Source organism: Chaetodon auriga, chromosome 8 (genome assembly GCF_051107435.1).
Source record: "Chaetodon auriga isolate fChaAug3 chromosome 8, fChaAug3.hap1, whole genome shotgun sequence".
NCBI classification, from domain to species: Eukaryota; Metazoa; Chordata; class Actinopteri; order Chaetodontiformes; family Chaetodontidae; genus Chaetodon; species Chaetodon auriga.
The window spans coordinates 19,615,292-19,737,187 of record NC_135081.1 but is presented as its reverse complement, the minus strand read 5'-3'; the positions used below and the strand labels follow the sequence as shown (position 1 = coordinate 19,737,187).

At 42.7% G+C, this 121,896-nt stretch overlaps 6 protein-coding genes across 7 annotated transcripts in view; 2 read left to right on the top strand and 4 right to left on the bottom strand.

Annotated features, from left to right (window-relative positions):
• Positions 1-22,312: 22,312 nt before the first annotated feature.
• crppa (CDP-L-ribitol pyrophosphorylase A) lies at positions 22,313-69,324 on the bottom strand. Its single transcript, XM_076737790.1, has 10 exons — positions 68,931-69,324; positions 65,707-65,995; positions 62,818-62,967; positions 56,312-56,416; positions 55,353-55,398; positions 54,133-54,230; positions 48,383-48,460; positions 48,103-48,195; positions 41,659-41,790; positions 22,313-22,993 (listed from the first exon to the last, which is right to left on the bottom strand). Exons 1-10 carry the CDS (start codon positions 69,179-69,181, stop codon positions 22,889-22,891), a joined length of 1,347 nt encoding a protein of 448 aa, XP_076593905.1. The 5' UTR covers positions 69,182-69,324; the 3' UTR covers positions 22,313-22,888.
• A 993-nt stretch (positions 69,325-70,317) lies between these two features.
• sostdc1a (sclerostin domain containing 1a) lies at positions 70,318-73,247 on the bottom strand. The gene is made up of 2 exons (XM_076737529.1): positions 72,979-73,247; positions 70,318-71,402 (listed from the first exon to the last, which is right to left on the bottom strand). Exons 1-2 carry the CDS (start codon positions 73,181-73,183, stop codon positions 70,939-70,941), a joined length of 669 nt encoding a protein of 222 aa, XP_076593644.1. The 5' UTR covers positions 73,184-73,247; the 3' UTR covers positions 70,318-70,938.
• A 9,274-nt stretch (positions 73,248-82,521) lies between these two features.
• Positions 82,522-90,653, bottom strand: ankmy2a (ankyrin repeat and MYND domain containing 2a). Its single transcript, XM_076736169.1, has 10 exons — positions 90,443-90,653; positions 89,870-89,934; positions 88,749-88,887; positions 88,530-88,628; positions 87,140-87,300; positions 85,364-85,578; positions 84,664-84,799; positions 84,419-84,547; positions 84,013-84,142; positions 82,522-83,527 (listed from the first exon to the last, which is right to left on the bottom strand). The coding sequence occupies exons 1-10, from the start codon at positions 90,507-90,509 to the stop codon at positions 83,391-83,393; spliced, it is 1,278 nt and encodes a 425-aa protein (XP_076592284.1). The 5' UTR covers positions 90,510-90,653; the 3' UTR covers positions 82,522-83,390.
• A 927-nt stretch (positions 90,654-91,580) lies between these two features.
• On the top strand, positions 91,581-93,958 carry pkdc (protein kinase-like domain containing). The gene is made up of 3 exons (XM_076737409.1): positions 91,581-91,797; positions 92,124-92,506; positions 92,728-93,958. The coding sequence occupies exons 2-3, from the start codon at positions 92,136-92,138 to the stop codon at positions 93,317-93,319; spliced, it is 963 nt and encodes a 320-aa protein (XP_076593524.1). The 5' UTR covers positions 91,581-91,797; positions 92,124-92,135; the 3' UTR covers positions 93,320-93,958.
• Positions 93,959-94,214: 256 nt separating this feature from the next.
• On the top strand, positions 94,215-101,950 carry herpud2 (HERPUD family member 2). 2 transcript variants are annotated; one of them, XM_076737886.1, is made up of 9 exons: positions 94,215-94,348; positions 95,647-96,042; positions 97,665-97,742; positions 98,373-98,477; positions 98,765-98,925; positions 99,629-99,754; positions 99,939-100,274; positions 100,406-100,517; positions 101,062-101,950. In XM_076737886.1, the coding sequence occupies exons 2-9, from the start codon at positions 95,896-95,898 to the stop codon at positions 101,254-101,256; spliced, it is 1,260 nt and encodes a 419-aa protein (XP_076594001.1). In that variant the 5' UTR covers positions 94,215-94,348; positions 95,647-95,895; the 3' UTR covers positions 101,257-101,950. The 2 variants fall into 2 exon arrangements, with proteins under 2 accessions (XP_076594001.1, XP_076594000.1); XM_076737885.1 differs by having other exon boundaries at positions 98,370-98,477.
• Positions 101,951-112,597: 10,647 nt separating this feature from the next.
• The window catches only part of tbx20 (T-box transcription factor 20), a 10,963-nt gene continuing 1,664 nt past the window's right edge, over positions 112,598-121,896 (bottom strand). Inside the window, exons 3-8 of the mRNA XM_076737947.1 lie at positions 120,664-120,828; positions 119,036-119,144; positions 116,655-116,813; positions 115,209-115,285; positions 113,262-113,374; positions 112,598-113,103 (exon numbers count right to left, since the gene is read on the bottom strand). Coding sequence (XP_076594062.1) covers positions 112,775-113,103; positions 113,262-113,374; positions 115,209-115,285; positions 116,655-116,813; positions 119,036-119,144; positions 120,664-120,828 — 952 coding nt within the window. The 3' untranslated portion in view covers positions 112,598-112,774. The remainder of the gene's footprint in view (positions 113,104-113,261; positions 113,375-115,208; positions 115,286-116,654; positions 116,814-119,035; positions 119,145-120,663; positions 120,829-121,896) is intronic.

The following is a 121,896-nucleotide window of genomic DNA, read 5'->3' as shown; positions in this document are numbered from 1 at the left end:
AGTGATTTCATTTGTTTCCTAGCAAAATATCTGATCCGATGTAATGACTCATGCAATGACTGCAGCGTTATTAAACTTTTTATGGTTATGTTTAGGCAGCTCTTACTTAAGGTTCGAGAAAGACTGTGGTCTGGGTTTAATACAGAAAAAGTCCACCGTGACTTCAAACCAAAAACACGATCTTTTCATGACCTTAACCAAAACGCTTCAGTTGCCTGAATCACACAGTCAGGATGCGAACCCTGGACCCTGGTGTCAAAGAGTCCACCATTGACCCGACCACCTCCCTGCTCTTCAACGCAGCTTCGTTCACTGAAAATAACAAAAAAATCCAGCCAGCATTTACATTTCCCATCACAGCATAATTGAGAAAACAGCTCAATAATATATAAGCATAATTTGTAGGAGACAGGCTTGTGATTTGCTATGTCTGTACTTTGCTTCAAGCTTCATCAAGCAGATCTGAGGGGTAAATTATAATAATCTTACAAAGTCTAGTTTGAGGAGATGTGGTGTGATAACATGGAAACTGTTGTTTATGCCTGTTTGTTATTCTGCAGGAGTTTACAGTCGACTGCTGTATTGTTTGTTCATATATAGTTCATAAGGCCAAAGTCAGCCATAGGTTTTCAGTTACACACCCACAGCTCAGGTGTTTTCACTTATTTTTCCTGGTTAAAACCTCTTTTAAAGACTGTGTTACTGAGCTTGATGGACTCCTTCCTCACCCTCCAGTTGGCTTCGCTGCACCTGTTCAGGCAGGAGAAGTTTCACCTTCATCATTCTGACTCGTACGTGGACCTCATGAGATTTCCAGCACAGCTTCACCCACTTTCAGCCCGACCGGATGTCTGATCAGGCAAGATAACTGAAAACACCTGTGTGGGTGTGCAGAGCGTTTAATTTTTTATCAAACATCAGCTGTCACCAATGCAGACACATAAGAAAGTGAATTCAAGATTTTATGTTTAATGAGGTGAAGCTGCTGCTGATTAATAAATGTTGTTTATTTATCATGATGGAGGAAATTTGGGAACAACAAACATTTTATAGAGGTTAGTTAGCACCGTAGCATTGCTGAATAACATTCTGTCATTTAACAGGTGTTTGGACAAGTATTTTCTTTTTGTTATGATTTCTGGATCTTTTTGTTCTGCTGATCAAGCTGATAGTTGATTAGTCTGATCGTGTTGAGGTCTTTTAGGAACTTTTTGATGAAATGCATCACCTTGCTGATGCAGCAACAGACTCGGAGGCCGTTTCACCACGACAAACTGAACCTTGGAGGGAAAAACTCTCATGGAAACTGACAAATGTGATTATTGGCTCAATGCAACAGTGACTTAGGTCAATAATGGAAGGCTGCATCTGCATTTTATCCAAAATTGCTCCAACAAAATTCTATCAGGAGATCAGTCTTTAGCATCAGCCTTATAATCTTTATATAATTGAATCCCACTGTTAGCATAACTTCACTAAAGCCTCAGCTTGTGTAATTTTGGATTCAGCTGTAACGTCACCTGGTCTTCCTCGGCCTGCTCTGGTCTCAGGTGTCTCTTGCTTAACCGGCTGTATATTCTCGTCGTGTTTTCTGAGGTTGCAGCTGACACAGTGAACCTGCTCAGTGTTGTCTCTGCTGCTGAGGCCCTCCACACTGTGACCCGAGGACCTAAAGGTGCAGCCACCACCCTCTCTGAGGTCACAGGAGGTGCAGGGTGCAGCAGGAGAACAGTGACCTCCACTGGCAGGCGATGAAAGGGTTCTGTGTGCATGCTTAGTACTGCATGTGTAAGTGATACAACTAATGTTCATGATTTTTTAACAGTCAAACATGGATGCAAACAAAATCCACAGCTGACTGGACTACATGTACACAAGTACTGTACTCTACTGTACTTAATATGTCTGTGTCACCATGAAAAACATGTATCTCCAGTTTTGAATGTTTGTGATGAACTGAAGGATGATGTGTTCCTTTACTGGTTTCTTCGGATACATGAACTATTTAAATCCCTTCTTGTATCAGCTGGAAATGTATCGTCACAAAGCTGAAATCGGGGCTGTTTGTCTGAGCGATACGTGGTTCTCATAGGACAGCGACACTTCAAACACTTGATGATCTTATATAGTTTCCTACTGAAGGCATGTTTGAAATTCAGAACTGTTTGCTTGACATTTATCTGTCTGCAAATAAATAGTGCGTCTCCCCAGCAGCTCTGGAGTCAAGGGTTATTGCTGCTCGGTGTCAGTCATATTTAGCTCTTGCCCAATAGGAATCCGGTGACCCCTGCATATTTGGCACTCAGCGGGGTCATCGGCTACGCCTCTGGGGAGCCGTTCTGCTCTGCGTCTCCTCTCACGCTGGGAAGTGGAGTTCCCAAGCATTTCCCCCGACTGTGGTCCAGAACAATCCCATGTCATCGCCCAATCAGGAGACTGGCTTCAACCGCCGGCTCAGTGTGGACATGACGCATGGCCGGGACAATAGGAGGATACAGAGGCATGCTGTAGGGGTGCAGATACCCCCCTTTGTCATGACGACAGGGTTAGATGGGTTGTTAGACTGTGTAGTGTTGATTTCCTGAATTTTACGTCGTGACACCTCAGGCCAGCTGTCCTGCCTTGTTAAAAACGTCGACCCGTGCAGCAGAAAAGAATACGGAGCCGAACCCTGATAATATGTAAAACGTGTTGCCTGTGGATCAGATCCACCCAGAGTCACGCTAGAAGCTGACCAGAGCCGAGCGTTCCTGTAGCCTGTGTGTCGTGACATCTGCTGAAATCATAGCCCTGTTTTCAGCGGGACCCTGTTCCCCCGTCCTGTTTGCAGTTGCCGTGGCGACGGGGCAGTGTGCAGGAGGCAGAGCGGGGTTTGGTCCAAGCTCGCTGGGACTGAAGAGGAGGCGGCGGTTTGGACGGCATCGACTGCATTCAGTTCCAGGGCTTTCCAGAACCTCCCAGGGGCTTCATTAAAACAAAAGGAGGAGGAGGAGGAGGAGGTGGGACTTCCTGTTGGAATGTTACAGGCCAGCCGTGACCCCATAGGAACTGCATGTGGACAGAAGGTCTGCAGTCACACTGTGGTAATATGGTGTGTGTCTATTAGAGAAGCTCTCCACCATGCAGCACTAACAGCCTGCGTCGTCTGTTCTGAGCAATTTATTGCAACGAGTCTACTCAAGTAACCCATGACGGCCTCTAGTGTTGACCAGGAGGAACTGCAACAGCATGGACTCAAAGTTTGTCTCGGTGTGGCAGCGAGCCCCACTTCTTACAAATGCAGCACAAATTTTAACCAAATGTCCAGAAAATTGTCTAAAGAAAATAAGAATTTATGCACGTTTCCATTCACTGCTGTTATGTTAATAATTAGGATTTGATTCATTGAGATAAACAGACAGTAAATCTCTTCATGGTCTGATACTGAACACCCATCAGCTGTGGCGAGAGGTTTAGAGAATTCTCTGCCTTCCAGATTTTTGCTGGACTTGAATGCAATTTGAGAGTTAAAAACAAATAATGGATTTACTGTAGATATGCATTTGTCACTAGGAGGCAGCACGACAAACCAGAAAACAATACCGTCATGTTATCACCTAATAACGTTAGCAGACACATCCAGCATACACTGAGCAGCAGTTTCCTTCTTTTAGAGTTTCTGTCATTTTGATGAACGCAATCAACATTTCTTTTAGCTCTGTATCAAAAGAACTCTGGCTCTTTGGCTGCTAAGAACTCCACTGTGTTCACTAGCTAGTTGCTAACTGTGTCTGGTGCTGAACAGGTAGCGTACAGTAGGTTTATTAGAGCTTTCAGCTGAAAATAGCTGATAGGATGTGAATAGGTGAAAGGAACTGCGAGTTCATTACTGTACGTTAGATTATCAGTGTGGCATGTTTACGCTAGCTGGTTCATTCATGCCGCTGGTGGACAGACACTCTTTAACTCAGCGTCCATGTTTTGATGTCACATTGACATCACAGGACCCATTTTTCTTCAGTCTTTAGTGGTAATATTGGTTGTTTACGGCCGTCACTATTGAGGACGACAACTGTACAATAAGAAGCTTGTGGGGGGATTGAAAAGCAGCTTGATACTGTTTGATTCCAAAACAGAGAAGAGGCCAGAAGGCAAGAGCCAGAAAAATCAACACGGAAAACTAATCCACGAGTCGGTGCTGATGATAAACTATCATATCAACTCCCCGCGGACGGTCTGTAGTTACTTTGTGACAGGAAACGTTACCTCAGCAAAAAGCTGAGCTGCATCCAGGAGTGACCACATAAAATGACTCTTTATTAAGATGCGAAGGGTGAAGCCGAGAGCAACACCTGGACTGTGATGAGCTGCGCCGATGCAGCAGGAAACAATCGGGATGTTGTCAGTCTGACACAACAGACTCACTCAGGAACCAGTGTGGGCCGAATGCCACTTGGATCAGAGATAGTTGTCCATAAAACTGATTTATATTTCCATTTGTTGGTGTTTGAGATGATGCTCTTATCCTGTGAAAAAAAACAAAAAAAATGCAGGAAGTGTTGGAGTTCAGCCGATGTGACCTGAATAATCCCAGGAAACAGAGAAATGAGGGGAAAGTAAATCAGAGAGATAAAGAAAGTGAATCTTTCCATTGACACACGGACACAGCTGAAGGAATCCTAATAGTTAATTCATGATATTGAAATTGTCAAATTAACCCACATATATTTCATCCTCTGAAAGATTTTATGTACGATTCTGAAAATCTACAAAAGCTGTGAGAGTCACTCATTATGCACAAGTAAAGACACTGAATTAAACTAGAAATCAGCCTGTTTTAAGACGATATTGCACCATTTGGACAGGCAGCGGTGGAAACTCGAGCTATCTCGGCCTCGTTATTAATGTTGTGTGAACTGAACAAATAAACTCTGATTATTTAAACTCTCCGATTTAAATTACATTTTGTGTTTTTGCTGCATATTTCACAGCTATTTGCCAAGCACACAAACAGCAGCCAGAGCTATTTGTTTTTAATGTTCATCAATTGAAGAACTTTCTGGGCAATTTGTCGGATCGCTGCGCAAACACTAAATACTTCACATCAAACATATGGGAAACAGTTCTGCACTGTGACACATGGCCTCAGACGCAGTGCAGGATGTAACTGTGTCGTAAACGTAATGTTTTACAATCCAGTATATCATCATTGTGAGGGTTATATCTTAATTATGAATGTCTCAGATGACTGTGAGGCTCTATTGCACACGTTAGGCTTAAGTTTTCTTCTTTATGCTAATGTTTGCCATTAACTTTTTTTACTTTTTGTCGCTTTTGAACATGAATTTTCCTCCCAGATTTTCTTAAATTCTACAAGACAAAATCAGCTCAAACACAACTTTTCAAACCACTAAATGAGAAATGTCGGCACGTTCATAACATAAAGTGCGGTGCACAGAAAGCCGAAGGTGAACCTCGCCTCCAGTTGACCTTTTTTCACAGCAGGCATTTAGACTTGTAATAACAACAACGAAGGCTCCGTTTTATTGTGTCCCCCTCAGCCCTGTCAGTGTGACAGTGAGCCAGCAGCACCAGGACCCTGAAACTGAAGGACAAAGTGTTCTGTGAGGCCTGAAAACAGCATCGCATTGCATGAATGTGAGGCCGTAACAAAGATTTAATATGTTAAGATCCTGAACTAGCATCAAATGTACAGTAAACAAGTTTCCCATCCCAGAAATCCCACAATCCATTTCCATTTGTTATGTGCCACTTGTTGATTTTCCATTTTGAAATCATCATTCAAATGCCTCGTTCACACGAGGGGGGTTATTAGTTCAGATTTTTTATGGTTGAAGGCTGAAAAAAACACCTTGAGATCATTTGTCATGTGTGTTTATAATATCCAGCGTTATTGTTTAAATAATGCTGTCATTGAGAATTTCTTTTTTAATTCATTGAATTATTATTGATCATTATGGGATAATCCTGATTTATTACTTGGGTCTTACTTTCGTAGCTTTAGTAATTTCTTTTGATGATTATAGGTGAACGGTGATGATGATGTCTGAAGAGAAGAAGAGCAAACATGAGCGCTCAGATAATCAGATGTCTGTCAGACTTATGTGAAAGTAGAAACAAAGTTTGTCCCCAAACTCATGCATCACTGTCACCGCTTTATGACCTTCCACGCTTCCCGTAGTTTTCTGTTTACACTGCCTGTTGACAATACTCTGAAAATAAGACCCAATTTGCAGTAAACCAGAGTTTTCCTTTAAGGCTCTCCACTTGGAAAGAGTGTAAAAGCAGAATCTTTAATTCCAACATCAGAAGTGTTAAAAAGTGCAGACGTTAATCTAAATACTGTAACGATGTTCTGTGATCACACGGCTCCATTTTCCTTCTTAATGAAGTGTGTTACACAAGCAGGCCTTGTTTATCTTCCACCTGATTGATCCTTTATAAGGCGCTGATTACAACTGACTAATTGCACGATGCTGAGGGGGAGGCGGCACACACACACACACACACACACACACACACACACACACACTTGTAGGAACACACACAGCGTTAAAAGACACACACCATTAAGAAGAACAAGAGGACACACGAGGACACATGCCTGCACACATGTACAGCAATAAGTGAAAATTTAGAAATGAACACACACACGTATGCTTACAAAATGCATGAACACACACACACACACACACATACACACACACACACACACTCACACACACACACACACACACACACACACACACACACACTCCTAGGCGTGGGTATAAATACACAGATTGTCTGCCTCATTCTCACACCCACACAAACACTAACACACACATTCCTGGATTCCAGCTCGTGTCGGGTGTGTTTACATGCCGCCATCACTTCGTGGTCTGGCGTGAGGCATCGAAAGTGATCAGAAATCGGACCAACAAAAAGCCGGCCAAGCCGGAGAGTAAATAAGTAATAAATCTATCCCACATCAGCGGAACGTTTCACTGTAAACACGCTCTTAAAAACCAGTGTGTTGTGGTGTCCCGTGTGGATGGGAAGATGGCTGACATTCCTGCCGCTCTCCACAAGAAAGAGCGGCGATAGAAAAAGAGCCGCGAGTTTACAGGGTTTTGGCTGGTTTCTGCGGAGCATCTGGTGGCTTTAATCACAACAAAGCACAATTAGTCAACGTCAGAGAGATGAAGAGAGGCGAAATGGAGGGATTTGTGCAGGGCTTAAAATGTGTGAGAAAGACGGAGAGGAAGGGAATTTGTACCATGCTGAAAATGTGGCTCCCGGCCTGTTCAATTAAATTATAATGAGGGAACTTTGCTTCGTAAATAGCAAGTAGCAAATAGCATGTTCATGAATATCCAGGAAGCTTCCTCACAGAGTCAACGGTTCGGAATAAAATCACCAGACACATCGTGCTGAATCCGAGGAGTCGCTTCGAGCGCTTACAAGTTTGTGAAATGTTTTTAAAATGCTTTTTCCTCCATGGTGTTGAAATCAGTCAGAGCTTCAGGAAGCATGTTTTAGGGGAAACACATTTTTGGCAAAACAATGGACCTTCCCTGGTTTATTTTCCCTTCCTTGTTTTTCAATGTGGTTCGAGTACAACAGATTCATGTGAAATTGGGATTTGGAATAAATACAACTGGATGTAGTTGATAAACAGAACGAAAACTGTTGTTTTTGACCCCCCCCCCCCCCCCCCAAAAAAAAAAAAAAAAAAGGAAATGTACATTTATATCAAAGCTGCATTCATTGATTTTGTCACTTGGAGGCAGCAGCAACAAGCAGAAACGATTAAATTTAACGGCACGGAGCAGCATTTTATTTATTACTTTATTTTGTAAGGGACGATGGATGTAAACCATAAATGTTGCCATAGTCACTCCTCTTTTAGCTCTGTTACGGTCTCTACCAGCTACGAGCTAGCGTCTGACTGTGGTGGTGGTGAAATGAAAACAGCGGTGGTCAAAAAATAAAAACAACGAGCTAAAAGAGGCTGCAAAGCTCAGTCCTTCTCGGGGGAATGCTAGACTTCTACGTCACACTTTTGCTTCATTTGATCCGTTGTTAATAAACAAAATTTATACAAATGTATTCATTTATTCTTATTCATTAGTTCATCTTTAATATACACTAACAAAGAAATCTTACATTTCTGATTTGCCTGACACTGCTGGACTGTGACAAAATTATAGTTATGAATTAATTCCTGTTGTCTCATCACATCGCCCACATTAGGACACAATATCAATTTTGCTTCCTTCCATAAACTCACCAAAACAATATGTCATTCACTCGTGTTTTTTTTTTCTAAATATGACATTTTCCAACACGTCCTCATGCATAAATAATTGAATAGGTCGATTTCCAATGAGACCCAAAGTGACATATATGAATATTGGAGGGTACCTTCATCATGATGTCCTTAACTTTGTGAAATGGTCTCAATTTGGTTAGATTTCAGCAAAAAACTGCTGGGTTAGGTTTACAAAGAAAAGGATCATGATTTGGCTTAAAAACATTACTGTCACTTCCGTTACGTAACTTAAGGACATGAACAGCAGTGTCCTCAGTGAAAGTCCTGTTTGTTTGACTCATCCATCCATCCCACCTTCATCCATGCAGACTTTCTTACTCTTTATACTGCGTCACCTGACTTCCTTCTTTGCGCCTGTCATAATTACTGTGGCCACTAGAGGTCGCAGCCTGCCAATAATACTAAATATTGTTCGTAATAACCTGCTTGCACAGTTGATATGCAGTTGTTTCTGTAGTGAGGACAGGTTTCATTTTCTTATGATAACTTCTTTGTAAAACTCTGCAAAATAATAAAATTAGACCTTGAAGAACTTTCTTTTAATCGTAAAACTCTTTTTTATTTTGTGGTTTGCACACTTTGCGTTCATTGCTTAATACATTTTCTTGTTTGTCTCTTCCGTTTCCTCTCTTTCTTTACTTCCTTCTGTTCATCACTCTGTAAAAACTTCACTTCCTACTTCAGGATAACAAATAGATGTTGCCTTCATGTGTCCCCCTGCCAGATTCCAGAGGTCACGCATAAGCATAGCGATCATTTTACTGGTCAACATCAGGTCCATTTAATAGAGATGGAAAGAAGCTGGGATTTCTGGGGGAGTTTGAAACTGATCCTTTGCTCCCTTGTAAAAGTTGCACACTTAACTGGACGCATGCGAGGAGGTGAAATTGATCGTAGCAGAGTGGGTGTGAAATATATGCGCAGCTCTCAGCCACCTGGAGGTGTGTGTGTGTGTGTGTGTGTGTGTGACATCTAAGACACCATGCAGGACCCACGCACCACTGAGAGCTAGAGGTAAAGCAAGGAGCAATAACCCCAATAACTTCTACGGCTCAAATTAGCAATGCTTTTTAAAAGAGGCCTCCCACTCAGCCATCACCACGCTCACCACCGAAGACCCTAATTATCAGCTCGAGAGCCGCCAGTTCACTCCAAAGCCTGAACCTCGTGCATTGTCGACAGACAGACGGCCACGCCTCCCTCTTAAGAATGGGAACGCTATCATAAAAGGCCTTGATGACATAAAACAAAGCGATTGGCTTTGACATGGGAGGAGATTTTAGCTCATTTGGGGTTTTTCAGAAAAGGGAACCAGCTCTGAATTGATCCCGCGCTTTATGACCTGCTTCCCCCTCTGCGCTAGGTCGCTGGATTTATTTCTGCATCTGCACAGCAGGACATAAATCATCCTCGGACTCTCTTTCTTCTGCTCCCTCTCTCTTTTTCTGCCCCCCCGCCTCCCCCTCTGAAGCGAGGGATGTGGCTGTCTGCAGGACAGAGTCCGGCTCTCTCCCCTCCGGAAGAATTAGGCCCGCAGACATTACCACATTGTATTTTGCGGTGCATAGTTTTTCAAAAGGGGGAACGAGTCCTGGCTCCACCACAGTCCCACTCCTGCGGGCCCCTTGGGCCTCTTTCCCTCACTCTCTAATTAGATTAACCGGGTCCCCAATCTGGCAACCCAGGGCTCCAATCTGGCAATCCGGCTACCTTTGCGGCAGCGCAATATCTGGTCTTAAGAGGAGGAAATGACCTAAATGTTGGTCAGTATGGTATTCTGTTACGCTCAATGGTGTGCTGACAAAACGACTTCAGTAATGAAGACGTTAGAGGAAGAAGGGAAAAGAAAAAGAGGATTTACAGCCGAGCTCTATGAAAAGTGCTGGGCCAACCGAAGGCTTGTGGTCGGGGCAGCCATTTTGGGAGGAGAGCTGGCAGCTGAGGGAACCATCACAGGTCGGGTCAGTTCCAAAACAGCCAATTAGGCGCTCAGGGGCTGTTGCATATCAATAAATACCACCCGAGCATGGCGCTACTTGGAGGCCTAGAGTTAATTTGCAATAAAAGGTAAAAGTGGATCTTTCAGTCAGGATGAATGCTGAACTCACCCTCTGTCTACTCTTGTGCAAGTGTTTCAGCATCTTCAAGTGTCTGAGCAGAAGGCTGTAAAATATCACAGCGGCATCGGAAAGGAAGTCGTCAAGCCAAGTGATGAAGCCAAATTCAGAGCCAGAGGTTTGAACAATTTAGGAGCCTGAGAGTCTTACAGGACACTGTATTTCTGTCAGTACGAATGCTTAACTGACTGCCAGAGAGATGATTAAGAAATAGAAAGAAAACACAAAGTGAGTCTGTGCATGAAGAAGAAAAAAGAAAAGCAGTTAAAACCGAACAAGGACGGTCAAACGGTACAGAGCTTCCCGCAGCGAAACACATGTGCAGACAAGACTAATCCAGCCGTGCACTAAATTCCACCGCCAGCCATCTAGATGGGACGTGACAGTATAAAACAGAGGAGGACGTCTGGAGATTTCACTGACAGGAAGTGAGTGCTGTGAATGATTCGGCCTCATAAATCATTTTTCGGGGGAGAGATGCAAGGAGCTTCCAAAACCCAAGTCTTTTTCATGCACAACTGATGAGTTGATCCCTCAAAGGGTGCCGGTGTGTGTGTGTGTGTGTGTGTGTGTTGCAGCTCCCACGCTATTACACAAATCAAGATGTTATGGCATGTCGCGATGACTAACTTGCTGTTGTTGTGTTTGAGGTTTTCGTTGCGGAGAAAATAGTTACAATCCCTCACCGTGGTCCGGAGGGAGCTCGGGCCCGGCAAAGGGGGGCAGCGCTGAGTCCGAGAGGCTTGTTCATGGGAAAGATCAACTGGGGATTTGTCTCTACGGTGTACTTAGTCTGTGAATGTGTGTGTGTGTGTGTGGGTGCGAAGCAGAGATTTGCACTGAGCTTCTGTTTTTTGTCCACATAAAGTGAAAAACTTGAAAAATTCTCTCTGAAGACATTAGCCTCATGTTGAGGTTTTTTTTTGTTTGTTTAAACGCTGATTTGATTCACAGTCAAGTATTTTCACGTGGGTGCTGGTGAGTCCCCAAAACGCTAAAAGACAATAAATGTAACCTGTAATATTTCCTAAAAGAAGGCACTTCCTGCCTCATAATCCTGTACGTCAGCCAACCGCTGTTTCACACAGGTGGTTGCCAAACGTTTCCTCTGCCCACCGCCTGCCGACCTCTAACGCTGCCTGGACGAGGCGGTTTGAATCATCACAGAGACACTTGTAGCCCAGCTGGATGTAGTGTCTGTCAATTAACCTTGCAGGATTTAGTGACATCTAGTGGTGAGGTTGCAGATTGCTCCCATCTGAACCCTCGCCTCACCCTCCCCTGTGGTGGCTGCTAAAAATGGAAAAAAAATCTGTCAGTGTTTGGACAGGAGACTTCCGGGAAACACAGGAAACACCAGACGACAGGAAGTGAGGAAGGCAGTCGACGAACTAGCTAGCCAACATATGCTAGAAACATGAATAAAACTTTACATCATATGTGAACATTATTTCTGCCTGAGTCACATTAGATAGATTTTCATTGTAAATGGTGGTTATTTAACATTAAGGACAACAACTCCCATGATCCCTTGCTACTCGCTACTAACCAATGCTGTCTTTTGCAATAGTTTTGATAGAGAGACGCCTAACAAGAGGAACTACATACTGTGTGTTCAAGGGGTAGCTACGCCCTTTCAGTAAAATCTAAGAGACGCAACAGAGGAGTAAAACTTCGTGGCTACGTCTTCTGTGCAAACGGGACTATGAACACGTGAACATGGATAGCAACATGCTAACTAGCCATTAGCAGCTAGCGTCAGATTGTCTGTGGAGAATCTGGTGGAGTCTGGCGGAGCTTTGACCGTCAGGCACAGTTATGTCCCTTTGAGAGAGGCTAGTGGTGGAATTTAACTAAGTAGATACTGTGCATACTGTAAGTACAAATTTGAGGTACTTGTACTTTTCATGTATTACCACCACAGGCAGACATTGTACTTTTTACTCCACTGCATTTGTCTGACAAGATGTAGTTACTTTTTCATACCCCTTCTGTCCATTGAAAACCACGTATCTCCAAGTTTGGAGATCTTGAATTTGAAAGTTTTTGATTAACTGAAGGTCTTAAGACGAACGTCCTGTAGGTGGCGCACTGATTTCTTTCATACCTACTGTTTGTGCTAAAAAGTCGACTGTGCGGCGCTGACGGAGCACAGCGAATCAGACACTTATTAATCTGGAGATGTTGTAACTTCACAACGTGTTTGTGTGGGTGTGAGCTGTGATGGATGGACGTCCTGTCTCGCCTGCTGGAGGTGGGCTTGACCGAACGGCGCCGGAGGAGTTGAGGAGTGAAGAAAGCAGCCAGGATGGATGCGGAGAGGAGACGCCGAGCTCTGCTGATATTTCATCGTCTGAATCACAAACAGAGCTGCAACATGGCTGTCAGCATGATGGAGGTCCTCTCGAGGAGGGGGGCGAGCTCGCTGGACCATCGGCCAAATCCACAGCTGCTTCCAACTAACTGCAGGACTCTCTCTCAGTGTCAGCTCGATTCAATTAACTTTATTGGCATCAAAGTAAAGGGAAATATTTCACAATTCAAGAGGAGACATCAGTGTTTTTGTGCTAAATCTCGTTCTCGTCTTCTGTCAGCTTCTGTCAGTGAGATGTTCAGTAGCTGAACGGTGACGGATCTTCTTTCTTTCTTTTCTTTTTCTTTCTTTCTTAAGTGTGTGCTTCCTTCCTTCACACTTTTCCATTTCTTGCTTGTTTGTTCCATCCAACCATCTTTCTTTCTTTCTGCCCTTTGATTTCTTCCTTCCTTGCTTCACTCTGTCCTTCCTTCTTTCTCGTGTCTCATTTTCTGCTTCCTTCCTTCCTTCTTCATTTGCTTCTTTCCATTTTTGTTTCCTTCCTTCCTTCCCCCTTCTTTCCTTCCAGTTTTTGCTTCCTTCCCTCTGTATTGTGAGTGTTTATTCCCTTCTACTCTTCCACTGTTCCTCTCTTTCTTATTTCCTCCCTCTGTTTTTATGATAATTTATTCCCACCTTTCTCTTTCCATTTTTGCTTCCTTCCTTCCTTCCTTCCTTCCTTCTTCTCATCCATTTTTTCTGTTCTTGCTTCCTTCCTTCCCTATTTTCATTCATCATGTTCATGTTTTCCATCCTTGCTTCTTTAATTCCTTATTTTCTTTTTCTTTCCATATTTTGCCTCATCCCTCTTTTCTTCTTTCCTTACTTTGTTTTCTTGCTTCCTTCCACCTTCAGTCCTTCCCTTTCTGATCTAATTTCTCTCTTCTTATCTTCTTTCCATATGTCCATTGATTTAATCCCTTCTTCCTTTTCGCACGTCTCTCCTCTTGTGTCTCCACAGTTTCTATCTATTTCCTGCAAATAAAAGTTTTTCACAATATTTCTTCACTTTGCCATAAAGTGAACACTTCGTACTGTCCGATGTGTTTTGGGGCATCCTCATTTGTAAAGACCGTTACAGCAACAACACAAGAAAAGACACAGAGACACGCTCGGATCCAGAGCAGATGAGTCATCCCTTCCTGATGATGGAGCACCCATTAACCCACAGCGCTCAGCCGCCTCCAAACACAAATAATCAGCTCTGATGTGCCATTGCGTCCTCCCACCGCCATAATTGTAGAAAATTGTTGGACCTAATTTGGACCAATTCACCCTATTACTAAACTCTCTCTTACATCTGATCCACCCCTTTGGCACCACTAATGTAGACAAGGTTTGGATCTCAGTCCGCTGAGTGGAGGAGGCCACAAACATCACAAGACCAGAAAGCTTCTTCGCCTCGGATGTTAACCACTGTAAATACAGACGTTATTTAGAGGTGAAAAGAGCTCTGAGTTCATTATTCAGGTGGATTTTAAGTACAGCCAAAACAATATGTCAATCGACTGATTTTATATATCGGTCAATCACATCAAAGATGTTTGGGGTAATTTCTAATTATTTATTAAATCCAGTGCACTGATGTCATTTTGGTGTTAGAATATCCTCCCTCCATTAGCCTTCGTAGCTCTGCCCCAAGATTAGTGTAAAAGTATTTGTGTATATATGTGTGTGTGTGTGTGTGTGTGTGTGTGTGTGTGTGTGTGTGTGTGTCAGATATTCCCCCAGGAGTTGGTGGAGACCAAACACGGAGCTAAAAGAGAGTTAATACATGAACCTAGATTCATGTGACACAAATGCCACTCTGGACTGTTTGCTAACATGTTAGCTACGACAACGTCACGCAGAGGAAAATGTGTCAGGATTGTATTTTTATCTTCTTGTTATGGAGTTCTGCTGCCCTCTAGTGGTCAGAAATCAATTGATGCAGCTTTAAGTGCAGTTTTGAGGTATCATTACATTTCTACTTTGCACTTTTCCCTACATACTTTTTTACTTTGTATTTACTGTATTTGTCTGGTGCTGTAGTTACAGTGTGAGATGGAATATTTCTACTTTTCTTCCTTCTGTCATTCTTCACCTGACCTGGGAAAATAAAGTTCTCCCAAAGTGGACAAAAGTTTTCATCCAAATGTAAAAAAAAACTCTTTTGAAGCCTTTTGCTGTGGATTTTTGAGGTGCATTTCACTGTGAATATTTAACTTAAGTGACTCAATGAATGCAAGACTTTACCATGATGTTATTCTTTCATTCCCTTCAGGGTTAAAGGGTTTGAGTCCTTCCTGCTCCGCTCATTGTAGGATATCACACATTATGGTAAAAACCTAGTCTGGATCACTTTCTTTCTTTGCTCCATTGGATCTTGCTGCTGCTCTTTCTGTGGTGGAGACATTTATTTTACAGTACTGAATGAAACCCTGCCCTCATCTGCGGCAGATCTCCACAACATTGCCACTCAACACCAGGTTGCTCGCCACACGGTTGTGGTGCACCACAGCACCACCGCGGGGCCCTGGGGCCTCCACATGTGCCGAGGCTGCAGCGGGTGGATGAAGCTTCACCCTGACCGAGTGAATCTTCGGCTCCAGCAGGTTGTTTGAGACGTCGCTGTCAGAAGAGATCCCACGTCCTGCTGAGCCTCGATTATAAGGCGAGCCTCAGCCTCAGCTGTGGAGCAGCGGCGGCTCAGGAGGGAAGAAATGTGGAATTCATTTGGCCCTCAGGAGCGGTCAGATCGCTGGGGTGGAGGAAATATGTGGGAGTGGGTTTGGGGGCTGGAGAAGACAGAACAATAAGAAATATAATAGAGGGTTGTATTTGAACTCCAGCACCTGAGACTGAGTGAAAGTTGTTCCCAGCAGCGTTGATCCTGCCACCATTTTCCTGGATTTATCAGCTCTTTGCTTTCCACGCAGTATTTTTCTGTTGCCTTCAAGTGCTATGGGAAATTCCTATAATTACACAATGAAAGCACATTGAAGATAAACTCCTGGGTTTTCTTATTTTGGCTTAAAGTGGCATCAGACTTCCTTCTAGCTTATTTGCAGCTGTTTCATAACTCAGGAAGCCACATCAGCAATTAAAATTAACCATAAATGACTATAAGTAGTGTTATAAATCGTTGTTGTCCATGTAAATAATTTGTTTTATTTATTTCATTTATTTATTAATTTTATTTTTGCTTTCAGTAAATTAAAAAAATCAAGACTGACATGATCAAATTTCCTCATTTTTGTTTTCCCTCATTTGGGGTATGTTCTCTTATGGCAACATTGTGCAAAGAAATTTTTAATTTCACATGAAAATACAACATGAAATTAATAAAAAAAAAATATTAAATGTATTCAGTTATTTTTGTTTGATGGAAAACGTTAAATTTCATTCTACAAAAACATGCCGGGGCCTTTTGAGTAAATCTGCTGTTTGTTTTCCTCCTTTTACATGTTAGGTTTTTATCCTCTTCCACTGATGAAGGCGCCGTTAATTCCTCCTCATCTGAAATAGAAACATCAGTAAAAAGCTGAAGAGTGTTTTTCTACTTTCACGCTGTTGCAGCATTCATTTCAGTCAAACGTGCAGGAAACGTGTAACTTGAATATAAAACACTACATACCTGTCTCCTCTCCTGCTGTGTCAGTAAATCTGACTCTACCTCATGCTCTTCATCACTGAACCATAACTCATCCTCACTGTCGTCAGAGGAACCTGTGCGTTAGTGTTCAGTTGGTTTGTTTTCCAGCTTATGTATTCTTTTATGTAAAGCACTCTGAGCTGTTTCTCTCTTTTTTTAGGTTTATGGTTTTAGGTTTTTAGATTTATTCCTAAAAATCAGGAAGGCCAGCATACTTTTGCCATATGTCAGCATAATGTGCACTTAATCATGTGCACATAAAAACACAAGACGGCTTTTGTTAACCGACACTAATGTTTATTGTTTGATTTCTTTGAACTAAGAAGGTGATTATTGTGCACATTCGACGGCAGCAGAGAAGCAAATCGTGCACACAGTAAGAAGAGTGAGAGCTCATGTGTTCACAAATGAGACGGATGCATGTTTTTGGTTTTGATCCTGTTGACGCTCAATGTTTAAAACCGGGAAAATTCACTAATATGTCAACAGGAAACAGTAATGTGAGCGCTCATAACTCCTCTGGATAAAGTACCACAGTCACCTCACCTGACCAGGACAGGTGTTACAAATAACACTGATTTGTGACTCCCGGTGGTGGAAGAAGTATTCAGATCCTTTACTTAAGTAAAAGTCGTAAAACCACACTGAAAATACTCCTTAAAGTTCACAGAGCAGGTGCACAGATTTTAATTTCGCAACTGACTATGATGTGGAAACTCCTCTGTGTTTTCCACACCGGGATGTCACAGGGAGCACATGAAGGCAGCATCAGGCCTTATCTGATCAGTATAATCACTCACAGACCACCGAGGTTCTTCACTTCCCAGAAGTTTAGGTGCTTTTCTCAGTGGCATCACAGCGTTGGATGCTGAATGAGAGCAGAATGTGTCATTAAATTTCCCCTCTGTTGGATTTTCCAGGCTGACTTGGTCTCTAAACTTCCTCCAGACCACCAAAATCACATCTTAACCCCCCAAAATTCAGTGTAAACTCATTTCTCCGCACGCTGACATCACTCCCGACGTGTTTACACTGCAGCTTCTCTGTGCTGTGATCTCGCTGCCGTCCTTTCACCATCCGTGTGTTGCTGTCGTCTGGTGGATCTTTAGTGGAAGCTGAATCTGACTTTTATAGCAGCTTCTGTTGTAAACATACATTTGTTTAGATTCGGTGGTCTGACTGTCGAGTTTGTGATCTCCAGCAGATGGCACTGTTGTCCACAGATGTTCCTCTGGGTTCAGGTGCCACTTGTCGGGCGCTTTAATCTGAAGTGACTTCCACTGCTGCAAACATTTAAATCACATTTGTGTTTATATTGTCAGCATTGGTGGGAATCCATGGAAATCCAACCCTGACAGCATTTGTGTTTTTTTAACTACAGCCACACAAACAGACTGAATCTCACTGACGTCCAGCGACTCGAGAGAGTGAGTTTCACCCTCCAGGAGCTGCACGCCATGGCTTCGCAGTGACTTCATGAGGTCAAATTCCTGAACACCTTCCCTCCTGTACTCATGGCTGCCTTGTTGTACTTGGCTTCCCACCTCATGGAGCTTCCTGACCCGTCCAAAGTCCTCATATTCTTAGTCTGCTCTTTTGACCCCTCGCTGTGTTTGTTTGGTAGTCTCCAGGAAGAGTACTTTCTTGCGGTTTTCTCTCCGGGTGCTCCTATGTTAGGCGTTGCTGGCCTGGATGCGCCGCTTTTATTGTGATCCAGATTCGGGAATCCTTCAGCCAGGATGAACTCTGACATGTGAAGCTAAATTTAGGGCTGTCACGTTCATGCACACGCACACATTTACAGAAACATGCAGAAAACCTGCAGAATGTGTTTGTAAAGAGAAGAACACATGCAGAGCCTCGGGGTACAAGTACTGCACTTCAGTACAAATTCAAGGTACTCTATACAACTTTACAGTTCCACAACATCTCAGAGCAAATATTGTGCTTTTTACTCCACTACATTTATCTGACAGCTTTAGTTCCTGTCCAGTGGAAACCACGTATCTCCAAATGTGGTGATTTTGAATGTGATTTTTTTCTGACAAACTGAAGGATGATCCTTTGTGGGTTGAGAAGATTCTGCTTCTGAAGCTAAATAAACTATTTTAAACCCCTCTGGAATAAGTTGGAAAATGAATGTTCACAAAGCTGAAAACAGTAATTTTGCTTGACTTTTACTTGAGTATGGTTTTGATTGCAGGACTTTTCCTTGTTCAGAGTATTTTCACAGTGTGGTATTAGTCCTTTGGTTATGTACGGGATCTGAATACTTCCACCACTGAATACCAAGGCCATGATCCGAGCTGTGGTGGGCTGGTCGGGGTGACGACGTGCCTGGCAGACCTACAGGCAGCCATCTGGCATCTGATTTCAGTCTCCCCTCCCTGCAGCACCAGTGGTGGCCCTATCTAAACAAAGACCTGGTTTGAGGTATCATCCAAGGCCCGTGGCTCTGGTTAGCATTAAACTTGCTCGGCTCAGACAGAAACACATTACAGCAGCTTCAACAAAACTACTCCAAAATATTACACGTGTGTTTCCGAGAAGGTCTGAAATAGCTGCTGACTGGCGAGTCAGAGGGTTTCGTGCCTTTATTAGAGACTTGACAGTAGACAGGTGACAGGAGACGGACGGGGAACGACATTCGACCCAGACCTCCACTCAGACTCAGACCGTGGACATTATGGTTCAAGCTCAGAGCCTTAAGCTCTCTGACCACTGGGGTAACCCAGGTCAGGATTTCTGAAAAGCTGTTTGTCTACACTTGAAACCAAGACTGACATCTCCTCAGAGCGTCATCAGAAGGCTGAATGTGGACAAACGTCATCATAAAAGAACAAAAAAATCACCTGAAAACTGAAACTTTTAAATCAAGAATGAAAAACTGTTGATTTTTCCTTTCATAATACTAGAATTTCATCCTTCTTCTGGTTTTTATTTGTTATTTGCAGCATTTTGTATGGAAATAAGCAATAAAATTTAAGTGTCCTATGTCTCTTATTATAAAGTGAGAAACTGTGGTTTTACACAAACTTACAAAATATAAAAAATAAAATGAAATAAACAAAGTTCCTGCACTGTTCCTACAGTAGACCCACTCCCCTAAAGAGGCTTTTCAAGGACAGTTAATGGTTTGGTTTTTACATGACTGATCATCAAATTAAGTCCAGTCCTTTCACAAGGACCGTAATCACCACATTTCACACCACCAAAGTTTAAAAAATGCTGCTGCAGCACCATAAAAAGTTTCTTTTACGTGTAGGTCTGGAACATTTAAAAAATATGCCAAAGTACGAGGACACGCACAGACAAGTCCAACATGGCCCCCTGGTGGAGACAGAATGCCTAACACTCAGCTCATACCAGACTTAGTAACCATGATGTCCACCAAGTGTCACTACACTCAAAGAAATACATGATGTAGATTCTTCAGCACAGCCTGACCACTGATCGATAACCCACGTATGTTAACAGTATTGATCCAGTACCTCACCTGAATCACCTGAGCCCCCCTGAACCCCCACCTCAGGTGCTGTCTTTCTAAGTAGAGCTACATACTGTCACCAAAACTACACCATGAAAGTTTCCTGTACAACCAAAACAGAATTACACAGAATAAAATCTGCTGGTATTCCACATTTTTCTTCTTGCCAACATGTTCAGACTTATTGTATGAACTAACAAGTATTTGTGTGTATCACAGTGTGGTGTATCGTCTTCCTCCTCTTCCTCTTCCTTCCTCCTCAGAGCTCCATTAACACCATTAAAAACACGTCAATGAGCCACACTGTTACACTGGGTACCTTCATCACCATGAACACACACACTGTAGTTTATTTTGACTCAGTCACACACACACAAACGCACACACACACAAACACTCACTACAGCAGCAAATGTGGATTAATCCGCTGCTGAAAATAGTCCCCAACAAATGCACCATTTCCTCCTGTTGGGTTAACTTTGCTGAAAAGCACATGTGGAGCTACACTAAGGCTTCCTCTGAATTCAAAGATCTTAACATCAAACACATTTTGGTTTAGTTTTTTCTATGGGATTTGTTGCCAGTAAGAAAACACAGAATGACGCCAGCCTTTAACATAGCACACCCAGAGGTACAGCAAAGAGAGAAAGCACACATGGGGAACAAATTAAAAGGAACATCCTGCATGAATGACTAAAAAAACCCAACAAACGCAACATGAGCGCTCGTCATTTGTCACCGTGGGTTCGAATCTCCAGAGAAATCCCTGAAATCTAAGCGAGCGCTGAGAGGAGTTCATGACGGGAACCTGAAGACGGAGCTCCTCTCGCCTCAGGCGGCTTTCTATCAACAGTTGGAATTCCACTGAGCTGCAGAGGACGGAGAAATGCAGGAAACTGGAGATGCCCTGGAAGTGTGAGAGGCGTGCACAAAGCCACGAGGCCTTTGGAGCCATCGGAGGAATGTTCCTCCCTTTTAAACTACACTTTTAAAGACTCTTTGATGTGTGACGCTGGTTTCCCTCCTTCCTGTGACAAACGTGTGATCCTGAGGTTGCCGCAGTCACACTTCTGCAGAGAGTTTAATGTCTGAGGCCTTTTCTAATTCTTGCACTGACATTCTTCAGAGACAGAACATCAGTTAATGTGATTAAGTGCAGTTTTGTGCCTCTGCATGACACTACAGAGGAAAAAGTGCTGCACTGACAGCTGTGTTATTCTGCAAATTAAGATTTTACCTTCAACATGTGATAAATGCACTCTTGTTAATGCATTTTTAGCCTGATCTAAATCACATTTCCAAAAAGATTTCTGAGCAGATGATTCAGGGAACATGAGAGGCTGGAGCACAACGAAGGTGTGGTGACAAACAACCTGACTGAAAGCTGCTCTCTGCTTATGTGTAATGAGACTGATTGGACAAACGAGAGCCAGCAGTGCAGGCAGGTGAGCGGTCAGGTGATCTCCACATGAAGGCAAGGCCTGACTGGAAAGGTCCTTGTTTCCTGAAGACATCGTGAGACAAATCTGATGGTAAAACACGTCTGGAAAATGCTCTTAACAGGCTGATGTCAAGTCTGGAGCACAAACAATGAAAAATGTGAAGAAATGTTCATTAACAGTGAAACAGCATCACGCTTGTAGATATCAGAAGCTGCAACAGGGAAACACTTGTCCTTTCACCTGTGTGGCAGCCCTCTGGGCTCTTGCAGCTACGTGGGGGTCACTCATTTGGGCTGACTGGGAGCACCTGGGCCCCCAGTTACTGCAGAAGCTCCCAGCTCAGCCCTCCTGGATGGAGTCTGTGTCCTTTGATTAGTTTTCTCTTCAACGCACCATATTTTTAGATTAGATTAGTTTGAACTTGATCCCTTTGGGAGGACCCCTCAGGGAAACTGGAGTATTTCCCACATCCACTGACTTTCCTCCACATCTCATCTCTTCTTTGTTATTTGTAAATAAATCAGTTAATTTAAGTGCATTTTTGGTGCATCTCCCTTTATTTTCCACAACCTTTCCAGCCACTTGATAAATATCTTAAAAAGTAAACAATTAAAACATGTTATAAGTCAATTTTCTGCCAATGACGCAAACAAATGTTTCTGGACAAAAGCTAAAAGGGGTTCAGGATATTTCATTACATCGTCATGTTGGTGGTTTCAGAGTTGGTTCGCTGCAGGAAACAGGAGCCTCCTCTGCGTGGTGGACCGTTGGACTGATGGACGATCAATCAGGAACTTTACAGCTCGTCAGTCATCAGTTCAGCTTTCCTGAAAAGAGCTTGATGAGGAATCTTCACACCTGGAATCTGTTGCTGCTGTCGGGGTCTAATCTGCGTCTTCAGGGTTGATGGTGAAATCTGAATATGTGATTAAGATTTCGGAATAAAACTCAAAAAAACACAAGGAAATATGAAAAAAAAACTTTATTACATCATATTTATTGTTTTTAACAAGCATTGTTTTCAGTCACTTTTCCAGAGTTTAACTGGATCAATGAACACATACTGCTGTCTTTCAGTTCTCATCTGGTTCATGTTCACACTGATTTGCTGCAGCTATCAGCGATACCTGATTCAGACTGACATCACTCCAAATACGACATCTCCCAGCGGTCTGTGTACAAATGCCAAGTTTTTATTGTCTATTAACTTTTCACTGCCATGACTGAACCTAGCAGAAAGTCACTGAGTTTGAAAGATGTGGACTTAGTGCAAGTTGCATTATGGGAAGTGCAGGGCTCTGGGTTTCTGGAGTTTGACCCACACGTTGGACTTAAAGTCAGGATTTCTCGGTGTCTGCTGCTTCAATTTTGACAACTCCTTTTTTTCTGTTGGACTCTCATGATGGTAGCAGAAGAGTTACATGTGGGAATATCCCTTTAATCCTTCTGTAATCAATAAAGAGATGAACAAACATAACTATCCCATCCCTGCAGCGCTCATGAGTCACACTGAGGGGATTTTCTGTTGGTGCTGCTTCCCCTCAGGCCTGCAGAAGCTGTCCAATCAGGGCGGGGCTCTTCTCCCGGATCAGGGCTGACGCGATCTCAGCGACCTTCAACACTGACCTCTCCCAGCGCTCGGTGTCCTGAGAGAGAGACGAAGAGGAGGAGGAGGACAGACAGGTCACTTGTTAAAGAACGTCAACTAATGCCACCTCGCTCATTACGTGAGTCACCCAAATGTTTGAGCACCAGCATTTGAGCTCGTGGGACTGCCAGCAGCATCCACTTAGCATTAGCAGCCGGTTCACACTGAGGGAAACAAACTTAAACCGGACGCATGTTGTTCCACTCGTAATAAAAAGTAAGAAACAGACCTGTCAGAGAGGAGCTACAGCATCGATGGAAGTCGGGAAGGCTCCAAATTTAGCATCAGCTGCTGTTTTCTCCAAAAATGACGACACTCCTAAAAATATCCCCACACGGATGCTCCTCCCGAGAGACAAATCCTGTTCCAGTCGGCTTTAAGGTCAAATAAGCACAGCAGACACTGAACAGCACTTTGAATCCACCGCATTTAATTTGATTGTAAGAATCACCAAATCTGCTGGAGGATTTTCGTGACTCCCGTCTTATTTTACGGTTTGTTCAATCAACAGACGGAAGCAATTTTCCGGAGGAGGGGGAAGAGAAATGCCACAGAATTAAGCCACTTTCTTCTTTTCTTTTCACAAATCTGTGTTAATGTGGAGTCCTCTGAAGCCTGTGAACCAATAAGAGCCACTTTGAGATTTATGATGCATGATATTGGACAGATCTACGCTGAACCACACGTTAGACAAAAGGAGGCCAAAGGGTCCCTCGTTCACTCGCTCTGTTTCTGAAGGGCGAGCTTCACTGTTGTGGTTGTTTGGCCTTCGTGATTCCTCTCTTCTGTATCTCTTTCTTCTTTTTTTCTCTGCAGACTGCCTGCACAATGCGCTTTTAATGGTTTTCACTCCCCTGACTCCACTCCTAAGGCTGCAGCGACTCCCGACTTTGATTTAGCTTCTTGATGAGGCCTAAGAATGACCTGTTTTCCATCTTTCAAAGGGGCTGCAGTTCAAGGAGCTTTACTCTGCTTTAACCACGGGCTCGTTCCTCACGTAGATTTATGCTTCACGCTCTACCTGGACTTTTTCATAAATGATTGTGGACTTTAATAAGGCTTGTGACGAGCTTTTGATGTAGCAGCATGCATGAGGGAGAAAATGTAAGAAAGATATAGTATATACCACTAAATGTCCCAGAGAGGACAGAAGGCCTGGGAAGGATTCTGGTTTCTGAAATAAGCAAACAGCTTCATGAACTTCAGTTTCTCTATTCAAATACCTAAAATATAACATTTGCATGTTAAGTTAAAGTATGGTTTTATACATCTTGGATCTCATTTTTACAGTTTTGGCCAACTGATTGTTTTCTCAGTCCTTTAGTTACCGTTGCCATGCCTGTCAAAGCAGTCCTAAATACGTGCTTGACGGATACAAACATGAAATCATGCTACAACCAAAACATAAATAAAGCAGAGCGCAATCATTTCCAAACAAACTGTGTTTACAGACAACAGCTTTACGAAGCGTTCCTGAGACCATGCAGTGATATCGTTTATCCAATCACGTGTTCACAAAGTGGTGAACGACTTTCCTACCCAATCATGATACTATCACCTGTTACCAATGAACCTGTTTACCTGTGGAACAGGTGTTTTCGGAGCATTCCACAACTTTCCCAGTCTTTGAAACGTGTTGCTGCATCAGATTCACAATAAGCAGATATTTACAAAAATCAAGCAGCAAATGTTCACACTCTATTTTATCAATGACAGCATCCCAGTTTGTTTGGAATCTGGGTCAGACATGATGTCGTGTTAAAAAAACAAAGTTAAAGGTACAATTTTCTGAGGTTTGGCAGGTTACTGCAGTATGCAGGATGAGGACTTTACTGTAACCTGTAACCCCTCAAACTAATAATGCACACAGTTAATGAAGTGCTCTTTGGCCTTGGAGGGAATGCGAGGTGACTCTTGTGGGCAGTAAGCTAGTTAGCTGAATATGCTAACAATCTTTTTCTCTTGCTTCTTTGGTTTTGGAAAGGAAAGACAAAAGATATCATCCTCTAAACTCTTAAAATGAGAGATCTGTCTTGTTACAACCCCAAACACACCTCTGACAGCTCGACATGCCGGCTGCGTGACGCTACAGATAACGTATGATTCATGTCTGCTGGAAGGTTTAGCAAACTGTCCATTATGGAGATCCAAGAACACGGTGGGATCGCTAGAAAAAGACAGTTCAGAAGCAGTTTAGCCAAATGAAAGACTATGACGTAAGAAGACGCAATGAAATGAAACACTGTGACAGGTAAATTACTCTGGAAAGCTGCATAAAATTTTTTCTTGTATTAATGTTTAATTTGTTGTTTGTCTTACAATCTGTGTTAGTTCCAGGTTCAAGTATCTGTCTTAGACTAGTGTGCATCAGAGGGCAGCACTTTCAGGTTTAATATATGTTTACTTTTTGCACTCTTTGGGCATGTTTGGTTTTTGTTTGAAGGAAATGATTTTTTGGCTGTGGTTGGCCTTATTCCAGATGTAGTATTTTCCAGTTAAGACGTGGGATACGTTGCTATCATTCCGGTTTTAGGAGCATTCTTTGGACATGTTCACAGCACATGCAGAATATGCATCTCAGCTGGTGTTTTTACTGCAGTTCGTGACGACCTCTTACCTGTTTACGGCCAGCTCTGTGTTGTAAACAAGTCAACTAGCTAATAGTAGAGATGCATGCACAACAGAAAACCCACATTTCTTTCTGGAAGGATAAACACAACCACTTTTAAACATTATGAAAAACTTGGACATCAACATGTTAGATGCGCAGAAATATCTCAACACAGTTGAATGAAATACTGCAAAAAACAGAATATTTTGTGGATGAAAACACAGTTGGTGGGCCGGGCTGGACCACAGCAGGGCCTGGAACTGCACCAGGAACTGGAATGCAGCCTTTATTAACACGTTTATTTCCACTTGTGCTTTTCCTGCTGTGAGACATCAAAACATCTCCTCCAAGCTGTAATAAATCCTAACTATCCTTTAAAAGGGGATTAGATCTGACTTGTATTATTTCTCCAGAAAAACACCAACCGATCTGACACCGTTCCCACTCTGACTATGACCAGTTTTCTCAGCCAGCTCTCAAAAGGCAGATTTGCTTAGACTGAACTAAAACGATTTAAGAAGGCTTAAGAGGGCTTTTCTCAAAGCTTTTAATGTTCTAACATCTACAGATGTAGCATAAAAATGTATTACGAATATATTCCACTGAAAAGACAAAACAACGATGATCTGGAACATCCGATTTAACATTATCTTCATATCTGGCTTCCAAATGCAGTTTGCATTACAACTATGTGTCAGTGGTGCAACACTGCTGGAGCTGCTTGTGTGATCAAAAGCAGGAAAATAAGCTTTCTCTCACTGTGCTTTCTTCATCTTAAAGCCTAACCTCTCCGAACAGCGCAGTCTGTGCTGGACGCGAATGTGACGAGGTGTGAGAGCGATGAGCGTGGAATCAGGCCTGACCGTGGTTAATGGGAGCGAGAGACCCGGATCCAGAACTCCCGGAGCCCTCCTCCCTAATCAGAACCAGCGGAGGGGGGAGTCAGATGACATGGATTTTCCACACCAACAGACTGAAGGGGGACTGGACTGGAGCACAGATCGCCGACTCCAGCTTCTCATTGATTAAAGCAACGCGAGGGAATGAGAAAAAAATAAAAGATGGAATCAAAATATGATGGCTTTGAATGAGCTCCAGAGGCATTCTGTGTCCGCATCCACAATCTTTTCTTAATATGGCTTCAGATTTACAATTGGCTGGACCTTTAAAGAATCGAAGGAAATGGAGTGAAGCAAAAACAGTGAGGCTTTCCTGTTTTTCTTTACGATGTACCCAAGTCACTGTTCTGTGGCTTAATCACTCGTACGAGGTGACGAGGAGATGGGCCAGTGCATCTGTAAGAAGTCAACAACTGCAGCTGAGAGCCCACATATCCTCTGGAATATACAAGCTCCATAGCGATCGCTCTGGAGCTCCGAGCAAGACAGCCAAGTGTTCCTGCAAAGTCTAATTGCGTCTTATCATTGTTTATTCCGTAAGCAATCAGATCAAAGCATTCCCCCGATTGTTATCTAAAAGCAATTACATCTTCACATGGAAAGTATTTGAGATGTTACATGTGTTAGGAGGAGCTACGAGGATGATAAATGCAATGAACACGATCATCGGCTGATTACCACCCAAGTGCATTGATGAGGACTATGGGAAAGTCACGAGAGCTGCGGGTTTCTCGGGCATCTTGAAGACAGCTACGGCTGTTAAGCCTCAGCTAACGACCCTGTTACAGAGGTCTGTTTTCTTACAGCAGAACAAAAAAACACTTAAGTTTGTGCACAAGAAAACAAGAAAAGCACAAGATCACCAGGGAGGATCAAAGTTTCAAGCCCGTCTAAACCCGAGCGCTGAATTATTTCCACTCCAGATATGAGGCCTTTGAAATATGAATCATGCTTCATAAAACAGCAATATTAAATCAAGTAGTTGCTCGCACAGTGGAACGCAAATACGAGTTGAGCTCTTCATTGACTCGTGGCACAGCTTTAAGCAGTCACAACTGCCACTCAGGCTTCAAATGTGGTCGAGAAAAAAGCACGACAAGGGGGTAGAATTACTGAACGGCAACAAACTCCGAGGCTGTACGGACATTTGCATATCTAACCGCTTTCAGGCTGAAATCTATATGACTTCAGGGTGAGGAACATGTGAAGTGACGGATCGGCGCTCAGGGAAGAGCTGCAGTTCACTCTAGCCTTGACAGACGTGAGCCGGTGCCTCTCCTGACCTGGGCTTCGCTGCCATCGGCGGGGGTGGAACTCCGCTCAGCTCGTGTCTCCTCTTTCCACTGACGACCATCCGGCATGAAGAAAGCCGCTTGCTAATGAGCAGCCAAGCGGCTCTTTGTTATGGGCACGCAAACACACATGAGAGGGAATACATGTGCGTTCATACATGTGGACCCTCACACGCACAAACACAAAGAGGTGGAATGTGATCCTGGAGGGATTTGCATGTCTCCAGACTTTCATCATTACAGCCCATGTCCTCCAGCGCTGACTGAGACGGTTTTCCACTGTCTCGGTCCCAGCGTCTCTTCCAGCAGAACGTGGAGGAACTGGTTAGCGAGCGCTCGCCGCTCAGTATTTCTCAGACAAACAGAACTGAAGCGGTGTACTGAAGCAGACGTGAGATAAAACCTGAAGCCTTTGAGGTGCGGATTAGTCCGGTTGATAGAGCTATTTGAGCTAATAGGCGCTTCTCACCTGTTTATAGTCTGGAATTAATCTTCATGAGTTCCAAAGTAGAAATCTCCTCTCGAGCCAAAGTCTAAGTGCAGTCAGCATTCAGTCATTCTTTTTTATTTTAAGAGTGCTTGTTTTTACGAGATTCACTCTACTATTATTAGATGTGAGGGAACCTCGCTTTCCACTTTATAATGATTAACTGCCACAAATCCTCACTTAAAGGATTTCCCAGCCAAAAGTATCATCATTTATTCACATTAGTGGAAGGACTATCACCAGTAATTTATGCCATATTAAATGGGAAAGTGACACATTTACATTTTGAAACGCTTTTTTTCCGCTGACAGCCGAGTCTCTGCTACATCGATTATCGAGGCATCCAATCCCTTGGTGGCCTAGATGGCATTTATATAGTTTCTTGACAGATTTCACATTTAAAAATAGAGACTGTTAGCAAACAATATATGAACTGGTACCAAGGGGAAAATACCACTGGATAGGAGTCATAGATGGAGAGAGTTCTGGGGACTTTATGGGAGTTCAGTTTTTATTTTTACCTCATGCACCAAGAGCCTGGATTCCAGTCCAAGAGAAAAGTCATATTACGAAATTAAGTGACAGGATTGTTTTAATATATAAACAACGCAATATATAATCGTTTGACTGGGCAGTAACTAAAAGCAAAATGTCCTCAATCACTCCCATGTGTATGAATGCACAAACACATGCAACGGCCTTGTTATTCCAAACTGTGACCACAAGTTTATGGAATGGAACTTCAATCATTAGCTTCTATTTTTGCTTACTGTTTAAAGGGAGGATTTTGACAAGCCGTAAGGCGACAGGTCTTTGAAACACAGGGCAAAGGGGGAATGGGGGAGAAAGGGGGGAGGAAGGCATCGGCGGACCACACAATAAGCAATCCTCAGACTCTCTCTACACTTAAATGCCACAGTTGCAATCAACCTTTCCATCTAAAAGGAGCATGCAGCAGCACTTCTGCCACACAAGACGAGCCTGCTTTGATGCGTAAAGGTTTCAGGCAATTAGGACCTTTAACAGTGACAATTTGTATGCCTCTGTCATTTTCCCGACATCCCCAGCCCTGAGGACTGCTGCTGCTGCTGCTGCTGCTGCTGCTGCTGAGGGCTTCCACTTCTGTTCCCTTCATGAAATGCCAAGAGCGCCGCGTCCTAATTGAGAAACAGCTTATGGAAAAGCTTGGCGCACAGCCCGAGCCAAGAGAACTGGAAAGAGTTGCTAGAGTCACACCAGCTACCATAACCAAGGTGGCCAAGAGCATTTAGAAAGTTTTTATGGGCTCTTTTCATCATCCTAATGTTTTACTGTCACTGTATTTCTGCCTGTGACACGAGGGTGCCATAGTACTAACAGCTGGAGCATCCACTTGAGGGCAGTATCATTACTCGCACGAAAGCCAGACAGCATTCTCCACTCTGTGAGTCTTAAAAGCTTAAACCACCACCTAACATGAACTTCACTGAGCATTACTCCGACTTCTGCTCTTTAATAGATGAAGTAATTTCTGAGAAAAACTATCCCTAAATGACCTGTGTGTTGAATCCCAGTGATACAACGCTACTAAAAACACCCAGTGCTTTGGTCTGAGACAGGATAGAGTTTCAGGGCTTCTGACAGCTCGTCCCAGAGCGGGTATTATGGCCCTTATTCCTCACCGTGCATCACTGAAGACAGGCAGTAGCTTGGGGCTACAATGCGACAAGAGAAGGGGGCAACAGGTCCAATTACTGGCCAGTCCAGAAGTTTGATTAGAGCCCCAAATTTTACACCACTCCTGTCCTGTAGAGACTCATTCGATACAATGAAGAATGGTGGCTGAATGGCTCCAATCCTTCAGTAAACATAGAAATACCACAGGGGGACAATACAGCATTACTAGTAAAAGCACTGCATTTAAATCTTTTACTCCTTAACAGCCAAGATCCTCATTTTATTTCCCATTACGCAGCTCCAAGCTTGGTTATTCTCCTCTGACCGTATCATATACTGTAGATTCTTTACCAGCTTGTTCCAGCTTTTCTCTGAAGCTATATGAGGGAAATATTCAAAGCCAAGACTCCATGTTTTTATGGCTGGAAAAATTCTAGATGTCTCGTGTATCATTTTATACATATTTCCCTAAAAGTTCAGTCTGACATATTTGGACTTATTGGAAACTATTGGGTTCTCCTCTACAATTTGAAAGAAAGATCTGTGGGTTTGAACAAAACTGGGCTGCAAAGCATGAGTGTTTAATGACTGAACCACCAGCAACTCGAAGTAAACAAGTATTAAATATAAAATATCCACAAGTAAGTACAAGTACTAAATGTGGAAGAAACTATTTAAGCTTTTCTGTTAGATGAAAACCTTTATTTCTGGTTTGAGGGGATTTTCATGGTTTCAAATAAATTCAAGAACGAACAGTATTGTCTTTGGTATTTCTTAGCAGTTATTCAAAGTATTAAAAGTACTCATTGTGAAGACACACTGAAGCTTTGTTCATAGTTTTGGAGACTTGTAGACTCATCTGATACAATGAAGATGAAGTGAATACAATGAAGTATTCAAATCCATCAGTAAAAGTAACAATACAACAAGGTAAAATACTCCACCACAAGTAAAATGTCCTTGGTATTTTATATACTTTTCCCAGTTCAGTCTGGCAACTTCTCCTGAAATCTTCTGGTACCTTTTGAGTTTGTATTGACCCAGTGGTGTGCCATAAGTGGGATTAAAAAAGTAGAAGTAAATGAGTATTAGCAGCAAAATATATCCTCAGATGTCCCAATTAAAAGGAGTGTTAAAGTTTAGCACGCTAGCTTTAGCATGATAGATTGGGGACTTTTTTCCTTTCAGATGGGCTCAAGAAAGAACAGAAGGAAGCATAAACTAAGAGATATCGTATCAAAATAATTGGACATAAGTCATTTGCTTGGTACTTCTTGAATATGGAGTTGGAGTTTTTTGTCAGAGCATTTGATTTATTGATTAGTGTTGGGATGTAAAGAAAAAAGAATGCTTCTAAAAGACAAAACCTGCCGTAGCTTTAATGGTCATTATGAAGAATAGCTTGAATTTGGTTTTTGCTGCTTGGTGGAAACCTTATTTCTCGTGTTGGAGATTTTTTGAAAAGGAAAGAAAAGGGAAGCCAATATTAAACAACATAAGGTCAGAAGGACGAAAGAAAATAACTCAAAATTGTATTTAGGTACAGTTCTTCACTAAACCTGTTTGTTCACTGTTGACCTATGATAACAAGTCAGAACTGACTGGAGAACAGTATAAGACAAAGGGACAGAGGATCAATGTTTAACTGAGATGGAATCAATCAAAGACGATCAATAACTCCGCCAAACTTTACTCAGACATTTGAATGTACATCAAAGACCACAGAAAGGAGAAAAAACCCTCACAAACTTAAATCTTTTAATATTTACTGCTGAGCTTTGGGTCCAAACAACCTTCAGATTATACATCATGCTTACAACTAAAGTTCGGACATAAATCTAAAAATTAAAAGCTGACAGACTTCGAGCTGAAGCTGACGAAGACGACAGCGACATAAGCATCACTTCATACGTCTCACAGATGAAATGTCTCCAGGGACTGTGTTTTATTGAATTTCGCTGAGGTATTCAGTGTCGTTGCCTGAGTGTCTGTCTTTTAGATACCCGTGTCGTTCCCACTCTGCCTCACTTCATCTGAAAGGGATTGTAATGTAGGAAAATGAATAAGTCTGTATCCCACCCTACTTTTGTGTGGCTGTGAGTTCCCTCAGACTTTCCAGCCATAGAAAAGGCAAACTTCTGCATTGATAACTGCTTTTCAGACCCCATTGAGAGAACAATCGCTGACACACAACCCTTTCATGGTACACTGGCAAAGCTCTTTCAACACGGGTTTCCAAAATATCCTGTCTAGGGGCGTCCATTGGGCAAACACAGCAGTTTGTTTGTCACGTCTAATGTACAACTTTCTGTGTACCCTCTTCAGAGAAGGTGAACCCTGCTCAGAATGGGACATCGAGGAGGTCTGTCCCTCTACTGGATCCCTTCACTGAGAACTTTTTCAACAAGCTCTGCTGAGAGACGACTTTGTTTGAATTCAACTCACCGAAAGACATACCTCAAAACAGTAAGCAGAACAATGGGTCCTTAGTTGAGGAGGCATGAAAGCATGAAGGCAGGGGTGGGATTTATGAACTGGGACATACCAAATCCCACATGCGGTGAGAGAGCCCCAAAAGCACACACACCCTCCACAGATGCCTCATTTACTTATCACACTGTATCACTTACACTGAACCAGGGAAGCCAAATACAGTCCGTATCCCAGGCCATCTGAGGTCAGGTGCAGGTGCAGTAATATTTCACAAATAAGACATTTATTACAGCCTGGTTTTCAGCAGCACACGTCCTGGCCAAGGCTTAGTGCCCTCACTTCCATCCTTACTAGCACGAGATTGTTATCACTGCCGGCGGTAAGCCAAACATACAAACATAGGTGCAACACTGTATTCCTGTACTGCTGTCAAAATATCGGTGTAGCGCAGACTAAACATCAGGGGGATACAGCCGGCCACGCGGATTGACAGATGTAGTGTGAGAACAAGAAGGGACTGCTACGAGAAACTGTTGAGGAAAATCATTTTCACATGACTGTGAGATTCATTTGAGGACATTAAATACAAGAGCAGATTTAAGTTCTTGAATCCTACCTTGAAACCTGGTTATTTATAACTTTAAAAACTTCCAATTGGGGTTTCCATCGGAGCAGGAAATTTGATTTCAGCTTTGGGGCCCAACTCCCAGAACCAGCCATTTTTACTTTTTACCAGCCCGCTGAACCGTCCTGTTGGGGCCAACCTTCAGACAACTTAGCTGGTCATTACCTCCACTTAAGTTATGCTTTCAGTCCGATTCGGTCCGGTTTATTTTTCCAAAATTTTGTGGAAAGTTAGGCTGCGAGCCAACAAACAAAAGCTTGATTCATGGCGGTGCATTAAGGGGCTTCAGTGGAGCTCCAGCAGCTACATGCTCAGAAGCTACACTGCGAGTTACACTGCAGCTTCCTCAAAAACGCAACCACACATCGAGGCAGCAGCCGCTACGGAGAAACCCCAAGCAGACAACAAGAACTGCGATTGGCTGCTTGTGTTTTCTCCTCCATGTTTCTTATCCTGGTGGAGACTTTTGAGAGTGAACACATTAAAGAAGTTGAAGAAAGTCTCAGTTCTCTTCACCTTCTCAGAGGCACACGTCTAACAAAGTCATCTCCAGTACAAATACCCTCACTGCGATAACTCTGTCACAGTGAATGAATGAATGCAAACACGACCAGCAGCCTCTTATTCAGTAACGAGAAAAGTAAATCAGTCACATTTCATCACATATGATAGACCCATCTATTGTTGCAGGGGCTGTGTAAGAGGTCAAAATCCGATGCCTTACTTTTAATCAAAATCTATGGCAGTGCTGTCTACAGCGGTTTATCCCCTCGGATCAAGTGTAAAATCCAGCTAAATGATTACGGTTTGGTGAGGGCTAATGAGCTCCACCATGTGGCCACTTTCTGTTTGGCTTGTGACCTTTCAACCATGCAAATCCCATCCAATCAGATTTGGGAGATGACACATTCTTGCCAGTGTGACGCTGTCAAACTGGAACATGCACATATCAGGTGTGAGCTGTTGTATCATATCTTTGGTCTCGGCTATGAATCATTTCAAATTTTGCACGTCACACTTAAACAAAGCTGTAATATTCCTGTAAAGGATTTAGGGAGTTTCCAAAAATCATAGCTATGAGCAGCCACTCAGCATGATCGACTGTTACCATATGTATGGTGACGCAGATGCAGATCCAAATGTGCATGTAAATTTTTTGTATTATTGAAGTAATTTTGATTGTTTAGCCTTGGCAGTGGTGCACGCTCTCTGAGTGCTTTCGACAGAGGAGCAGATAGTCTTAGCTAAGCCTTACCAGCATTTTGGGGCATCTGGTGGTATTTTCCCCAAGTCTGAATACGCTGTGTGCTATTCCACAGCTATTTTCCACCACACCCAACCAGACAAGCATGTGTACTGAGAGGTCCCAGCAAATAAAAGCAAAAGCAGAGCAGGAAGGTGAGCACCACAAAAACAATCTTTGATGAGGCCTGTTAAATGAGAGCATAATCCCTGGAAGAAAACTCAAAGCAGGACTACTGTGGGTGGTCAGAAACGTCTCAAAACTAAGTGGCAAAACAAACACACATGCATGTTTTGCCCTTTCTCCGAGTGATTGAATGTTTACAAACTAATTGTGAAGAGCTGGCCTACATTAATTTTCCATAAGACCGTGTGTTTGTAACACTAATTCTCTCTTGGTATGTCATTTCCAAATTGTCTGTAAGAGCCTGCGTCAAGTCACATCAGCCCAAACAGTGCGTTCGCTGGTCTTTTTAATCTAAGATATCAAAGCTGAGTAAACACAGCTTTGGTATGTCTAATTCCTCGAGCCAAACTCCAGCGGTCAAGTTTCACACATACCGACACACATCTGGAGCACTCTCGGCATGGAAGATCAAGCCTGATATCCTGCACATGTTGCAGCAGAGCGAGTCTCTCCCAGCTCCCAGGGCTCCAACCCTCACACTCTACAAATACATCACTGAGGAGGGGAACCATCCGCGGGCTTCTGTCTGCATGGAGATGTCAGGATCCCACCGAGGGAGCCAAGTGCTCTCATCCACATTTCCAGGGGGATCTTAGATAAAGTTTAAAGACATAATTGTCAGAACCAAGACAAGCACTTAAGCAAACAGCAGGGGAAAACTGTGTGAAGGAGCAGGGTGGATATTGGACTATTCTGACGCTAAGTGCGGTGGATCAAGAGGAGGACCCGCCAAATCTGTTGGCTCTCCCGGAGAAATTGTTTGGTTAACCAAAAACAGCTTCATGAAATGCCACGTCATTTCTTATCTGTGCTGCTTTCTGCAATGTTTTGATTAACTTATCTAGTGTTCGTTCAGTTAAGCATCACTTCTAAAACAGCAACTTAATATCCAAAGCATTTTTCCTCCGTACTTAAATGGTCTCCTCAGCTGTCAGTCAACCTGGACGAGCCAAAGAGACTAATAAATGTGATTTTACTAATCACATCTGTCTCTGAACGGAGACAGCTCCTCGTTTTGAGAAACTGGATGACGAAAGTATGTTAAAGCGTCCAACACTCTTCACTCATCCCAGAAAACAGAACACCAGTCGCTTATTTGTCTGAGGACAATTGTTGGATTTACTGGGAGAAAGGTCGGGAGCGTGCTGACACAGCAGAGACGGCAGCCATCCCTGATCTCCCTTGACCCTGCCAGGGTGCGAACACATGGGTGTCACAGCAAGAGCCTCAGTGGCTTGTGTTGGGTTTCACCTGTCTGCCTTGTTGGACCTCAGCAAGATAAGGTGTGGATGTCGCCTGACAGATGTAGTGTGAGAAAAACTGTGGACAAAGACCTCTGGAGAAATCATTTTCCCTTGGCGCTTCATTTAGAAAATCCTCCAGGAGTGTGTGATTCATTTTCAGGGAATTAACTAAAAGACCAGGTTTCAGTTATGGAACTTTGCAGTGAAACCTGATTGTTGATGACGTTTATTGCTCTTTTTAGCCGTGCTAGTTGAGGGGATGGCAATGTCAGGTTGGTCTGCCACTTTGGTTCCAACCGAAACACCTCAGCAACTATTCTAAGGATTGCTATTAAATGTTGTACAGACTTTATGGTCCCTAAAGGATGAGTTCTACTGAATTCACCCAGCGCCACCAGCAGGCCAAAGTATTCACTTACACAGTGAAATATCTCCAAATCTACTCCAAGGCTGAGCACAGAATTTAATAACTTTGTTGATTTGCTGTCTTCTTCTTTACCTCCACCATGAGTTTCACTTTTGAGATCTTTAAATTGGTGGTTTCCCAACTTTCTGGTTTGTGACGCCTTAACATGAATCCGTGTCAGATGAATCAGACTTCCCATTGAGGCCACTCGCTCATTGAGCAGAGGATCACTGCTGGATTTAGCTGCAGAAAAGTCGAGAGCGTGCCGAAACCACAGAGCCGACGGCCTTGGCCGAGCTCCTTTGACCATAGTGAGGGTACATCTTCACGAGTGTCACAGCAAGAGCTTCTCTGGGTCGTGTATGGTTTCACCTGTCTGCCTTTCAGACCTAGATCTGAACAGGTAGAGGAGAATAGACCTATAGAGTCCTCTCCTTTTCTTCTTCCCTCCCCTCCCTCTTCTCCTTTCTCTCCCTCTCTTTTCTTCCTGGCCGGCTAATCTCTTCTCAGGTTTAGGATTCCCGGTCTGGGCCCTTTGAGGAGGAGGAAATATGGGGTTGGGTAAACATCAGGGCTCTCACTGCAGGGATTACAACACCCATATATCACCGTGACAACTCCCTTTTCAGCAGATGACAAGTCGCCAGGACCCTGTACGAGGAGGGATCCAATGACACTTCCTATCGCCACTGCAGACACTGATAGCGTATACCGTCACCGTTTTCACAACATCGTGTCAGTTTATGGGGATCCGGTATCTGCACATTCTCAGCCAACATCTTTAGATCGGTTCGAGGTTTTCACACATTATCGCACCTGATGTTTGGCTTGTGGGCATCTTCAGAGGGGTAACCAAGACAAACGGAAAAAGGCTCTAGAGAAGTGCTTTGATCACACGTCCTTTCAGAGAGACCGCTGCTCATTGTCCGCGACTCCATTTCACTCTCTCCTCTCGACGAAGCGAAGTGGCACACATGGCGACACGCTGCTGGACGCATTGTGCCTCAGCGGTCGGTCGTTAACTGAATAATGTGAAACCGCAGTCAGGCCTCATTTCAGAGAATCCACTTTTTATCCAAGAAGACATCAGTAAAGGTCGATGAGGTGGATCGCTTTCCCAACTTCTCTGGGATGAACTCAATTCCATGTGCTCATGCATTTGAACTGTCAAAGGTTAAAATTCAATTAGCCAAATGGCCGTGCTTTTCAAAAGAGGTGGGTGCGTCCAATAATTCCTCAGAGTGAGGCATAATGAGAGGCAAGGGACACTTAAATGTTCTCACAGTTGTTCTTCTGACTGGTGTGCAGTTGACAACAAGCAGTGAGAGCAGAGGATGAAATCATTTAGGGAGGAACAAAGAGGACTCTGGGTTTATAGTAGATAATCTTTAACAAGGCTTTGAATAAAGAAGAATTGATGTCATACCTTGTTTAACTGTTGGTGGCAATGTGAGGGCATCAGAAAATGTCAAAACCTTGGATTATAATTAAAACTTTAATCTTCGTCTGGTTCGTAAGATCTGGTTAGTTGCATTGAAAAATGAAATCACATTCAGACTTTTGCCTGAAAAAAGAGGCGTGGGAATAGGATGTGCTCAACTTTTCTTTTTTTCATACAACGTTTACAGGATTCAAATATTCAAGTACTGCATACCGGCAGCATGTCGCAGTAATGGTGCTCTGAAGCTTGCCGTTAAATCCAGAAAAGAAAGCTTCTCTGACTGCACAAATATTATTCTTAGCTTTCAGCAGACACTCCCTGACACAAAGCCTCACTGATGCCAGGTCACAACTGAGCACATTTCTCATAATATTTACCCAGTTCAGTTTTCTACAATGGCTGCCTGATATTTCAACTACTCATTTTTTATTGATAAGCGTCACTATTTGAAGCATTACTATTGCGAGATGACTTCAACCTTTAAAACCTCATCTCAGTAAGTGCTGCATGCACATATTTGTTATTAGACATGAGCCTGTGAATTCGGCTCATTGTAGCTTTTCTTCTTTTGTGTTCAAAGTTCAGGACAAATGCAGGAAACAGTGAGATATCCATAGACTGTAAAATAATGCGTGACTGTGGCGGTGAGGACACAGCCCAGCTTTCATGTCTTAAGCTACTTTTTTAGAGAACGGTCCCTCCTGAACCTTAACCAAATGGTACATGTGTGTTAAGTGTGGAGCAAGGGTCAATTAGCTTAGCTTATCTTAGCTTAGCTAAGGCTTATAACTCCAAACAAAACAACTTGTTTCTATATTTGTGTTTGTTTATGGACTTAACAAATGAGACACATTATGTAAATTAACCACCTTTATAAGTGTTGGCAGGTATATTTTTTTACTTTGAAGCTATGCTAATTGAGTCCAGGTCCCAACATCATACTTCATATGCACAGATATGAGACTGTCATCCATCTTCCAACCACTTGAAAAAATAATAACAACTAAGTTTATTTCCAAAAATGCATAATTTGGTTGCTATTTGTGGATAATCAAGCATGAAACAATTAAACTATTTAAAAAGTGAAATAAGACGGAGTTGGCATGTATCCTCTCAAAGCCACAGAATTGTTTAGTTTTTTGGGAACTTTTTTTTTTTTTTTAAACCAGGACAGCTGAGCATCCTGCTGGATGCAGCTCAACACTTTCACAGCCTGGAAGCTGCCAGTACAAACACAGTCTGACCTGCTGGCCACTCAGCAGCTCCGCCGGAGCAGTTCAGGGTTAAGTACTTTCCTCGAGAGCACCTCAGCAGCGGTCATACGGTCATCGTTCAGATGTTTTTTGTTTCACCTGCAGCTGCTGTTGCTGTAGTTGTGAGAGAGACCTCAGCAATTATATCTTTGGGGTTGGTATTGATGCCACTGTGGTGACTGCAGTCAGTTTGGTCTTGGGCTGCATCACATCAGGATCCTCAGAATGAGAACTTCAGACCAATATGATGACTGATTGAAGCTGATTGAGTTAATTTGCCATGCGCTTGCCATAATTGGTTGATGCTATGAAAAATCTATATTTCACTCCTCTGTCCAGTCAGTGTCAGTTCACCTGCCCCACATCAAACTAAACGTATCAGTCTTCATTAGATTTAATGCTTTTGTTCATCACATGACGTGATGACGTGAAAACATCAGATTTCCACAGTCAGAGAAATAAAAGTGTGTCTCCTCATTAGTTCAGTTGTAGTCATGACGTCCTGGCTCACCACGGAGCGTCTCTCCTGCTGGATTGACGTTCTGCTGAGTGAGGTCAGCAGAACAATTGGTCGCACTGGACGTCAGTGGTGGACGTCATACCACCATCAGCACCAGTTTAACCCACTTCACTGACAGTCGGCTCTGGAGATGAGAGCGTCGGAGCTCTGAACAGACTCCACTCGTCACCTGCCACCCGGCCTCACCCTCCTATCACAGTTTCATGTTTCAGTCATTTTGAGAGGAGACTCTGTAAAGTTCACAGCCTGCCATGTCGTTGCTCCTGCACTGCCTGTGTGTACAATGATGGAGCAAACAACACAGTTCCATAAACTCCATCAGAGACCTGAACTTTGTGTTGATGTGGACCATTGAGCCACTCAGTGCTGAATGGAGTACAGAACAGTAAGCGCACAAACACAAATGAGTAAAAAATGTGAACCTACACACTCTCACAAACTTGGATTTCGATGGATAAACACTTCTCTTAAGCGAAGCAGATAAACGGCTACATTGGAGCGAACATCTTATTAATGTTTGAATGTTTATTGAAACGGAGTGAACTGTCGAATCAAACAGGAAGAACATGTGTTTAAAACAGCTTAGCTAAATGTTTTCAGTGTGCTTCCCTTACAGAGATACTTTGAGACATCCAAACAGGAAAACTTGACCGTCCTTCGCAGAGAAAACGTAATCCAGGCCACTTGGCTGTGGGGAAAACACAACATGCCGACCTTCGTGTGACCAGGCTGAAAATCTCTGAAAAACGCTGAATTTTATGGCAAAGGATCCCGAGTTTTTCCGGGTAATCAGTTGCATAATCGCTCATATAGTCGGGGCGTCATTTCAGATGTTTATGGTTTTAATGCTTTCATTAAATCAACAAACACTGAGGACAAAAACAAAACAGAGCAACAAAAAATGCATTTCTAAGAACACACAAGCCATCCGCATAGATTTAACGCATCTTTCTCTAATCAGCCTGATTGCCTGAAAAATGTTCACTATGTGTGCATTACCGCCTGCTGTCAGCTCTTTTTTTTATTAAAGCCAAATACATAAAACAAACTTTGAATTTGTGAGCAATATTCATATATACTGCGCGGCTGACAGAGGAAGTGTTGGCAGGCGTCTCCACAAACATGAATAAGGCCATCTGGGAGGAATTATCCTCATTACAACCAACGGTGATTTATATATTCTATATCATGTTGTTCCACTGTCTAATAACGATAAGCATTCTATCATGGTGAAACACGCATTATCTCCGTCCACTCCCTTCTCTGCTGTCTCCGAGGAGCTGAAGCAGGATGACTAATTAACAGCATTATTCTCCATAATTCAGGGGAAAACCGTGATGTCCAACATCCGATAGCTGAATCAAACTCATATGTGTGCTAGCAGCGTATTGCATGCTCCGCTCTGAAGAACACAAAGCACCTCGTTTTAATCAGCGTGATGTCAAGGCCCGACACGTGATGCCGACTCACTGACCACAGAAGACCGGGCCTCCTCCTCCTCCTCCTCCTCCTCCGGCTCATGGTTCACCTTTTCTTTTTGCAGGAGTGAATAAACCCGACCTGCACAAACATCCCCTCGCCTCAGGCACAGAGGCTTTTACAAATGATTTGTGAAGTGATGCAGCTGCCAAGAAGCCTCATTTATCGCACTGCTGCAGTCAGTCATGAACATAAATCATGACGGATGTCATATTTAGGGCCAACAACGCCATGAATATTCAACATTTGTCTTAGGTTTGCCCTGCACATCTGGCCCAAAAGTTGGGATTTGACTTGACGGCTTTGGTAGCCTGAATCCTGACATTTCTCACTGTGCTGGATGAATAATTCCACTTTATATAATCCTGTAATTACTGAGCAGTCAGTTATGGATTTCAGGTCAACCGCATCCACCCTGATGACTCCAGCGCACACTTGGCGAGCCTCGCAGTGGATTCCCTTGACACGCAGCTTAACCGTGGAGGTTCGGCCTACACGCTTTAGACCTTAAGCACCTCTGCATCCTTTTCATCCCGCTGACATTCAGGTGAAACAATGGCGCGCAGCACACATGGCGGAAGGTGAAAAGTTGACATCCCGCCCTCTCAATCACACTGGCGGGCACACATTTATTTCCGCTCGCGCATACAAAAAGAAGACATGCCTGTTTAAGAGTGCGCACACACTCACATGAAGATGTGTGATAAAAGACAGCAACCTCGCCTGAAGCGTAAAAGCATGACAAGACATTGGAACGAGACACTTAAAAGACATTTCCCATTCTGTTTTGTTTGGCCTCTCTTAAATCTGCATTCACAGGAACTCTGAGTTCACTTTAGAGGAAACAAAAGAAAAACACGAAGAAGATGGGCAGTACCCAGAGCTTACCTTTGACTGATGGAGCTGGATGCCATAGAGGAGGACATTTCGGAGCTTGGCTGCCGAGGCAAGGTCCATGATAGCTGCTGGCTCTGCCGCCCTCCCGCTGATGGACAGCTCGTCTGAAGCGCTCAAATGCACCTATCAAAACAAAGGCAACCGCGTCCAATCAGAAAACTCTTGCCAATAGCAAGGATCTCTTACCAGAACAGCAATTATGCCTCTTTTTTGGAGCAATTACAGCTCATTGTTCAAGCATTCGTTCAAACATGTTGCAACTCTATAGGCCTGTTTATTTAAGGCCGTGTTCAGGGAGAGTAAACACCGGGTGGCTGATACACAGACCTGTCTGAGGACATAATGATTCCCTAATTCAGTTGTAAATCTTTAGGGCCTCTGGAGTTTATTTGTGCAATTAGAGCACCATGCAGACACATTGGTTCACATTACCGTGTCATCCTTAAGAGTATCCAAAGCTCAGCCGATTTCCATCACCGTCCCACTGACAGAAACTTAAGATTTATTCACCACAATGACTTTATCATATATCCTCACAAACTGCGGCAATTATGAGGAGGATCGTTTCAAACGTGTCGAGCCGTCTGCTCAAAACCTGCAATTACTACACTTAAACTTTAATATCAATCAGATGTTCGCTGTCATCAGCTGAGGCTCGGCTTGAAGAACGATTACTCAGCACATTAGCAGTTGTTCGACCTCCAGGCCACTGGTTCATATGAGAACGCTGAAACTGATGCCAAGGTGATGTTTGTGCCGACTGTCTGAAGCACACACACGCAGAAGGACAACGGCGTGAACGACACCATCAAAACTATGTCATTTGGTGTAGCAACCTTCTTGAAGCCAAAACAATGAAGTTACTTGGATTTAATATTCATTGAGTTACAAACATTAACGTCTTGGGGCTGAAACTAAAACCACTTCTCTACATTAGGCCACTAGGCAGGTCTACTGGTGTGATTAAAGGGGTGATTAACTCTAAAAAAAAGAGAGCAGAGTGCGATGAAATGCATCCACAGGACACGTTCTGCTCTTTGATTAGAGCTTGTTCGAGGAAGTTAATCGTTTCATTATCTCGAGGTAACAAAGCTTGTCTTCTCGTGACAATCTCATGACAACTAAACGCTGATTTCTCAAGATCATGGAATAATTATGGAGAAGAATAATCAGAGGCATCATTAGAGCAGACAGTCTCATTTTACTGTCGACAAAGAGACGTAAAAGCCCGTCACCGTTCAGCGACATCCGCAGCATCTCCACGTGTGAGCTGGGTTTTTATCAACTAAATTACAGGGTAGCTAATGTGGCGGGATGTCACATGAACTGGATGGATCATTCTGATGCGTTGATCAATAATGGAAACTCCTTGATCTGACGTTTTCAGCTTAAATCAGTTGCTGTGGTCAAGATGACATCTATGCATGCTGGCAAGCTTCTCCTCATCTCTGACAATCAGTCTAATTAAATAAGAGGAAACGATCTTCTGTTTAATAAAAGGATGATTACCTTCAAAATAATGGCATTAAAAAAGTAACTGCAAGCATTTTCAGCTTCTGTACCACAAAGTGAAAGCTGTTGACCGGTTTCTGTTTTTCTTGGACTTCCCTGACTTTAGCAGAAGAAGGTCAAAACTACAAACACTCAACTTAAACGACGATGACATGATGAATGGAGAAGCGGAGGAAAAGAAAGGCTCGTTGGCCAAGTCCATTATTGATCTTACACAACAGCCAGATATCGTTGAAACAAAGCGACTGTGTTAAAATTCTTTTCTTTTCTTTGATTAATTTTGTTTATTTGGAGTTACTGTAATCCTTCCAACTTAGTTTCAACAGTGAATCCGAACAGTGACCTGAAACACGTATTGCTGCCAGTCACAGAGAAAGCCTCGTCTGTGGTGTCCATATAATAAAAAATAAGTGTAGAAGGCCTCAGTCAGACGTGTGGCAGACATAAGGAGGTAATATCAACAACAGGAGGTTCGGTCTTTACTTTCAAACAGTGACCTCCATCAAACGGTCGCGCAGACTTGATTTGCTTGACTGAGTTACACACATTAACATCTTGGACCTGCCATCTAAAAGCACTGATGTCTACCTGAGGCCACCGGGCAGGTCTGCTGGGATGACTGCCCTCGAGGCCACCGCCTACGCTTCAAACTCAATTATCCCCCTGCTGATCACTACCATGTGATCAAACCTGTGATAAACGATGGGGTGGACGTGCAACAATGTGCTAAAAAAAAAAAGAGGTGGGAAAGAACTGGCGGTGAACTGAGAGTCAACTCTTACAGCCGTGAAACTCGGCGGCTGCTTCGCGTTTCTCGTAGTCACAACTTCCCGGTTGACACGTATTCTGACGTGACCATGAAATCAGGTTAGACAAGGAGGGGAAGCAGACTGTGAGCGATCCCTTATAGTCATGGACCGTTTTCCTCTTTTAAATGGACATTGCTTTGGTAAAGTTTGTCAGTTTGGGATAATTTACATCATGTATTATAGAAATCTGTGGAGCTGCAACTCGATTTATCAATTAATTGAAAAAACAAGCATTAAATTAACGATTTAGTCTATAAAATGTTGGAAAAGCAACAGTCCAACAATAGAATCTGGAATTAGCAGTTGATTTGTTTGATAAATGACTTAAATGACTGATTATCACAATTCCAGTTCAATCAAAAGGGCTGTTGATTGATTCATCATAATTATTTTAGCTCTCATGATTTGTTTTAACTTGCATTATATTGCACATACATATACATGGTCGTTAGTCACCCTGAAACTTTTAGATTTCTATTACTTTTCAGAAGTTTTGTACACCTGTATCTACTTTTAAACACTTGTTGTCCTGTTTTATCTTTATTGTTTTTTATCTATTAGTGTGTATATTTATACTGTATGAGCTGTACATATGATGAAAATGACAAAGTTTAATGACTTAATAAAGCAGAACAGAACAGGAAAGGTTAAACAGTAAGAGAAAAAAGGAATAGAAGTAGAATAGAAAAGAGCAGAATGAAGAATAGAGAAATATAAACTAGAACAGAAGGAGACAGGTCAGAAAAGAGTATAATAGAAAAGAGTCGAGTGGAGTACAACAACACGAAACATATTAAAACTGAACAGTTTGGAGTCGAACTGACAACAGAGCAGAGCAGAACAGGACAAAGTAGAACTTCATAGAGCACAATAAAGTAGAACCGCATCAGCTGGAGAGAGAAATAACAGAACAGACAAATAAAAGAACAGCGTAGAGCAGAGTAGAGTAGAATCATGTGGCAGCTGACATGCTTTTGTTCTGGTGTGGTCGATCCCTCCAAAATCCAGCTTCAGACTGCGTTTACATGTGTAAATCCCTGTGTGTGTGTGTGTGTGTGTGTGTGTGTGTTCCAGTCTCATTAAAAACTCTGAGAAATGAGAGCCGGGCTTCAGTGGAGTAATGCTGCGTGACATCTTGTCGGCCTCTCTAGTTTATTTCTTTCTAGTTACCTGGACTTGTTTTGGCACTCGCTCTGTGTGTTAGTTGAAGAGGTCAATTTTCCAAATTTAAAGAGGGCGAACAGGCCTTCCCTGCAAATATTTAAAGGCATTTTGGGGCAGATTTGATCAGTTTGTTTGAGGTTTTTCCTTCGGGGAGCTCTCAGCCGGCGTTGCTCTGTTCGCGGTGGATGTTGGTGTTTGAAGCGAGGTAACAGTAAGCCGGGCCGAGCTGCGGCGCTCTCCTGGGAGGTGTAGGGTTTCCTAACAGCTACAGAGCTCATCAAGGTACCCGAGGTGGAATACAGGTGACGTTTTTACAAGCGCGAAAAAAGAAAAGCTTCGGCGTGCCCTGTAGTGCACGTATCTCCAAGAAACCGAATCTGTCCTGTGCCAGATGTCTGTTTTTATGAACATGCGAAGAAAAGTTCATTCAGAGTGTGGGAAATGATACCGAGACGTGTTTGAGATCCAGCACACACAGACCTACAGTAGCTCTTTATACACTCGCTGACATCAGGGTCCATTTTCAAGGAGACTCGAGGTCTGATGTAAACCTGATGTTCCACCGCTGCAAGCCTTTAGGACACTTCTCCCTTTGCACAAACATGCATTTCAGGGGTCATTTCAGTTTCTCTAACATCCTACAAAGGCCATCAAACTAACCTCCGCCATGGCTGGAGCTGCTTCTCTTTGGCGAGGCGTCTCATGACAGATGGTAGTGATGATGATGATGATGTTGATGATGCTACTCGCAGCTGGTTTTCCAGGTTCGGGTCTGTCAGTTTTGAGCAGAATTGAGTCTTTGCAGGAGTCGGTTCTGAGCAGAGCTGCGTTCAGTGGTAGGTTGTTCCAAACAGATGGAGCAGAGGGAGGTTGTTGTAGCTTTGAGCTCAGTGTCAATCAGCAGGTTCCACATTAAGCAGCAAATATGTTCAGTTCCTTTGTTTACTTTTCACGTCCTGAAACCAGCACATTTCTTCTCTTTTGTTCTTGAAGAAACAGGAACACGCTCAGTGTTCCCTCTTTCCAGTTTCCACTGCTTTAATTTCGCTTCACATGATTTCACGTTTGAACGCAGAGAGCTGAGAAGCTGCTGGAGCTCTGAGAGGTTCTTGCTAATGTCCACCACCAAGGCCAAATCACACAGAAACTTGCTCTCGCTGAGTTTCCACGTCAAGTTTTCCTTCATCTCTGTGAATTATTCCAGACAAACAGACACTCTGGAACATTTTTACTTTGTCTGGTACAAGCAGCTCCACAGCAACAACAAGGAAAACCTTCACGAATTCTTCTGGATGAGGGTCCAGCTTCTTCTTCTTCTTCTTCTTCTTCTTCTTCTTCTTCTTCTCTGTCAGAATGTGGTGTGTGAAAGCTGCTCGTTGGGCATCCAAACACCACTGAAGAGCGTTCACTTTATCCTCGCAGGCTCCGAGCTCGAGGTGAGTCTTTTTCATCACTGGAGCCTTTTAAAAAATAACCATTTGTCCATTTCTCTTGGAAAATGCGACACTCTGCATCCACTTTGCTGTTGCCCTGAAGGATGTCATCAATGACACATCGGTCGCTATGTAGCCACTATGTGTGTGTTGCGTTCAGGGACCAGTCAGAAGGAAGTGCTGATCTACTATTTTGTGTTATTTTTGTTTACTGTCAACAAACACTGCGGGAGGAGCAGGTGAACTTCTTTCTTTGTCTGTTCAACTGTTTTCACTACAGCACTGCTCGTACTAATCACCAATCATTATGGTTATTTCCAAGAAACCACTGTTCCTGCTGCATCCAAGGTGACTGTAGAGGCTGAATCCCTGCTGTGCTTTATAAACAGCTGATATAGTTGAGCACAACAGCCATAATCTTAAAAAAAAAAAATCACAGAAGAGCAAGTGAAGTAATGAGTATGAGATTTACACAGATGCCTTTGTTCAGGCGTGACAAAGACAGTCGATCCTGCACTAATGAAAGCTGCTGTGTGTGGACTTACAGCTTTATTGGAAGGACACAAATCAAGGCAGCAGTTTAATTGAGTAATGTGTGTGACATTTGCTCTCATTACACTGGATTTGTCGGGGTTTTTTTGGTTAAAACACACAATCGAGAACAGGCTTTCCAGCTTCTGTTGGCCTCATTAACAAGCTCTTGTCCACTGAGCCAAGTTAAAAAAAAGCTGAGAACAGCTTTTATAAATTCAAGAAATTACGTTTCTCCTTGTAGCTCTACACGTCAGAGTTGCTGTGCAGTCGATTCGCGAGAGCCATTCTTCTTCACTGGTTTACAAATCTGTCCTTCAGACAACAACAAACAGCCGACTCACAGCAAGGACTGGAGTCTGAAGAGTGTCGGACAGATTTTCAGTCATTCTAACAACACAGCTTTTATGAACGCAGCCACAGTGTGTCGGTCAGTCCGCCACTGTGGTCCAGACTGAAACTATTGGATGGATTACCATGAAATTCTGCACAGACATTCATGATCCTCATGTGACGTATCTTAGAGACTTTGATCCTGACTTTTCATCTGGAGCCACGGCAAGGTTCACCTTTGTGGTTCTGACTGAAACCACCAACATTTGGATGGATTGCCACGACATTTGGAACAGATCTTTATGATCCCCTTCAGGGTGAATTGTAATCACTTTGGTGATCCCTTAACTTTTCTTCTAGAGCCAGCATCAGGTCGAAACACTTCAGACTCAGTGCAGTACTACAAAACTTCCCATCAGCCTCAGCTGTACTTTGTGTGTAGCACTCATTAGCAAATATTAGCATGCTTGCACGCTAAACTAAGCATTACACCTGCATTACTTTAGCATGTTAGCATTCGCGTTATGAGCATGTTAGCATGTTGCATTTGGCTCAAAGCACCGCTGCACCTACCTACAGCCTCAAGAAGCCACTACAATGGTCTTAAATCTTTTTTGTAAAATAATGGCTGCAGCATTCATGTGCCAGCTCACCCAAATAATGACCAGCGGGTGGAGAAGAGCCCGATTCGCTGCCTCCAAATCCGTCAGCAAGGCCTCCACTTCAGACAGGCAAGAGCGGTCGACCTGTAGACCAGGAAAATCAAAAACCAGACAAGGACTGTTGAGCTAAGATAAAATCTTAGTCCATGAAAATAAGAACTATGTCAGAAGCTTTTAAATCTACACACTCCTTTGGCCAAAACACATCATGAATATTTACATGGACATGTTTTCATTTCTCAGAAAAGTTGTAGCTAAAATGGGAACTTACAGAAACCTGGATGAAGTTCCACTCCTTTAACAGATACCTGGTGTTTTCTCCCATTAGATCTGGGATGATATCCAGCTCCTGCGAGACGGAGATACGCAAATGTTAAATATTCCTCTTGTTACAGGATCCAAAAGCGCTGCTGCACCCAAGTCCTAATGCAGCTGATGTGATTGACCTCAGTGCTCAAAGGTCAAGAGCCTCCTGGTTTTTGTTTCAGCCACTTCTTCAATCATTTAGTGTGAGAGTACAAACCACCTGTTTTCCTGCCACGAATGATTCTGTGATTAGAGAAAAGGAATAAGACAAATATCTAAATACGCTCGGGGAGTACGCAGCTGAGTGGCTTATTTCCATCATCTGCAATCAGAAGCTTATTAGAACAAATGGAAGAGATTAAAAAAAAAAGAAACTGGGCTCTACTTTACGTCTGAACTGGCAGGAAAATTCTGTCATATGCAAAAGCCGGGGACAGCGATCAGACGCGAGCCAACTGAAATTTCATTATGCTGCAAATTGAGTCAAAGACCGACTCCGTCCAAGAATCGTAAAAGCTTTTTTGCTCAAAGAACCAGGACATTTAGGTCCTGATCTTTCCATTCAGTTTCGGCCTTGGCACACGAGTGACATGAGGCAACCGGATAGCACGCCATGTCCACCGTGTCCGTTCTACATTCATCTTTGTTGTGCCTCTAATTACAGCCTGGTACTACAATTTCACACACGCAGGAAACAAACACAGAAATAAACATCCAGAGTCTGAGTTTGGCATTGAGATACAGTTGTTCTACCCATTAAAATAACAGAAGGTAATTGGAAATGTGAAATGGATATGGGAAACATATGTCGGAGGGTTAATTGGTCTTGAAAGATAACTGCCCATGGCTTCAGGAGGAAAATCATTTCAGTCCGAAATGCAGATTTGCCGGGTTTAAAAAATTTGACGTGATCTAAACCAGGTTGGGCATGAAATCCCAGAGTAGGAATGTTTATTTAAATTTAGGCATGGCCTGAAGAGCCAAGAAGCCGCAGAGGCTCGCCGACCAAAACCACTGCGAGGACACGAGGAAAACAACGTTTCAGAGCTCAGCACAGCAGCGAGCCACCCACTGAAATGAATTTTAAACGCGTGAAAGAAGACACTGAATTTACTGTTTTAAACGAAGATGGGTCGACTTTAAAACAACTCAGTGTTTAAACATTAAAAATCCAAATAAAAATTATACTTGAAGCTGTGATATTTGGGTGTTATGGCTAAGTGGAAATAAGGTGTATCACTACACTTATGACATCCAGTAATCACAGAGCAGCAATAGCATCCATGTGCTATTGTGTTTCTGGCCACGTGACAAGTAAATTACATATTCACTCTCTTATAGCTTTGTTTGGGTCGCCACCATCTCCTGAGGGAAGCATCAGTCAGGGGTTTTGCTGCTAAAGCCTTACTTGGTCTGGTATGACTGTTAGCTTACAGTGGCGACTGTTAGCTAATGTTAACTAGCTTTAGATAGATACTGCTGTGCAACCGACAGTGCTGACTCTTCTCGACTTGGTATTCAGCAAACGTTACACATGGTGGTATTAAACAGGACTCAGTGTTTTCAGCCACTGTGTGACCCTGTATTTAGGCAGCGTGATGCTTTGAGCTAAATGCTAACATTAGAATGCAAACGCCCTGACAATAAGTGTGCTAGCATGCCAAATTTAGCTAATTAGCATTGAACACACACACAGTTAAGGCTGAAGCTGAAGTTTGGTCATAAATCAAAGTAGTGGACAAATTAACCTGATGTGACCTGATGATGAGGCTAGTTGAAAGTTCCTGAGGGGAACATGAATGCGTGCACCAAATTTCATGGCAGTGCTGAAGGAAAAGTCAGAGGATCACCAAACTGGTCAGCTTCATCATCTGGGAACCATGAATGTCTGCTTAAAATGAAAGCTGGTGAGATATTTCAATCTCAACCAAAGACAGAGCAGCACTGCCATCCTAAAAATGTATGTTAAGTTTACAAATTTCATATTCTTTTGTATTTGTGGTTGATTTATACTGCATATTGTACATATTTCTTACATATTTTTACATATTTCTTACTTCCTTTTTCTATTTTATTACTGTTGCATAATTGGAGTGACTACAACTCACCCAATTTCCCCTCAGGGATCAATGACGTATTCTGATCCTGATAAGTATTTTTCTGTTTTTATTTCAGGTTCCTGGCTGATGAGAGCAGCAGAGAGAGATTTTAACCGTAAGAGAAAAAAAGCTGCAGCCACATTTAGTGCTGATATAAATAATAACAGCGTGTTTATCACATTAAGAGGTCGAGTCAGTAATCTGAAAAAGCATTTGGCAGGTAAACTTGGTAAACTGAGACCAATCAGAATAATTTTTTTATCGCTATCAGCGGCTGACAGAGACACAAAAGCTCTTTTCCTGCTGCGGTTTGTCTCCTCGCTCTTTGCCTAACTGACAGACCCTCTCACAGGTTGAGGTTAATCATTAAAAACCTTCACTGAGTTGATACATGAGTGTGAGGATCTTTGATCTGGACTGGATATGATCATACATCAAGATAAAAGGATTCACGATAAGGAGAATACAGGGGAGGTGATTCAGCAGAGTTTTTTAATGAAATACTTCTTTCCTCGTTCGTGTACTCGGGTCCCCATAAAACGTCTCGTCTGGGTTTCAGCCTTTGTTCTAAAATCACTGAAGCCAAATGTTTGAATAATTCATGGCTCACAATTACACAACAAAAGATGAAAGTAGGAAAGAGCAGCTAAAAAAAGGTTCAACTCTGCAGATATTTAGTATTTTGGCACGATAAAACATCCTGGTTTCTTTTGTGAGACACAGTAACACAACAATGCTTGATATTTGGTCACAGTTACACAATTATTTATCCCACTGAGGAGCCCTTGAGCAAGGCCCTGAACCCCAGACTGATGCTCAGTGATCAGAAGACAAACTGGTCGTACTGGGCGGCGTCCAGCTGTGACTGAACAGGCTGCTCTCACTGAGACTTCCCTGGATAAACAAAGGTGAAGAGAAATGCTTCCTGCTGTAATATTTTCAGGAGATTAATTTCTGGATAAATTTCACATCAACTGACAATTTTTCCTTTTTCTCTGTAAGCCGGGATTTAAACTGCATCAAATGGAAACTCTCCGAAAACATCCTGCTGAGAGAATCCCTTAATCACATTCTTACTGTGAGCGTCTTCCTCTTACTCACACATACTGCCAAATCCTCCACCTGTGCGCACACACACACACACACACACACACAGCTGAGCTTGGGCGGCCCAGTCTTGCTTATCCCTGTATTAGATTCACGTAATGGCACTGGGACAAAGGTAATTCTTCATCTTCCGCTCCTTCCACTCGCCTTTCATCTCCCCCTCCATTCCTCCTCCCTCCCAAACTCCCTGAAAAGGATGTATCTGGTTCCGAACACGCTCACCGGAAAAACACAGCCCCACCGGCCACCTGAGCGCGGGCGGGAATGGCTCCAATCAGCCGATCCAAGGAGACTGATACCGACCCCAATCCGTCTCTGGGGCCCGGTCCAGCGCCGGACAGCGAGATCCGCCCGTTTGACACCGGCTGATGAAGGACTTGGAGCAAGTTTAAAGGAAGATGGTTAAAGGTGGAACACGGAAAGACGTAATGCGGCGTGCTCCGCCGGCCCCTCGCACCGTCAACAGCTACACTCAGAGAATATATACACACGAGGATGATCCAGGAAACACGTTTCTATACATGAAGCCATGTGTGGGCCATTTGTCAGCCTGGGTGTCTGCACTGGAAAAGGGGAACAGGTGATGGGCATGAAATAAAAGCACATAAAGGGATGGAAACAATATAGCAAACACCTGTGTAATCTCATGTGATCCAATAAAAAGCCCTGTAACATTTTGTGAGGCCTATAAAATCTGTGTCAGAGAGGTGTTGATCCAACTCTCTCCTCTCTTTTCAGGCTTTACTTTTGCTTTACGTTGTCGTCACTTTGTTTCTCCATTAGCAGTTTATACAGGAGCGGGAAAAACAGCTCAAACCCCTTTCAGTCAAGTGCGTGGGTTTGATTTCAGGGTCAAGTCAGAGGTTTTCTAACATAAAAGGGAAAGCTACATATCTGCTCTGTCTCAATCCCACACTGCATCATTAGTTTCAGGAAAAAATCCGTAAATAAAATAAACAGTTCAATATGTTTTCTGAGGCAAAACCCAGGGCAAAGAAAGCCCACAAACCACTGGCTCTGCTTGTAAATTTCTGTGAGCTCCTGACAAAAGTGAAGGTGTTTCAGATAAGCACAACAACATTTTTATCAGCTCCTCTTCTCTCACCTGAGATTCAGCAGCTGGGCAGTAAAAAGAGACTGTTGGAGAGATTTTAGAGAAACAAGCTCAAACTGTAAAAGTGGAGGAGGGCCATGTTTTTTGAAGGGTGAGGGGTTCGTGTCTCCTCTGCCGTGAGTGGAAATGAACACCTTGGAAAACAAATGGCCAGAAAAAAGTCAAATCAAAGTACTGACAGAAGCTTCTCATACCGTCTGTCAGCTTAATCCTCCTCTCTCTGCAGCTTGACAATAAATCGCCAAATATGCAACTTCCTGAAGAGCCTCTGAGCTACAGAGAGCGACAATGAAATACTGCATTTAGCTATCGGACAAAGTACGAGTGTATGAAATGACTCAAGAGCTGCGACTCGTCTTTTTAAGCCTAAAAGTATTTGATTCTCAAAACTTACAGCGTATTCCTTTAACAAAAGAACATGAGGCAGTATTTGTTGCAATGTTGTTATACTGAAATAAGGCTGTACAGATGGTCATAATATTATGTCTTTTGTCTTATGTCTTTTTACACACCTTTACTGTCGGGCTAATTTGTCTGTCTTACACATCAATTTCGCTTCATCGCTTCCTCGTTCTAAACACAGCCTTACACAAAAGCTTTTCTTTCCTACAGACCCAAAACCTGCAGCCCATTTGTAGTCACCAAGCTCATTTCTGTGACATCCTTTCTTCTTCTTTCATTTCAAAGCGAGGCAAGAAGTCGCTGGAGTTAAAAGTTACGAGGCTTGCTCAAGGGAAACCCAACAGTTGTTGAGGTAAAGGAGAGGATTTCACATGAGGAGCCTCAGCGTGGTCGGCGCTGTCGGACCGAATATCTCAGACCGTCACTCACGTGCTGTTTTACATATGGATACTGTTTTCCATTGTCTATTAGGAACAATTTTACAAATTAAATGGAGGATGTTTGTAACATGGGAATCTGACGTGCCCCCACAAAAAGCTTCAGAGTGAAAGGGAGGGATATGATCTATGGTGGAAACTGGGAGCCTGTCAAGTCGGACTGAGCAGAGGTGGTAGAAGGATGAGGAGGAGGAGGTAAGAACTCATCACTAAACACTCAATTAATCAAGCAAACTCCCACAGTACAGGAAATATGACTGCCATCTGCTCTCCTGCATGCAGGGGAGTGAGAGGTGGAGGTCGGGACGGAGGGAGAAAATGAGGAGGAGGAAAGCTGCAGAGAGTGGATGTCCCAGACAGGCTCCATTAGAGGCCTGACCACAGATGGCAAGTCTCACCGCCGGGCCACCCAAGTGGAGCTCGCATCGAGTTTGTGGGGGGACTGGCGGTCCGGTGACAGGGAGATAGAGGAAAATAAAAATGGCAAACTCATGACGATCTTCAGTACCGCTGTCGACAACACAGCCAGCGTTTTAATCGGCTGTGACACTCTTACCATGTCGAGAGCTCCAACGGCCTTCTGGAGGACGTCCGCCAGCGCCACAGCCTGCGCAGATCCACCTGTGAGAATACAGGCCGACCGCGACAGCGTCTCTGAGGGACAAAGACAAGACACTGGTTTAAATTCCTGTGAGAAGGTTCACCTGCATGAACACAAACAAACAGCAAATTATAAATCTTCCAGCAATTAGTCTGGTACCATCAGCAAAGGTCCACTGGACAAAAACAATCCTAACTGTGTAATACTGTATACTGTGACATCATGAAACAAAGATATTATGTAACATCAAATATTTTCTAAATCTCATACTGTTGCAACCCTAATGGAGAACAAATTGAAGAGGTTGGTTGAAGTAACCGAAACCAGTGGTACCAGAAATGGCTGCTTTGCAGCTCTGTGGCTAAATTCTGAGTTTGTGGTCAAAAACAAAATGACATTAATGACGATGAGCAATTCGTACGATGAGAAAAACATCAACTCATGACGGCGCTGCGGCAGAAACGGAGGACGTTCGGTATGACTCCCTCATTTAAAAGCCATCTAGTGTCCAAACAAACACACACTTCTAACCTGGATACACACAGCCACATGTACGCCTGCACGCACACACACGGATCCTGTGGTGTGTGGAGCGTATGCGAGTGTGCGTGAGCACACAGAAACACAAACACACACAACCTGAAACGCTCGACAGTTTGTCACACTGACAGACGTGAGAACTTTCCTCCACGTCGTCTCTGAGAAACACAATGAATTCATTCACATCAGAGGCTCTGGGAATAATCACCGCGCACCTTATGTCATCATCAAACAGGTAACTGTTGGTCCAGGTGCTGACGGGGTGAGATACAGGCCTGTGTTTATTTCCATTTTTCTGATTGTGATAGTCTGTCTTGTGCTGACTTGCTCTCTGTTGTATTCACAGGCTGCTTCCAGCCGCCCTGTTCCAACCACGCTGAACAATGCTGCAAAAAATGTCAGCAAGAGGCCATTTTGTTTCTTTCTATTCAAGTCTGACTCTAACCTGCCAACAAGACAAGACAAAAACTCCTACCTGTTCATTTCCGAGCATTTAAGCTGTCTGAGAAGAGCGACTGCCTCGGCCTCCAATGTATACACATGGAACATACATGGAAACTTCATGTGTGTGTATGAGAAGATGAAAGGACTTACACAGTGCATACAGGCAATGATGTATACAGAGGGTAACTCACCTTTGATGATGGACTCTGCAGCAGCCAAATCCTGTTTGTAGGTTACCTGGAGGACAGAATGACTTGGTGTTAAAGGATCAGTTCACCCGCATTACAACAAGCAAAAAAACACCAAACTTGCTACCTATAGAGGTGTCTGGCCATGCAGATAGTTTTGGTTTTATATGTCAAGATTGTGAGACATCTGAAAAATAACCCACGAGCCAAACACGCTGAAGGTGGAAACTGTGACCTTGAATCTATTATCAGACAAAGTGGGTTCATCTTCTTGGTTCCTCAGAAGCAGCAAACTCATACAGGAGTGCACAAGGTGACGTTTAGTTATAGATTCGGGTGCTGTGGATTCACAGATTATGGAACTATTTGGCAGAAAGAGAAGAGGGGAAACCCAGAACTCGTAAAGCCCAACCTGTGGTGTGGGGTCACGACTTCCTGTTCATCAACATCAAGAGGTCGGGGAACACCCCTCGGAATAACCCGGAGCGAGCGGGGCGTTGTTGCTGGAAAGACGAGCTGTTCCTCAAATCTTACTTAAATGCCTTTTTTCAATGCTCTGTGCACCACAAACAAAATTCTGTCCGAGTTCATTACAGTGGGGTGGAGACAGAAAACTCCAAACTTCAGGACATAAAACCAAAACTATCCTCCTGGCTTGATAACATCAAGTCTAACTAAAAAAAGATGTCCGTCCATAACAGGGGCGAAGTAGCTGTTTGAGGCAGACAGTTACATGATCTGATAGAGGGTTAAGCACAGAGCATTACATTTAAGCTAATTGCTACATGCTAATCCCAGACGTCACATTCAATATCTTAGTGCTTCCTCTTTTGCCAGCGCCTCTCACTTTCAATCCATGAGCTTTGCTTGCGTCCGTATGATAAATCAGCAGCAGGCTCACAGCTGTGCTCGCCAAAATGTCACCAAATCCACAACCTAAACCAGGCCCCTGGCGAGCTCACCTTCCACAATGTTGGCGGACCCTGGATGAGCTTGGCATTGGTGCCACAGTACTGCAGAGCCAGATGGAGACACTCGGTGCCATACTCAAAGTCTGACTCACTGCACTGCAGAGGGGACACAGAGGAGACAAGAGGCTGAGGACAGTTGTTGACAACAATATATTTCCACTCTGGTGCGCTGTGTTGTTCCACTGCAGCGTTGGAGCTGCGACCAATTGGACGCCCTGTTAGATTCACATAATACTGACAGATACATGTAGCCATAATCTATAATATGCTGTGTATTTCAGACAGATGTCAATTTCACCATTACAGGGCTGAATGGTCCATCACATAAACCCCATTTAAAAATGGTGTAACATCTAACTGACTTAAACATAAACAAGACTACGGCGGCCATTTTCCTCTGACATCTCCCAGGCTGGGAAGCTCAAATGCTATTGACAAAAGGATAATGTCAGAAAAATGTAGGAAATATCATCTCTCTGCTTTCCAGTTATCAGCAGAAAAGACAATGGACAGTGAAAATCCAGAGGGACATTGGGTCACATTTCAAGGTAAAACAACATACTTAATAACCCATTAGCTACCGTCAGATAACAGCAGACGTTAGCTAGCCTGATTACATTCAGTGTGTTTTGCTTCCAGGCTTAAATAAATGTCTCTAAGATGTGCTCTGAATTAATCTAAAGCTTTCCTATCGTATTGAGTAACACCACCAAACACTAGCTAACTAACGCCAGCTGGGCAGTGGTTGAATGCTAACGTTAATTCATCCAGAGGAGACCATGAATGCACCATATTTCATGGCACTTAATCCAACAGTTGTCGAGACATTTCACTGAAAACCACACATATCAACTTCATGGTGGCTCTAAAGAAAGTCAGTGGATCATCAAGGTCAGTAGGATTCATCCTCTGAGGACCATAAATATCTGATGATCCATCCAGTAGATTGAGATGTTTCAGTCTGGAAGTGTTGGACCCACTGACAGCCAACAGACAGACCAATATTTTAATTTCTAGAGCCACTCAACTCAATTTTTAGAGCCAACAGCAGGGGTTAAAGTTTTTTTTTTTTGGAAACTGAATCTGATGTAAATATTTCACAGCGATTAGATTATGAGATACAAATGTTGAGATTTTGGTCTGAGGGTGCTGCAAAGGAAAAACCTCATGGAGAGTCCACAGTGGAGAGGGGTCATCTTCTGGAGACCATGAAGGTTCTCTGTGAATTTCGGCTTTGAAATTTGTCGTGTCAAAGCGGTAACTTTTGTTCGGCTCTTCTGTTGTCCAGGTGTTGAGAAGATAATCTGGTTCTGTGCAACATATGGTCATCTCCTTGAGAGATTTAATGTCTTGAAGCCTTTCAGTCTGTATCGTGATCAGAGCCGGTGTTTGAACAGAAGAGGAACAGGCTCGTAAAACGATGCTGCCGTCACCACATTTTTCAGCAGAAGCTGCCGTCACCACATTTTTCAGCAGACACTTCAGAGGATGCTGTTTTCTTTGGCACACTGTAACAGTCGCTGCTTTCTTCAGGCAATAAGACGTTTTCCCACATCGTTCTGTAAGACGTGACGTGTTTTCTTGTATGACTGTCAGCGCGACACAAATGGTCGTTCTTGCATATGTGGGAAATGGAAACAAGTCTGGTCGGAAAGGTGCACGGCTGCTTCATGTTCGCATCATTTGAAAACTGTTGATCTGGGTGGAGCAGCTTGATCCATTTCAGGATCCTCAATGTTCTCCGACTTCCTCTGAAATCTTCTTACATCTCCCTCTCAATCTAAATTAATTCAAACATACAGTATAACGCTTTAACTAATCTTATCATACATTTTAATGACTAACTAACAAAGGGATTCTTGACTGAACTGCCCCTTTTCATGTCTTTTCATGTCTTTCATGTCTGACACTGTTCCAGTAGTGTATTTCCCTGCTTTGTCAAGTAACAGTTCCAAGGCTGATTAGTAGGTAAAATCATGTGGTTTTAGTATATTTCACTGGAAGGAAGTGCTACACATGCAAATTTGATGCCGACTTTGAAAAACAGCTAAATGAAATGTGTTACCTGTTAGACAAAAACATGCGTGACAGCGAATGCTTTGAAAGGGAAGAGGAGCAGGTCTGTTATAATCAGCTGAAGAAACAAATACAACAGGTATGAAAAATCTTTCCGCGCAGGCCAAACCCCGTTTGGAGGAATGCTCACATAAAATCACAACACAGGAAATACTGAGCCAAGAGACAACAAAAGCCTAATTAAGCTAATTAGACTTGAATTAATCATGGGTGAGAGCAAATGTGGACGTGCATGTTTGCGTTGGAGTCCCAGGTCCAGTTGTTAAGGTTGTGCACGATAATGTCTACGTGGTTTTCACCTGGTTTTTGTTAGGTCCAATATTCCATCTAAAAGCTAAATAAAATTCTAATTTCACTGTTCAGGCCTTGAGGGGTTAAAATGTAAATGTGGAGTTCTGCTGTCCGGGTATCAAACCACAATACTTTATGTGTACTGACAAAAACCTGTCTGTCGCACTGAATATCAAAACCTGGCAAATATTGAGGTCTTGTTTACTTATTCTTTGATTAACAATTTCAAAATCATGTTGCTAATCATAATAACCATTTTACTCAAAGCTGAATTCACTGATTTTTTTGGCTAGCTGGTGGAGGCTACATGCAAGTCCAATATTCACTCTTCTAATTCTGTTTTGGTCTCTGCGTACTCCGAAAGGAATTATGTGCAAAATGCATTTTGCTGCTAAATGCTTCACTATGTTCACCAGCTAGTCGCTAACTGAGTCTTAACAGGATGTGTGCAGTTGGTTTATCCGAACCTTTTGCTGAAAAAAGCTGCCTTCTGCTGCTAGTTGTGGTTGAATCATGGTCAATGGGCCAGAACGCCAAAACAATGCGCTAAAAGGCTCTGTAAAGCTACACAAAGCTCCGGTGAGGGCTGATAATTCTCGGTGGTTTTGTCACTATAAGCATCTTTAACATTCACACAGACCATTTTTGTATATAAAAATATTGATTCGTGCAGCTTCAAACAAAGGTCTTGCTAGAAGCCCCTCTGATGCATTGAAAAGTTAAGTAAAAAAAACACATTTAAAATCCTTTTTGGCCAACCAAGCCAATCAGGTGATTCTCTTTTTGCTCTGTTTTGGTCTCCACCAACTCGTCAGAAAAATATCTGGCCCTTCAGCTGCTAAACGTTCCACTATGTTCAACAGCTCATCGCTAATGTTGTCTGTTGTTTTGCAGGTAGTGTACAGTGGGTTGATCAGAGCTGTTTAGCTGCAAACAGCTTCTTCTGGCAAACGCTAAAATGCTCCAAAGAGCTGACAGGAACAAAAGTGATAATCAGCTTTAAAATAAGAAAAAGCGTCCTTTTAGTATCATTTGGTACCAAAACTCAAGTGTTGGGTTGGAACCAGTGCTGAAAAGCGACAGCCAGCTCTCACTGCGCGCACTTGCGTAATTATTGCTGACTGTGATTTCTCTTCCTGAACTAATCTTAATTAGGATTAGGTCATATACTTTATGTGCCAAAGAAAATTTTTATACTTTGACTTTTGCTTTGACTCACAGCTGGGAAAGCTCAGCTTGTGTAGATCACATGAAGTTTGGATTGAGGCAATGAGCTCATTTGGTTTAAAATACAGTCCGGACTACAAAGACACATCCATGCCACCTGAGATTATACCTGGGTAATATTTTATCAAGCAATAAAAGAGAGGGGTCTTTTATTCCAGGGACTCTGGAACAGAGCAGAGAAATTACAGCAGGAATACGCTCTCGGTCTTCAGGTAATTTAACCTTTAGCATTTTCTCCCTGTACAAAAGCTTTCACTGGGGACTGGATAAAGTGTCTCCCCCTTTGTCTTTTCAGCCCTAAGTTCTTCTACTCTCAATGGATGTCAAGATACAAATGTGCAGCTCTCAGATATTTCAAGAGCATGTCCTACAGTCCTAACCTGACACTTGCCCTATCTTTTGAAAGATCGAAGAGGAGGAGAACAACAACACGCTCTCAATCGGCTCCAAACCTCTTTTTCTCCAGAGACCTCCGCACTTTGTCTTAATTTCTGCAACTTGACTGGCCTCGACACTGCGGCACAAATGTGAGCTCATTTTCTGACATGGCCGACGCCAAAGCCAACAGGGCTCTCGAGGCAATCTGAAGATCTATATGTGCCAGGAATGAAAATAACTGCAGACAAACAGGGCTCCAATTGGAGGCATGCTTCAGCTCTTAGCTCAAAGTTTGCTGCGTCCTTCAAAATCGTGGCTATCAGAAGACCCGTCTAATGGAGTCAAGCTTGAAATAGCAAACTTAAAGTGCCTGAAAAATAAATAAGGCGAACTCCTGCCACTTAGATTTCACGTTAAGTTGGCTTGGATTAGCAATAAGCCCCTGCTTTCAGGGGAGAATCAACACATTTATGGTTTACGTCAGCGGACAAATTCTTTCCATTTTTCAGGTACACATATTAAAACGCACTCAACTGCTGTGACTGCTAATCCCAATTCACCTAAATGTGCCATGTAATTTCAGGCCCCTTTCAGCATTTTTCCCACTGAGCCTTTGTTCACTTTTGTTCCACAGACTAATTTTCTGTGTGGCGGAATATATTAACGCATTATTTCTTTCCCAGACGCAGCAGAGGCCGAGTGAAAGTGATAGCACCCACGCCGCAAGCTCTTCACAGCGACACCCTGCAGGTTCTGGCACATCAGCCAAACAAAGAAGGACTGTAAAGGTCTGTTATGATGTATGAGGATCATAGAGACCTTGTCATAAGTGGTGTAGCTCTTAAAGCATAAATCTCAACCATTTCATGAGATTTGAGAGATTTTCTTGTGCAATTGTTTGACACCAGGAGTAAGCAGCACATGCCTGCATCCTGACAGCTGTTGTAGCTGCTGTAGAAATCACGCTTTAGGTTGCATGTGCTCTGGACAAATCCTGGATTGCTGCTTGACCTCTTCAGTTACACAGAATGATCTGTTAATGAGTGAGCGCAGACCTCCACTGAGGCCAATGCTGTGCAACAGGCAAAGCTGCATGCGCAACCAGTCTGGATATATTTCCAAAACTATTAAAATTTCATATCTGGATGTGAGTAAGAGTATAATTAATTGCATAGTTTGTGTGTATTTGTGTTTCCATAGCTGCACTTCAGCTTGAGAAAAGAGTGATGTTACAGTTGCACCAGTTCTCCCATGAAACCACTTCATCGGGCTCCATAATGACAGTTTAAGAAACTACATGTGTAAACGACCCCAGAGGACTGCTGGTACCAGTGAATGTGAATTGTAATGTGGAGTTGTTGCATTTCAACAATCAGCTATCATTAGTCAGTATTTAACTTTACAGCCATCTACTGGATTTTAAGATGTGCTGCATTTATTCCACCAAGGTCAAGAGCCTTATCTCGCAAGGTTAACGAAAGAAAAACATCCATGTTTTTTTTTATGTGCCCCTGTGTTTTACTGCACCATTAATTACATTTGAGGAAACAGGACAAAGAGAGGACGAGTCTAATTAACAGGTTATCACAAAGGGATGTCTGCCACAAGAAGGACAAGCTGCAATCAACCTTTTCAAATTTTGTGTTAGGCTTCAGTTACACTGCTGAAGTGCTCTCTGCAGCCTCTGACCTCTTTACTTCACCTCAAGGCTCCGTCCTCGGCCCCTTGTTGCTGCCACTGGCCCGTGTCATACTGTTACATAAACAGGTAAAATAGTGCACGTCCCACCAGAAACCAGTGAGCGAGGCAGCTTCCATCAGCTGTTGTGAGAAATAAAGTGCTGGATGTCCCAAAACTTCTTCCAGCTAAATGAAAACAAATCTGAAATCATTCTATTTGGTCCTCCAAAGTCTGTCCCACGTTTACAACCTCTTGGCTTCCCGTCTCTGAAAGTCAAACCTGCAGCCAAAAGCCTGGGTGTAATATCTGACAGTGAGCTTGAAAAACAAGGTTCATCATGTTTTTATCAACTGAGGAGCATGTCGAAAATCTTCTCTTCCCTCTCTCGACCTGATCCTGTGAAGGTCGTTCATGTTTTCTTTGCATCATTCTGGTTAGATTAGTGTAATTCATTGTATTCAGAGTTAAGCCAAAAAACAACCTCATGCCTTCAGCGAGTACAAAACGCAGCTGCCCAGTTTTTAACGAATACTAGAAGACAGGATCATGTCAGCTCTGTTTAGCTCCTCTTCACTGATATGACTGAATGATATGAGCCAGAGCGCAGCCTCAGATGTTCAGGCAGGGCTATGCTGGTTGTCCCTAAGTCCCAGATCAAGACTAAAGGTGACCTGGTTTAGCAGTCAGGGCACCTCAGGTCTGGAACGGCATGAAGGTCTGAAGCTGAAGGATCACGAACATCATTACTAGTGAACACAGTTGATTGATTAACGCTCTCGTACCCACATTGACAACAGAGGAACGCTCACGTGTTTGCTGAAGGTGAATTAAAGAAGAGACTGTACCCTCTGATAGGCCTGACGGACGACATCATATGTGAACCCCTGAGGCATCTCGCTGGCTCTGTACTTGGCTCGCTCCAGAGAGTGATCCAGGTAGCCCTCTGATGTGGTGGCGATCACGGTGGAAACAAGAGGTCGGATGGCTCCTGCTGCCTGAGTCAAAAACAGGAAAAAAAAAAAAAAAGAGGACTCAGTTTTTAGCATTTGTTTTGACTACAATCCTAACAGTTCAGAATCTTTAAGAGAGAAACTCGGCTCTGAAAAGAGTGACACAACTCTGAACGCTGCTCTGAACGATGAGCAAAACATGAAAGAATCTTAGAAAACTGGTTTGTTTTACAAGCAAAGATACACAAAAGACCACACCAAATATTCTGATATTACAAATTCTCTGATTCCAGCTCTTATTTTCTGTCCCTTTCACTCCTCTGTGGCAGTAAACTGAATATCTTTGGCTTTTGAGGAGGTCATCTTGGGCCTTGGAAAACACTGACGGACATTTTCTGACATTCTATAGAGCAAACAACTAATTGATTAATTGAGAAAATAATTAGTTGAATCAACAGTGAAAACAAAGGTTAGTTTCAGTCCTATAAAAGTGTCTAGACAGGATTATTCTCAGCGAAACAAACCCAGTGTCTGAGGTGACTGTGGTGAACGCTGCAGTAACACTTGGAGGTGGATCACGTTTAAGCTTCAAAACGCATAAATTTCACCACAAGTTCGCGACTTCACAGGCGCGCAGTTAGAAAGAAAAACCTCTGGAGGAAGATCAAAGCTCCTGGTGAGCTCTGAAATCCCAGTCCGTCACTTTCAGAGTCGCCGTTTGTCGTCACAGCAAACATCTGAGCTGTCAGCCGGGAAACTTCACCAAAACCACCGAGTGCAGCACGGCCACAAGCCCGACGGAGACACGTCTGTTCACTTTGGACGACGAAGCCGATCACTGATGCTGACATTGGATGTTAAAGCTTTCATATAATCATGATTATCACTTCATTTTATCTCAGCTTCAAACAGCATCAACACGAATGAGGATCATGAGACGCTTGAGATACAATCTTTCTTTTCTTCGTCAAATAATCGCCGTTCAGCCAAGACTGCACATTTCAAAGACAGAACACTTCTCTGATCACGCTTTGAGTCAGCGGCCGTGTTCCAGAGCAACAATGAATCCATCCTAACCAGCACATCTGGAGCGTGCACTGCCTGTTCCTCTCCTCCCTTTGGAAATTCAAAATAATCAACATTTCTGAGATAATATTTTCATCTCGCTGCAGCATGATAGAAGGCCGTTTCCAGGAGCGTGTGCGAGAGGAACGTCCCGTAAATGAAAGGAAAGCAAACATGTGTTCTGCATGTTACACATGCTGTTAAAATCAAAATTAATCTGCTGCCTCTCAGTGGAGACGGGCTCTCCGCCATGAGCGTGGATACTGGCAAGATAATGAAGACCAGACCGCCTGCTGTGGAGGTTCATCTCTCACACACACACACACACACACACACACACACACACACACGCTCTGAGACACTGGCCTTCTGTCAGGGAGCTCTTGCTTTCTTCACAACCTGTGTGACCCACGTTCAACAAAGTATTCTCTCAGAGTCTCGGCCATCAATCACTGAGATCAATGCGCGAGCGCGTTCGTCACAGCGGCCTGAATGTTCTCCATCGATCACCGATGAAATAAACGTGACCACCAGCGGCGATGGATCTGTCAACCTGAGGGACGGGTTGTGAAAAGACATAAAGTCCTCGTGTGCAAAGCGGCAAAGTGAAAGTTTGACTTTGTCGTAGTTTGACGTGTGGTGTGTTTATGTTCACGCTGCGGGGCGCACAAACAGGTCGCCGGTCATCCCACCAGGTGAACGGTTTGATTCCAGCCGCCGAGGCTGCAGCTGACCGTGATGGATCTGTTTACACTCTGCGCTGTAATTGACCTCCTCTGGTTTTCAGCTAAAGTCACGTGAAGCGATGAGCCACGGTCGGGGTTAAATTAGCTGCACCGCGTTGTCCAAGCATGAACTGGCATTTTGGGGTTGTTTCCTCTATTCGTACAGGGATTATGGTCTGTCTGTGAACTGCTGCACTCTTGGAAATAGACACATCCCGCCTTTGTGTGCTACTGGAAAAAGTGAATCCGCAGAGGTTTACACTGGAGCTTTGGGGATAATTTTCATTTTGATCATTTCCAAGTTGTGACATTTACAGAGCTTTGAACAGAACGGCCATTTTTCAGTGAGCAAAGGCTTCGATTCCACTGAATCCTGACAGAACTCCATCGTCTCCTGTCTGAAAATGGTGACGAACGGCCACTCACTCAGGATTTACTGAGATTTGATCGTAAAGATTTGATCAATTGTAGATTACTGCAGCTGGCAGTTACTTTAATGAGCCTTTAAAATGCTAATTATTTTCTTTTCTTGCTCTATAAAAAAAAAAAACAGATAAATCACTGTCAGCTGTTTTGATAATCAATTAATCTTGTAATCATGTAGACGTTTGAGGACATCAGCTTGGAGCCTGATAAATCTGGGATGAGCATTTTTCACTATTTTCTGCCATTTTATCGAACAGACAATCAGTCAAGACAATAAAAGGCAGATTAATTGAAATAATAGTAGATTACAGCCTCATATCAGACAAATCTGCACCAATCGTCAATCTGAACAGCTGGAACCAGAGAATGTTTGAGGTTTGTGCTTGAAAAATGGCTGAAATCATTGATCTGTAATCAGAATAGTTGCTGATTAAGATGATTCATTTCTCAGCTTTTCTTTCTCTCATGTGTTTGGTCCAAAACTTCTCATTTGACCACATAAACAAACATAGAGGAAGAAACAAAGATCAAACATTGATTTCTGTTTCCTATCTTTTATCACGCTGACCCCTTGTTCTTTGGCTGCCACGGCGATCTTGTACAGAAAGTCCTCCTCCACAAAAGGCCGCACGGCATCATGGATGATGACCACCTTTGGTCTGTTAGCCCCTGACCTCTCCTCCTCCTCCTCCTCCTCCTCGCCCAGAGCCAGGACTCCGTTATGTATCGACCTGTGACGGGTCGAGCCGCCTGGCACCACTCGAACCTTCCTGTGCTGGAAGCGCTGGATGATGTCCGTCATCAGGTCCACGTTTTCTTTGGAAACAACCACCACGATGGTCTGGATCCACGACACCCTGCAGAACCACGCAGTTTGTTTGGTGAGAAGTGGCGAAGACAGCAGAACATAACACTCACCCACAGCTTCTTACGATTAGGATTAGGGCTGCGACTAATCTATTGATCAGTGTTTGCTTGTTTAAACTGGAGGATGTCAAAAAAAAGTCCTCAGATTGTTTGTGTTGGCCGACCCAAAAGATCAAAACCCAAAGAGAGATGAAACAGAGAGAGGCAGAAAATCCGTACATTTGAGAAGATTAAGCTTTCAGTCTGCTAAGCTAACAGGCTTTGACGTCATATTCAGTGTACAAACATCAGACTGCTATCAATCTCACAATCAGCAAGAAAGCAGATGATTGCATTTCTCAAAATGCTGAACAATTCCTTTAATAAATGACTTAATTAACCAAGTTGTCAACATTGTTAACTGACCTTTTCAGCACTGGAAATAGCTGCTTTAAAAAGGATGATATTGACACAACTGACGTCAAAATTGTGCAAAATAAGTTCCAAAAATTATAATCGCCTGCTATTTTGATAACTGATTTGTCGTTTCAGTCATTTTTTCTGGTTCTTGCTTCTTAAATGTCAGAATTTGCCTCTTTTCTTTGTCCTTTATGATAGTAAATGAAGAATCTTTGGATTGTGGACTGTTGGAGCAGTCTGAAGACGTCACTTTGGGCTCTGGGAAACAGGTTGTTAGGATATGACATCACGTCACTGTTTTGCTGTGCTGTGAACTGCAGATGGAGGGCAGGAAGTGATTTTCCGCATAGGAAGCACTATAACACACACTGAAGATGCCGATGTTTTGCATCATTTAGTTGCTCAAAATGACCAAACAAAGAAACCATGCGGAGCTTTTATCAAGTCCCAAAATATGTTGTTCATAAGGGTGAAAAATGTCTTGTTAACTGTCTGCGGCCGGGATGAGCCGAATCGCATAATAGTGGAAATGGTGTAACATTAGCTATTGTTTTAAACCTGTGGCGACAGATTTAAAGTAATAGCTACAACATGACTAACGCTGTTTAATCAGCGTTAACGGATTCACAGACAGCTGAACATAAATAACGTACCCTGTCTTGTTTCGAGACGATCCACGTCTTTAGTGGCGTTTCACCGGACCTTCAAGAGCGATTAATGTAGCAAACAACCGTAACGTAAGCATCAGTGGTGCTGAATGTTTGTTGCTCGGTTAATCCACAGAACAACAAAAGCTACGCACCCTGGACTACCTTGGTACTGAGGTCGTGGATCCAACAGCAAACAGAAAAGTTGTTTGCCTAAAGACTTTTGTCTGCTTTCATTTGTTTTCTAGAGCAGAGCGACGTCTGAATGAGCAGGTCATTGTTTATATCTGCCGCCTCAGTCGCAGCAAAACCTTCAGTTCAGCTGACAAGTCACTCCTCTTCATAAAGTAAGAGTCACATCCAACATATATTCTGATTTTCTGTTTTTGCCTTTCTCTCATAATTTCGCCTAAACTCGCCCAGTAAGAACTTTCCTTCATCTCGTCCACTGCGGTTTTCACTTCCTGCCCTCCATCTGGATTTATCGTCACATGACTGCAAACATCTTATTTCTTTCCATTTTATGGACCAAAGATTAATCATGAAAACAATCAGCAGATTAATCAATAATGAAAATAATCAGCTCCACCACTGATATGACCTGTGCTTATTCAAATGCATCCGAAATTCTGAGTGACCTCGCTTGGACTGTGGATCTGACACTGATGACCTTTGACCCCCCCCCCCCCCCCTCCTGGGAGCCTCTCTGTAATCACTGGGGCCACACAGGCAGCATCTCCCCCTGCCCTCTGGTCCCCAGGATGTTGCTGCATTCATTTCCTCACAACACGTAAACACTGAGAACAAGCTAAGAGGAGACACGTCTGATTATAAACACCGGTTGTTATTGTATTGTTGTAATGAAGGTCAGGCAGTGATCACAACACAGTGTAAACATCCACCTTCTCCTCGCTGTTATGGAGCCTGAAATCTGAAGACAATATTTCTGTCTGTCCTCCAGTCATGGAAGAAAGACGCAAATCCTTTGGCAACACCGAGATGTGATAAATAGAATATCTGCATTCAAGGAAGGAAGGTCGGAAAGGTGAGTGAGGTCGATGTTCACTTCACGAAACCACACGATGTGCTTCAGAGATTCACCTGCAGATCGGCTAATGTGCAGATAGATTTACTGCAAGAGGATATAAATGTGTAAACCATTAAGACCTTCTTCCTGATAGCTACAATTTAAATGTCTCTGGGTGTTTTAGGACATTATGGACAATAAATCAGGAAGACTGATGTGCAGAAATATTGAATTTTCACATGATTTGTGCATCAATATAAAAAAGTACCTTGATTCGTTTGGTATTTGATTTGTTGGATGAGCCAAAGACAAACATTTCCATCGGATTCTTTTGTCTAAAACAGTTTCTTTGCTGATATTGTGACGTAAAATGAATTAATTAGTTATTATTCCACATGCCTACCTCCACCTCAAGACAGCAGAGCTGAAAGAAATTTTGTGTGTGGCCGGTCAGCAGACAGCACGTTTACTTGGTGTTTCCACAGCTTTCAGCCACATCCCATCGCCTTCCTCCACACTTTAGAATTAGTCCGCTAAAAACAGGCGGCACTGCTTCTTTAAAGCCAGTTTTGTTACATGTAAGTCTATGGTGCACAGTCTGGACATCGTATCTGCCTGATTAGATACAACAAGGGATAAATATGTTTTTATCTGTGCTTCACAGTGACTGGCTCATTTCAGAATAATGTTTATTTCATTATGGGGTTAGAATTATTGACACCGCAGACACGCTGACCGTTACAGGAAGTGAAGTTCTGACGGTGAGACGTTCACGTCCCTCGCTCTACCTGTACCTGCTTTCCTCCACAAACAGACATCTATCATTTCTAGCCTATTTCCATCTTTTCCTACCTCTCGAAAGCCTGGATAGTGTAGCTTATGAGCGGTCGACCCAGAAACGAGCAGAACTGTTTCGGTGTCTGTAGCCCGGTCCTCTCACCGGTGCCGCCGGCAGGAAGGACCACAGACACCGGGAAGTCCACGCTGCGTTCAGGAGGCTGGTTGTCGCTCTTCCCGGCCTCGCGGGTTGGGAAAATCCCGGGATGAGCGGGCCTGTCCGGTTCACAGTTATCCCCCTGCATGTTGATGTGGTTAACCTCCATCAGTTGGTGGAAGTGGGGTCACAAGAGGTCATTTTCAAAACCCTCCATTCCCAGCTGATGGGCGGGGTGGAAAGATTGCGGCAGCGTGGATGGAGATTTGGGAAACACGGATGTCAATCGCAAGAGTAAAATTGCGTACTTCCGGTGAATGCTTTCAAAATAAATTCCCCAAGTCTAGCCTGGTTTTTAATCACAAAGTATCTGAAGTGCATAAATGAGGAACGAATTGATAGCCGTTAGTCTGTAAACTTATACAGTTTAATCTCTCAGTTATTTAGTGGAGAGAAATCATTTAGACTCAGTTAAAATAGCTCCCCTTTCATTTATTGTTTTTGGTTTAAAAAAAATGTGTGCAAACTAATAGAAACTACAGTTGTCAGATATAGAAACATAAAATCAAAATGGTAGAAAATATGTTACCTTGAAAATATCAATAGTCATGAAACTGGTCGATATAATAGAATGACTACAGGAGAAAACTGTAGACATCATATTTTGTCATTTTACAATTTTCATCTATAATGATGTTTAGTTTGTTTTGGTATCAACTTTATTTTTTAAAGTACAATTATTTGATTTCCGGCGACTTTCAAGTTCAAGCTTGACGCGTGTTTGGAAAGCTATCGGCAGCTGCCGGAGGGCTCGATTGTCGAGTAATTTCATGCTCTCTCACGATGCAGAAATAATTTTGTAGGACCAAGTCTCGCGAGAACTAAAAAATACACCAGCCATTGAATTAGAAAACAGTAAAACTCCTACCAAAATGATTTCAAAACTTCGTTTCTTATGCACTAGCACGCAATTCATATTCAAGTCTGTAAGAAAAATGTCCAATCATAAACATATATTTAGGGAATATTTGAAATGAAGAATCAAATATTTGTATGACTGTTACCGCAAAGATTATTGTCATATTGCCAAGAAAATTGTCACTTTGCAGAAATTACTATTATTCCAACTTCCATCCATTTAACTAAACAATATCCTACATTATAAGTGACTTTCCGTTAGGACTTGAGTATTGGCCTGATTTAAGCTTTAATGCCCGGCCTCCTGTAGAAACATCGCTCTGCATGAGTTTTCATGGTGACCTGTCGTGTCATACATGCTAAAGTCTCCACAGACGACAATACATGTGATAAAAAGTGATATTTATTTCATATAAAGTTATTACAATACAGGCTGATGAAAAGCTTTTCCACATTTCACCTACATGCTGACGCCACTTATCATAGACACAGAACTTATCATATTATATATTGCTGCAGAAAATATATTACATCATACATCATAAATCTTACATAGTAAAATTTTATACACATGGCCGTACTTCAAAAGGCAAGTAAGAATCTGATATATGTACAAGTATTTACATTGGATTTTTTGAGATGTTTGGTGTTGTTTAGTGGTATTGGTGCCTAAACAGTTGACAGGTGTCCATCTGCATATAACATCAATATAGGAACACATGCACATGGCTACATCTGGGACAATGTTTGCTCAGGGTTATAGAAAGCTCTGCAGACTTTACACCCCAGATCTGTTCACATTATCTTTAACCACAAGGATTCAAATGTCAAGAAGAGTCCTTAGCATGCCCTTTGGAGCTCTCCATCATAGTGAGGAACCAGCTTCACCCAACCAAGTCCCAGTCCCATTCAGAGATAATCCACAGCTCTGGACGTCGTGTCTCAACATCACTAAGACAAAACTCCTGTAGGTTCATGTGGATTCACAGTCTGCATGCCTGCCGGCTCTCAGGGTTCAGTTTCGTGCCAGTTCTCACTCAGCCGGTTCTTCCCCAGCCTCCTCTTGGTCTTGGACTTGTGCTTGTGCAGGAGCTGCGGCGGCGACAGAGTCTGCTCCTCAAACTTGTTTCCTGATTCGTTGTGCTGCCTCGAGTACCTCTTGCACTTGCAGGAGGTGACCACTGTGATTTTGTATGTTCTCGTGCTGCCATCCTGGCACTGCAGCTGGATGCGCTGAGTGCGGGTCTTGTCGTTGACGCACCGCCAGTCGTGGTTGCTGCTCCGGCGACCCCAGAGCTTCCTGCTGTAGGCGCCACCAATCCAGTTTTGAAGCATCGGAGCTGGGAGACACTCGCCTGTGCACACCAGCTCCTTGATGGGGTTGATGCTGGTGCAGTGGCCGTCGGAGATATACTTAGTGGACCTCAGCTCTCTGCATCCGATTTGGCTTCGTTCTGTGGATCTGTGTGAATCTGAAAGCAGAGAACATTTGTCATTTTTGCTTCCAAAAGATGACTAAATCAATTATTTTATTTTTGTTGAACGACTAATCAATTAATCGACAGATTGCTGCAGCTCTGACATTTAGCTCACTGAGAGAATTGAATGAGAATGTCCCTTTCAGCACTAATTGAAACAACAAAATTAAACATCACAGTAACTCAGTGTCATTATTACTGTCCAGCCCTTTACCCTGTACATTACGTTGGTTATGAGCCTCTTTGCCGCCTCTGGCAAGTCACAGGAACAGAGGGAAGGATCACAATAGTATGTTGACCTTTCTACTTCAAAAAGTTGAGGACTTGTGGCACATGAAAAGGAGAAACCCCTTTTTTATCAGCATAGCGGGGAGGAGGATTACGTCTGTGCAGCAGCTACAACTATCAGCGTTATTCTGCTGCAGGCTCAAACACTGTCCCCCTGCCCTCCCCTCCACCACTGTAACCCAAGCTCAGATCCATTCATACAGCTCCATAAACTCCATGACTACCCCCCCTCCTCTGTCAGAGTTTGATGAATGAACCGGGCTGAGGCTCTGTGTCTCTCTTACCCCCCCCCCCCCCTTCACGGTCGGCTGCAGCGAGAGCTCCGAGCCACAATCAGAGGCTTCCTGTTCACGGGAGAACACCTCCATTCAGCTGCACTGACACCCAGTCTCATCCCTGCCTGGACGATGGCCAGCCAGGTGTGTGTTACCTGAGTGTTACCTCAGCTCACTGTGGTGCTGGGAGTCACGACTACTGCAGCAGCAGAGCCACTGCATGATGTCAGGGGGTATTATACTACAACATGAGCCACTTTTTAAAGAAATCGAGCTGTACGTCTGTGCAAGACTCAATGTTTACACAGACCTTGTAGAGGAGCTACTTTATGTTTATTTACTACAGCTGCAGGGTTTTTATCATATACGTTTTACAAATACTGTTTCGATGACATATGCAGTCTCTTTTTGTTTGTTTAGGTGTGTGAAACTGATGATGGTGGTTCAGAGCTCCCTCGTTTGGCGCTTTTGAGATGCAGGTGTGAAGACTTTCACGCTTTAACCTGACTTTTATTTTCGTCTGCATGCACCCTTCAATGAAAAAGAGTGGTGCAATCAACCAAAGCAGAAGGTAAAAAAATGGAAATTGGAGACGGAAGAGCTTGGTGAATTCTGCTTGTTCTGTTTTCTCATGTTATTCAGCCTCCTTGTGCTCCAGGAACCACAAAGAGAAGGTGAATGGACTACAGTAATCCATTACCAAATTCTAAAAAGATGGTGTTCAAATATGACTGTTTAATATCATGCAAATAAATTCAGATTAAAAATAACACCAGGTGATAAAATACAAGGTTTCTACAGTCGTGGCAGAAGAGTTTTGTAAAAGTCTTTTAAAGCACAATGGGGTGATTAAAACTCACTGTCCAGCACCACACACACACACACACACACACACACACACACACACACACACACACGTTATAGTCTCTTCACTATCCTCACAGCAGCACATGAGAGACCCTGACAGCATCCTCCGGTCCTCAGCCGCGGGATGCTGCTGCACTCACCGTCTCTGTCGTGCTCCGCGCCGCCGGCTCCTCTCCCGCCGTTCCGTGCGCGGTTCAGGGTCACATTGCTCTGCAGCTCCGGCACCGGTGCGCTCACATGCGAGAACAGGAGCTCCGTGGCGTCGTTCTTGAAGGCTTGGCAGCTCCTCAGGAGGATGCAGAGCACTACCAAGGAGTGGCATGACTCGTACGCGCTCAGGTGCATGGCTGCTCCTGGGAAACGGGGAGTGTTTGGGAGATTTAAGTCCGACTAGGAGTAGACTGATGCTGAATGAGCTTCAAATAGGAGCCGCGGTTTTATAGAGTCGGCCCGCCTCTCGCTTTGGCAGCTACTCAGGTGCGTCTCTGTTGGGAGGCTTTGATTGGTTGACACGAAAGCACGCGGGTAGGATATCCCCGCCCACGGCTTTTTATTTTGAGTTCAATATTGATCGTGGATGCTGGAGAGGATGCGATCCGTGATGATGATGATGATGATGATGATGATGATGATGATGATGATGATGGGATTACATGCTTGAGTCATTGGCTTATTAACACGTGGTTTTTGGTTTGGTTCATTTTCAACATTCAGTCAGAATCAGAATCAGCGTTACTGGCCAAGTATGTGTTCACATACAAGGAATTTGACTCTGGTTTGAACATTACATCCTCCAGACGCACTTCATCACGACAAGCTGCAGATTAATTCTGCTTCAGCATCTTTATTATGATCATATCTGAATCTTTTGAGTGAAATATCAGTATATCAGTGTCGGAGAATATGTTCTTCTGGACTAGAGAAGGCAGGAACGAGGTAATACTTAGAAAAAAAAAAAAAAAAATCAAAACCGGCATTAAACTGTTGGCTATATAAAGAAGCTTGCTTTTCAAAGTCAAGGTTTTGGTCTATATTTGGGAATGCAGCTGCTTCTACATTTTAAATAACACAGAAAGAGGTTGTTTTGTTTTACAGCCACAGATAAAATCACATTGTTTTCTCCAGAAAAAAATAGCTTGTAGCCTGAGAAACTGCAACTGAATAACCCTCTACATTTATCCAGATGTGGCAGGTGAAAGCCAGCTTCCCAAACTGTCCTAAATCAGATTTTTATAGTTTTTAAAGTACTGGTCTTGAAGTAGTATTTGCAGTAGACTGTTGTCCTTCAATGCTTGATGCGGTTGTTGTGATGCAGAGTTTGGTTTGTACTGCTGCAGCTTCTAACTCTTCTCATCCTCCTGGTTTTCACATAAAGGCCTCAGGAGTCCGTCATGTGGGCAGAATGTTCCTGCTTGTCTGAATCCCGGCATTAAGTCGTTCAGTTTGAGGGGAAACTTAAAAAATCAAAGCTGCAGCTGCTCGAGCCATGAGGAGAGAAAGTGTGGCGTTATTTCTTCTGTTCTTTTCTTCAGCACTCCTGCAGCACTTTGGAAAACCAGTACGAAGGTCGATAAACATTTTCTACCTGCTGTTTGTGAGCCTGACGATCATCATTTTAAATTTCAGAAAGAAATCTGGCTTGCTGAACTCTCTGATCACATGCAAACAAGAGCAAATATTGTGTGTCTAAATAGTAAAGTTCTGTAGTGTCGCGTCTCTGTCAGGTCAACTCCAACCTCCACGTTGGTTTTAAGGTGCCTTCTGAACAGATGAAATGTGAGGAAAGAATGTTGGAAGATAGAAAGAAAGAAATGAAAAAGGACAGAAAACTTCAGGTTCGCCTCATATGTCTCCATCCATATGCTGTTTCTCAGCCAGCAGAGAGCTGTAAGTGCTCTGTTTGCCTACAGACAGCTGGACTTTGTAAAATTTGACCTGCTTATTATGCATGGACGTTCTATAAACATGATGTAATTAAGGCCAAAATAATGTAGCTTTAACCTTTGCACCTCAAATAATATCATGCACACCGTATGATTCTCTGATTTTATCACTCAGTTTTACAGTTTTTAGTAATTGGTAATTGGTTCTCCATTTTTAGAAGCAGCTAGATTGTGAAAACACAGCGTAGAAACAGGTCTATGACATTACTGCTGTACTTTATTAGACTGTAACTTAGTTTCAATAAACCAAATCAGCCCAGCCAAAAAACAGCTGCAGATGAGCCATCAATTATTGAGCCATTTTGCTGAATTTCCTCTGAAATGGTTAAAAGTCTCACATCTGTTGTGTTGTCCTGTGTGTCAGACAACTCATAGAAATTATTGCAAACATTATTTGACCCCGATCCAGTCCACAGCTGCTCGTTATTAACCCCCTCTTCAGTAGAGATGGAGCATTAATCACACGTGTACACAGCTGATGATTTAAGACACCAGCTCATGTTTTACCTTCTGGTTAGTTTCTCATGCTGGATGTTCTCCACGTTGTGACTTGCCTCTCTCAGGCACACGTTTAATTCAGAGATGAAAGCTGATATTGTCTGTGTGTAATTTGCCGTCTGTCTATGCCGTCCTCCCTCTGCCTGCCTCTCAATCCCTGTCAGTTACACATCAAATGCTTGGAGTGCCCAGACTAACTGGAGTCTTTGTGTGTCCGCTGTACAAAACAAGTAGAGATATAATTACCTTTGTGGGAGCATTCAATCCAGGCTTGTCTTACCGATTTGAAAGGAGGCGTCGTGCAGAGACACTAATTGTTGCTCAGGTGAATGAAAGCTGATAGGCAGATCACTTGTTGGTTTAAGTCCGAGTTGATCTCAGGAGGTGCCTTTCTTCTCCTGAGTGAAGGTTTACCGTTTTAATCAGTGGTGGTGGAAACACTCAGGTATAGCAATATGTCAGTGTTAATAATAACAAATACAAACAAGAATTTACAATGAAAGTACGCATATATTTGCAAAATGTACACAGAAATTCAGAGTAGTAATTGTGATGAAAAGCAAAGTTTAGTTTTGCATCTAGCTGAAAATATCATAATGCCACTTCTGGCAATTTTCAGGATGTCAGATGAGGAAGAAAAGAAAGAAATCATTTAGGAAACAAGGAAAGAAATAAAGCAAACATGAAGGTAGGAAGAGGAGGAGGAAGGAATTATTAAAAAGACATAAAGAAGGAAAAGGGGAAGGTTAATAAAAAGAAGTTAAAAATATGGAAGGAAAGCAGAAAATATAAAGAGGGAAGGTAGGGAAAAAGGACACAATTATTAGTGAGTCTGGGGCCATTTTTCATGGTTTGGGCATTTTAGTTGAAGAGAAATCTTAATGCTGCGGCATACAATGATATTTTAGACAATAGTGCTCTTTTGACATTAATCTACATTTGTGTTTGGTTTCCATGCACAGAACCAGGTCTTTAAATACTTGGTTTTGCCTGTTTGGTGTGGAAGAACTTGACCTCAACCACATCCAACACCTTTGGGATGAAATGAAACTACAAGCCAGCCAACACCTGTGCCTGACCACAGGAATGCTCTTGTGGCTGAATGGGACCAAATCCCTGCAACCAGGTTCCAAAACCCTCTGGAAAAACCTAAAACTAAAAGAACGGAAGCTGTTAATGCCCATAGTTTTAGAATGAGGTTTTCAACAGTCTCACCTGGGTATGAAGTTCAAGTGTCCACATATTCTGGGCAATGTAGTGAACTTTATGAGCTCATATTGACTGAACATTAACAGTCTCAGTTATTGTTACTATGCCGGTCACCCCTTAAGTTCCCACATGGCAGAAATGCATATTAGCATATAGCAAATTCACCACAAATTATGAATTTTAAATGACATTAATATTATTTTTAGTTCATAATGTTAAATGATGTCATTCAGAGGTAGATAAAGGCAGGTTTTTTTCACTTCTTGTCAATTTTACTGAAGAACTGTGACCAGCTGCCTATAGCTAGCTACCTGTTTTAGCTAACATTAGCTCAAGAGGTGGGTTGAAAACATTGTTCCAAGCTGACTTTTTAATGTTACCAGCTGACTTATTTATAAAGAGAATCTTATTACAGCTGTCCTATACGTAATTGATGGCTCCAAATATGATATTACACTAAAACATTGAGGCTAAAGCTACATATGTTAGCATCCACACCACAGAATACATGGAAATAAAGGAGCAGCATTCTTATTCTATAGCAGGGTAGAGTTAGTATGGTGAGGAAGAATCATACTTGTTTTTTCAAATAGTATGTGTTTACTTTACAAAAGGTTGTAAGGATGCATTTGACAAATATGACAGAGCCACTAAAAATAGCCTAAACTTTGATAGCATTAAGCATCCATGACTTCCAGTGCTGTGGAGAAATACAGCACTGTCTTGAAAACACTGCTTTGTTTGTTTGTTTGTTTGTTTTTTTTAACATAACTCATAAGCCTAAAAAACTATTGTATTTATTTCTTAATATCTGACCTTGAAAGTTTGGTTACTGTCAAGATAAGCTAGTTAGCCAAGCATGCTAACGATTGCAGCTCATGCTAAAGCGGACAAAGTTCATTCCTTCCATGTTTGTTCCTACGTTTTTGGATTTTAGCACATGATTCTGTTTATGATTCAGGTTTATTGAAGTAATGAGTAACTACAGTCATCAGGAAAATGTGGAGTAAAAGAAATACTCAAGTACCAGAGCCTTAAAATTGCTCCTCAGCAGCTGAAGCTAGTCTGTCATTAAACCTCACACTCAGTTTGTGTTATTGTTTCCTCTCTCTTTTGTCCTTCCTCAAACAAGAGCACCAGAAGCTCATTCACTCCACTTCCGAGGGAAAATAAAGGGCAACATGGCCAGCTCTTCTCACAAGACTGTTTACACTTCGACGCCCCTGTGAGCGTCTTATGGGACTGAGCTGAATGAATGCTCAAAAGTGAATATGATAGGCCCCAGCTTTTGTGCTCTCACCATGTAAAGAAACACAAAGCTGAGAGCTGACTCCCCCTCGGTGCGACACAGAGCAGCGGTGAAACTCGGCGGCAGGAACTCCGCCGCCCCTCACCCTCACGGGAAATGAAAGGTGGCTGGGTTAATAGCATATTGACAAGCAGCAGGGCAGGAGTGTGTGCATGATCAGGAAGCACCCACATGCAGTGATGGGAGGTGTGGCGAGGGCAACCGGAGGGGGACAACAGGAATGCACAACACCTGGAAAAAATCCAGGAAGGAAAGGTCATCGTGGCAACAGGTTTTGGCAAAGATCCCAACTGAAGACATACGATGGATGGAGATATGTGTCTTATTCATTTCAGTTATTCCCTGAGATTCATCCTACGTGATTTTCAGTGCTTCATTTCAGTGGTGGAAAGTAATAAAGTACATTTACTCAAATACTGTACATAAATTGAAGGTGCTTGTATTTTGTATTTTATCCATTTTGTGTTATCTTAGACTTCTAGTCAACTATTTTTCAGCGTGTACTTTTTACTCCATGACATTTATTTGATACAGTAGTTTTAGTTACTAGTTCATATTCAGATTATGAATACAAAACATGATCAAGAATAAACTACAATATATTACATATTATAGATTGGATTCCTTACAGTACGTGTGACAAAATAATCTCAACACAAAGCCAACTTTTTCAGGAGCTTTCAGTCACACCTCAAGATCATCATTAGCGAACAAAGGTGGCTCAGGTGGCTCAGGTGACGTAACTGATGAAACCGTATCTAACAGCGGCGATGCTTTGAGTTAAGACAGGTGGTTATGAACTCACCTCCATAAACAACCACTGACTAAAAACATCCAAAAAAGCCAGTCAGCAAACCCTGAGCTGAAGTTATTTTGCAACATTTAATAGTATATTGCATATTTTATATATTGATATTGAGGATTATGGATGGGGAGAAACTTTTTAAACTAATTTAAAAAAGTCATGTGTTCAAACTTCCTCAGAAGCTGATATTTAAGAGATAGCAGTCTTTTCTAATCGCCTGCAGTGATGTGTTGTGATGGTTTATTTGCTTTATTAACAAAAGATGAGAAGAGTGATATGTCTGTGCGCAAGGTGTGGAGCTATAGAAGGCCCTCCTGTTCACAAACAACCACTCCACAATGTCATGAGAGCTTATGTGTGGACTTTCAGTGCTTCTCAATAATGAAACTTGCAAGGAACTAGTAAAAAATACTTTTTTAAGCTGAATGTGCATGCAGTCTGCTCTCTTTTTCAGTGACAACCTGATCACATTCACCCCGGGAAGATGCTCAGTCTGACCTGCTGACAACTGGAACAGGTGGTGTAAAGGGCGACTTACTCCATGCTGCACTTTGATGGACATCTGCTGGTTCTGGCTACCTAATAGGACACACACAGTGAGAAATGGCAGCGAGCAGTAGTGACAGCACTAACACAGACTACATGAAGTTAACCCCACAGGTAGTGAGAGATCACCTGTGTGTGGCCCAAACCTTCACCTGGAAGCACAGGTTAAAAGCACAGAGGTCTTCTGTAACAAAAGTGACATTAGCATAAAAAGGAAAACTAACATTAGCAACAAATTCCTGTTGAACGCTGCACAAATTAAAAGCACAGACTCATTCTGGGTATTTGTTAGCGTGTAAGTAAATCTTCATCCTGAAAATATGCCAGAAACTTGATATGTGCCAGATGTGTTGTGATATTAGAGATGAGCATAAACAGGCAAAGCTTTACTCACAAGCAGCTCAAGTCAATACAGGATGGAGGCTTATAAATATTAATCAGGATACAAAAAGGGTCACAAAAAGAGATTCTGCACGCTTGACCTTTTTTTTCCTCTGCAAATTAAAAGTGAATCAAATCACAAACTTTCCATCCAAAGAGCCAAGAGACAATTTGCCTAGCTTAGCATAAATACTGGAGGCAGAAATATGCCTACCAGCACTTCTAAAGCTCAATCAACACATTGTATTTCCTTTGTAATCTGTGCACAAACAGACATGTAAAAATGACAATTAGCTGTGTTACAGGGAATCATGTGCTGCAGCCACAGTTGCTGCACAGATGTGCTGTGTATGGATAAACTGCGGTTCATCAGGAAATTGTTACAGGACATAACTCCCTCTGAAACCACAAACTGTTATTTTTACATCTCTGTTTGTGTACAGATTTAACAATCACGATACAACATGTTTATTAGTGAAGCAGCTTGTTTGAACGTTGGAAAAATTCATGATAGCTGTGTCGACCTGGTTCCAGGCTCGTTACGTATGCAGACACGGAATCTTCTCATCTCACTGTGGAAAGAATGAAATAACGTTTAGGCCCCAAAATGCTGAAGTGTTATAATCGGCTATGTAAATAAATATCAGTATCTCCAGCTTTGAACAATATGTCAGGCAATAAAAAGTAGCCTTTTCCCTTAAATGAAAATAGAAAACTCTAAAAACTCAAATCAAATACTCAAGTTACAGAATATACAGTAATTATTATCCACCATTGTCGCCTATGTGACAATGGCAGGGAAAACTGGTTTGTTCTGGAGAATCTGCATCGACTGGAGGTGCGTCAGTGAAATCAACTATTTGACTTGAAGGCAAAGAGAAATTCTTCTTGGCTTTAAGGATTTAAAAATTAAGGAACCCAAACGTGAAGAAACCTAAAAACTGAAATTAAATTTTGGTGAGATGTTGCCCTCTGCTGGAGGTCTGACTGCACTGCAAATGAATGATGCAGATATTTAATCACTAAGTACCAAACTTAACAAAAAAAATTCCTTAAATCTACCACAATCCATGCATAAAAGAGACAACGACATAAAATTAACAGAATTTAAAAAAAAAATGCATGAGAAGAATTTTTTTTTGTTTGTTTTTGGAGTCTCCAGGCAACAGGTGTGTCTAAAGGTGACAGAGAATGGAGGTGGACAAGGTAGGCAGCTCCTTCTCAAACACTGACACCTTTAAAAGCTCAAAGACACATGAATGTCACTTTTTGTCATCTCTAGTTTCTTCTTCTCTCACCTTAAATATAGCACATACAGGACTCCCTTCAGAAGAGTGGGATAAGGAGGGACGCCGATGTTTGCCAGCTCAGCCTGGCCACAAAGTAAGACAGACATGTTTTGGTATTTACAACAAATGTATCTGGTATTTACCTCTACAATTTTTGTTATTTTGCTGAACAGGAAACTCACCGGCGTCCCTGACTTATCAAGATTTAGCTTTCTGAGGGAGCTGTGGCTGAATAACAACAAGGTGAAAGTGTATTTCAGCCACAGGATGATTTGTATTTAAAGTCTGAAATATGTGGGAGATAAATGCATTTTTATTTTGAATCTTTCAGATCCGAGAGCTCAGCTGTCGCTCCCTCAGCTGCTGCTTGACTGAACTTTACCTCCACAACAACAACATCAAGTCTATTTCTGGTGATTTCTTTTTCATTTCTCCTCTGAATGTGAAGCTAATGTGAAAATGTAACGATGAATGCCAAATAAAAGCCATGCATGCACTCTGCATAGCTATAAAAGGCTTGAACATGTTTGATCTTTGATCTTTAGATTTTAGATTTTACAGTTTAGCAGTTTAATATTAATGTACATAGTCCAGTGATGAAGACGAGTTCCCCTCATGTGCCATAGATTAAGAAAACCTCTGAATTCCTCCTGGTCTCTCATGCAGGAGCCCTAAACCATCTGACCTGCCTCCGACTTCTTTTCCTCCACAACAACCAGATCAGAGGGCTGGAGGACACGATGCACGAACTCAGGAGGATGCAGCAGCTCCAGACTGCGAGTGAGTGATGAAGCTCGGGGCACAGCTGCCTCACTATCACAAGAGTGCCGAGAATATGTCTGGAATTTGTTGGATTCTTCTGAAACTGAGGGCTTGTTTGCAGCTTTTTTCCTCAATCCCATCTCCCATGAACCTGGGTATCGCCACCATGTGATCCACTGCGTGCCTTCCATCCAGGTTTTAGATAGAAAGGGTAAAACACTCAAAGCCTGTCAAATATCATCACAAAATGCTGCTCGTGTGTGGCTTGTATTTTAATTTCAGTCTCCATCTGCTGTGCTGTCAGAGGTGAAGCCAGCCGAGAGGAGGAGATCCTTCCAGATGTACAGCCCGGAGCGGCATCGCCTCCTGCAGTCTGTGGCCTTCTGCAGACGGGCAACGTGGCCCGCAGGCTGAGAGGATGGTTCTGATTATCTTGGCAAACAGTCCAGTCATTACAGTGCAAACATGTGCTTGCAGTAATAAATCTGTGGTCTACTCAAAATGTTTAGAATGATCAGTCACAGCACATTTTACTGTCCCGCCTACTCAGAGTCGTCCATATAAAGAGGAGCTCCAGTGATTTTCACATCAAACTCTGTTTACAGGTCTCAAGGAAGTTTGGCTGCAGATGTGAAATAAGTCGCACGAAGCCTTTAGTGGCTCCAGAGGGAGCTGCGTAAAATCTGATCCGGTGACATTACCAGACCTCTGCAGCCCGCTCCTCAGCTCTGATGGAGTCTCTGTTTGTATACGAGAGAATATGAGCAAGATACTGAGCTGAAACACACAGGTGCATGCTGGTCTTCCAGTTAGTTGTTGTCATCTGCATGGAGGTGCAGGTACGCATGACACACATGACGCACATAGATTGCAATAAATTCCTCATGTCAGATCATCACTCAGAGACATTAAAGATAATAGAAGAAAAGTCTAAAATCATGAACAGGCACTTTGATGAAGTTGGTCTTTATTCAATGTGATTAAGCTCAAGTTGTTTGACATGTTGGAAATGATCAGCGTTCAGGACAAACAAAGCCTCGCTGGACCCTGTTTGACTTCAACGTCTCTGTCCAATCCGGCTGCACAAAACGTCACAGAATATCAAAACCAGCCTCCCTCTGTTTTTTTCTTCTGGTCCTGGACACGCTGTTCTTGTGCTGTGTACAACAATGAGTGATCAACAAATGATGCTCCGTTCTGGAGAGAAAAACTTTGAAAATCCTGAGCATTAACATCATCTTTCACAACACACTAAAAATAAATCCACGTTTATGTTGTTTATATTTAAAAATATACATTTTTGGTCAATGTTGTGCAGCCACACGTCGCACTTCCCATCTGCCGCGAGAGTGTCAGTACAAAACAAACGTCCCAACAACAAACCACCCATATGATGCAAACAAACAGCTCTGATTGGCTACACAGTCACCTCTTTCCTGCACAGGTTGCTACAGTTTCTTAAGGCAGAATTCCATCACTGATGCAAACCGTCAGCTCTTCGCATATTACCCACAATTCCTCCCAGTGACCTCTACCACAAACACATCAGCAATTTTCACATTCACATACGACAACATCAACTGAAAATCAACATATAAAAACGACATAAAGATGTCCGCTGTGGCACAAACCTTCCTCGTATACTTTAGTGTCTCCCTGCCTTTGTGACAGTCTCGTGTCGGTAATAAATATGTGTTCTTATCTCTGGCTGGACCGGTCCTCGTCTGGCTTTAGCCTCTCTGCCGGGCTGCTCTGTCTGCGGTGTGTGGATGTATTCTGGGGTCGGTGGACGCTGACTGTTGGATGAGCCTCAGTTGTCAGCAGCTGGGATGGAGGAAGTGGGGTTCGAGGTTTCTGCTGCAGAGTCTGAGGGGACGTCCTCGCTGTTGGTGTCCACTGAGAGCTGCTGCATGGAGTCTGTGGCCTCCTGCTCTGCTTTGCTCTCCTCTGAAACACAGACAGCGAGGTGAGGTCTGACCGTGCTTTTATCCTGAAGGCATCTGAGGCCGAGGTGAGCCATCAGCTGGGTTAGCTGCAGTGTGTCAGCTGCTACGTTTGGGTTTTTTTTATCTTTTAAGCAGATTTTAACAGAAATACTGATAATTTCCTTTTTCTTTGAAAAATAAAAACAAAACTGAGCCCTGTATATTCAATCATTAATATTTCATCCAAACGCAGACATGGACACGTTTGCTCGATGTGTGAGCTCAGAAACTGGATGAAACCATCCTGCAGAGGTTGAGTGAAATGAATTTCAGTTATTTGCTGGTTAGAATGACCTTTCTGTGTCCCTTTGTGCATTTTATAATCATGAAGTGCTCCCCTCTCGTCAGGTAACCTTCTTCAGCTGGTAATGTGTGTGTGTGGGAGTGTTTACTCTGCACTTTTGTTTTACTCAGTCTGATCTTTTGTCTCTCAGATGGATGAGGTACCTTTGCTCTGCTGCATCCTCAGTTTGGCTGATTCTGTCTCCTGCTTCTCTCTCTGCTCCTGGAGAATCTTGCAAACCTTCTTGTGGGTGAACCAGTGCATCTTTTGGCAGGCTTGGTCACAGTAGATCACCTAGTGCCCAAAGAGATGAAGTTAGGAAACCGAATAAAAGCCACAAAACAAAAGAGAGAAGAAATACAGCACAGAGAGTTTAAATTTACAGTTTGTGCATGTTTCATTCTTTGTATATTGCTGGAGGACATGACACTGTTTTATGTGGATGAAAGCAAAACGACTGTACCAAAATACACACTGTGGCCTAAAAAACGAAGAACTTGTTGCACATGTAGAAAAGACTTCCACGGTTCTACGTGTGAACTGATATACTTCTGTTGTTTTGACGCTCACCATTTTGCAGACGGAGCATCTCTTCTCGGCGCCCTTCTCTCCACAGGAGGTACAAAACTCTGCGTCCATGAAGCCGACCTGACCAGTGATGGCCTGAGTCAGCACTGACAGAGCTGTGGGGTCGTTCCCCTGCGACGATGCAAAGAAATCAACGATCAGGCATCACACAGAGAGTTTAACATGTAGATCATCTTCATCACATCACGTCACTGCAAGAACTGTTTCTGTCGTTCACGCAGACTCACAATCTCCACCGGAGCGATACTCCTCACCAGCTGCTGCAGCAAAGTCGCGTCACAGTAAGGAAACTTGCGGATGCACTCTCTGATAAACTTCTCTTGGTACACGGGGAAGCCGTCGCTGTCCCGACCCTTCAACAAACTGCAGGATCAAAGAGGTCAAACATTTATTAAACCAATCACTAAACAACTGTCATCATGATACAAGAAATTTCAATTCATCTGATTTGGATGAAGTGTTATCAAATAAGATGGTGCAGTGCTGTTTGTCTAGAAAACAATGAAGTGCAATAAAAATCAGGGTTTTTCTGCTGCTGCACTTTAATTTATGGTTGCAGAGAAAACATTTTTAGAACAGCAAGTGTGCATTTATTTGACAGGAGGAGGATTATATGCGAGGAAATCACCATGACTGGCTGCTTCAATCATAGAACACCATTAAGAAATGGTGTCTCTGCCTCACTCACTATTTAATATTCTGACTGTGTGTATTTCATAAAACTGCTGCAGATTTTATACCTGCTTTTCCACCCACTGCTGCAGTGATAAATCAGGTGCAGCATCTATTTGTACACATCTCCATCCCATGCTCTCCTTCACTTTACCTGAGTAAAACCCTCCATCTTTGGTAAACAAAGCAAACACTCTTTGGTTCAGTGCTTAGAAAGAGCCACAGATCTTCAGTTAACATCCCCCACAGCCTCACCTCTTGATGAGGCCGTCCAGCTTGTCCTCGCGGTCCTTCAGGAAGGAGGCGCACTTTCCCAGCACGCAGCTGATGTAGTGCATCTTCATGGCCAGCACCTCGTTCATGTCCTGCTGCTTGATGCACTTCTCGCAGATGAGCTCCATCACCCGGCGACATTTATCCAGAGCCTCCGCCTCGGCCAGCAGGGGGTTCTCCTTCACCAGCATCACCATCTATGAAGCACAAGAGACCCTCAACAGGTTCCATTTCACACAAAATCTACTCTTTCAAAATAAAACACCCCCACTGATGTGTATTTGCTGTTGTCACATCTTGTTCCCTGTTCTGAATTGATTTCACTTCACGTCATCCACCTCCTCGACCTGCAATTATTTTTAATTATTAATCATTCAGTCACTTTAGTATGTGAGCAAGCACCCATCACACATTTCCATAGCAAGAGGGGATGTTTTAAATCGTTGCTGAATTGGCAGAAATGGATGAATTAAAAAAAGTCAAGGCTTCTTCAACAATCATTTCCTTCTTCTTCTGTTCAGTTCTTCAGATTGCAGAAGATCAAATTAGATGCCTCTTGTTCTAAAAATCTTCACAAAACGAAACATTTTAGGGTGTTGAATTTCAAAAGTTTTACAATGCAAATTAGTAGATTTGAAGAAACACACCTGGAAACTGAGTCAAAGATTTGGCCTCACAGTTTCTACTATGGGAGGTGCTGTATCTCCTTAATTTTCAAGTTATGTCAAAGATTAATCATTGCACTCTAGTAACACTGTCAGATTGGATGGATAGTTTAAAAAAACGGAATCAGCAGCAGCAGAGATATCATCTTTTTAATTGCACTTGTCAAAACCTGGCGCCTACATTACCCACAAAGCAACTCAACTGCCAACAATGGAGATTCCGGTGTGTTATGCTAGTAGCGGCTAATGTGGCCGCGAGCCGCCACCCTCAGGCAGAAATGAGGAGCAGCTCCAGAGGTCTGTTGACTCCTCACGCAAGAGATTTTGTTTTCATTCTCAAACTTGTAGTCTTCAGATCCAACTGATCCTGACTCAAGTGACATCACTTGAGGCTTTTATACAACTTAATCCCCAAATGCAGTCGTACTCAACATGTGTGAAACTGGTGGAATTCCCCTTAAATTCGCTGGCACTCCCAGCTGCTCATTTAATCCGTTCAGGGCATCTCAGCTGAATTTTTGCTATCACAAGACCTAAAATTATCAACGCTCCGAGAGATATTTTTATCCATAATGGCTCATCAGTTCTTTGCTGCAGGCTTAAAATCACAGGATGACCGATGAGACAAGATGGCGATGCAAAAGAAACAAAATAAGAGTCAGCCAATAGTTTTCAGCCATAACAGGCAATGATTGCAGACGTAGACAAACATTCTGTTCAAAACATTCTGAAGAAGTGTAATTAATATTATGTATAAAAAGCAAACTCATTTAATGCTCTCGTGCAAAAGAGGCCAAAGAGCATGCTGGTTTCAATCAATCTAATGACAGCAGCAGCTGATTAGTCCTCTGATTACTTGTCTCTTCACCGCATGAAGGAACATAATCATTGAAATTGGCAGCTGATGTGTTTGGATGAATAACCACTCATTCTGATTTCCCAGAAATGTACAAGGAGACATTAGAGACGGTTGGATGACAGAGCTGCTCAATGTGAGGAGGTTCATTTCAAGTGCATCTGAACACATATAACAAAATAATGACTAAATCACAGCCTCTTTCACACCAGCGCTCTCTGCCCAGCGGTGTCCTACCTTCACAGGGTTCAGGTTGGTGCTCATGATGACCTTGTGGAGGGGTCCAGCCAGTTTGGACGGCAGCTTGGGTTCTTTCTCCAGACCCTGGGTCCTGGTGTAGTAATCCAGTCTGGCACGGGAGAAGAAGTTATTGATCACGGTGACGCAGTCATGTTGCCCTGAGGACAGAAAAGAGGAGGCGGTTCATTTTTCAACATCAGTGAATAACAAATTCAAGTCGAGCGACTTTGGCTCTTTCGTCATCTTCAGACCAGTTTGAGAGGTCACAGACGAGTCTGTGTGGGAGCCATTGTAAGAATCTCTCTGCTCTACACAAAAAGAATTGAACTATAAAATAGAAAAAAGTGGAAAAAACAAAGAATGCTGAACTGTAATTTGAATCCTCATCATTTCTGTGTAATGATACTGCAGCTATTGTACATATTCTTCCATTTTCTAGACTAGCAAGACAAGCAAGGCGTCACAACATCAGCACGGCTCTATGATTACAGAGCTGATTCTTTGAGGACTAAAGCACTTTGTAATGACAGCATAACACCTATTAAATCTAATTACACGGAACAATGATCATTAGCTGATGTGAGGCATCTGTATTTGTTTAGTTTTCAGGCACTTCATAATAAGTGCCAAACAGGATATATTAGGGCTTTCAGAAAAATCTGAGTATTCCAGCTTCAGCTTGTAAAGTGGAAGCTAGTTAGCCTAGCTCGCTCACATTAGCACTGACTCCCAGTAGACGTTACTGTTGGTTCGTGTTATTTCAACACCTGCTGAGTCATCGGCAGCTCGTTAACACTCAGTGCTGTGTATTAATTGGAAATCAGACTTAAAGGGTGAACCTACAAGCATGATTTGAGATATCAACTAGTTTAGAAATCAGTCAAAGTGTGATGTGGAGCTGCCAGAGCACATACACCAACAATGGACTTCACAGCAAAGTCCAGCTGGAAAACTTTAGAAATTACCAAAATAAACATAATCATCGATTCTGGATGTTTTTTAATGAGATAAGAGTAGATGCCTTTTTAAGGATTTTAATGCGGAAATTGTATTTTTTTGCAGAAGAAACACATCAGATACATATTATTGTTGTAAGCAGACTATTCCTATATGTGTTGATGCATGTCTGGAGGGGATCTTTAATTTTATCTTGAAGAGAAAATAACCTTAAGTTTGGTTTTACCTGATTTAGTCTCTTCAAAATAGTGTAAATTGTAGCTTTTTCTACAATTGGACCAACACAAGTAAAAGCATCTTTTGGGTGACGTTGCCAAGGATCAAAATGTTCCTGACAGCAAAGTGGTGTGCGATGCCTCGTCTTTGATGACACAAGGCTTAAGAACACTAGACTGTTACTTGAATGAGCATATGTCACATCCAGACGCACCAACAAAGGCGGCCATCTGTGCGGCGGTCCTTCCAACAGAGTTGACAACGTCTGTTTCCGCCCCTGCATCCAACATCATCCACGTGATGTCAGTCTTACCTAAACCACAAAGGTAGAGGAGTCACAGCACATACAGGGAGAGACTTTACAAAATAAACTGACAGGAAATCTTAAATCATATTGCTGTGAAGATCAACACCTGTTCCATTAAAAACATACCTGACAGGCCAGCGAACATCAGCGCTGTGTATCCATGCTCATGCTCATTGCAGTTCACATCAGCTCCGTGCTGCAGCAGCAACCTGCACATGTCTGCTTTCCCTTTGTAAGCAGCGTGCATGAGGGGGGTCATGCCATACTGTGGATGAGACAAATATGTCATTGCACAGTTTACATGGACAGTTTCACTTCTGCATGAACAAAACACACTCACACAGCTTCTATTACATAAAGGAACATATGTTTCATACACCTGATTTTGACAGGCGGACAAAAAGAGTGACAGACTGAAGGACATGAAGGACCTTCTCCAAAGCCTTTCAGTGTCGAGACTCAAGTCCTTGTATCCCACACATGTCGCTGAACAAAGGAGGAGCTCTTCTGAAGGATCTTAGCAGGTTTTCTCTTCTGTAAGACGCACAAAGCGTAGTGCTGAAATGCACCTGCTTTTTAGGACAATTTGAGCCTCTGATGTGTTCATCATTTTGCACTGACGTTTAAGTCAGAGCTGCAAGCTTGTGTTTTCCCCAAGGATCAATCCAAGGCACATTTTGTTAAACCTGTCAGGTCTTTTGATGCAGAAAAACTATGAAAATGTTTTAATACAACAGAATTTACGCATAATAGGTAACCAAATGTGACAGTAAGTTATTCAGTTTTAGTGATGCATCACTGCTCTGGGATGAAGCAGGAGATACGTCACTCCTAACTACATCTGTACTTGCTGTACAGTCCAGATTAAAAACCTGCCCTGAAGCAGACAAAACACTTTGGATATGAAATGAAATGTGGCGGTAATTAAATTTACGGACTGTTTAGAAATTGAGTTTTGAATTATTTTATTCATGTCTCTAAAGTAATCAATAAACAAATCTAAAATAACAAAAATGAGGCTTATTTTAGACAAAAGATTAACTTTATCAACCCACTTGGTCTTTCTAAAGTCTCACAAGCACAATTCTTTGTTGATTCTTTAATGTTTTAGTAGTGCGTTGTTACCTGTGCAAATAAATTAACTAAAACTTAAGTAAACAAGTTAACTGTAGTAAATTCAACGTATCATAATCATCAAATGTCATCCTGCTTTTGATAGATTTCACTCCTGTCAGAAAAGCTGTTACCTCGTCCAGACAGTTGACTCGAACATCCTTACAGCCCAGCAGCCTTGAAGCCTCTTGAACATTTCCTGAGTACATGAAATTCAACATTACTGCAGTACAAATACAACACCAAGCTTTCTAGCAGTTTATACAGCTCTAGAGAGTGAAATGACCTCTTTTTTCTGAGATTAAGATTGGCATGAATCGATCAATATAATGTAATTCTAAATAATATATACTCCTCTGAATCTAACATGCAAACGTTATTTTATATCCAGCAACAAGCTGTCAGAAGTAAGACACTCTATATGTAACACACACACACACACACACACACACACACACACACACACACTGTACATATTATTAGCTGTCAGCTAACGTTAGCTATTACCTTTCCTAGCACGCAAACTCAAATTGAAGTCAATTGCTATGATTTGACAAGCTAGTCACTGAGGACCAAAAGTGTTAAGCTGCCATTATTTCGTAATACTTGTAATGTAACTGAATATATCACTAATATAACAACTTATAACAAGAGCTAACCCTTGTGTGGGGTTCTGCAAGGGATTAGCGTTAGCCGAAGAGGCTTACCTGCCGTAATAACCTCAAACAATTCCTTTTCACTTGAAGACAAGTCTCCTTTCTTAGGCGCAGACATGTTGGCGATGAATCGCTTAAAAATATATATAAGGGCACAAATAAATCGCGATGTTCTTGATCAACCTGCTGTCCGCGGGTCTGACAGTCTGCTGAAGCTCGGGCATGAAGGCTAGCTACAGTCGGGCAGTTGTTTGGAATGTACCACTTTGTATTGTCAAAAGGGGTGTAGTGTCTTTCAGCCAGAACCTACTTCAAGATTTATTCCTGCGGCTTGAGAAGATTTTCCTAGATTTTGGATGTACCCCCAAATAAATGAAGGATTTACCACAGTAAAATTGATTATTCGCAGCCACACACAAAAATGTTCACGATCACAACGGATCTCACCCCCCGTTTCTTCCACTGAAGTAATCAGATCCACGGAAGTCTAGAAAGTTCATGCTTCAAAGTGAAGCACGCGTTGTGGTGAAGTGTTGTCCTTAGAGACGGTCCTCATGAGTGCGTATGTCCAGAGGGAAAAACTGGTGATCTGCGTGGTACATTAAAGAAATGAAAGAGTCAGATTTCTTTCTACTTTAATAAACAATGAATGAGAAGGACACGTGGTGGAAAGTGAATTCGTATTTTTCCTGTGCATAAGTATAACTGTGAGGTACTTGTGTTTTGTTATCAGATGAGAAAGCTAAAGATTTTACCTCAAGGGGTTTTACAGTGTGTGCAGCACACAACACACTTCATTCAGATAAGGACAAACTCTCTAAAAAACAGTTTAATGTGGGGGAAAGAAATGAAGAAAATAGAATTAGATCGTATTAGACCGCCCCAGCAAATAAATGTAACATGCACTGTTGGGCTACACCTTGAGCCCCACTTTTAAGCCTATATATGTCTACATTTAGACAAATTAGCGCCTCTAAGTATGCCGAATTAATCATTAGCAGTTCTTGCTTGCAGTGTACTCATTACTTGATTCTCAGGCAAGCTCTGGATTTGTACAACAGCTAACATCCAGATGTCCCATTCACTTTAAAAGCCTGTTGATGCACCCCGGTCCAGCAGGTGGCAGTAGTGACCGTCTGACCTTCTTTAGTTCATGTCTGTAACTTTAAACACAACGCAGGATGCTGTCGGATACTTCCTCTCAGCTGGCTTTTGAGAGGCTTTTGACATGTAGCTGAAGACAAAGTAAAGCAAATAAATTCTGTTTAAAGTGTTTTAGCATATGTGAGACACTTACTGTTGCATACTCAGTGTGTGTATTAAATTTTACATGTCGCATCTTCTGAGTGTGAGAGAGAAATCCTGTTTTTGGTGTCTGGATTCACAAACTTGATCATTTGTGAGAGGTAGGTGACACATTTCAAAGCAGTGAGCAACAATAACAAGATGATCTTTATGCCAGAGATGTGAATTTCAAATCATTTACTTAAGTAAAAGCACTAATACCACACTGTGGAAATACTGCAAGTAAAAGTCCTGTCATATGAAATGCAACTAAAGACAAATGTAGTAGAGTAAGTAGTACAAATTTGCCTCTGAGATCTGGTAAAGTATGGAGTTGGACAAAATCAAAATACAAGTACTTTGAATTTGTACTCAATTATAATACTTGAGTAAATGTTTGATTGTTTAAAGATGCTATAACATTCAGTGTGCTTCCTCTATGGTCCAGCTCTGACCGGAGATGAAACAGGAGTACCAGGATCTTGTCCTGCAGGCATGTGGCGCTTCATCTCTGCGTGTTGGTGCAAAGATCCAGACTCTGTGGAGCGGCTATGGGGAGATTGTCAGGCTGCACCTGGAGGGCTGTGACCGGCCCTCTGTGGTCGTCAAACATGTCAAGTTTCCAGAGGAGGCCAAGCATCCCGGTGGCTGGAACACGGATCGCTCCCATAGACGCAAAGTGAGATCCTACCAGGTGGAGACGCACTGGTACCAGAACTATTCCACCAATCAGAGCTGTCAGATCCCTGCCTGCCTGGCTGCCTGTTCCCATGGAGAGGAGATGCTGATTGTGCTGGAGGATCTGGACGGGGTTGGTTATGATCAGAGAAGGTATGAAATGCTGGGTTGTCTGTAGCTCTGCAAAGTGGAGGCCATCCAATCAATGCTAATTAACATTTTGTTGGAGCTGAAAAAAGAAATGTGTCTGTAAAACATCCAGATTGGGTGAACAGCTGGGTTGCAGCAACAAGGTTAGAAATACCAAAGTCATAGGTCCAGATTCTCCATGTGCATACCCGACAGTTTTTTAAATAAGCTTGTTTTTATTGTAGGACCAGCGTGAAGGACAGAGAAATAAAGGCTTGCCTGAGCTGGCTTGCCCACTTCCATGGTCTCTTCCTGGGTGTGGCACCGGAGGGCCTGTGGCCTGTCGGCACCTACTGGCACCTTGAGACCCGGCCGGACGAGTTGGAGGCCATGGACGACGCTGCGGTCAAAGCAGCTGCAGGAGACATTGACAGGATACTCAACGAATGTCGCTTCAAGACCATCGTTCACGGAGATGCGAAGTTAGCCAATTTCTGCTTCTCCCAGAGTGGACAGGAAGTGGCAGCGGTGGACTTTCAGTATGTTGGTGGTGGCTGTGGGATGAAAGATGTTGTGTATTTTTTCGGCAGCTGTATGGAGGAGAGGGAGTGTGAAAAGAGGGTGCCAGGCCTGCTGGACTTCTATTTCACAGAGTTAAAGCTATCTGTGAAAAAAGAGGTGGACTTTGCTGCCCTGGAGGAAGAGTGGAGGGAGATGTTTGCCTTCGCCTGGACAGATTTTCATCGCTTTCTGCTGGGATGGATGCCTGGACACTGGAAGATCAACCGGTACAGTAAACAGTTGACCAAAGAGGTCCTGCACAAACTGAAACTGTAGCCAAAAACCTTTGACTTCAAACAACCAGAGAACTAAGCGTTTGGCTGGAAGGTGACCCAGTTAACCTGGAAAACACAGACTCAATTATCTTCTTCAGAGGTGCACAGTGAATTAATAAAAGTTTGTGAACAATACTCGGGCTTTTCTCTCCTTTACTGCAGCTGCTTAGACTTAGTAAACATTATAATGTTTTACGAACTTTATAGACTATTTGAATTTGCTTCTTGATGAATAGGACTGTCAGCTATAATTTATTACTGCACTCTTTATGTTTCCTCTTTTTAATCACATACTGGATTTTGCTATTCCAAAGAAAATGTTTCTCCCACCGGTCTTGGGTAGATATTCATGAATGTCAGGACAAATAATCGACCCTACTGTATCTATGAGAAATGTAAAGAACAAAAATGTCATAACTGTTTAATAATAATATTAGTAATAATGATGATGATAAGCTATTTGTACATTTCATACAAGAAATTCAGCTCAAAGTGCTTTAAAACAAAGGAACTCTCATGTCACAATAAAAAAGACAGAATGAACATAACAACAAGGACCAGCACCATTTTATCAAACAGTAAAAGAGTTTGTCAATAAATTGCAATATGTTGAAAATGCCTATCAAAAACGTTTGCAGTGAAACTCCTGGTCGGGTCTCTGAATCTGGTGCGCCACCTGTCCTCAGTTCCGGGAACTACAAAATGAATGCGCGCATTGTGACACTCAGCGGTGCTACGGTCCTTACGACCACGTCACCAAAGATCAGTTAGCCTTATAACTAGCTAAAGAGCTAGCTACGTTGTTATTTGTCATAGTAATTTTAGAGTTACTTTGGTAATTTGACGCCATTGTTTACAAATTAAAGCGCTGTCTCGTATCCATCTCTTTGGCTGCTTAGCGGCTTCTTTTCCTGATCAGCTGTTGCGGAGGGGACGATGACGTACTTCCGGTCTCACACCCGACATTACAACAACAAGGCAGGCGAGCCGAGCTGGGACGAAGAGACGACGGTAACACAGGAGCGAACAGGTACAAGAAGCAAACTCTCTGAAGCGTTAACCTGACTTCGGTTCGCACCGTTTGGCAGTGACGTGTGTTGTCACGGCGGGAACGGTTCGACAGGTCAACCGAATTCTTCTGAAGCAGCAGGGGAGCTAACGTTAGCCAGCAAGCTAACCCTGTTACCCTGGCGTCATGACCAGGGTCAAAACATGAGCAGAGCTGTTCGACGTGACTCGTCTTTTAAAGCGAGATTCGTCCGTGTGTTTGCTGGTTTGTAGAGGGTTAACGGCATGTTTAGCTAACTTAACCACGAATCCACTTAGCTTAGCTTGACCCGGGGGGGATTTACAGTTGTCGGTTGTTTAGACCGTTTTACTGGGAAGATGACGTAACACGGCAGTTGTGAGGAAGTGGGAGCTCGTGATCCACACCTGAGCAGCGGTTGGTTTCTGTTTGAGGCTGAATTCTTTTACCCCTATGACATACAGACGCGTATGACTGTTACCAGCAAGATAACTCAAATTCACAGTGTGCGCTCCTCTGGCCGGTGATTTTATTTTTTTTCCCCTTATAGTCAACAAATCCCATGTAAAGACTAAAACACTGAATTGATCTAACAACGGGTATTCTGCGTGAAGCCAGTCCCCAGATATCTGATTCCTCTGTGCCACAGAGCTTAACTGGGTGAAACTTTAGTTAGATAACCATATGCATGTCTTTAATAATAATAATAATAATAATAATCCCCATCAAATGCATTCTTTAGTCCTGTTTGAGTAACATTTGGGAAAATACATTTCGAGCTGTTGTCTTACCTTTTTGAAAATGAAAGCATTCATTTTCGCTTAATGGATTACTTGTTTGGTCAATAAAATGTCAGAAAATGGTGAAAAATGTGGACCAAAGATGATCAAGATGATGTCCTCAAACTGCAGAAATTGTCATTCAGAAACCTCCATCAGCTTTAAGAGGCAAACTCGTATATCTAGTTAATAATAAAGTTAATAATGGGAAATTTAGTTAACTGGCCATTCAGTGTCCAAGTTAACACTCAGTTTCCAGTTTAGTAGGTACATACATATCAGTAATACAGTCTGAAACAACAACGCTGCGATAAGTTCTTCCTCCATGAAGGTTATGATCAGTTTTAGAGAGGTCGTCATGGTTTATGGGAACTATAGTTTGTGGTGCTGTTGAAATAGCTACAAAGACATGTATAATGTGATTTAATCTGATGGTTTTATTCCATGATGATAATCCACCAGCCTGTACAGTGTATGAAACACTTCCTTTGCAGTGAAGAGACTCTTCCTTTTTCTCACCAGAAATCCCCAAACTGTCACCACAGAAGGATCCATATAGTTGGAATCCACCAACTTCTCCCACAGATGAAGCAGATGTTGTAGAGGGGGACCCACACCCCCCACCCACAGCAGGGACTGTTTTAGGTGTGTTGCTGAGCCCAGAATGGGGAGGATTTGAGGGAACTTTCTCCTCAGGTGAGTCCTGAGTTGTGACACTAAATCCTCCTGAGCTCAGATTCTTGAGAGCCCACCCTGCCAGTAATATGAGCCATGGACTCTGCAGCACTTGATAGTCCTGTAACCCTGGTCATTAAGGCCCCCAACCAGAAGTATGAAGACCAGACCATTAACTGCTTCCTCAACTGGACCGTGGAAAGGCTGAAGAGTCACATCTCCAACGTGTACCCCAGCAAACCCGTAAGCAGCTCTCACAGTCGATGGTTGTGTGTTGTGTTGAATGCTGATGCTGCTTTGTGTCTGAGTGGATTTAAATACATTTGAAAAAGAGTTTAAACTGGCTCATGGACCAGGAGGGGTTCCTCAAAGCTTATGAGGATGTTTAGGTGGACACAGAACTACATGCCTTTTCACCTTTGACTCAAGTGTAAGAGTTAAGTGTAAGTATTGGGCTGCAACTGACAATTAACAGTTGAGCTGATGTCTTCAAATAGCTTTTCTTGTGTGTGTTTAGCCATTGAAGCCAAAGATATTCAGTTTAATATAATGTAGGACAAGGGGAAGAATCAGATTCTTCTCAAATTCTCTAAACATCTGTATGTTTCAAACAGTCATATGGATAAATACAACGTTTTGTCTTAATACCGTGTACTGGCTGTGTGCAGATTGTTAATTGGCGCATTGTGTTGGTTTGTGCACAGCAGAGCACCTGCCCTCTGCTCACACATGTCGTGAGAAATAATCTCCTCTTAATGTTAGCATTTAACAAAGGGGCTGCTGGGTATTCATGGATGAGTTTATCAGTTACTCAGGGAACTCGTTTCTATGTTTTCTTTTACTCCTCAGACTTCGATCTTTTAGACCACTTTGCACTGCAGAATCTTTGAAGAGCAAATGGATCCACTAGTCAGTGATATAAAGAGCAGAGCAAAGCTGTGTAATCACAGCAGCAAGTTACATGTGCTGAAAGGGGGGTTGTCTCTGGCTTTTGAGAGGAAACTTCAAATAATAGTCTCCTGCTCAATTCTGTGCCAGTACTCAGCAGAGAGGTGCTCATTTGGCTGCTTTGCAACATCAGAGGCGTCAATTAAAGTTTGGCTTTCCCTTCCTCTGTAAAAGCACAAAGAAAATGCTTCATGTCTGTGTGTTGAATGATCAGATCAGGCTGCAAGAGGAGAAAAACAGTTTTAGAGAAGACAAAACAAAGCTCACGTTCATTCAGTTTATCTGTCAGTGAGAACAAGGTGAGCTTCTGTTGTCCTTATTCCCCAGCTGTCATAAAAGGACATGACGGTGAGTAGCTTTGGGATCTAGTCCAGCCCAGCAATTAATCCAAAGGTGCCGAATCACTTTGCACACATTAAGGATTTGACATCTCATGTTATAACACTCAAAGTCTTCACCCTCGTCCAGCTGGGATCATTAGAGCCTGCAAGAAAGTGTTTGTCCTGGATTACAGTGGGCCGGTCATGACAGAGGCAGCTGAGAGTGAATCCTAAGAGTGGATTGTTAAGGAGGTTCAGCATTCATGTTTGACCTTTGAAGAAAACTGTCTTGCCTGTCTTTTCCCAGGTGTTTGGATTGTAGTTGTTCAGATTCTAGCTTTTCCTCAGTGCTTCTCTCACAGGTTGGCTTCAAAGCCGAGGCTAAAAGTTTATTTTAGACTGTGGAAGCGCTTGAAACGTTTGTTGATGTTGAGGTTAATTTTAGCTGCAAGACCCAGATTTGCTCTCGGGCCCTTTGCAGTATCAGTTTCACCCAATGTTGCAGTTTACGTCTGAGGAAGAGCCACAAGATCTCAAAGCAAATTTGAAATGTTAAATGAAGAGACAGTATTTTTATCACGTATGTTTGTGTCGTAGTTGTCCAAAGACCAGCGCCTGGTGTACTCAGGAAGGCTCCTTCAAGACCACCTACAGCTCAGAGATGTGCTTAGGAAGGTAAGAGCTGCTGCGTTTTGTGTTTGTGCATGCAGGTGAATGCATGAGCAGTGCTTTGCATTGATGCAATTTTGTTTGGCAACACAATCAGATTTTTCCCGATCCTAAACACGCTTTTTAAATGTACTGTACACTTCTTCATTTTGTGGCACATTTATGAAAGTACAGTTATTGGGTATCTTGTGAAGTCACTGTTGTTTTGTAGTCAGTTTTTGGTGCTTAGTGCTGTGTCAGAAAGATACAGAAAATACTGAAAAAAGATCTGTTATTATTCCCCACAGTCCAAATTCAATCTGCCATTTTTTTGCTTAAAAATGACTAAAATGATTATTCAGTTATTAAAGTAACCAGTCTGCGGCTGTATATACACTGTGTGTGTGTGTGTGTGTGTGTGTGTGTGTGTGTGTATGAGAGAGTGTGTGAGGGAAGTGAAACAGGCTGTGTGGGAAACAAAAGCTGATCTGATGTGATTTCAGAACAAAGGCTGAGCTTTGTGTCGTGTCTGAGTTCTGGCTGCTTCCACTCTAATCCTCTGTGTGTCTCTCTGTTTCTTGTTTTGTCTCTACTCTGTCACTGTCTTCACCTCCTCCTCCTCCTCCTCCCCTTCTTGGACCTGTCGACCTGCAGCAGGATGAATACCACATGATGCATCTGGTGTGCACCTCTCATAGCCCCCCAGCCTCGCCCATGCCTCGGAGCTCGTCCACACCCAACTCTTCTGCTTCTGACTCAAGCGTAAGTACACCGATCCACCCACACATTTCTACTGCTGCACGATATACACCTTCGTACCGGGCAACCCTACCACTGATAGTGAAAGTAAAACAGAATAAGGATGAAAATAAAATCTGTGTGCGTGTGACCGCCCACATTCATCACAGATCGTATGAATCTGAGCAGTATGTCTTCCATCGCCTTTGTTTGCGGTCACACTGCCTCTGAAACAGTACAAACACACCTTTCTTTGTGTTGATCATTTAAAATGCTTATCTTATGATCCGCGTTCTCATCTCGTCTCTCAGAGTTCCGACGGCACCGGCTCCACCTCACCTGCCAGCACACCAAATCAGGACAGTCAGCCGCCCTCTTCCTCCTCTTCTGTCCCAGGAAGTTACGATGGCCTGAGGTACCGCGGCGGCTTCCCCCAGTATGACCCTCAGAGCGCCTCTGGCGTCCCTCAGTGGTAAGCTAGTCTCTGACACCAAATGTATCTCAGATAAACTCATGTTCATCAACCTTTTGGCCTTAAGGGGCATCTGTTTGCAGAAATGGAATAGAATATTCACATCATGTCTTTAGCAGCTACCGTAGAGGAGGGTGAGGGGAGGGGTATTCAGCACTAGATGCCACCAAATCCTAAACACTGGTCCTTTAAGCAGCTCTGTTCACTCTGTGCTGTCAAACAGTATGCTTTCTTTCATAGAGATATCTTGTTTGTTATGCACACAGACTCCAGAGCAAATCTGATTCCCAGCCAATTCTTTCAGATGTACATTAAAGTACCATATCTACAGGAAGTGTACAGGCTAATGTAAATCCAATACAACACAGTCAGAGCTTTAAGAAGCTTCTCATAATCAGTTTTTGTTGATCCTCTGAGAGTTTCTGATTCAGCACATTGTCTGTCAGTTGTGGTGTTGTGTTGGACTGACTTACACTGAAAGCAGAACTGAAGAATAAGACTGCGGTCTGTGATTGTGACTGTACAGGCAATCAGTTTAAGCAGCTAGAAGGTTAAAAAAAGCCTTTAAAACTCTTGAAGAACCTTTCCAATGTGGAAAACTAAGAGTGAAAACTACGAGAGGCAGACAGAAGCTGGTGTTTTCATGAGGTTGTTTGTGCACAGTGTTAACGTATTTAATGATAAACATGACTTTCCTTCACAGGCCAGACGGAGCCCAGGTCCCTTTACAAGGCGGCCTCCCGGCCAACATGCCCCCCCATCCCATGTACATGCCCATGCAGATGCTGTGGTGGCAGCAGATGTATGCACGTCACTACTACATGCAATAGTAAGTCAAAGTAATGTGTCTGTAAAGTGTGTTGGACAGTGATTTGGTGGATTTACTCACCGTGTAATTTCTGTAAATTAGAGAGAAAAAGCTCATATCGGTGTAATAGTTGGGTGTCCACATCATGTATATGACTCCTCCTTTCTGTCTCTTTTTCCTCTCTCTTTTCACCTCCTCTTATCAGTCAAGCGGCAGTAGCTGCCTCTCAGCCTCCCAGCACCTCCCCTCCCTCCTCTCCCTCCTCCTCACCCCATCAACCCGTCCAGCCCAATGAAGCTGTGCAGCCCCCACTGGGGCCCAACCCGGACCCCAACCCTTTACCCGAGAACCAGCCGGCCAACCCCAACATCCAGATGAACGCGCAGGGTGGGGCGGTGTTAAATGATGATGAGCTGAACCGCGATTGGCTGGACTGGTTGTACACGGTGTCTCGCGCCGGTGTCCTGCTCAGCATCGTTTATTTCTATTCCTCCTTCAGCCGCTTCGTCATGGTGGTCGGCGCCATGCTGCTTGTCTACCTGTGAGCGAAAAACTCTATTTCTCAGACTCACACTTCATATTTCTCACACCTTCATTTTGGTCTCTGTAAAGATAAACGCTTTAAAGCCAAGTCTTAGAGTGCGCTTATGTTTGTATTTGTGTTTGTTCCAGGCATCAGGCCGGTTGGTTTCCATTCAGGCCAGATCAGCAGAACCTCCGAGGAGGAGAAAGAGCCAGGGCTCCTCAGGAGGAGGCGGAGAGACACCAGGACATACAGGAAATGGTTAGCGGGAGAATGTTTCTCAGCCTTCTTGCTCTTCTGTCTTTAGCTCTCAGTCCACCGACTTCTTCTGTGATTCTGCCATCTGATTTTGCAGCTGAGCTACGACACTCAGACAAGAGAGGTTATGCAGAACCCTAAAATACTCGAAGAATCAATTTTAGCTCTCAGTCTGAGCTGTGTTTTAATGGTTCAGGCATGCTTTTCTCAGATTCTATAAAAATACTAGAAAAACTTGAACCCAGATAAAAGCTTTTGAATTTGTTTGTGAATATTAGAATGTTCTGAAAAGTCCAATCAAGCAGTGTTAAGAAGTGGCGAAAGAATAATTGGATCCATAACGAGATGCAGATCTGCACCAAAAATGATTCACTTATTCTTTGAGTCACGGCCCAAGTTTCCATCAAATTTGATTCAAATCAGATTTTGGAGATTTGCTGCTGAGAAACAGACCACACAATCATTAACAGCAGTGATGATCGAATTATTGTCTGAATACAGGTGACGTCTTCACTGTTTTTAGTCTGACATTGCTGTCTCCTCACAGGAACGTCTGATGGATGAAGGGATGGAGGACGACGACAGCGGAGAGGAAGGAGGTGGAGGCCCTGATGACCAGGACCCGGACCAGGCTGCTGCTGCCGCCATACCTGAGCCAAGCTTCCTTACCACCGCGTGGTCCTTCATCAGCACCTTCTTCACCTCGCTCATCCCAGAGGGACGGCCCCACCCGGCCAACTAGGCAGCCCACACCCCTCTGCCCTACCTCTGTTCCTCCTGCCAGCAGGTACCGCTCTACAGAAGTATCACCATTCCCACCTCCATCGTTACTGTCCGAAATACCCCAGTTCGCCCCTTTTACCCTAAAGCGCCTGGTACGACCTCAGCCAGTCGACTGTAAACCTGCTGCCAGCGAGCGGGCCGGCACTTAAAACAGGCCATCTGAAGTTAAAGAGCAGAGTGTGAGTTCTGCAGGCGGAGAGAAAATAAATGGACATTTAGAAAGTAAATATGACGCTGTGTTGACAGAGCAAATGCTTCAGCAGTGAAAGTTTTTTTTCTTTTCTTTCATTGACCGTGAATTCACTGAGATGGCGGGAGACTGCGGAGCGAGCTGTCTTCCATTTTAAACAGTGAGAAGGTCATGCCTTTGAAACCTTCAGTAACGGATGTGACCCGGACTACAAAAAAAAAAAAAGAAAGAAAATCAGGAATCTCCCTAAAATGACGGGAGATGTGTGTTCTCGACTAACAATGGAAAAACCATAACCCCAAAGACATTTTCATGTATGCACACGGCGTGCATAACGACATCGCAGCTACTGAAGCACATTGTTTTCCCACTTTGTGTATTTGAACATTATTTACACATGTAAGTATATATGCATCTTTAATTCCTGAATATATGCTTTTTTTGAATAAAAATCTTGCTTCGGTTCGACTCGTTGGCTGTTATTTTTCTGCAGTTTCCTCAGATGTCCAGCAGGTGGCGGTATTCACACATTAAAGTGGTTTGAGTTTGGGCTCAGTGTGTTGACCCTGTATGTAAAGTTTTTATTCAGCATTTGTTTGCACATTTTGATGATCCAAAGTTTATGAAGTTGACAGTTTATTTCGGCTTGTACATAAAGACCAAGTTATTTGCAACATTTCCTTATTTTCCTATTTTTTTTATGTCCTATTCTGTCATTTTCATATAATTTCCTTCACTCAGACAGCGACATTGTGACTTTGTGGCAACTTAAAATGGTTCATGACGTAATTATATTAATAAGAAAGATCCTTATTTATAGAATAATTTTCATAAAGCAAGCCATAAGCCAACAAAGTAGCAATAATAAGAGCAAATGGTAAAACGAAAATTGTAAGAAAAGGCAAACTGGACCAGATAAAAATACATTAAGATAAAAGAAATACAAGTAAAATCAAATAAATATAATATAACATGGTGATACACTCATAAAGATATGCTTCCATAAGAGATATAAAAGATGATACTGACTTGTTCTAACTTCTGTCATGCATAATTATACATGAAACTTTGTTCAAACCCCTAAAACACTGTGTAATGCTTGGAGAGTTTCCAGAGATAACGAACATGTCTGCCTCTCACGAACGTGTCTGAATCTACGCAGTCCTAAAACAAGGAGACCCTCAGGTTTCAAAGAGAGCATGTGTGAGGTTGCAGCATCAGTCAGTCCACTGCTTTGAATATCTCAACGATTATTGGATAGATTGCCGTGAAATTTGCTCCAAACATTCATTGTCCCCACAGGATGAATCCTTGCTCAAATGTTGAACTTGTCCAATACTTCAGCATGCTAGCGTCTCGTTGCGATCATATTAGCATGCTAGTGTTAGCATGTAGCTCGAAGCACCTCTGAGTGTGAGCCTCAAACCGCTGCTAGCATGGCTGCAGACTGTTAGGTTTGGATCCATTGGAGAAAATCAGACTTCCTCGTTGCTCAAGGGCAGCTGGGTAGCCGGGAGGGAGGGAGTTTGACTGACTTCACCTGCTGAGATGTCTGAATGTATAGATTGTTGTGACCTTCAGCAAAACCATAGGCTGCACACACTTTAGGATGAAGTTATTAAACCAGATTGTCCTTGAGTTCGAGACGCTTCATGAAAGTCTGAATTTGCTCTCGGCTGGATGCTAAACGTGCAGGCTAACGCCGCTCTGCTGACACTTTCCTCACAGACAGAGAAAGGTGAGCAGGGAAGCAGCTCAGACAGCGATGCACTTCAGAGAGTCCTCCAAAACCCCCTAATCAAATGACCATGGATTTTTGTGTAGCTGGTCGTAGAAGGCCCAATTAATTATGCATGACAGCGGCTTGACGGCCATTTGATTTGGTTACGCGCCCCCTCCGAGCCGCCGATTCAATCAGGTTAGGATCCCCCCCTCTCTGCCCGCAGCTCTGGGGTTTGACTCCCCTTATCAGAGGCAGAGATTTCTTTAAGAGGGTGTTTGGGGTCTTGTAGGACATTTCATCATCATAATAAGTCCTTGTTATGCAGCCGGCTCGCTCCTGTTTCCCTGCTATCAGGCCTCGTTGTCTTTGGAGAGGCAGCAGTTGGGCTGGACACATGCCACAGAGACAGACTGAGTTTATTAGGTAAACAGAGAAAAGATGGGGGCGGGAGATAGAGCGTGTGACACCTGTAAGGACGGGATGGTGATGCGCTGCAGCACCTGCTTTCAGTAAAAGTGCCCTGACTTAAAACCAGAACCGGCCGATATCATTGGCTGATTTATGCTCATCACAGATTACGAGTATTGAAATCTGCTGTTATGTGAATATTAGCTGCTGCATCAAGATAAACAGAGTTCATTCTCCAGTCAGGTGTCATCACACCACAGAAGAAGAGGGTGTAACAAGGTGGCATAATTAAATGAGCTCAAGTCAAAACATGATGGGAAACTTAATCTTATCAGCTTATCAATATATCATTTCAAGCAAAAACACCTTCTGCTTCCTAAATGTGAGGATTTCATGTTCTTCTTTATATGATAATAAATGAAACAGATCAAAACATTCAGATTTGGACTGTTAAAAACAGATCATACATGCAGTTTTAATGCATCACTTTATTTAATAAAGAACCTACAGAAATCATACAGATGTGTGTCTCAGCCTCAGTGTGGGCCACTGTGGCTCTGGTATGGACTCCGGCACGTGTCAGAGGCAATACTCCATCACATGTTGTTCTTTCCTTGGCTGTGTCTGACACTGAAAGGAAAAGTGCTGCTGGCATCTTTTGGCCGGCGTAATCCTCCGACTCACTGCTGTCAAAAACACATCTGGAATCTGCTGTGATTAACACGATTATCTCGTGATTCAATTGATTCCCAAACTGCATCCATGCCCAAACAACCCAGTAATGCTAATGCGGAACATTAGCTCAGAGCTGAAGTGCACAGACTTGAACAGTTTTACCTTCTGAGTAAAACTCTGCTTCCAAAAAGGTTTGACACTGAGTAAAATGTGTATATGTGTTTGTGCGGCTGCAGAGATGAACTGTGTCCACAGGCGATGGTTTTTGAAGTGTTTCTGAGCTCATGCAGTGATGCAAACGACAGAATCGAGTCTGTTTTCAGTGCAGAGCCGTCTGAGGCCCGAAGATCACGACCAGCCAATACTGGTTTCCATGCTTTCCCCTTGTGTCCAAGTTTTAATGACATTATTTTGTGTAGAAAAAGAAATCCCCAAATTCTTCACAGTTTCACTTTGAGAAACATTCTTATTCTTCTTAAATTGTTGCTTTATTTGCCAGCACAGTCTGTCACAGAGTGGTGAAGCCCTCACCATCTTCACTTCAGACTGACTCAGCCTCTCTGATCCTCTTTTTATACCGTCCTGTGACTCACCTGTTGCCAGTTAACCTGATTACCTGTGAGATGTTCCACCAGCTGTTGTCTTTCCGTATTTCACAACTTTTCCAGCCTTTTGTTGCCACTGAAGCTGACTGACCTTCACCTGCATCAGTCATCCGCCTGATGGTTGGAGGTGAAGACAGGAATAATATGCCTCTCAGACAGGTGAGCATCAAATCACCTGATCCAATGCTTTGTATGTCAAAGGTGGATTGAGTCATTCTGGAGAAATGACACGTTAGCACGACAGATTTACCGTCCCTCTCACACCCCCATCTCCCCTTCCCCTCGTCCTTTGTGTTGTGTTTCCTGTTCACAGAGCCGCCTTTACGATCATATCTGCAAAGAAATCAAGTATAAAGTAGCAGAAAACACAAATACTCAAGTAAAGTCCTTCAAAATTGCGCACAACAGTACTTTACTGTTATAGTTTCACTGCTGATTTTGGGTTATCTCATAACGCCATTAACTAAAAACCACTTCAGGATCCTGTATATCAGAAGTAATTGAGAAAGCGCTGCAGCAGCTTAATGCCAGACTGCATTAGAAAGCCTCACTCCCGCCGTTTGTGCCCAGGAAGAGAAATTAGCTTGAGCTCTGACAGGAAGTCCTGTCGTCTCTGTTTGTCCTCAGGCAACTTTGCTTTCAAGGTGTATTTCCTCTAAAACGATTTCCATTGTTTGGCAACAGGTTTCACATTTCACCACAAACTCTTGCGTGTGTTTGTGTCCTTTGTCCTCCCTGAAGCACTTTGTGGCCTGTTTGTTAAAAGCACTTTATCGCTAATTTGACTTGGCACGTCTTGTCAGGGCAGATTGCAGCTGATGAGACTCTTGACCTGCAGATAAAACATCCATTAAGTGGTTTGTCTGGGCCGATTCTGTGCTCTTACCCTATTAGCATATTGTTAGCCATTTGCAAGATGGTGCAGCAATGGATACACGCCGCCGTTCTGCAGCCAGTCACCACGCCATAAAGAACCACCTCTCACTCTGCTGCCGTGCTAAATGTCGTCTCCGACATTGTAATGCTCGCCGGCTGTCCTCTGCCAGACGATTCAAATGACCGCTAAAAGCCAGAGGGAAGGAAAAAAGGGCCAAAATGCACAATTGATGGAAATGACATTAGATTCAGCTCATGCTCCTCACTGTGTAAATTATGCCCCAAAATGGACTCTCTGGCCCGACTGTTAGCTCCAATTTGTTAGGCCATACCTCATGATGACTCGTCTTGCCCTTCCCCTCTTCCTTTAATCCAATCAGAGCCACACTGGATGTTATTTATTTGTTTATTTATTTATTTTCGAAGGATGTAACCGATTCTTATCAGGGTAGAAGTGAGGCCTTCTTCCTGGTGAAACGGTGACTAACGTCCAGCCATCGATCCGTCAGTTCGTCTGCGGTGGTGGGGGATGCTTCTGGTGATAGACTCTGCGTGTGCGTGTGTGTGTGTGTGTGTGTGTGTGTGTGTGTGTGTGTGTGTGTGTGTGTACTGGAGTTAATATTGCAGATTTGGGTGGATGAACATATGGACACTGACCAGACTTCAACAAACATTATTTTTAGCTGATTTCATTTCTGATCTTTTATTTTTTCAGTAATGAATGAACATTTTTTGACTCATTCAAACATCAAGTGCTGCAGCTTGTCGTAATGTTTACACTCATATTCTTTTGTTATGCTCATAAAAGCTTCGGCAAAATGCCTAAAATGTAAATCTACAACATTTGCGTGCTCCATTTGAAGATACTTTAAATGCGTTTCAGTCCCAGCTCTATTAGTGTTACAGAACATTATGATAAATGACCAGATTGAATAATTTAACAGCTGCTCGGCCTCTCTGAGTGCATGCTTTTGGTGTCATTTAGTCCATCATTCATTTTTTGAAAAGATCACAGACTCTTTCATTTCACCTTCTTGTACTTTTTTACTGCAGCTAAACTAGAATAAGGTGTTTTTTCTTTATTTTTATCATTATGTAATTATCTCGTCTTCCCTCTCATGTCTCTGGTTTTCAATGACAAACTCATCAACAGGAGGAATTCATGCGTTTGTGGGGGACTATTTTCCGGGGCGGATGAATACATTTGTAAACTGTAATTAGCATTAAGTCCGACACTGTTAAACTTGACCGCACCTTTGTTAAAATATTTTTTGTCTATATAAACGTATAAAACATTATCTTTATTAATGACCTCAATGAGTGAACAGCCAGAGGGATTCTTCACAACCTGGCAACCCAAAGGTGGTTCTTATTCACCATTTATATCTGATCTGTATCTGAAAAAACACTCAGCGAGCTGCTTCCCTGACATCTACAGGTAGTTGCATCGCCGGTTTTCTTTTGACTGTTTGTGGAAACCTCCAGCAGACCAGCAGCAGATGATCGCAGTGTTGAAGGCAAACAGTGAACAAGAGAGTGTGCGCTGAAGCTTGGTCCTCATCCATGAAGGATTTTGTGTCAACCCTCAGATTTAATCCAGGGAGTTAATTTCCCAGTTTACTGAGCAGCATTTCTCTTTTTGTTTTAGAGCTGACGAGTAGGATTTCAGTTTTGTCCTTAATAAACTTCGAGAAATTATTGCTCATCCATTTATTTATTGCAGCAGACGGTCAGTAACAGAGTCTACAGCTGCAGCATCATTTGGCTCGGCACAGATGTACGTTTGTGTATCATCTGCGAAACTATGGACACATACATTGTGCACTCGAATGATGTCACTAAGTGGCAGCATGTATAGTGACAACAGTAATGGACCAATCAGCTCACTGCAACCCAAGAACAGACAAATGATGTCATGTTTCTCAGACACATGATGTTAAACTTCCTCCCTTTGATGTTTGAAACCAGTTTAACACACAGTGAGAAAGACCAACTAACCGGTCAGGCCCATTAATGAAGAGCTCATGGTCAATCGTATCAAAGGCTGCACTGAACTGAGGCCTTATTCTCATCAGAATTTAGTCTGAGCCGTTGTTATTTTCTTAAAGAAAGGCATTAATTTGTACTGAAACTTTCTTTTCCAGTATCTTACTGATGAATGGAAGGTTGGATATCAGCCTGTAGTTGGTGAGTGTGTTACTGTGTAGGCTGTTGTTCTTCAGTCAGAGCTTTACAACAGCTGTTTGCATTTATAATCTGCAGGACTTGAAACACTGTCAAACACCTGCTTTAAAATGCTGTAGGTGCAGACTTAACACAGGAGGTGGACGAGTTACATTCTCTTGCTGAGCTCAGTTAGTACAATACAGGAGAATTTTCACGTTTGTATCTTTTTTACAGGATTTACTGAGGTCAAAATACTCCAATTTGTTCTTAAATAATCAAAGCCTGGCAGTCTGGTGGGCCTGTTGGCTGCGAGGGGCTTCTGTGCTGGATGACATCACCTCAGTGACAGGACCAAACAGCTCGTCAGCTCGGGTTTGTCAGCTTGTCAGGTGTCACTAATAACCTTAACGATGACTCTGTTTGTGTCCCAGCAAGTCATGACAGTGTGAAACTGAAGCAGCTAAATGGAATTCAGCCATGATTACGCTCCATTATTTGTACCTTTGATGCTTCTGCTCCTGCTACAGATGAGGAGGATTTTTGTTTTTCAGTCTTCATGAGTGCACTTTCTCCTTTTAACCTGTTTAATGTGTACTAATGTGCACTTGTCGAATGGTGCCATCATTGCTCATGAGGACATGATGGACAGTAGGTTAGAATGTGGTAATCACTTACTGGAGTAGCAGTGTTAGCATGACTGAGAGGGAGTCCTTTCCCCGGTTAGAGTCAGTAAAAGTGTCTGGTTGAAATAGCTCCACAGATCAGTGAGTTTGAGTATTTAAGAGAAGATACTACAGCTTTCCAGTTATATTATAGTAAATATCTATGAAAAGACACTTCAGAAACAGTGAATGACCCCATCTGATGTGGATTTTGTCATAAAAGTGTCTAGATTTTTTTTTTTTTTTTTCAAGATAGATGTACAATTAATTGAAGACCAATAAAACAATGAGGCCGGGCTTATAAAGAATCTGTGGCTGCATATATTCAGTGTGTGAAAGTACTTTTCTCCTTGTTATTGTACAGTGTCATCATTCAGACTCATAGTGCATCTACTTTCAGATCAAAAGCTCTGGAAGTGCTTTGAAGAAAGTGACCACCAGGTGGCACTGTAGGATGTGTTTCTGATACAAAGACGGTTGAACTCATGATGAAGCTTCAGAAACTGAAGAAAACTGTTTTTGTTTTCCTTCTCTGTGAGCTGGTTTCTGTTTGGGCCTCTTAACATTTATTTTTTCATCCCATAATCTTGAAATCAGAAGATAAAGATTTCTCTGAATGGCTCAGAAATTCTTGCAAAATAATAACGAAACTCCAGAGATATTACTCAAAAAAAGGTAGAAAGTGTCTTAACATCTCTTTGGCTCACTGAATTCTGAAGCGCGACACAAACCTAAATAAAATTCTCCTTCAGTTGAGGTTTTTAAATGATTTCATGATTGAATTTATTTCTGACAATCTGTGATTCATTGAGAGAAAAGTGTACATAATGTCAGTCAGTGAAAAAAGAAAGAGTTTGGGTGGTGATATATATTTTTCAAGGTTTACAAATAACTATTTTTAAATGCGGCATAGTACATTACACATTATTTCCAGAGAGCAAAATAAATATATTGCACTTAAAAATCATCGAAACACAATCTCGTCTGGTGTCGTATTCATGTTACGGCATACAAAAGAAAACACTTCTCAAAAACAGATTATTTTCAGTGGACTGTGCGTATGGCTGGAGAGGAAAGAGGCGTTTTACTTTCACACTGATGGAAAGCAGCAGTCGGTTCATTTGTCGACGCCTTTCAAACGAGCTCGGGCTGCACACCAGAAACAGATTTCCTCAATAAACAGATGAGATCAGATGAACTGCTTGCACGTTCGTGTTATGCAAGAACAGAACACGTAAATCCATATTTCACTGCAGGCTTCCGTCAAACTGGACATTTACAGCGTTTGTGAAACCAGCTCATGTTTCACTTCCACTCGTTTGAAATGTGTCTCCACAGAGCAGCATTCAAGGTGTCTTCATCAGCTGTCACACACACGTGAATCAACTCAACGCTTCATTACTGATGCATCCAAACGCTGCTTTCATGATGCAGGAAGCAGGAATATTTCACTATGTGTTGCTTTGGATTCAAGCATAAAATGTGTCAGCCTCACTGTAAAGAACCTCCATCATTTGTCACTTATTGTGTCCTTAGAAGTCACATTTTCCCCTCTGATAAGATGATCTGAAATTGTTGGAAACAGGCTGAATGAATCACACTGTGGTGAACTGATCAATACCTGATTACTGAGGCTGATGCTGATAGCTATTTTGAACATAAAAAAAATCTGATATTTTGTTTCATAAATACATAAACAAATTTAAAGATCCCTTAAATCTGTATGGTAAAGAATTTAGAATGGAAACAATCAAATGATTAATTAATGAACAGAAAATCAATCAGAAGGTATTTTGATGGAGGACAATTTGTTTCAGCGAGTGAACATTAACCACTTCTCAAATGTCAGGATTTTAGGCTTTTCTTTGTGACACATGAAACTTAACATTGTTTTACTAAAAAAAATCTTTTAATTTGTCACATTTAGCTTTTATATTATATTCTGTATTTTTTTTAACATTTTAGAAACAAAACTGGAATCGCTAATTGTTTGTTGCAGCCCCAAAACAATTTTCACAGATGAAAAATAAAAAAACTGCATGGAGACTATTTCTGAGCGACTTTCACCATATTTTGGGTGTTTCTGGCTCATGCACACAGATCCAGATATTTCTGCTATCAGCTGATATCGTCTGATCAGTCTCCTTCTGGTTTTTAGGACTCGATTACAGTCACTTGAGAAGATGGAGAGTTTTTCCTGTGAAGCTCCTGCACTGAAAATATATCTTCCTGATAAATCTCTATCCTAAAACAGCTTGAACTGTCACTCCAGGTATCTCACCTGTGTGGTTTGTACTTCTTCATATTCTTCAAATAACTGACTGACTTCTCCACCAGTGAGCTGCCATTTTTATGCATCTGAGCTGTCGCTGAATCGACTGCAGCAGCTTCCAGCTTCTTCCTGCCTGCCCGCTTTGCACGAGGCAGCAGAGAGCCATTATTTCCAGGTGTGGACGCCCTGTCGACACGCTCCGCCGCAGCCATGAATCAGCTCGCTAACACCTGCTGCACAGCGAGCGCTAACAGGCTGCAGTCAACGGACGGCGCTGAAAACACTGTGGAGACCAATTCTGCTGTGTTTACAATGAAAGATGTGAAATCACACCGCTGCTGCAGATGTTTCTGCATGTCAGGACATAAAAGTTTGCTTCCTTCAGACCGGTGGAGAGGTTTAGGAGGGTAACAGATACATCCAGTTTCCACACAGTGAATTAAAACATGACTAAAACTGATGAACTCAACACATTTTGTGGCTGAATCTCTGAGTTAAGGCTCAGTCACACCAGAAAGTAACAGTGAAATTCATCCATGGCTTCACGAAAACGTTCGAGGCTCGGTGACCTAAGGACTACTCGCAGGGCTGGTTAAAGAAGTACTATAGCTGGCGAGCTAACGGCTAACATGCTATAGCGCTAGTTAGTCACAGTAACCCTCAGAGATTCTTTGTATTTTCTCTGTGCTGGGCAGTTTACTCCCCACTGGCAGTGTGTTCTCAGGATTTTACACCATTTCATTCCAAAAAGGAGGCCAAAAAGCTCTCTGAGATCGCTAGCATGCTAACGGTCGGTTAGTAGCTTGTTAGCGAGGTTGCTAACAGGACAGAAAGGTCACAAGATGTATTTCTTCTATCACTTCCTGTCTCATAACCGTCTGTGATCCATTTCTGTGGAGCAGTTTAAACTCTCACAGACGAGGTTAAACAGAGATAATAAAATAGCTTCCTCCTTTTTGGACTCTCTGGCTCTCTGTCCCCAAAGGTCACATGGTCGAGACAGTCTGCGGTCCCAGATGAAATGTTTTTTGCAGTATTACTTTGCTGCAGATTCCTTGAAATGAACCGATTTCACTGCTAAACTTCATGGCTGTAAACGCCGGTGTGACCGGGCCTTTGGCAGCTCAGTCCCACATCAGTCCACACCGTGTCTGTCTACTGCGGTCAGCATGCGTCCTAGGATTTTTTTTTTTTTGCACTCTACAGTGAGAATTTTCCTATGAGTAAATGTTGCTCTTTGTACTCGTATCTTAACATTTGCTTTGACATTATTTTCAACAGAGGCTGAAGTTTGAAGTCTGAACTGTACATATGGCTGACTGTCTGGAACACAGAGGAGGGTTGAGGAGGCCGCTCCGCCGTTCTGACTCAGACTGAGCCTCAGTGTCCATCATACTGTAACGTCAGATGAGTCATCGTCACAGAGCCTCTTTAAAGCCTCGGTGGAGACCCTGTGGCCAGGAGCGACAGCTGAACCTTTACAGGGAATCAGGGTCTTCTAAATACTATTAAAATGAGTTTGAGGATTTCAGGATCCGCTTTCTGTTCTTCAAGGGCCAAGACCAAACATGCTCCTTTAATCGTCTTGCATTGGGTTTTATAGTTTGTATTGAGGTTGTCAGTGTTTGTACAATGTCACTGAAGTGTTCATAGAGACCACAGGACCTGCGGATGTGTCTGTAGGTCCTCTGGAGGCACCACAGTCCTTCTTTGCTGGATTTTCTGGATCAGTACACCGCATCCTCATCACCCCACTCTGCAGGTGGACTATTTACAAAGACCAGGAGGAAAGATACAAACGGGATGAGGAGTGATGAGCCGGAGAGGAGAAATAACTGGTGGCGGTGGGCTGAGGATGAGCATCAGAGCGAGGCTCGGCTGTCTCCTCCCCAGGACGGAGTCATACAAAAGGCGTCATGACCGTGGAGGAGTGGCGGAGTCCCTGGATGGCAGCGTAGGGCCCCTGCTGAAAGTAGTGGTGGTAGCGGGGCATGTGGAAGGAAGGGAAAGACGGCCCGCTGCCCTGCATGGTCCCAGCCAGAGCGCTGGGCGTCAGCGGCATGCCCAGCCGGCTGTAGGGGGGCAGCGAGCCCTGGATGGGGTGGGGCAGGGAGGCGGTGCCGGTGCCCATGGCCGACAGGGACTGCGGGTGCTGGAAGCCCGAGAAGCCCGAAGTGGTGGTGACCCAGGAGCTGAGGGAGAGGTTGTCTGAGGCGGTGAACGCTGAGCCTGCAGGAGACACGGGACAGACAGAAACATCACACTGATGCAAAGCTGCCGGTGTTATTTATTTTCCTGGTGTCAACAAATCAAATGAAAAGACCAAAAGCAACGTCTTCTCCCTCCGTTAGTGTCCGAAAACACAGACGCTGCTGGCGGCCGCTCACCTCTGGTGTGCGCAGAGTGTCCGTCCTCGCTCAGGTTCTCCTCGTCGCCGGCGTAGGTTCGGATCGGCGACCGGGCGTATGAGTGCTTGTGAATCAGATTCTCAACACTTTCCCTGCAGCAAAAGCCGAAGAGAGAGCCCCAACGTAAATCTCTTTCTTTCACCGGAGAGATTCACTTTGTTTCACACACAAATATAAAAACAGAAGGATTCTGGTTCTGGTCACATGATCAGAATGAAGCAAATAAAAACAAAACTTTTCCCCTGTGGTTCCACATTGTAGCAGCTAAACTCGTGACTCCATCTTTGTTTTGAAAAATCGATGCGCTTTAATTTGTCATTCTAAGCACATTTTCATCATTTATCTTTTCAAAAGCGTCTTTAAAATATTTTAAATTTCATTTTAAACACGTCACATTGGCTCACAGTTCTACAGGTTTGCCTGTGTGAAGCCTCGTCCGTCAATCACTGGTCAACATTTCTTTTATCAAAGTTAAACTTCATAAAATCTGATGGTCACAGATTTCAGTGTAACACCAACATTCTGTTTATTAACTGAACTCTGTCATTTTCTTTACATGTGTGTGTCCCCTGTGTGTGTGTGTGGGGTTGTCCTCTTGTTTGTGTAGGCCATGCATGCAGATTTTGGCTGTGTGTGAGTGTGTGTTCACTATGCCACAAAGTGCATTAGCTCATTTGAGTCTTGTCAGATCGCACTTCTCAAACACAGTGACACAAATTGTTGGGGGAGGTAGTGACCGTGTGTGTGTGAGTGTGTGTGTGTGTGTGTGTGTGTGTGTGGATGGGCAAGTGGTCTGCATCATGAGAGCCATGCGTCCACATTAGCAGCCCCCCCTCTGCAGCCCCTACCCCCCCAATTAGGTTAGGAAAGTGCAATATCTGTCAGCAGAGGAGTACAAATGTGTGTGTTTTTATCAGCGTCGGGCCCCTCAGGCCACTGCAAACTCCCACAATGCACGGCAGGGCAGGAGGGAGGCAAGGGGGGGGGCGGGACATGCTGGTTTCAATCAGTCACTGCAGCCAATTGAATTACAGTGTGTTTTAGTGCAGTGGCCGACTCCAGACTAATGTGATTTCTGCAGCTCCCCGAAGATCAATTGATCAGGTCTAATTCACAGCCCTCAAAAAGAGAGAGACAGAGAAGAAGAAGGAGGAGGAGGAGGAGGGGGGGGGGGTCTGGCTGTCTTTTGGCCGTCTCTGGTTTGCGATGTTTGATTGAGGGAAATGGGCAGATGGTTTGATTTTGTCAGCTGATTTTGGCCGTAGTGCCGGAATCAGGAATTACGAGAAGTGTGTGTTTTGGCAATGTCCCTAAAAATCCTTTGGATGGTCAGAGTTACTGTAAATGTGTGCGTGTGTGTGTGTGTGTGTGTGTGTGTGTGTGGGTACAGTACATAAACAGCGAGCATATAATAGAGAATACAACTACACTGTACGAGACAAGAGAGGAAGAAAGAAAGACGGACAGAGAAGGATGGAGAAATAGAAAAGAAAAGAAAACAAAGGAATGGAAAAAAGGGAATAAAAGACAACAAGAAAGAGAAAAATAATAAGGTGAAAAGCATGAAAAAAACAAAAATGACTCAAAACAAAAACAAGGTGAGGGAGAAGGACAGACTGAAAATGACTATAAAGGGAAGACAGAAGAAGGATGAAAGAAAACAGCAGGAAAGAAAGAAGAAGCGAGAAAGATAAGGAAAGGATGAGAAATGACAAAAATATGAAATATAGACTAAAAGAAAAGAAAGAGTGTTTGATAAGAGAAGACAAAGAGACAAACAGAAGGAAAGGGGACAGGAAAATAACAGGAAGGATGGAAGACAAGCAGAGCTGGAAAGAAAGGAATGAAAGGAAAGAGGACAGACAAGAAAACAAGAAGCTCAGACAGACGGCGAGCAGACCGTGCAGGACCCAGAATCCCCTGTACCTCTCCATGTCCGTCAGCCGCGACGAGTCCCGGAAACCTTTGGCGAACGGGTTGCTGTCGATCTTCAGTTTGGTGATCTGTGAAACAGCAGCAGAGCGAGGAGTGTGAGCGCTTCTGTCTGTGTCTCTGGTTTTTGTCCCTCGTCCAGTCGGTCTCAACATGCTCCGTCCTGCAGGCGGCCTCTCTGTAATGTCTCTACAGCACAGCTCAGACTCTGAAGCTGTTTATTAACGGGGAAGTCCCCATCAGGTTGTTTTTGGCCCTGATCTGATGCGAGTCCTTCCATATCGGGTTTCTGCTCGACACAGTCTGACCTGAGATCAGACACACCTTATTTTTCACAAGGTCCTGATTCAAAGCTTTGACCTTTAAAGCTTAAATTGTTGATACGTGAACGAAAGTCTGTGTGGGAGAATGAAGCTCTTGGAATGGACGTGAAGCGATCCACTAAAGAGAAGACGTCTCACTCTGTTGGATTTGTTGGAAATGCAAGAATCCTTTGTACTCTGGCAGTTACACAGCGGGGTTAGAGAGGAGCCTCTTCCCTCACAAATGACTTGAAATCGGCTCAGAACATTTCTATTTATTACCTTTACAAAGAGGTTCTGTTTTCGGTTCAGTTTGTCTGTTTGTCAGCAGGATTACAGAAAAAACTACCCGCCTGCTTTTTAGAAAACTTGGTAAAAGGGTGTAACATGAGGCAAGGAGGAACCTGTTAAATTTTGGAGCAGATCTGAATTACAAAGTGGATACACAAATTATTTTTAGCTTTTATCATTATTTTTCTCAACAAAATTAAATATGCTCTATTTTGATCATTTTATTAAATTTGCTGATAATAAACTCATCATGAATGCCCAAATAACCCACGGTGCTCAGTGACTTGTGGACCCTCTCAGGGTTTTTATCTCAGTAACACAGAGTCTATGAGGAGCTGGAAGTTCACTGTCCAGGTGATCAATTTTTAAACTCAGGCTGAAGCAGTTCCAGAGAAGGATCAGATGTGAAAGATCTGGTTCTTGTTGTTGAGTTTTATGGTGATTTATGGTGAAAATGTTATCGTATCATTGGTGTTTTGTACTGTTGTATATACTGCTCAGCATCAAACGTAATTTCATGTTTAGTAGCCGTTCTGGAGCGTTCACATCTTCCTCAGGTCAAGAATTTACTTTCAGTCTTGACATTAAAGCCGAAGTGGACGAGAAGCCGTAAAGTGTTCTGGGAAAAAAATGGAAATTTGAACTCTGAACGATGGATCTTTACATGTACCTCAACGGGACAAACTCCTCCTGCTGATGAAAACTGTGATACTAACAAAAGCTTGGAGCTTGGAGCTATTTCACTGTATTAAAATCTTTATGGGAACCAACAGAGTTTGCCAGTTAATCCAAAGAAGAAGAAGAGCCTATAATGTCAATTGGCTCGCGTCAGCCATCAATCACTCACCAGCTGGTTCTGATAGGCCGTGACAGCGGTGAAGACTGTCTCAACAAAGACGAAGGTGCGGAACTCCTCAGACTTGAGGTTGAGCAGCGAGGCGGTGTGGTCCTTCTTCTTGATGATGTGGACCCGTGGCTGGTATTTGTGCATGGAGTTGAGGATGATCTGCAGAGCCAGAATCAGAGACGGTCAATGAGACGGGTAAACGTACGGGTTCAACAGTCAGACTGTGACGGACAACCAACAGACTGAAACGACCCACAGTCTAAACAGATCAGGGTCAGGTCTGGTCTGATGGAATCATTTCCATCATAGCTGCAAACTCAAGTGAGTAGGAGAAAGTGACAAACCAAATGCGTTTTAATCCGCAGCTGAAAATAGTCCCAAACAAAGGCCCCATTTCCTGCTGTTTGTGTTAAGTCTGCAAGTTTTACTCCAAAGTGTGCTCCACATAACGTACGAAAATAAAGTCAACTGTGTTATTTTGTTGTATTAATTTGATATATTTCACACATCAGCCTCAGCTTTTAATCCAAAATGGACAAGAAGTCCTTTCAAGTGTTCCAAAATAAAGGTAACTGATAACTGGGCAAACTCCATTAGCTGATGAAGATTGTGTGCTATGATCAAAAGCTCTAGAACAGCTAACATTGAGATTATTTTCTTAAATTACTTAGAAACTTTGAAACATTTTGTTCTTTGCAAATATATCAAAAGTGGAATAATAAAATGAAAATAAACAATTCTATAAATAGATGTTGGAAAAAACCTACAGCAGTATCATAGAAACATTTGTGAAATGCTAAATTTGAGGCCTTTTACACTGAGCATGGCATGATGACTCATTTCTTCACTGCTCCTGACTTTGTGCAGCTTTGAATATGTTTTTAAATATCCAAACAAATATTGAACATATGCAACTGACTCAGCGGAGGGGAAAAAAAAGAAGAGATGAAGAAAAACACAGTGCAAGTAAAATACCAATAACAATATCAAGTAAAATACAAATTACAAATGTTTTGTGTGCTTAAGGATGTAGGCTTTTTTGGGGGGTTTATGAGCTAAATTTAGTTCAGCAACATGTGTACAGTACTTTGATTTCTGCTCATGGGGACGATTATTTCAGTTAATGAAATACATCTTAAAACAATCTGTTATTATTCTATTAAATAGTAATATCTTATATTGTATATCATGTAGCACACAGGAGAGTGTCTCCTTCATCTTTAACAAAGAATTCATCCACACAGCTGCTTGTTTTTCTAAATGGTATCCTGCATTTTAGGATATTTTGAGAGCATTTATTGTGGATACAGTAATTCTTATTTTGTTCTACTTTCAGGCTGCCTCTGTTTTAAAATGCAGCTACAGAGGACAAATGTATTTCATTTATATTTTCCATTCATTAATTCATTTATATAGACCTGACATGATCTCTTACGATCTCTTAAAATAAGCAGCTTCCGTGTATTTTTTTTACTGCACAAATTACGTTTAAAAGCATATCCAAAACCTGCCACGTGTCTCTTTAATATTCTACAGTACATTCACTACAGGAAATACTATCAATCAATCAATAAAATAAATAACATGTATGAGAAAAATTAAATTAGATAAAAAGGGATATACAGCCTTTTTGGTTTTATATAGCTTACTCATATATTTGTTGTGGTGACTTCCATGTAAGTGGCGTCAGGAAGCTATTTTTGGAAATGCAACACACACACACACACACACACACACACACACACACACACCCTTCCAGATAATACGTAGCTTGTTTCCCAGGCTGTGTCTTACTGTTGGCCAATCGATGGATAAACTAAACGTTTCTCTGGGTTGTGAAATGTTTTTGTGGTCTCTGCTTGTGCTCGCATGAAGCCTTCAGTGCATGAAAGGCGGATTTAAAGAGCAATTTGCTTTTGTCAGGCGATCTTTAATTGTCGGACAGACACAGAAAGGCTTTTTCTACGACTTTCTAACTTCAACATATTTCTATAGAAACAACTTTTTAAATGTTTTACAGGCAATTTGGTCGATTTGGTCCAGGGTTCTGAAATTAAATAACTAAAAAATGCAGACCGGAAGACTAAGTCCTACACAAATTAAAAATCTGCCAGTAATTTTAGGCGCAGTTTTCTTCACTACGCTGTTTTAAAATGTTAGCAGGTCAAAGCTGATTAACTAAGGAAAGACTGCTTTTCTGTCACTTATGACAGGGCTTCATGAACTCTGAGTCTGTTTTTTCGCCTGAAAAGCAGTTAGCTTAACGTAACGGTAACCTGTTTTCACAGTGTCTCCTAACATGTCGACATAAAAGCCTCATATTTTAGGTTTTTTTTTAACTTTTTAAGAAAGAACGGGTAGATAAAACAGCAGGAGCTCACGTGTCCGTGTTGGTCCAGTTCGTTGTTCGTCAGTTTGACTTTCTCGAAGGAAACCATCTGCTTCATCAGCTGCTCTCCAGAGAACGGGGAGTCCGGGTGGACGTACAACCTGCAGGAGAAGAAGAACATCCTCAGCTGTGATTGGTTGAAAGGCGTTATTTCGATTCCCAATCACACCGCGCTAACTGAAAATTCACAGGTCGCCTAGCGACCGCGGTCCAGCTCCATGTAAGGTGACGGGTGACTTTCAGAGAGTGACAAAGGTTCCTACAGGCGTTTTTAAAGGATGTTTCAGTGTCAGGAAGTGAGACGAGAATAAAAGAAATATACAGAAAATACAAATATACATACAAAACAGAAATATAAAAATATAAAGAAAGGAAAATGAAGAAAGATCTGTTTAAAAGCAAATAATTTTCTTAATATCAAATTGCAATCATTCATTAGTTATACCTTTGTCAATGAGTATTTAAACAGAAAAGGGTTAAACACAGTTTTGAGTTACATGTCGTTACTCCTCAGTCTTTGCTCCTCTTTGTCTCAGGAAATGTACTCATTTTATTTCGGCCTCAGCATCTTTAAAGCTTAGTGCTGGGAAACGATGAAGGATCCTGAAGCCAGAATTTTCAAAATATTGAGGTCGTGAGCCCAAGTTCCTTGACATAACCCCACCAGACACAGACAAAAAGTGAGTTTCTATTTCTTTTTTTTTCTTTTTTCTTTTTTTTTCTAATTTCCCAACATGAGGAAAGGAATAACATTATAATGGAAAAATAGTGACTCTCTAGCTGTAGAGTGTAAACTTCCTTCAGCTAGCTAAAAGCCACTCATTCTCAGGAAACAGGGACATAACTCCTCACATAGTCATTGCCTGGATGTATAAACTCGTTTGCAGCTTGAACTGATATCTTCATGACATCAATCAGCATGGCATCAATGTTCCCAGATGCCTCCTGGTAAAGATGATATATATATATTTTATTTTTATTTATTTATTTTATTTTTTCATTGTTTCATCGGTGTCAGTTAAGGTGGCGGCCTCGCACAGCTCCAGTTTTTCTTCACGTGCTATTGATGACGTTTCATTATATATATAACGAAACATTTTCCAACAGTGACTGATGTGAAGGTGATACTCGCTCTTTTCTCACCACTACGCATTGTTAACATCAACACCTGGAGCAAAGCAGGTTTATCCAGCCGATGAATAGAGCAACATGAACAAAATACAGGGCGCAGAATCCCAGAGGTCCCTGCATACATACACACCATCTGGCCTCGAGCCTTCCATTAAAAAAGTGCATTTCAGTTCACTTAGAAAATTCACACTCACACGAAAGCCAGACGTTGTCGTTAAATAAATAAACAGGTTAAATAAATTAATTAACTAATTTGAATTTTGATTATGATGTTTCCGAGTTATTTTTAATATTCTTCTTGCTCTCTGTGAGGTGACATATAAAAACATATATCATATGTATATAAAGACATATATGTTTATATGTCCCCTGTGAAATGACATAAAAAGACGGATAATCAAGCTCATGGCCTTTGTGAACTTTTCACGGTCTCAATGGTTTATTGTGCTCAGGTGCGCTCTGACAGGTGAGCCGGCTGAGTCTCTGTACCTGGCGGGCAGAGGAGGGTCGGCTTTGCCGGCAACCAGCCAGGAGGAGCGGTGATAGGCGTACCGGTACCGCTTATTATCCACCGGGACGATGTCCATCAGCACGATGTACTTGGAGTCCTGGTCCACTCCGGAGAAGGAGACCCGGATGGTGGGGAACATCCGCCTGACGGAGGAGCCACAGGTTATGTTTACTCTCATTATTGTTGCTGTACTGTACACACACACACACACACACACACACACACACACACAAAATAAATAAATAAATAAATAATTATAATAAAATAAAGACAATCGACCTTTTCCCTTCCAGATGATCATCAGGTGTGTTGTTTCATAGCAGAATCAAATCTTAATTAGTTTACCATTATTTGCAGTGTTGTGGGTATATGAATAATTTTGAGCACACTCATTGTGTAAAAACATTTTTGTGTATTCAGAAACAACACACAGAATCTTAACATTAATTAGCCTGGTCACTTTAAACACTGAGGTCATGTCGCATCTCTGCCTTCTCAGAAAATCTAGTTCATTTGATTTTTCATATTTTTCTTATTCAGTTATTGAATTATTTGTATTTTATTTTTTTAATTCCTTTGGAGAATTAGCGAGTTTTTTGTTTGTTTTTATTTTGTTGGTTTAAAATAAGCCTGATTACGAAAGTCTAAAATACTGGAATGAGGCAGTTAGGCACGCATCATGTATGTATTTTTAAACTTAAGATTGCAGACTCCCTCCATACTGCTCAAACCTCATGACCTCAGTGTCCTCAGTGCTGGCTGCCCTCTGAAAACAGGCCACCCTGTGCAGAAATCCAATCTTTCAAAGCCTAAATTTATAAAAGATTAATCACAGCAAACTTACAAATAATAATCTCGTCTTGACTACAGTTTTTTTATTTCAGGAAATATCGATAGATTATTTTTTTAATTATGATCTATTTGACATCCAGCCGCTGTGGCGTGTGTGGCCTCATGGCCGGAACCTGCAGCTCGTTCTTCATTCACAGTGTCAGCAGGACACCACGTTCTGGCATCAGATGACGTGGATTTCGCTGCAGGTTAGAGTTTGGATGTGCTCAGTCTGAGGAAAACCCGCAGAAAGCTGCAGGACGGGTCTGGATTTTGTATGCTGCAAGCAAACAGGATCTATGACAGGGACCCCAAATTCCACAATAAGACAATACATGTTTTCCTTGTTTGTTTTTTTTTCTTTCGTTTGTGATTTCATT

What these genes read in the sequence shown, in the direction of transcription:
- pkdc (XM_076737409.1), top strand. Translation starts at nt 92,136, where the DNA reads ATGAAACAGGAGTACCAGGATCTTGTCCTGCAGGCATGTGGCGCTTCA. An exon ending in GTTGGTTATGATCAGAGAAG is followed by an intron (nt 92,507 to 92,727) that starts GTATGAAATGCT and finishes TTTTTATTGTAG; the next exon opens with GACCAGCGTGAAGGACAGAG.
- herpud2 (XM_076737885.1), top strand. Translation starts at nt 95,896, where the DNA reads ATGGACTCTGCAGCACTTGATAGTCCTGTAACCCTGGTCATTAAGGCC. An exon ending in CTTCTGCTTCTGACTCAAGC is followed by an intron (nt 98,478 to 98,764) that starts GTAAGTACACCG and finishes CTCGTCTCTCAG; the next exon opens with AGTTCCGACGGCACCGGCTC. An exon ending in GCCATGCTGCTTGTCTACCT is followed by an intron (nt 100,275 to 100,405) that starts GTGAGCGAAAAA and finishes TGTTTGTTCCAG; the next exon opens with GCATCAGGCCGGTTGGTTTC.
- ankmy2a (XM_076736169.1), bottom strand. Translation starts at nt 90,509, where the DNA reads ATGTCTGCGCCTAAGAAAGGAGACTTGTCTTCAAGTGAAAAGGAATTG. An exon ending in CCAACCTGAACCCTGTGAAG is followed by an intron (nt 85,579 to 87,139) that starts GTAGGACACCGC and finishes TGTGCTTCATAG; the next exon opens with ATGGTGATGCTGGTGAAGGA. An exon ending in CTGGACGGCCTCATCAAGAG is followed by an intron (nt 84,800 to 85,363) that starts GTGAGGCTGTGG and finishes TTGATCCTGCAG; the next exon opens with TTTGTTGAAGGGTCGGGACA.
- sostdc1a (XM_076737529.1), bottom strand. Translation starts at nt 73,183, where the DNA reads ATGCACCTGAGCGCGTACGAGTCATGCCACTCCTTGGTAGTGCTCTGC. An exon ending in CGCGGAGCACGACAGAGACG is followed by an intron (nt 71,403 to 72,978) that starts GTGAGTGCAGCA and finishes CTCTGCTTTCAG; the next exon opens with ATTCACACAGATCCACAGAA.
- crppa (XM_076737790.1), bottom strand. Translation starts at nt 69,181, where the DNA reads ATGGAGGTTAACCACATCAACATGCAGGGGGATAACTGTGAACCGGAC. An exon ending in TCCGTCAGGCCTATCAGAGG is followed by an intron (nt 56,417 to 62,817) that starts GTACAGTCTCTT and finishes TCCCCTCTGCAG; the next exon opens with TGCAGTGAGTCAGACTTTGA. An exon ending in CCGTTGGAGCTCTCGACATG is followed by an intron (nt 48,461 to 54,132) that starts GTAAGAGTGTCA and finishes TCCGTCTCGCAG; the next exon opens with GAGCTGGATATCATCCCAGA.